The sequence below is a fragment of the Ornithorhynchus anatinus genome, chromosome 16, assembly GCF_004115215.2.
Source record: "Ornithorhynchus anatinus isolate Pmale09 chromosome 16, mOrnAna1.pri.v4, whole genome shotgun sequence".
NCBI classification, from domain to species: Eukaryota; Metazoa; Chordata; class Mammalia; order Monotremata; family Ornithorhynchidae; genus Ornithorhynchus; species Ornithorhynchus anatinus.
In genome coordinates this window covers 43,904,057-44,040,369 of record NC_041743.1, presented here as the reverse complement: position 1 = coordinate 44,040,369, position 136,313 = coordinate 43,904,057, and the positions used below count along the sequence as shown (strand labels likewise).

Sequence of the window (136,313 nt, the reverse complement as noted above, 5' to 3'; positions counted from 1 at the left end):
CCGACTGGCCCAAGGTCACGCCGCGGACGAGAGACGGAGTGGGGATTAGAACCCAGGTCCTCTGACTCCCAGGCTCTAGCCATGAGGCCACGCCGCTCCCCAGGGGACTACAGGGAACTGCCGTCTGACTCCCGCTATGCCTCTCCCGCTACGCGCCAACCATCACCACCACCGGCCAGAGTGTTAATTAAATCCACAGTGTAATTATCGCTGATGTCCCCTCCCGAGGCCTGCGTCTCTAGATCTCCGCAGCGGCGGCTAACACTTCCTTGCGAATGTCCTCCGTTACGCGTGGGGTAGGGATTGTCTCTATCTGTTGCCGAACTGTACTTTCCAAGCGCTTAGTGCAGTGCTGGGCACACTGTAAGCGCTTAATGAATATGATGGACTGAATGAATGATTGGATGGATGAATCCCTCTGCTCCCTCTGCCCTCCCTTCACCTCCCTTCGGCTAAGCCCCCCTTCCCCCTTTTCCCCCTGCTCCTCCCCTCTCCCTTCCCCTCAGCACTGTGCTCGTTTGTATATATGATTTATAACCCTATTTATTTGGTTAATGAGGTGGCCATCCCCTTGATTTCTTTTTACCATGATTGAGTCGTCTCGTTTTTTGTCCGCTCCCCCGATTAGACCGGGAGCCCGTCAGTGGGCAGCGATGGTCTCTATCTGTTGCCGAATTGTCCATTCCAAGCGCCTACTACAGCGCTCTGCACATAGGAAGCGCTCAATAAATACTATTGAATGGACTATAGAATGAATGGATGGATGAGAACGGAAGGGGAAGCGGCGGAGGGGCGGCAGGCGAGTGGCAGCGGGGGCAGCGGGGGAATGGGCGGCCTGCCCTCCCCCTCTCTGCGCCGCCCTTGCACCTGGATTTTTACTAGTCTTTGTCAAGCACCTACTAAGTGCCAAGCACTGTGCTAAGCGCCGGTCTCCATACCGGCTCGCACGGCGGGGCCTCCCAGGCCCAGCAGGAGGGAGGGCAGCTCCTCCATCCCCCTTGGAGCGCGTCCGTCTCCGGGAAGCAGCGGGGCGCCGTGGCGAGAGCGCGGCCTTGGGAGTCAGAGGTCGTGGGTTCGAATCCCCGCTCTGCCCCTTGGCAGCTGGGTGACTGTCACTTCACTTCTCTGTGCCTCAGTTACCTCATCTGTAAAAAAGGGATTAAGACTGGGGAGCCCCACCTGGGACAACCTGATGACCCTGTATCTCCCCCCGCGCTTGGAACAGTGTTCTGCACATAGTAAGCACTTAACAAATGCCAACATTGTTATTATTATTCTCGGGGCCTCAGTGACCTCATCTGGAAAATGGGGATGAAGACCGTGAGCCTCACGGGAGACAACCTGATGACCCTATATCTCCCCCAGCGCTTGGAACAGTGCTCTGCGCCTAGTAAGCGCTTAACAAATACCAACATTATTATTCTTCTTCTTCTCTGGGCCTCAGTGACCTCATCTGTAAAATGGGGATGAAGACCGTGAGCCTCACGGGGGACAACCTGATGACCCTGTATCTCCCCCAGCGCTTAGAACAGTGCTCCGCACCTAGTAAGCGCTTAACAAATACCAACGTTATTATCATTATTGTTCTCGGGGCCTCAGTGACCTCATCTGTAAAATGGGGATGAAGACCGTGAGTCTCACGGGGGACCACCTGATGCCCCTGTATCTCCCCCAGCGCTTAGAACAGTGCTCTGCGCATAGGAAGCGCTTAACAAACGGCAACATTATTCTTACGAGATGAAGGAGTGAGTGAATAAAGACGGCGACGGGTCATTGTCAGAATGGCGGCATTTGCCTCATCGGCCGCCAGGGGGCGCGGGCCTGTCACCTCCCGCCCCAGAGGCTCATGGGAGGCTGGGCTCGGCCTCCCCGGCCTCCCGCACAATGGCCGGGGCCTGGGGGCGTGAGGGGCGGCTTTGCCGTCGAATATGTGAGGGGGCCGCTTCCCGGGGGGCGCCCCGGGGGGCGCGGGCGCGAGATGGGACCGGCCCGAAGGTCCCGCTCCTTTCCGGAGGGGGGGGGGGGGGAGGTTTCCGTCGAGCGGCCGCAGGTCACGTGGCTCCCGGGCCTCCGGGTGGGAACTACATTTCCCAGAGGGCGTCGGGCGGGCGGGGCCCCGCCGGCTCCCGTAGTGGGTGGCGCATGCGCCTTTCGCGGGGACCCGCCGGCCGGGTGAGTTCTCCCCGGGCCTCCTTGACCCCGGCCTGACCCCGCCTTGACCCCAGCTTGACCCCGATTTCCTGGCGCCACCGGGCCCCCCTCTCCTTGCCCAGCCTAGCCCCCTCTGCCCCTGCGTCACCTTTAAAGCGATCGATCGATCAGGGAAGGGATCGATGGATCTACCCCACTTCTTAACGTTGGTATTTGTTAAGCGCTTACTATGCGCAGAGCACTGTTCTAAGCGCTGGGAGAGATCCAGGGTCATCAGGTTGTCCCACGGGAGGCTCACAGTCTTCATCCCCATTTGACAGATGAGGGAACTGAGGCCCAGAGAATAATAATAATAATAATGTTGGTATTTGTTAAGCGCTTACTATGCGCAGAGCACTGTTCTAAGCGCTGGGAGAGATCCAGGGTCATCAGGTTGTCCCACGGGAGGCTCATAGTCTTCATCCCCATTTTACAGATGAGGTCACTGAGGCACAGAGAATAATAATTGTTTTTACGAGATGTTCTTCCCCTTGACGCTGTTTATTGCCATTGTTCTCGTCTGTCCGTCTCCCCCGATTAGACCGTAAGCCCGTCAAACGGCAGGGACCGTCTCTATCTGTTGCCGACTTGTTCATCCCAAGCGCTTAGTCCAGTGCTCTGCACATAGTAAGCGCTCAATAAATACTATTGAATGAATAATAATGTTGGTATTTGTTAAGCGCTTACTATGCACAGAGCACTGTTCCAAGCGCTGGGGGAGATACAGGGTCATCAGGTTGTCCCACGTGAGGCTCCCAGTTAATCCCCATTTTCCAGATGAGGGAACTGAGGCACAGAGAAGTGATGTGACTCGCCCACAGTCACACAGCTGACGAGTGGCAGAGCCGGGATTCGAACCCATGACCTCTGACTCCCAAGCCCGGGCTCTTTTCACTGAGCCACGCTGCTTCTGTAGAGAATAATAACAGTGAGGTGTCCATCCCCTTTATTCTATTTATTGCTATTGTTTTTATCCATCTGGCTCCCCCGATTATTCATTCAGTAGTATTTATTGAGCACTTACTATGTGCAGAGCACTGGACTAAGCGCTAGGAATGGACAAATCGGGAACAGATAGAGACAGTCCCTGCCCATTGACGGGTTTACAGTCTATGTCAGCTTGTCTCTGGGCAGGGACTGTCTCTATCTGTTGCCGAATTGGCCAGTCCGAGCGCTTAGTCCAGTGCTCTGCACATAGTAAGCGCTCAATAAATACTATTGAATGAATGATAATAATGTTGGCATTTGTTAAGCCCTTCCTATGTGCAAAGCACTGTTCTAAGCACTGGGGGAGAGACAGGGTCATCAGGTGGTCCATCGTGAGGCTCCCAGTCTTCATCCCCATTTTGCAGATGAGGTCACTGAGGCCCAGAGAAGTGAAGTGACTCGCCCACAGTCACACAGCTGACAAGGGGCAGAGCCAGGATTCGCACCCATGACCTCTGACTCCCAAGCCCGGGCTCTCGCCACTGAGCCACGCTGCTTCCCCAGCAGCAGATCACAGCGTGGCTCGGGGGAAAGAGCCAGGGCTGGGGAGGCAGAGGTCGTGAGTGCTAATCCCGCCTCAGCCGCTTGTCGGCTGGGTGACCTTGGGCGAGTCACTTCACTTCCCTGGGCCTCAGTGACCTCCTCTGTCAAATGGGGATGAAGACTGGGAGCCCCGCGTAGGACAACCCGCATCCTCCCCAGCGCTTAGAACAGTGCTTTGCACATAGTAAGCGCTTAACAAATGCCATCGTCATTATTATCATCACCTTCCCCTCCTTCGGAGTCTTACTGATGGCACGTCACCTCCAAGAAGCCTTCCCTGAGTGACCCCTATTGTCACTCCCTTCTGCGTCACCCTTGCACTTAATAATAATAATAATTGGGGTATTTGCTAAGCGCTTACCCTGTACTGGGCACTGTACTAAGCGCTGGGGAGGATACAAGGAAATCAGGTTTGGACCCAGGCCCTGTCCCGCAGGGGGCTCACAGTCTTAATCAGCTTAGAGAAGCAGCGTGGCTCAGTGGAAAGAGCACGGGCTTTGGAGTCAGAGGTCATGGGTTCGAATCCTGGCTCGGTCACTTGTCAGCTGTGTGACTTTGGGCAAGTCACTTAACTTCTCGATGCCTCAGTTACCTCATCTGTAAAATGGGGATGCAGACTGTGAGCCCCACGTGGGGCAACCTGATTCCCCTGTGTCTACCCCAGCGCTTAGAACAGTGCTCGGCACATAGTAAGCGCTTAACAAATACCAACATTATTATTATTCTTATTAATCAGAGAAGAGAAGCAGTGTGGCTTAGTGGATAGAGCAGGGGCCTGGGAGTCAGAAGGTCATGGGTTCTAATTTCGCCTCCACCCATGTTTGTTGTGTGACTTTGGGCAAGTCACTTCACTTCTCTGGGCCTCAGTTCCCGCATCTGTAAAATGGGGATTAAGATTGTGAGCCCCATGTGGGACAGGGACTGCATCCAACCTGATTAGCTTGGATCTACCCCAGAGCTCGGCACATAGTAAGTGCTTACCAAGTACCATGATTATTATTATTATTATTAATAATAATCCCCATTTAACAAATGAGGTATTTAAAGGCACAGAGCAGTGAAATGACTCACCCCAGGCCACACAGCAGACAAGTGCGGAGCAGGGATCGGAACCCGTGACCTTCTGACTCCCAGGCCCCTGCTCGATCCATTTCTCCGTGCCTTTATTCAGCCCTCCCTCAGCCCCACAGCACTTATGTCCCTACCTGTAAATTTTTATTTATATTGATGATTGTCTCCCCCCTCTAGACCGGCAGTTCCTTGTGGGCAGGGGACGTTGCACTGACTCTTAGACGGTGCTCCTCCAAACGTTTATTACAGTGTTCGGCAAGCAGTAAATTCTCAATCCGTACCACTGACTGATTAGTAAGTGCACATAGTAAGCACTTAAATACCACGGTTATCATTTTAATGGTATTTTTTTAGGCATTTAATCTGTACCGGGCACGGTACTAAGCGCTGGGATAGGTTCCAGGTTGGACGCTGTCCATGTCCCACAGTCTGAATCTCCATTTTACTGATGACATAATGAAACACAGAGAAGTGAAGCGACTTGCCCAAGATCGCACAACGGGGGAAAAAAAAATCCACCACTAAATCCCGTCGGTTCGACCTTCACGGAAACGCTAAATTCCGCCCTTTTCCCTCCGTCCGAACCGCCACCCCGTTAACCGGTGCGCTTACCCCGCCTTGATTACCCTATCAGCCGCCTCACTGAATTCCCTACCTCCTGCCTCTCCCCGCGCCAGTCACTCCGCGGCCCGGATCGTTTTCCCGCGGGAACGTTCAGTCCGTGTTCTGCGGAAGACCCTCCGGTGGTTGCCCTTCCACCTCCGCGTCGAACATTTTGCTTTAAAGTTCTCAATCGCCTTGCCACCTCCGTCTCTCCTCGCTGGTCTCCTACTCCAACCCGGCCCGCCCGCTTCGCTCCTCTAATGCCAGTCGACTCGCTGTACCTTGATCTCGTCTGTCTCGCTGCCGATCTCTCGCCTCCGTCCTGCTTCTGGCCTGGAACCCCCTCCCTCCTCGTAACCTTGACTCCCCCCACCTTCTTTAAGGCCCGTCTCCTCCCAGAGGCCTTCCCTGACTAAGCCCTCTTTTCCTTCTCTTCGGCTCCTTTCTGCATCACCCTCCCTTTGTTCGTTCCCCCTCCCGGCCCCACGGCCCTCAGGTGCGTATCTGTAATTGCATTTATTTATATTAACGTCTGTCTCCCGCTTTCGACTGGAAGCCCGCTGTGGGCGGGCAGTGCGTCTGTCGTACCGTGCTCCTCCGAGCGCTTAATACAGCGCTCTGCCCGCAGTCGACGCTCAATAAATACGATCGACTGACTGAAAGCTCGTGGTGGATGGGGAGTGTGCCTGTTGTACTCTCCCAAGGGCTTAGTAGAGTGCTCTGCCCACAGAAGCGCTAAATAAATATGACTAACAGACCACTAGCGGAGGTGGGATTAGAACCCAGATCCTCTGACCTCAGGATTAGGTTTCCATTAGGCCACACTGCTTCTCAGTCCCTCTGTACTCAGCCTGGCTTCCCTCTCGGCCTCCCCGTCTTAACCGCGACCCCTCAGCCCCTCTCTGCTCACCCTCTCCGTTCCGTGCCGTGGATTTCCATTTCCGTTTAACCTAGGCCCGATGCCTTCGACGGGCTAGGGAGCGAGCGGCGATGCCCAAGGCCGCCCCTGCCACCTCGGAGCGGAGGTTCTCCCGGACATTTCTCCTCAACCAAGCCTCCTTCTCTTCTGTCACCTCTTGCAGCCTCACGGCAGCCCTGTAAGTTTGCTCGGGATGATTTGCCCCATTTTGCAGCGAGGCTCAGAGAGGCTGCGTGACTTGCTAAGGTTGCACGGCGAGGCAGCGATGAGCCAAGAGGAACTCAGGACTCCCAACTCCTCACCGGAGCGCCTTCATCCGTTAATAATAACGATTATGGTGTTTGTTAAGCGCCCACTGTGTGCCCAGCACTCAGCGCCGGGGTGGTTACGAGGTAATCAGGTCGGACAGGGTCCCTGTTCCGCACGGGGCTCGCGGTCTTCGTCCCCTTTTACAGATGAGGTAACTGAGGCATGGAGAAGTGAAGCGACTTGCCCAGGGTCACAGAGCAGACAATTGGCAGAGCGGGGATTAGAACCCAGGTCCTTCTGACTCCCAGGCCCGGGCTCTTGCCACTTTCCCGCTTTCCCTCCCCCACTTAAACTGTGAGTCCCATGTGGGACAGGAACTGTATCCAACCTGATTAACTTGTATCTACCCCGGGACTTAGAAGAGGGCATAGCATATAGTAAGTGCTTAATAAATACCGTAATAATCGTCTAATAATAATACCACCGTTCTTTCACTTCCCCGTGGGTGAACGTGACACTACCCTTTTATTTCTAGCCAGTTAAAGGGGAACCCCTCCATCATAGGATATAAATTCGTTGTGGGCGGGGAACGTGTTTACCCCCTCTGCTGTGTCGCGCTCTCCCAAGCGCTCACCGCGGTGCCGTGCACACCGTAAGCAGCGTGGCTCAGTGGAAAGAGCCCGGGCTTGGGAGTCGGAGGTCGTGGGTTCTAATCCCGGCTCCGCCACTGGTCAGCCGTGTGACTCTGGGCGAGTCACTTCACCTCCTCTGGGCCTCGGTTCCCTCATCTTTAAAATGGGGATGAAGACTGCGAGCCCCACGTGGGACAACCTGATTACCTTGTATCTACCTCAGCGCTTAGAACAGTGCTGGGCACATAGTAAGCGCGTAGCAGGTACCACCATTGTTAATGAATACCGTTCATTGAGTGATTGATATGAAACAGGGAGGAGTTCCAGGCGGGAGGGAGGGAGCGGGCGACCTCCCGTCTGCCCACTCTGTTGTCCTCTCCCAGGTGCTAAGCACTGTGTTCTGCACGTAACGAGCACTCAATGGATACCGTCGACGAGGACGAGGTTTGGCACGTAATGAGCACCCTGCCGACCGCTGCCAACCGGGCCTCTTCAGCGAGTAGCCAGCTGGGCGAGGAGAGGGGGTCGGATTGTGGGGAGAGATAAAGCCGGGGAAGCCAGGGAAGAAGAGGGGGGACCCCGTGGGGTTGTGGCAGGGGAGAGTAAACCACGAGTGTCGAGCGAGAGGGTAAGAAGCAGGGAAGGGGTGAGCCAGATTTGGGAGAGAGAGGTGGGAGAACTCAGGCTGAACGGCAACAACTTATCCCTCCCCGCCTTATCCACGCTCAGGGATGCTTTGGTTCATTTCACCATTTGGTTCCCTTCCAAATTGGAGACCCAGCTGTCAGTGTCTCTGGCAGGGACCTGCCCAGCTCTGAGCATTCAGTCGGTCAATTGGATTTCTTACTGTGAACAGAGCACTGTGGTAAGCGCTCGGGAGAGGACAGTATAACGGGGGCATTCCCTGCCCACGATAAGCTTACGGTCAAGGAGGGGAGACAGACGTCGATAGAAATAAAGAATAGGTGGCTGTCTCCGTGTTCCCAAGGAAGTGTGCAAGTCCAGAGAGGTTAAGTCACTTGGCCAGGGTCGCAGAGCCGGGGGAGGAGCTCCCCGTCGGTCAAACGTCCGTTGGACGTCTCGTAGTCCCGTGACGACCGGGCACGGGGCCATCGCCCACAGGGAGGGAGGAGAGAGGCGCCGACCGCCTCCCCCTCCCGTCGGCTCCGAGCCCACGGTGTCCGCGATGACCCCTGACCCCCCCCCGGACCCTGCCCTCCCCCACCCCCGGTACTCCGTGCCTGAGGGCGGGCGGCCCGCCGCCGGGAGAGCCGGCGGCGGCCACGTTGTGCAAGGTTCAAGGTCTGGTTTGATCCAGGAAGCGCGGCAGGAAGCCGGCCTCGGCCATCTCCCCCTGCTCCTCGGTGGGGCCCGCCCCGCCCGCGGCCCCAGCAGTCTTCCAGCCGGGCCCGGGGCCTGCCGCTCCAGACATGGGGGGATATCAGTCCCTGGCACTCCCGCCCGTCAGGGGACCCTACGCCGTGGGCTGCGCGGACGTGATGTCCGGCCAGAGCTGCAAGGTACCGTTCTCGCCTCCCCCCGCCCCTTCCACCTCGGCTTCCCGCCCTCGGGCCTCCCCGTGGGGCCTTCGGGGCTGCCCCCCAAGCCCGGTCCCCTGCCCTTCCTCCCCACGGGACCCTCCCGACGGCCCTCACCCCGGGAAGGTCGTCTGGGCCGTCGGCTCGGGTCTCCCGACCTGTCCCGGGCCCGGCGTGGCCGCCCTGCCCCTCCTCCGCTTGGGTGGGAGAGAAGCTTCGGCCTCGGACCCCTTTTGTGCCTCCCGGCTCCCGTCCCTTCCGACGCAGCCGTGTTCTCCATCTCCCCCTGGCCCTTCTCCCCTCTCCCCCTAGGGACCGTAAGCCCGTCGCGGGCGGGGAGCGTGTCGGTTATGTTGGTCTGGCGTACTCTCCCAAGCGCTTAGAACGGTGCCCCGCGCGGAGCGCGCGCTCGATCAATACGATCGCCCGACCGACCCCCTCGCCCCACACCCGCAGTCTCCGCTCACCCTTTCGCCCTCCCCCTGTACGGGACGAAGTTGCCGTGGAACAAGCACACTGGCACGGGAGGTCCCAGCGGCCCCGATTCCGGGGGCTCTTGCCACCTGCCCTGAGGGGCCCCCCCTCACCCGCTCTTGCCACCCGCAGGGGAGTTTCTTCCGGCTCTTCTACCCCTGCCAAGAGGAGGGCGAGGGGGCCAAGCGGCCCCTGTGGATGCCTCGCTACGAGTACTGCGTGGGCCTGGCCAATTACCTGGGCCTCAACGAGCGCTGGGGGAGCAGGCTGCTCAACCTGGCCGTCGGTAAGGGTCATCCGGTCCGCCCCCCCCCGCCTCCGGGCGGCCGTCCCGGCCGGCGGTCAGAGCCCCTCACCCGTCCCTTCCTGCCGTAGGGTACTACCATCTCCCCGCCAGCTGGAACGGTCCCCTGAAGCCCCGGCCGTCCGGCTACCCGCTGATCGTCTTCTCCCACGGGCTGGGAGCCTTCAGGTGAGGACCCCCTGGAAGGGTCTGGCCGAGCGGACCCGCCGCCCCCTGCCCTCCTCCCCCCCCCCCACCTCCCTCCCCAGCCCTGTACTAATCGTTGATCAGTGGGGGGATCTGGGAAGTGCTTACTGTGCACCAGTCAAGCTTCGGAGTAGATCGGAAGATCAGCCGTTGGGACCCGGTCCCCGTCCCACGGGGGGCGGGGGGGGCTCACGGCCCAGCGGCGTTGGCCCATGCGAACCGGCAGCGGTGCACTAGACTGGGAGCTCGTTGTGGGCGGGGAATGTGTCCGTTTATCGTTGTCCTTCCCCAGGCGCTCAGTACAGTGCTCTCTACCTACAGCAAGCGCGAGTGAATGAATGTTCCGCCTGCCCCGGCGCCGTCCTCCCTACCCCGCCACCGCCTCAGCACGGCCTCCCCCGCGTCGGCCCAGTACCCCTCCTCCGCACAGCCCTCCTGTAACATCCCTCTCCCCATTCTGGCGTAGACCCCCCCCCCCCGGCCCCGCAACCGACACAGCCCCCCACCCCATCCCGCTTGACCCGGGTCAGCTGGGGGGCGAGAGGAGGGGGTGCGGATCCTGGGGGGATGGGTGCCCCCTCATCCTCTGGGGCTCTGCGTCTCCCCCCCAACCCACCGCCCCCGCCCAGGAAGCTCATTATCTGATGGTGGTTTGGGACCGCGAGAGGCCTTTTCCTCCCAGGGCTTCTTCCTCCTCAGGGGTCAGAAACGGAGCGCCCTCCGCCCCTGGGGGTGACGAGGAATCCCGGGAACATCAGGCAGCGAGGAAAAATCAATGGTCGCCACCTGCTTTCCTTTCCCACCACGCTCCCTCTCCCCCGTCCCCCGGAAGGAAATTGGGGGGAGGGCACTGGGGAGGGGTTCGAGGCAGCCAGGCTCACAAGTCACTGGACTCCCCACTCCACCCCCCGCATTAGTCGGTGCGTCGGTTGCATTCACTGAACTCCACTCATTCATTCAAGCGTATTTTTCGAGCGCTTACTACGTGCAGAGCGCCGTACTGAGCGCCTGGGAGAGGACAACAGAACAACCAACAGACACATTCCCTGCCGCACACCAACGTACTCACTATACCTCGATTTTTATTTTGCTCTCTGTTGGTATTTGTTAGACGCTTACCACGTGCCGGGCACTGTACTGAACGCTGGGGTAGATGGAAGCAAATCAGGTCGGACACGGTCCACGCCCCACGCGGGGCTCACAGTCTTAATCTCCATTTTATAGATGAAGGAGCTGAGGCACAGAGAAATGAAGTGACTTGCTCAAGGTCACACAGAGCGGACAAGTGGTGGAGGGGGGGGGGATTAGAACCCGGGTCTTTCGGATTCCCAGGCCTGCGCGCTATCCACTGGGCCATGCTGCTTCTCCAGTCTCACCTTGGTTTTCGCAATCTGGATCTTACAGTCTCGAGGGAGAGACGGTCACTCAAAATGGATCACGCGGGGCCGAGGGTGGGGTGGGGGGAGAAGCAGCGTGGTTCAGTGGAAAGAGCCCGGGGTTGGGAGTCAGAGGTCGTGGGTTCTCGTCCCGGCTCCGCCACCTGTCAGCAGTTTGACTTTGGGCCAGTCGCTTCACTTCTCTGGGCCTCAGTGACCTCATCTGTAAAACGGGGATAAAGACTGTGAGCCCCACGGGGGACAACCCGATTACCCTGTATCCCCTCCAGCGCTTAGAACAGTGCTTGGCACATAGTAAGCGCTTAAATGCCATCATCATTCTTATTATTATTCAGATCCAATGGCATAGGCCATGCAGAAGGGAGAAGGAGCAGGGGAAACGTGGGCTCAGTCGGGGAAGTCTTCTTGGAAGAGATGGGATTGTAACAGGGCTTTGAGTGCGAGGAGAAGAAGCGTGGCTCGGTGGAAAGAGCCCGGGCTTGGGAATCAGAGGTCGTGGGTTCTAATCCCGGCTCCGCCACTTGTCAGCCGGGTGACTTCGGGCAAGTCACTTCACTTGTCTGGGCCTCAGTGACCTCATCTGTAAAACGGGGATAAAGACTGTGAGCCCCTCGAGGGACAACCTGATCACCTTGTATCCACCCCAGCGCTTAGAACAGCAAGAGCTTAACAGATACCGTCATTAGCGAGGCAACCAATCCGTCGTAATTATCGAGGAACTTACTACGTGCGGAGCACTCTAATTAATGAACGCTTCGGAGAGTACAGTACAACAGGATTAACCGAAACGTCCCCTGCCCGTAACGAGCTTACAGTTCGGAGGGTGATGGTCCGTCGTGTATGAAGGGAGAGGACGTCCTGGGCCAGAGGAAGGACGTGGGCGAGGGGTCGGCGGCGAGATAGACGAGATCGAGATACGGGGAGTAGGTTGGCATTAGAGGAGCGAAGCGTGAGGGTTGGTTTGTAATAGGAAATCAACGAGGTGAGGTAGGAGGGGGAGAGCTGACAGAGTGCTTTGAAGCTGATGGCGAGGAGCTTCTTTTTGACGCAGAGGTGGATAGGCAACCCCCGGAGGTTCTTGAGGAGGGGGGGAGATGTGGACCGAACCGTTTTTTTAGAAAAATTCCGGCAGCAGAGCCGAGTGCCGACTGGAGTGGGGTGAGAGAGGAGGCAGGGAGGTCAGCGAGGCAGTTGCCAAGAGACCTTATCTGACTAAACTCTCGTTTCCTCACCCTGTTTCCTCCCCCTTTACGTCACCAACGCTCCCAAACACTCCGATAGACACCCCGCCTCCCAGCCCCCCAGCACTTAATGTCCAGAACTTTCTATTTTGCCGTTTCCCCTGTGTGTAATTTATTTTAATGCCTCTCTGCCCCTCTGGACTATAAGGTCTTCCTGGGCGGGGATCCTGTCTACCACCTGAGATCGTACTCTCCCAAGCACTTCGTACATAGTAATCGCTCAGTAAATATCACTCGTACTGTGTGCAGAGCAGCGTGGCTTAGTGGGAAGAGCAAGGGCTTGGGAGGCAGAGGTCGTGGGTTCTAATCCCCGCTCCGCCACTTGCCGGCCGTGGGACTTTGGGCAAGTCACTTCACTCCTCTGGGCCTCAGTGACCTCGTCTAAAAAACGGGGATTAAGAGCGTGAGCCCAGTGTGGGACCAGGACTGTGTCCCACCTGATTCGCTTGTATCGAGTCCAGCACTTGGAACGGCGCTTGGCACCTGGTAAGCACTAAACAGGTACCATTATTATGAATGTTATTAACAATAATAATCAATGGTATCGAGCACTTACTGTGTGCAGAGCACTGTACTGTGTACTTGGGAGAATACGGTATAAAAGAGTTGGCAGACAGTTTCCCTGCCCAGGACGAGCTTCCGGTCTAGAGGATTCAGAAGAGCCTTGGCCAGGGGGAGAGAGTAATATTAATGTTGGTATGTGTCAAGCACTTACTACGTGCAGAGCACTGGTCTAAGCGCTGAGGTAGATGCAGGATAATCAGGTTGTCCCACGTGAGGCTCACAGTCTTCATCCCCATTTTCCAGATGAGGTCACTGAGGCCCAGAGAAGTGAAGTGACTTACCCACAGTCACACGGCTGCCAAGTGGCAGAGCCGGGATTCGAACCCGTGACCTCTGACTCCCAAGCCCGGGCTCTTTCCGCTGAGCCACGCTGCTTCCCTGTAGCAGTCTGCGGGCTGTGAAGGGGGAGGTCGTTCCAGACAGGAGGGCGAGGGTGAGTGGCTCTGGACTCTAATATCATACGTTCCCAAGCGCTCAGTCCGGTGCTTTGCACATTACAAGCGCTCAGTAAATACCATCGATTGATTGATTGAGCCAGAGGTCAGTGGTGGGGGAGATGAGAACGAAGCTCGGTTTGGAGACACAGCTGTAATTATTTATTTCTCTTAACATCTGTCTTCCCCTCTAGACTGTAATAACAATAATGACGACGGTGGCGTTTGTTAAGTGCTTACTCTGCGCCAAGCACTGGTCTAAGTGCCGGGGGGGGGATGGATGCAAGGTCATCAGGTTGTCTCACGAGGGCTCACGGTCTTAATACCCATTTTGCAGATGAGGGAACTGAGAAGTGAAGTGAAATGACTTGCCCAAAGCCACCCAGCTGCCAAGCGGCAGAGTCGGGATTAGAACCCACGACCTCTGACTCCCAAACCCGGGCTATTTCCACTGAGCCACGCTGCTTCTCTAAGTTTCTTGTGGGCAGGGAATGTGTCTGTTGTTCTCTTGTCCTCTCCCAAGCACGTAATACAGTGCTTTGCACACGGTGAGCGCTCAATGAATAATAATGTTGGTATTTGTTAAGCGCTTCCTAGGTGCAGAGCACTGTTCTAAGCGCTGGGGGAGATACAGGGTCATCAGGTCGTCCCACGTGGGGCTCACGCACTTTTAATCCCCATTTGACAGATGAGGGAACTGAGGCGCAGAGAAGTGCAGTGACTCGCCCACAGTCACACAGCTGACAGGGGGCAGAGCCGGGAGTCGAACCCATGACCTCGGACTCCAAAGCCCAGGCCCTTTCCACTGAGCCAGCAGCATGGGGGAGTGGATAGAGTCCGGGCTTAGGAGTCAGAAGGTCGTGGGTTCCGATTCCGGCTCCGCCGTTTATCTGCTGCGTGACCTCGGGCAAGTCACTCGCTTCCCTGTGCCTCAGTGACCTCATCTGTAAAATGGCGATTGACACCATGAGCCCCACGTGGGACAGGGACTGCGTCCGGCGCGATTCGCTGGCATCCACCCCAGCGCTTAGTACGGTGCCTGGCACGTAGCGAGCACTTAACACATACCCCAGTTTTTATCATGATGAAGGAATGAACGAGGGTGGCTTGATCCCTCCCGGGAAGACTTCCCGGAGGTGGTGGGCCTGTCTCGGTCACCTCCACCCGCCCACCTGACCCCCCCCGTCCCTCCCCCCCCGACATCAGGACGGTGTACTCCGCCTTCTGTATGGAGCTGGCTTCCCGGGGCTTCCTGGTGGCGGTGCCGGAACACAGGTGAGAGACCCCAGCGAGGGGCAGGGGCGCGGTGGGACGGGGAGGCCTTTGGGGGGCCCCGGCGGAGGAAGACCCGGGAAGAAGGCGCCGGGGCGGCTCCCCGAGGACCGGAGCCAGCCGCGGTGGGCCTCCTCCGCAGGGACCGGTCGGCCTCGACCACCTACTTCTGTAAGCCGGCGGTGGAGGCGGACCGGGGGAGCGGGCCCCTGCAGGAGGAGTGGATCCCCTTCCGGAGGGTGGAGGAAGGAGAGGAGTTCCGGGTTCGGAACGCGCAGGTTAGCGGGACCCCCGCCGCCCGGGGGGGAGGGCCCGGGACGACCCGCCCGCAAGGATGGGAGAAGAAGCCCTTGGGATCCAGTCCGCGCCCTCGGCCCTCCTGAATAGTCGTTCAGTCGTATCTGTTGAGCCCCTGCTGTCCGGCGCTTAGAACGGTGCCTTGCACATAGTAAGCGCTTAACGGGTACCCTGATTACTGTCGCTGAGCGCTTGGGCTTTTATTGCCATTGTTCTCGCCCGTCCGTCTCCCCCCGATTCGACCGTAAGCCCGTCAGACGGCAGGGACCGTCTCTATCTGTTGCCGACTTGTTCATCCCAAGCGCTCAGTACGGTGCTCTGCACATAGTAAGCGCTCAGTAAATACTATTGAATGAATGAATGAATGAACAGCGTAACAATAAACAGGCATATTCCAGACTCCGGACGTACTCTAGACTGCCAGCCCGTCGTGGGCAGGGAATGTGTCCGTCCGTTGTTCCCTTGTCCTCTTCCAAGCGCTCGCCACGGTGCTCCTCACCCACTAAGCGCTCAATAAATAGGATTGAATGAATGATTATTCCTGGCCCACAATAATATCCCTGCGTACTTACGCATCTGCAGTGTATTTATTTGTATTAATGTCTGTCTCCCCCCCCCCCCCCCCGCCGCACCCCGTCGAGACTGTGAGCTCGTTGTGGGCAGGTAACGTGTCCGTTACTCTCCCAAATGCGCTTAGTCCAGTGCTCTGCACACAGTATGCGCTCAGTAAGTAGGATCGAATGAATGATTATATTAATGAATGAGCCGCTTAGGGGGAGGGGTTGTGGTATTAATTAAGTGCCTACCAAGCGAGACCCGGTGTGTGTGTCTGTGTGTGTTTGAGGAGGTTTGGGAGGCGAGGCAACTTTCCCATTTGGCCACTTGACAGCTGTGTGACCTTGGGCCGGTCACTTCCCTTCTCTGGGCCTCAGTTTCCTCTCATGCAAAAATGAGCATTCGATTCCTGCTCTCCCTCCAAACTTGGACTGGGAGCCTCACGTGGGACCCGATTATCTTGCGCGCAGCAGACGGGTGGCGGAGCTGGGATTAGAACCCAGGTCTCCCGACTCCCCCTGCCCTTTCCACCGGGCCGCGTGCTTTTCTCTTTGCCCGGTAGCCGCACTTATAGCCGTGTTTATAGGCTTACGTTGTCCGCGTCCGCTCCAGGTGCACCAGCGGGCCAACGAGTGTGGGCAGGTGCTGAAGCTCCTGCGGGAGGCCCAGGCCGGCCGGGCCGCTGCCAACGTCCTGCCCGACGGCTTTGACCTGTCGTCCCTGAAGGTACTTTTCAAAAAAAAAAATCCCCTGTGGTATTTAAGCACTCACTACGTGCCCGGCGCCGTACCCAGCGCCGGGGTAGATGGAAGCTAATCAGGTTGGACAGAGTCCCGGTCCCCGATGGGACTCACAGTCTTCATCCCCGTTTTACAGATGAGAGAAATGAGGCCCAGAGACGCGAAGCGACTTGTCCGAAGTCACAAAAGCAGGCAGGGGATGGAGCCGGGATTAGAACCCAGGTCCTCCGAATCCCAGGCCCGGGCTATTTCCACCGGGTGGGTGGGTCGGGGGGAGCTCTGGGCCAGTTTTTGGAGGGGAACCATCTTTGGAGATTCTACGGGGGTGGAGCCGGAGAGCGTGGGCCCCGACGCCTTGGAGCGGGAAAGAAGCGGGCGCTGAGACAGCAGGGCTCTCCCAAGTGGCCAGGCTAAACCGGCTTGTCCAGTCGGTGCCGGGAAAGGGCCTGGTTCTTTCCCCGCCGTGCCCTCTGCCCTCACCCCCCCTGCTCCCACCAGACCGAGCCTCCCCCCCGAGCAGTGGGAGTTGGAGCTCTGGGCGTCTGTTTCCAGGGCAACATCGATCTGAACCGGGTGGCGGTGATGGGGCACTCGTTCGGAGGGGCGACCGCCGTCCTGGCCCTGACCAAAGAGCCTCAGTTCCGGTGAGTGGCCCGGCCCGGACCCCGGCGGCCCGCGGGCGTTGGGAGACCGGCCGGCTGTGCCCGACAGAGCCCGGAGCCCCGGAGTGTCCTCCCCACTCCTCCAGACCGCGGCCCTTCACCGACCGACTCCGTGATTCCGGTCTGTCCAGTCACCCCTTCCCATCCACCGGACCCCCCACCCCGGCCCAGCTCCGAGGACCCCACGGGGGCCAGGAGCCGCTGAGGGAAGGGCCCGAGGGGTACCACCCCAGGGCACCTGGCGAGGGAAGGGTCAGCTGCCGGGAGGAAAGGGGAAGTCTGGAACTCTAGCCCCTCCCTTGGTTGCTCCGCCAACGAGAGCCGGGCGTTGGTGGGGCGGGGGTGAAGAGGAAGTGCCCGCCCCCGGGAACTCTCCCTGGTCCTGCAGTTTCGTGAGGGTCTGCCCTCCCCTCCCGCCCGCCCCCCCCCCCAACCCGGATCCCCCTCGGGCTGGGAGCGGGGGGCTCCTCCCGCCAGGTGTGCTGTGGCCCTGGACGCCTGGATGTACCCCTTGGAGCACGACATGTACCCCGCCGCCCGCGGCCCCGTGTTCTTCATCAACACCGAGAAGTTCCAGACGGCCGACAGCATCGGCAAGATGAAGAAGCTCTGCTCCCGCCACGCGCAGACCAAGATCATCACCGTCCTGTGAGCGCGGGCCCCGTCCCCAAACCTACTCCTCCCCAACTCCACCCTACTTGGGTGGCCACCCATCTCCTCCCTTCATTTCCCCGGATTCCCCAAGGAAACTTCCATCCCACTGAAGGATGGTCACTCCTCCCACCCCCGCCCTCCCCCGCCAAGCCTCTCCGGGATCCCTTGGCTACCCTGCGGCCCCGGGGCCTAGCGGATCGAGCCGGGGCCCGCCGGTCCAAAGGACCTGGGTTCTAATCTCGGCTCCGCCACCTGTGTGCCGTCACTTGGCCCCTCTGGGCCTCGGCGACCTCACCTGTAAAACGGGGGACGAAGACCGTGAGCCCCGTGTGGGACGGGGACGGCGTCCGACCCGATTGGCTTGTATCTTCCCCGGCGCCCACAGCGGTGCGTGGCACGTCGTCGGCACTTAACGGATACCGTCTTCGACGTCGTCGGGTGGCGGGTTTTACGGGGCCAGCTGGGGAGCGGAACCCCGGCGGAGGCAGAGACCAGGGAGGGAGGAGGGTCGGGGGACAGATTCGGCCCCCGCACCAACATTAGGGGGCTTCTCACCCGTCTCCAGGCGCTCGGTACAGTGCTCTGCACATAGTGAGGGCTCAGTCAGTACTGCCGAATGAATGAGTCCCTTGCCGGCCCTCGGCCACACTCGTACACAGAGTCCACGGTTCTCAGCCGTCTGGGGCGGGGAAATCCCCCGGCCCTTTCAGAATCCCGGCCCGGACCCGTCACCCGGAGGTTCCGGTCCTCCCCGGTCCCCGGTGCGACCCCTGCGTGACCTCTAACCCAGCACCCCGTCTCCGTCCCCTGTAGCGGTTCGGTTCATCAGAGTCAAACAGACTTCACTTTCGTGACGGGGAACCTGCTGAGTAAACTCTTCTCCACGCGAGGGAGCCTGGACCCCTACGAGGGGCAGGAGATCATCTGTCACGCCATCCTGGCCTTCCTGCAGAAGCACCTCGGTAAGGGACGGGGGGTCCAGGGGAGTCCGGGAGAGGCCCCGGGAGGAGGGGACGGTCACCCGGGGGGACGGACGGACAAGTGGCACTGCGGGGAACGGGTCTAGGGGTGCCGTGGCCCCCGAGGTCGTGCTTCCCAGCTGAGCCGGGGAGGAGGCCGGGCCCCGACCTGTCCCGGAGCCCCACCCCTCGCTCCGTCCCCTGGGGTCTTGCCCCCTCAACCCACCGACTCCTCCCACCCCCAGCCCCCTCCCCTGTACCTCCTCAGGGCTAATCCTCAGGGGCCTCTCGACTGTTGGCAGAGCAGGGTTCTGTGCAGATGGGACAGATGGGGGTAGGGAGGGCGAGGTGGGGGCCCTGAGCCAGGCAGCTGCGAGAGCCCGGGGGCCTACAGGAAGCGATGTGGTGCAAACCACTCTTCCCCTGACTGTTTCCTGCCCTCCCTCCATCTGCGATCAAGGAGAAAGAAGACTCGTTAGTAATCTCCCTCCCGGCTCCTTTACTAAATACTAAGCGGTTGGGAGAGGACAGTAACTTCCAACAGCAGAGGGTACGGATGAGGGAGCCCCGGGCCCAAGGGGCGATCCCCGGGGGGTCAGGGGGGCAACTACAGGGCTGAGAAGGGAGAGTAGGCTCACTCGGGCCTTGCTAAGATAATAATAATAACGATGTCGGTAAGTGCCTCCTATGTGCCGAGCGCTGTTCTAAGTGCTGGGGTAGATACAGGATAATCAGGTTGTCCCACGTGAGGCTCACAGTCTTCATCTCCATTTTACAGATGAGGGAACTGAGGCACAGAGAGGTTAAGTGGCTCGCCCACAGTCGCACAGCTGACAGGCGGCAGGGCCGGGATTCGAACCCACGAGCTCTGACCCCCGAGCCCGGGCTCTTCCCACTGAGCCACGCTGCAAGATCTCCCAACCCTTTTCAGCGTGGGGGCTCCGAGCCGGTCACGGGACTTGGGCAAGGGTCTGACCGGTCCTGGGCATAGCAGGGGGGCAGCTCCACCCTGCTGGACTTGGTGCAGACCAGTGACCCCCCCCCCCCCACACACACCCCCTTCCTCCCTTTTTTAAAAATGAAGGCTTGCGTGATTCGTCGTGTGGTCCGCTGTGACCCGCCCTATCGTTTTCAGACCTTCTGGCCCATAGCCGGCCATTCCCCAGATGGTCTGCACGCAGATGAACAGAGCATGGGCCTGGGAGTCAGCAGGTCCTGAGTTCTAATCCCAGCTCCGCCGCATGTCTGCTGGGACCTTGGGCAAGCTACTTAACTTCTCTGTGCCCGTCTGTAAAATGGAATTAAGGGCGTGAACCCCGTGTGGGACAGGGGCTGTGCCCAACCTGATTCATTTGTATCTACCCCCGTGCTGAGAACAGTGCTTGGCGCATAGTAAGCGCTTAACGAGTCCCATGATAATAGAGATGGCTTCCCTCTCCATGGGTTTTACTCTGCTCTTGGCCCTGGTTTTCGTTAGCCGCCGTTCCCTCCTCCATGCCATCGAGATGGGGTTGACGTTGAGTCCCGTATGGAGGAGCTCTCCCCAAGTCCCGACGCGCGCACCCCTAGAGATCTTAGCAAGGCCCGAGTGAGCCTGCTCGCCCTTCTCAGCCCCGTAGTTGCCCCCCGAACCCCTGGGAGTCGCCCCTCGGACCCGGGGCTCCCTCATCCGTACCCTCTGCCCTCCCAACCGCTTAGTACGGTGCTCGGCACACAGTAAGCGCCCAGTAAATATCACTGACTGACCGCTCGATCCCCTTCCAGAGCTGAAAGAAGATTTTGACAAGTGGAACGGCCTCCTCGAAGGCAACGGTCCCTCCGTCATTCCCCTGGCCCCCCGCCATCTGTGCGGCCTGTAGACGCCCCAGGGAGGGGCCCCCCTCGCCCCCCCAAGAGATCCTCTCCCTCCCGTCCTGAGGCACGGTTTAATGGTGATGGTCACAGGCGGGGTTTGAACCCATCGCTGCTGCTGATCGCTGCACTGGCCACTTTGATTTTTTTTGACCTGTGGGGATTGGGGAAGACACCCCGTCCCCCCACTGCCTAGTCAAGGGGGTAGGAGTGAAATTCAAGTCCGGAATAGACCTAAGGTGGGTTGGGGGCTGGGCAGGGAGCCACTGCTCAAATCCGATCGTATTTATTGAGCACCCACCGTGTGCAGAGCCCTGTATTAAGCGCTTAAACCTGTGGGCGGAAGGGAATCCTTCCATCTCGGGTGAGAGCGAGGGGGCCGGATGGTCGGCCGGGCACCCAGATCTCCCGGGACCCTATTTCTGTTCTCTGCTCTCCCCCGGGCTCAGCCTCAGTCTCCCTCCCCGCCCAGTGTGGGTCCAGACCGAACGGGGCGGACGATAGGACTCTTAGCGCTTTACACTGAACTCTCCGGTCAAGCGAGGAGAGTTGTCCGGTCGGGCGCCCCGGTGAGGGAGGGCATATCTCCGGTGGCGAGGCCTCGCTCCGACGGCCCCGGGCGGGAAGTGTCGCTCAGCCTGTACCCGCCCTCCCTCCCCCAGCCACCCCCGGGGGGCCCGCTAGATCGAGATCAAAGGGAAGGCCGGAGACCCGAGACTCAATCCCCCGGAGGACGGCTCCGCTTCCGTTCTCCTGCCCCAGAAGCCGCCACGGGCCGACAGACCCCCCGCCCCTCCTCTCGGGCAGAGGCCTGTGGCCCTCCTGAGGATCCTCCCCTGGCACCCGGAACCCCAGAATGCTTCCGAAATGTGAAAGTACGATAATACTAATAACGTCTGGACGAGCGACGTGTCGGACGAGCCGGCTCTCTGGGAAATTCGCATTAAACGGAGCCTGGAGATCTGGCGGCCTTGCTTTTTCCATTCCGCCTGTCTTTATTTCCCTCCTCGCTCTCCCTCCGGGGGGAGGTTAGAAGCCGGAACTCGCGTCTGGAAATGCGTTTGGGGATCTCACCTGACCCCGTGGCCTGACCGCCCCAGGGAGCTGGCGAACATCTGCCCGATGGTCAGTCTCTGGAGGCGAGGGGACGGGCCCGCCAGGGCTAGCCGCTCCACCCAGCCTGGAATTCTGCCTCCGGTGAGATTTCCCCCCCCCTCCGGAAGGCCTTCCCGCCTGGAAGGGCTGCCCGGGGCAAGGCAACGTGGGAATGTGGCCGGCCTCAGAGACGGAATTTTACCTGACTCCCCGACGGACTCCTCCCCGAGATCCGACAAAGCGGAAACCGTGTGAGAAGCAGCGTGGCCTAGTGGATAGAGCCCGGGCCTGGGACTCGGAAGGACCCGGGTTCTAATCCCGGGTCTGCCGCTCGTCTGCTCTGTGAGCTTGGGCAGGTCACTTCACTTCTCTGGAACTTAGCGACCTCATCTGTAAAACGGGCATTAGGACGGTGAGCCGTACGTGGGTCGGGGACGACGTCCGACCCGATCATCTCCTGTCACCCCCCGGCGCTTGGGACGGGGCCTGAGGCTTAGTAAGCGCTTAACAAACACCGCCACCAGATTCTGGGCGCGCCCGGAGGGGTGTGGTGGCGGCCTCAACCCGAGTTGAGGGAACAAATGCCACAATTATTATTACTGTAGCTCCCCCAGCTCTTAGTACAGCGCTTGGCACATAATAAGTGCTTTACAGATGCCCCGGTTATTACTGGGCTGCCGAGTTGGGCCACCAAGGGAGCGGAGGGGAGTCGGGCATCTCCGGGGTTGGACCGCTCACGGTCGTGGTGGGCAGCTGGGGTCGGACCCGGTCCGCCCCTCCTCTTCCTCCGCCATTTCCTGCTCCTCCTCCTCCTCTTCATCCTCCTCCTCCTTTTCCCCAGCCGTTCTGAGGGCAACGGAGTCTCCCCCCGCGCCCCCCCCCCCCCCAGCAAAGCCGCCTCTCGCCTTCCCCCCGACGGGCCGCTGACGGGCCGCTGACGGGCCGTGAGCGCCAGCCTGCTGAGAGTCCATATGCCGCTCTTGAGCGTCGAGGGAGCGGAGCTGGGGGAAGGGGGTGGGGGGGAGGAAGGGGGTCTTTTTAAAAGGAAACCCATCCCATAATACCTCAGCTGTCGGTCGCCGGGGCAACCCTCCTTCCTTACCAGGGATTGGGTTTATCCCCGGACACCTTGCCGGGCTGGAGAAAGGAAGGGAAGGGAGGGGCTGGATCTCCTCTGCCTTCCCATTCTGGGTCCCCCCCACCCCCACCCCATTTCCCGGTCATCCACTGGGATGCTGCCCGCCTGTTCCCAGCTTCTCCGTTCCCGTTTTCCGCTTCGTTTGGGTTTTTCTCCCCCCGCTGCCTCATGCAGCTGGCGGGGGCCGGGCCGGGTGCGAGACAGCAGCCGGGATGACCCCGGCAGGCCGAGCCGGAGGGAACGGGGCCTCGGGGGGACGGGGAGCCCGAGGAGAAGCCTCAGAGTCGACTCCCCCCGTCTTACAGTCCGCACTTCCTCCCCCTAAATAAAAACGGCTGTCGCGGTACCTGAACCCCCTACTCCCCTGCCTACCTTGGTGTCGGCGACTCGCTTGCCGAGTGACCTCGGCAAGTCACTTCTCTGGGCCTCGGTTTCCTCGTCTGTCAAATAGGGATTGAGACCGCGAGCCCCCTGGGCGACTGCGTCCGACCGGATTGGTTTTCCTCTACCCCGACGCCTAGGACGGCAGCCGGCCCCTAGTGAGCGCTTAACCAACACCAGAAAAAAGAAAAGCTCAGCGCTGGCTTTGCGGGGTGCCCGGGGCAGGGTCAGATGGAGGGCGGGAAATGGCCTCCCGTTCTGCAGAGCGGCAGCTGTTCCCGTTTGGCAGCGCCAGGCGGCCGGTGCCGGGGGGGGGGGGCCCTGTCTGCCCGGGCCTGTTGATTTATGCGGCAGATGCTGGGGCAGGCCCATTCCGGGCGTTGTCGGCAAGGATGGGGCAAGGAGAGGGAGCCTGAAAGGGAGTGGGTCCCAGAGCTTAATGCCTAACACCTCCAGGGACAGATGCCGGCTTCCTTCCGTCCCTCTCCGTGCCCAGGAGCTACCCCACCCAGGAACTCCCCCTTCTGCTCGGCGGGGCCTGAATTGCCGAGACGGGAGTTGGTCGATCGCGCCGTCCCTCGGGACTGGAAACCCGTCGTGGGCAGGGAACGTGTCCGTTATATTGTTCTGTTGCCATTCGTTAATCCAGTCGTATTGATTGAGCGCTTATAGCGGGCAAAGCACAGTACTAAGCGCTTGGGAGAGGACAATATAACAACCGACACATTCCTGCCCACATCGCGTGGCTCAGTGGAAAGAGCCCGGGCTTTGGAGTCAGGGCTCATGAGTTCGAATCCCAGCTCTGCCACCTGTCAGCTGTGTGACCGTGGGCAAGTCACTTCTCTGTGCCTCAGTTCGCTCATCTGTAAAATGGGGATTAAGACTGTGAGCCCCACGGGGGACCACCTGATTCCCCTGTGTCTACCCCAGCGTTTAGAACAGTGGGCTCGGCACATAGTAAGCGCTTAACAGATACCAACATTATTATTATTATCATCGCGCTCCTCTCTCAAGAGCATAGTAGAGTGCTCTGCACACAGTAAGCGCTCGTTAAACCCTCTTTTCCTCTTCTCCCGTTCCCTTCTGCATCGCCCTGACTTGCTGCCTTTATCTATCCCCCGTCCCAGCCCCACACCACTTAGGTACTTATCTGTCATTTATTTACTTCTAAGAACGTCTGTCTCCCTCTCTGGGTTGTAAACTCATTGTGGGCAGGGAATGTATTTTTTATATTGTATTGTACTTTCCCAAACGCTTAGTACAGTGCGCTGCACACAGTAAGCGCTCAATATATATGATTGAATGAATGCTCGGCACGCAGTGAGCGCTCAGTAAATACGATCGACTGGCTGACTGACTGTCGCCGCTACTGAAGGATAATAATATGGCCTTTTGTGAGCACTGTGCTAAGCGCCGGGGTGGATGCAAGGCAATCAGGTCAGACTGGGCCCAGGTCCCACTCGGGGCTCATCCTCTAATAAATCAGGAGAGCAGGGACTTTATTCGCATTTTGCAGATGGGGAAACTGAGGACCAGGGGCGTTAAATGACTTGACCGAAGTCAGTCAGTCGAATTCATTGAGCGCTTTACTACGGGAAGAGCACCGTACTAAGCGCTTGGGAGAGTAGAAAAGGGCAGAGTTGGTAGACACGGTCCCTGCCCACAGCGACCTTACAGTCTAGAAGAAGCTGCCGTCTGCTCCTTGCAGACAAACGCAAGCCTTCTCTCCAGCAATTTTTCATGAACAATGTCGTTTTTGTTGTATTTCCCGAGTTCTGTCTCGCGGTTCCTCCTCTTCCTTATCCCTGCCCCCCCCCCCCCCCCAGGACTGACAATTAAAATAAAACCTCAATCTAGGATTTCACAGTTTGGGGGAAGGATTGGGAAAGTGGATAGTGTGTGTGGGGCTGAGGGGGACGGAGAGGGCAAGCGGCAAATGATTCTCCCGAGCATCCTGGTGCCCCTGTCAGAGATAGAGCTTGTACAGAGATGGAAATACAGATATAGAGAAGCATAGTGGCCTAGTTTTTAGATCCCGGGCCTGGGAGTCGGGAGGACCTGTGTTTTAATCCCGGCTCCGCCGCTTATCTGCCGTGTGGGCAGGTCGCTTCACTTCTCCGTGCCTTAGTTCCCTCATTTGTAAAATGGAGATCAAGACTGTGAGCTCCACGTGGGACCCGGACTGTGTCCAACCCGATTAGCTTGTAATCCCAGTGCTCAGTACAGTGACTGGCACATAATAAGTGCCTAACAAATACCATTAAAAAATCATTTATTTCCAGGGATGCCGGCAAATCGGTGAAATCGGGGGCCACCCCAGGTACCTGGGACCTGGGGCAATCTCCTTACGCCCCCCACCTCTCTCACGCTCTGTCTCCAATCCCTTCTCCCCACTTAGACCGGGAACCCCGTGAGAGACAGAGATCCTGGCTAATTCCCAAGTGTGTATTCTCTCCCGGCACTTACAGTGCTCTGCCTAAAGTAAGCACTTAGTAAGTACTATCTCTATTAATAAATATCACTCCTACTATTAGCGCTAGTTCTCTCTCTCTCATAATAATAATAATAATTATGGTATTTGTTAAGCACTTACTATGCGTCAAAGGGAATCAGGTTGTCCCACATGGGGCTCACAATCTTAATCCCCATTTTACAGATGAGGTGACTGAGGCACAGAGAAGTTAAGTGGCTTACACACCCACTCCTGATGTGTCTCTCTCCAATCCCCTGTCCCCACTTAAAGTCTTAGATTGCGAGCCCCTTGAGGGATAATAATAATATTTGTGGTATTGAGCGCTTACTACGTGCCCGGCACTGTATTAAGTGCTGGGGTGGATGCAAGGAAATTGGGTTGGATACAGTCCCTATCCCGTGTGGGGCTCACAGTCGCAATTCCCATTTTACAGATGAGGTAACAGTCCCAGAGAAGTGAAGTGGTGGAGGGGGAATCAGAACTCACGACCTTCTGATTGCCGAGCCCGTCCTCCATCCACTACGCCATGCTGCTTCTCTAATTTCTGCCTGTGTATTCTCTCCCGGCGCTTAGTACGGTGCTCAGCATTCAGTAAGTGCTATTGCTGCTAGTAAATGCTACTATTTCTCTTGCTTCTCCTCTCTCTCCTTCTCTCTCCCTAGCATGTCTGCCCTCCCTCTTTTTCTTCCCGTCCCCCTCTCTTTCTGAATGTCACCCCAAGCGGTTAGTACAGCGTCCACTCTAGACTGTAAGATCTTTTGTTGCGTTTCGAATGGTATTTGTTCAGCGTTTACCGGGCGCTGAGCAGTGCCCCAGTAGGACCCCCGTAGGTCAGGAAGGGGCTCCGGCAGGGATCGGGGATTGTTAAACAGCAGGCTGGTGGCCTGGGATTTAATGATGCCAGAGGGGGAGAGCTGCCAGGGAGACAGCAGCGAGCCCCGGCCCCGCCATCTGCTCCAGGAAATCCGGCGGGGACCCCAAGGCCTCGTGCGTTTCAAATACCGAGAGCCGGGCGGTTGTTAGGGGGCGGGTACGACGAGACGTCTGTCTCTCCTGGAGGCGACCCAGTGGGTTTCCCTTGTCGTCCCCTGCGTGGCCCCCCACTTCCCCGAGGCCGGGGGATGACGCCCACGGGGCAGGCCCAACGCTTAGGCCGCGGTCGAGGCGGGGGCCCGTGCTCGGGTTGCCGTGGAAACAGGCGGCGGTTCAAGGATGGAGGACCGCGGGGGATCGCAGCGTCCCCATCCCCCCCGCACCCCGCGGCCGAGGCGATGGTGGCGACGTCCCCCGGCAGAGCGGCCGCCCCACCCGAGGGAGCCCGGAAAGCCCCAGAACTAGCCCCCTCTGGCCCCTGTTCGGAGCCCCAGAGCCGGCCCCGGGTGGGAGAGGCCTGGCCTGTCGTCCCGCTTGCCCCCGTCAGTCGGTCGGGCAGTTATTGAGCGTTGGCTGGGTGCGGGGCACTGTACTAATCGCTGGGGAGAATACAGTAGAACAATAAGTGACTCATGCAGCTGTAATTTATTTAACTCTATTGCTATCCATCTCCTCCTCTAGACTGTAAGCCTGTTGCGGGCAGGGAACGTGTCGGCTACATCTGTGGTATTGTAGTCTCCCAAGCACTTAGTACAGTGCTCTGCACATAGTAAGCGTTCAGTAAATACCACTGATTGATTGATTTAGTGAATACCTTCCGTGTGCGGAGCGCTGCCTCAAGACCCGGCAGCCCTAATCAATCAATCAACCAACCAATCGAGGGTATTTATTGAGCACTGACTGTGTGCCTAGCACTGTTCTAAGCGCTTGGGAGAGTACAGTAAGACAGAACTGCTAAACACGTGCCCTGCCCAGAGAGGAAGGGCCTGAAAACCAGAGGATCTGGTTTCTAATCCCTCCTCTTCCACTCGTCTGCTAGTGTGACCTTGGGAAGTCATTGCATTTCCTCTGTGCCTCAGTTACTTCATCTGTAAAATGGGGAGCCCCGGACGGGACACAGACTGTGTCCAACTGGATCATCTTGTATCTACCCCAGTAGATGCTGAACAAATACCATGAAAAGGCAAAACAAAACCAAAAAACGGTTTTACGGTCCCCGCTTCACGTGTCTAAAGGGAATGCTCAATCGAAGAGCGATCCAAGGCAGACTCACAGATGGCATTCCCGAGGAAGCAGAGACGCTGGGAGTTTGCAGCGCTCGGGCTTGTGCCGTTTAAATATAGAAATGAGGTCGGGGAGGAGAAGAGGTGGTCCGACCGGGCGTGGAGCTTGGGTTCCTACGCGGAGAAGTCGCTGCAGGTGTCTGTCGGCAGCACACGGCGGCGGCGGCAAGGATATCCTGGCCTTTGATTTGGTAGACTGTGTCGACCGACGCCCTGCTACTGCCTGCACGCAGTAAGCGCTCAAAAAATACTATTGATTCAGAGGGACTGCCCGTGGTCACCTCGGTCCCCAGGTTCTGCCCCTTTAAAGGTGGTCATATGCCCACAGTGGTCGTCCCCTTCCTAAGTGGGGGGCTGAGTCAGGGAAGGCCTCCAGCGTGGCTCAGTGGAAAGAGCCCGGGCTTGGGAGTCCGAGGTCATGGGTTCGAATCCCAGCTCTGCCACTTGTCAGCTGGGTGACCGTAGGCAAGTCGCTTCACTTCTCTGGGCCTCAGTCACCTCATCTGCCAAATGGGGATGAAGACCGTGAGCCTCACGTGGGACAATCTGATGACCCCCGTGTCTCCCCCAGCGCTTAGAACGGTGCTCCGTACGTAGTAAACGCTTACCAAATACCAACATTATTATTATTATTCAATATGTCTTTGAACCGGAGGGAGAGTCGTCGTCTGATTTCCTCCCACCCTCCCCTTCCCTCCGTCTCTGCCTCTTTCCATCTCTTATTGAAACCCAAAGCAAACGCCTTGGCGGAATTTTCCTTCCCCGCTGAATATTTTATAGCCTTCGCGGGCACGGCTCGTTCCAGAGGCCTCCCTGACGGTGGGACTCGGGTCAACCCGGTCCAGCCCGACACTTGCGAAACCTGATGAGAGGCCAACTTCCGAGCCCCCGTTTGCCAGGCTCGGAGGCTTCGCATCCCTGGCTGGCGGTAGCCACCAGCGAGAAGGGAAGGGAGCGGGTAGGAGTCGGGGTCCCTCCAGACCGCGAGCTCGCTCTGGGCAGGGAATGTGTCCGTCTCTTTTTCCGTCGTAATCCCCAAAGCGCTTAGTCCAGTGCTCTGCACACAGTAAGCGCTCAATAAATACAGTTGAATGAAGGGACGGATGGGAGAGGGGAACGAGGGAGGGGGGAAGAGATGCTGGAGAGGGAGAGGAAAGGGGAGGGAGGGAAAGTCAGCCTAGTGGAAAGGGCCCAGGGCTGGGAGCCAGAGGAGCTGGATTCTAATCCTTGCTCTCCTACTCGTCCGCTGTGTGACCTTGGCTAAGTCACTTCACATCTCTGGGCCTCAGTTCCCTCGTCTATAAAACGGAGATTATGACTGTGAGCCCCATGGGGGGAACAGGGACTGTGTCCAACCTGGTTAACTGGTATCTACCCCAGTGCTTAGTATAGTGCCTAGCACTCAGTAAACGCTTACGAATGCCATTGAAAAAAAGTGAGAGGGGGGAGGGAAGAGAGAGGGATGAGGGGGAGGGAGGAGAAGGAGTTGTGGGGAACAAAATGGCTTAAAATGCCATTTTTCTGAGCAGACGTAGCATGGTCTATTAGAAAAAGCAGAAGCCCGGGAGTGAGAGGGCCTGGGTTCTAATCCTGACTCTGCCGCTCATCTGCCGTGTGACCTTTGACGGGTTACTTCACTTTTCTATGCCTCGGTTCCCTATTCTGCAAAATGGGGCTTCAATACCTGGTCTCCTTCCTACTTAAACCGTGAGCCCCATGTAGGACCCGATTATCTTCTATCTGCCCCAACGCTTAGAACAGTGCTTTGCACATTAGTAAGTGCTTAGCGAATACCCCAGTTATTAATATTTAATATCTTGGGCAGCGATCACGGATCGAGTCAACCAACTCTGTTGGACTCTTCCAAACATTTAGTACAGTGCTCTGCACACAGCAAGCGCTCAATAAATACCATCGATTGAGTGATTACGACTGCTGGGTGTTCCAAGCCTTGACTCTTCCTCATTTAAGGGAAGCAGCGTGGCTCAGTGGAGAGAGCCCGGGCTTGGGAGTCAGAGGTCATGGGTTCGAATCCCAGCTCTGCCACTTGGCAGCTGTGTGACTTTGGGCAAGTCACTTCACTTCTCTGGGCCTCAGTGACCTCATCTGTAAAATGGGGATTAAGACTGTGAACCTCATGTGGGACACCCTGATTACCTTGTATCTCCCCCAGCGCTTAGAACAGTGCTCTGCGCATGGTAAGCGCTTAGCAAATACCAATATTATTATTATTTTACAGGAACAGTGTGGCCTCGTGGATAGAACACGGGTCTGGGAGTCAGGAAGGCCCTGGGTTCTAATCCCGGCCCCGCCACTTGTCTGCTGTGTGACTTTGGACAAGTCGCTGAACTTCGCTATGCCTCGGTCACCTCATCTGTAAATTGGGGTTTATGACAGTGATCTCCATGTGGAACACGGGCTATGTCCAACCTGATTGGCTTGTATCCACCCCCAGCGCTTAGGCCAGGGCCTGGCACATAGTAAGCGCTTAACAAATAGCGTTAAAAAAAAAAAGGAACAGCCTGATTCTCTCTTTCCTTAAAAGGATGTCCTTTCACTCGGCTTTCTGGGAGAAGCACGGCTCGTCTCCGGCTGTGGAGGAGTAGAAGAGGTTTTGGTCGAAGAGGAAGGGCAGGGGCTGTGGGTGGCGGGGCAGGGTGGGTTTGTCTGTTGATTTCTTCTCCTTGTGTGTTCCTCAGCAGCAGGGTCAGCCGGAGAGCAAGTGAAACAGCCTTTGGCCGGCGTCCAGCGAGGTCAGTTCGTGGCTAGAGCCCGGGCCTGGGAGTCGGAAGGTCATGGGTTCTAATCCCCGCTCTGCCACTTGTCTGCCGTGTGACTTCACTTCTCTGGGCCTCCGTGACCTCATCTGTAAAATGGGGACGAAGACCGTGAGCCCCGCGTGGGACAACCTGGTTACCTTGTATCTACCCCAGCGCTTAGAACAGTGCTGGGCACACAGTAAGCGCTTAACAGATACCAACATTATCGATGTTATTATTACTTACAAAATTTCACCGTGCTTGGTGAAGTGAAGCAGAAACAGTCCCTGTCCCTCACAGGATTCACAATCTAAGAGGAAGGGAGAACAGGGATCTCATTCCCACTTTACAGCTGAGGAAATGGAGGCTTAGAGAGGCTAAGTGACCCGCCGAAGGTCACACAGCAGCCTAATGGCCGAGTTGGGACTAGAATTCGGGTCTCGCCATCCCCAGCCCCACACTCTTTCCACTAGGCCACACTGCCTCTCCGGAGACGCAACCAGGTCCTCAGCAGGGGGTTTGACGGCTCTTAGCGTAGGAGTCCACAGCCCTCATAAACCGTTCCTTAGGGGCCAGCTGACCCCTGCAAAGGTGAGGGTGAACTTTCACCTTTCGGCTGCTGCCAATCCCCGGCCCTGCTGTTGGGAGGCGTCTGTCTGACTCAAAAGTCAAGTGGCTCAGTCTTGTTTTCCTCCAGTTGAAGAGTCTTCGGCTTCCAAGGCCTGGGACGATATTAACACCCTTAAATGCCGTTCAAAAAAAGTGGCCCTCGCGGAACACAGCAAGCCTCTCCGGCCTAAATAATAATAGGGATTAGTATCTGTCAAAGGGACCCTTTAACCCCTGAGATGGGGGGTCGGGGTGGGGGGGTTGGCATTGGCGATTGAAAATACCAATAGACATCAATGGGGTCCTGGGGTCGTATGTGTTATGGAGGGTGGTCGGGGGGAGGAGGGCCTGGGTGGGGCGAGAAATCTGGAAAATACCCAGAAGCCAAGTGGCATCATTAGAAAAGATTAAAAATCTACATGAGTTCGAACAACTACGCGCCGCTCGCTGCCGTTTCCATGGAAACAGACATCAGCTCCTAAGGAAAAAAGGAGGGAAGGGGGAGGGGAGACACATATGAAAGCTTTAAAATAATCAGTGTTTTGAAAGATTCGGTTTCCTCCTGTCACAACATTAACGTGTGGTAAGGTTTTTTTTTTTTCCTTTTGTGGAGCAGTTCTCTGTTTTGGAAAATATCCTCAGAACCAGTGGCTGAATCAGAGTGAACTCTCTGTTCAGGTACCCAGGCTCAGACTCAGAGGCCTAGCCCTGGAGGCACAAAATGGTCTCTTTTCCTGGGGTCAGTCAACTTCCAATTAATCACCTCAGATCGATTTCAGTTTCCCTGGGCAAACGATCCACGGTAGGGTCTGGTCAGTTGATCAACGAGTGACAAAATTGGGCCTGGGCGGGGCGGGGGAAGAGAGAGAGAGATGGAAACAGAAACAAAGAGAGAAACAGAGAGAGAGAATCAGGGACAGAGAAGAGAGAAAGAGGAGAGAGGCAGATAAAGAGAAGAGTGGCAGATAAAGAGAAGAGAGAAGGACAGAGAAAACAAGAGACAAAGGCAGAGAAACAGAGAGAGTGAAACAGGCAGTGACAGAGAAACAGAGACATAGAGAAACAGGCAGAGAGAAAGAGGAGAGACAGGCAGATAAAGAGAGAGGAGACAGAGTCAGAGAGAAGAAAGAAGGAGAAAGAGGGGAGGAGACAAAGACAGCCAGAGAAAGAGAGAAAAGAGTAAGAGAAGAGAGGAGATAGAGACAGGCGGAAAGAAAAAGAGAAGAAAGAGGGAAACAGAAAGAAGAGAGCGCTACAGAAAGAAGACAAAGAGAAAAGAGAGATAGAATGAGAAAGAGGTGAGACGGAGAAGGAGAAAGAGAGAAAGTCTCCCAACCTGAAGCATCAGTGATTCCTTCTCAGAGGCTGAGGGGGGAAGCTGCTCAGATTGGCCGCCAAAGCCCAGGGCGTGGGTCTGCCCTGTCTCCCTCCACGGACAGATCCCATCCAACAGCCGACTGCCCCCGAAAATGCAGCCACAAGCGCCGTGTGGCCGCCGGGCCTCGCTTGCAGCAGCGACGACTGCAGCGTTTTATTCCTCCCTTGCTTTGTTCTGCCCGTCTGCGGTCTCGGGGACACGGTTTTCATTGTCACGGCCACTCGCTCGTTGGATCTGAAGTCGGGAGCCTGCCAGGTGGGAAGACGAGGTCTTATTACCGTCATTGTCGTTCCAGGAGGCTGTGCGGGGCTTGCTTCCCTCTCCTCTGGGACTGAAAAGTCCCCGGCCGGGGGTCCCAGCGGGGGCTGAAATAAATCGGGGCCCCCCAATCCCCCGATCGGGTGGGGGTGCAAAAGGCAGCTCCGCACACAGTAAACACTCAATAAAAACCATTGATTGATGATTGATTGATTAATTCTTCCTCAGTTGGCCTAATGGGGCAAGAGACAATTTTTTAATGGGCCTCAGAGGTCTGGTCTCTGGCCATAAAGGGTTGAGGGGGAAGGGGGCAGAGGGGTGACCCCTTCCGTGACAACAGGACCACAGAGAGGTAGGTCTTGGCCCCGTCGGCCGGACTCTCCGTGTCCCCCTCGGCAATCTTGACCCCTGAGACCAGACCTGGCCTTCCTATTGTTTGGATGTTTAAAAAGAGCCCATCTCAGTTCCCCGGAGCACGTGCTCAAAGAACAAAGCAACACGTCAAGGCGGGTCGTGCTACTTCCCCAAATGGCCGACCGAACAGATGGATCCCTCTGGTCCCCGCTAAAAGCCAACAGGGAGGGGCTTCGTTCACTCTAGAGGGGGATCGAGTTCCAAAGACCCCGCTCCCCCTCCGGTCTCCCTCATCCCATGTCGCCCGTGCCAACTGGGGGGGGTGGGGAGGAGCTGGTCAGGGTGTTGGGGGGGGTGGTTGGCGGCTTGACAGCCCTCCTGGTGAGCCTGGGAACGGTAGGGGTTGGGAGAGTATTGTACTCTCCCGAGCGCTTAGTACAGTGCTCCGCACACAGCGTTCAATAAATATGACGGATTGATTGAGAGAAGAGCTCTCTCGGGTGATCGAGGCCCCTTGGGCTCCCGAGGTCAAATCGGTCAATCGATCAATGGTATTTATTGAGCGCCTGCGATGTGCGGAGCACTGTACTCTGTGCCTGGGTGAGTATGGTACAACAGAATTGGTAGATTTTATCTTTGCCCACGAGGAACTTACATCTACGGGGGAGACAGGTATTAAAATAAGTTCACGTTGCCACAGCTCAGATACCCACCCAGGAAGGATGTGTTGTTCTGACACTTTTTATTCATTCGTTCAGTCGTATTCATCGAGCGCTTACTATGTGCAGAGCACTGAACTAAGCGCTTGGAACGGACAATTCGGCAACAGAGACAATCCCCGCCCAGTGACGGGCTCACATGCTGCAGGTGCCTTTAGCACGGGCCTGGGAGTCAGAAGGTCATGGGTTCTAATCCCAGCTGTCGGCTATGTGACTTTGGGCAAGTCACTTCTCTTCTCTGGGCCACGATTACAGAAAAATGGGGATCGAGACTGTGATCGTGCCAAACTCGATTTGCCTGTATCCCCCTTAGTACAGCGTCTGGCACCCAGTAAGGGCCGAACAGACATCTCGATGATACTGTCGCCGGACTACTTGTTTTATCGTCCCCCGTTTAGACCGTCCGTCTCCGTGGCCGAATTGTCCACTCCAAGCGCTCCGCGCGTAGTACGCGCTCATTAAATCCGATCGAATGAACGAAGACCACAGTTTTTCAACCAGACGGAGGCGGAGCGCCGAGGGAGACAGGGGTCCACCGTGTCGCTGAGGGTGGGGGACCACTCGGCCTAGGACGAGTCACGACATGGGGCTGCCCGGTGGTGACATCCGGACGGATCCCCCGGGGGAAAATCCCCCGTATTGTTTTTACGAGATGTTCTTCCCCTTGACTCTATTTATCGCCATCGTTCTCGTCCGTCCGTCTCCCCCGATTAGACCGTGAGCCCGTCAAACGGCAGGGACTGTCTCTATCTGTTGCCGACTTGTTCATCCCAAGCGCTTAGTACAGTGCTCTGCACATAGTAAGCGCTCAATAAATACTATTGAATGAATGGAAAAGAGCTGGTATGTGGGGACACAGGGTGGGGCTGATTCTCTAATTCTCTTCCCCTCTTCAAAACCCTACTTAAAGCTCACCTCCTCCAAGAGGCCTTCCCCGACTGACCTCCCCTTTTCCCTCTGCTCCCTCTACCCCCCCCCCTTCACCTCTCCGCAGCTAAACCCTCTTCTCCCCCCTCTCCCGTCCCCTCAACCCCATCCTCGTCCGCTCGACGGAGAAGCAGCGCGGCTCAGTGGAAAGAGCCCGGGCTTGGGAGTCAGAGGTCATGAGTTCGAATCCCAGCTCTGCCACTTGTCAGCTGTGTGACTGTGGGCGAGTCACTTCACTTCTCTGCGCCTCAGTTCCCCCATCTGGAAAATGGGGATGAAGACTGTGAGCCCCACGGGGGACCACCTGATTCCCCTGTGTCTCCCCCAGCGCTTAGAACAGTGCTCTGCACATAGTAAGCGCTTAACAAATACCAACCTTATTATATCTTCATCACCCTATTGAGAAGCAGCGTGGCTCAGTGGAAAGAGCACGGGCTTTGGAGTCAGGGCTCATGAGTTCGAATCCCAGCTCTGCCGCTCGTCGGCTGTGTGACTGTGGGCGAGTCACTTAACTTCTCTGTGCCTCAGTTCCCTCATCTGTAAAATGGGGATGAAGACTGTGAGCCCCACGTGGGACCACCCGATTCCCCTGTGTCTACCCCAGCGCTTAGAACAGTGCTCGGCACATAGTAAGCGCTGAACAAATACCAACCTTATTATATCTTCATCACCCTATTTATTTTGTTTAATGAGATGTACGTCCCCCCCCCCCCGATTCTATTTATTTGCTACGGTTTTAATGAGACGTTCTTCCCCTCGACTCTGTTCATCGCCATCGTTCTCGTCTGTCCGTCGCCCCCGTTTAGACCGTGCGCCCGTCAAAGGGCGGGGGACCGTCTCTGTACCCGATTTGTCCATTCCGAGCGCCTAGTCCAGTGCTCTGCACATAGTAAGCGCTCAGTGAATACGATTGAAGGAATGAAGGCACGGGACACATTTGCCAGGGTGGGGAGGGGGCTAATTCCGTCGAAGGAAAGGGTCGGGATGAGGCCCGAGGCCTGCTGCGGCCCACCTGTCGGGCCCTCAATTGTCCTCCCGCCTCAGGGGCGGGAACTACAATTCCCAGGATGCCGCGGGGCCGGACAGCGGGCGGGAGGGGGCGGGGGGCGGGGCCCGGCACGTGCCGCGCCTCTCAGCCAATGAGGAGCCCCGCCGGCCGGTCACGTGCCGCCGCTTGGCGCTTTTGTGCGCGCTCCGGGCTGTTGGTACCCGGAGTGCGGCCGGGCGGGTCGGAGCGAGCAGGTGGGTGCGGGGACCCGCGGGGAGGGGGAGGCCGCCGGTGGCGGCGGCGGGGAGGGGGATCGAGCGCCTAAGCGGGGAGGACACCGGGGCCCAGGGGAGGGAACCCCACCGAGGCGGCGGCGGCTCCGCTATGTCGCAGCGAGGAGCCGTGGCGGGGGCCGGGCTTGGGGAGGCGCGGACAATGGCGGGGGAGGGGAAGGACCGTGCCCCGTCCCTGCTGGGGGACACGACGACAACCCCCTCAGGGGGTCGTCGCCCCGCGATGTTTTGGCGGGATTCGGGCAGCCCCGAGGGGGGGCGGGAGGTCGGTTACGGCCGGGGGGGGGGCGGGGGGGAGGCTCTGCGAGGAGGCGGAGTTACCCGGATGAGACCGTTAGCCACGCCCCTGCGCGCGCGCCCTCCGCCGCGCGCGCGCCGGGGCGTCGGACTTGGAGATTCGAAAAGGCGCGGGGAGGGCGGGGAGGTGGGCGTGGCCAGAGGGGGCGGGCCCTGATTGGCTGGGCGGGGGGGGCGGAGCCACGCCCCCAGGCGAAACCACGCCCCCTGGTGGCAGGTGCCCCGCCCGCGCGCGGCCCTGCCCGCTTCATTCATTCATTCACTCATTCATTCACTAGTACGGATTGAGCGCTTCCTCGGGGCACAGCACTGGACTAAGCGCTGGGAATAGACCGTTGGGCAACAGAGAGCAGCCCCGCCCATCGACGGGCTCGCAGTCTAATGGGGGGAGACACACAAAAACAGTGGCGATCAAGAGTCCCCTTGACAATGAATGCGCCTATCACACCTCCCCCCAGCGCTTAGAACAGTGCTTTGCACGTAGTAAGCGCTTAACAAATGCCATCATTATTGTTGGCTGGGTCCACCCCGGCGCCGAGCGCAGTGCCTGGCAAATGATTCATTCATTCAATAGTATTTAGTGAGCGCTTACTATGTGCAGAGCACTGTACTAAGCGCTTGGCATGAACAAGTCGGCAACAGATAGAGACAGTCCCTGCCGTTTGACGGGTTTCAGCCTAATCGGGGGAGACGGCAGACAAGAACAATGGCAATAAATAGAGTCAAGGGGAAGAACATCTCATAAAAACAGTGGCAACTAAATAGAATCGAGGCGATGTACATTTCATTAACAAAATAAAATGATTCTATTTATCGCTATTGTTCTTGTCTGTCCGTCTCCCCCGATTAGACTGTAAGCCCGTCAGAGGGCAGGGACTGCCTCTTTCTGGTCCCGATTTGTCCCTTCCAGGCGCTTAGTCCAGTGCTCTGCACAGAGTAAACGCTCAATAAATACTATTGAATGAATGAATCATCATCAGAAATGGGGGATTTATTAAGCGCTTGCTATTTCCCCTGCATCTGCCCCAGCGCTTGGCACACAGTGCGTAACAAATGCCATTATTAGTTCATTTTAATTCATTCAATAGTATTGATTGAGCGCTTACTATGTGCAGAGCACTGGACTAAGCGCTTGGAAGGAACAAATCGGGAACAGAAAGAGACAGTCCCTGCCCTTTGACGGGCTTACAGTCTAATCGGGGGAGACGGACAGACAACAACAATAGCAATAAATAGAATCATTTGCCAGGCACTGCACTCAGCACCCGGGTGGACACAGCCAACAATAATGTCGGCATTTGTTAAGCGCTTACTATGTGCAAAGCACTGTTCTAAGCGCTGGGGGGGGGGTACAAGCATTCATTCATTCAATAGTATTTATTGAGTGCTTACTATGTGCAGAGCACTGTACTAAGCGCTTGGAATCTATAATTCGGCTGCAGCGTGGCTCCGTGGAAAGAGGGCTTGGGAGCCTAGAGGTCATGGGTTCAAATCCCAGCCCAGCCTCTTGCCAGTCACTTCTCTGGGCCTCAGTGACCTCATCTGTAAAGTGGGGATGAAGACTGGGAGCCCCACGGGGGACAACCTGATCACCTTGTATCCCCCCCCCCCCCCAGCGCTTGGATCGGTGCTTTGCACATGGTAAGCGCTTAACAAATGCCATCATTATTATGATTATTACAAGGCGATACGAGCAAATCAGCCCCTCTCCCACATAGCCTCAAGCCCCAATTTACAGGTGAGGGAACCGAGGCGCAGAGGAGTCAAGCGACTTGGCCAGGGTCGCCCAGCAGATGAGGGGTGGAGCCGGGGTTAGATTCCCGGGGTCCCCTGGGTTTTTAGTCTCCGGCCAGTATGGAGCCACTGGCCTGGCGACCAGCGCAGGGTCCGTATTTTTTATGGACCCTGACGAATGACGAAACAGTTGCCCAGGTCAGTATATCAGTCAGGAGTATTTCATTCTCGTGGGCAGGGAACGCGTCTACCAAATCCATTGTTAGCGTACTCTCCCAAGCGCTCAGTTCAGGGCTCTGCCCAGAGTAGGTGCTCAGTACATATCACCGACTGAGCACTTACTGGGTGCAGAGCACTGAGCTAAGCGCTTGGGAGAATGCAGTAGAGTCGGTAGGCAGGATCCCTTCCCATAAGCACTTTACAGTCTATATACTGTATTTGTCTGCCTAGATGTACTTAGTACATAGAGTAAACGCACAATAAATGCCATTGTTTGAGATGTGTATTCTCACAAACCTGTGGGGTGGCCTCCAGGCTGGAAATATCATAACTCAGCCCCCGAGGGACGGGAACCGCATCTAACTCCCGCCTTTGTGTCCTTCCCCAGTGCCTAGTATATTTCTCTGCGCATAGCAAGCGCTTAACAATACCGTTAGTACCAGTTCATGCCCGAGTATGAAGTGGGAATTTCTGCTCGCGGCTTATCCTCCGAGGAGTTTCCGACGACAAAAGAGTAAGAATATGGTCGTGCGTTGTGGTGTCGTTTCCGTCACCTGTCCGCTGCTCGGGTCATATACCGCGGTGGCGATATCCCAGCCACAGATGAAATGGTTCATCCAGCGCGTGGTAGCCCCCCGGCCTCTGGTTTTACCCCCGTAACCACACCTAGCCTGGAACACAGCCTTGATGGTTGGGCAAAATAAAATAGGCCTGGCGTGGCGTTCGGGTTACCTGAAACTCAACCTTCTTACGTGGCCTTTTTGTACCACACCATCTCCTCATTAATCTGAAGGAAATCAGGAGCGGAGGTTTGGGGAGACGGTAATAATCAGAATCATTTCCTCTCCACCCAACCCCATTGTGTCTTCAGGATTAACTCTCCCTTTTTTTAAAAATAAATAAATAAATAAAAAATCAGCCCTTCCTATATGCTGTGTGTAATTTACATCCTAGCTAGGGAGGTGTCGTCCTGCATTTCTAGTTCATCTAAATGCTGCCTCTGTAAGGTGTGGCCTGAAGTCTCTTTGTTCTAGTGAGCTGTAGAAAGCTACAGGAATTAATGACACATGCGCTCTCTCTCTCTCTCTCCCTCCCTATTTCTTTCTTTCTGTCTCTCCCTCTCCCGATTTCTTCTCTTTCTTTTTTTAAGCATCTTCCCCATTGATTGGATTGTCTGCCCTAGAACACGTTTTCGGTCTCCTGACTTCTGTTTGCCATGGCTTCGTCTAGTATGTAATTTTTTTTTGGAAATATTTTGACAAATCAGATAAAGGGATCGTGAGAACGTTAAGCGTCTGCAGCGTTTCATGCTTAGAAAATATGCGTTTTGGCAGTTTGGGAAATCTGTCGGTATCCTGGGTTGAGGGGGTATTGGTGTTTTGAGCATATTATTCACCTGTTATGTGTGGGAGGGGCGGGTTGACAGTTATTCTCTAACAAAGCAAGCAGCTGAAGCGGCACAAGCCCGTGACTCTAGCCTGAGAAATACACAGAAAAATATGCATATTGTAAAATAAAATTCTGTGCCTTGCTTTTCGTAGTGCAGTCTGACGTAGAATGGGATAGTCAAGATAAAAAAAAAACAAACCTCAAGCTTTGGTGGCATTATATTTTTACCTAAACTGCTTCGGAATTGAGGCGCTATACGTTCTGTCGATCATGACTGTTAACTGAGCGCCCAGTCGATCATATCTGAGCGCTTATTGTGAACTAACGGCTTGGGAGAGTACGCTAGTATTAGAAGACCTTAATACTTAATGATAATTAAGTATATGACCTTAATGATGATAACTATGGTATTTGAGCGCTTACTCTGGGCCGAGCACTGTACTAAGCGCCAGGGTAGGTCGTGTATGCAGATAGGACACAGTCCCTCTCGCAAGGAGCTCACAATCGAAATATGTCCTTGAGTTCCTCAAAGAACTCATATTTAGTGGGGAAGACTCGCCGAAATGACAGATAGGAGGAAGTAATTAGATTATGAAGGTATGGAAATCAGTCCTCCAGGAGGGTTTAAGTGCTTAGCACCGCTCAGGGAACCTCAGAAACTGAGAAGCACACGTACCGTTCTGTCTAGACATCCAGGTGAAAGAGCTGGAGAAACGCGCCTCTGGGCAGGCCTTTGAGCTGATCCTCAGTCCCCGGTCCAAAGAGGCAGTCCCCGATTTCCCCCTCTCCCCTCCCAAGAAGAAGGACCTCTCGCTGGAAGAGATCCAGAAGAAACTGGAAGCCGCCGAAGAGAGGCGCAAGGTAACAGCCCGGAGCGCCAGCTCCGAGCTCGGGAAATGCTCCCCCGAAAGTCGCCCCCGGGAAGGGCCCCCACCGCCTCTCTTGGGGTGGGCGGAGGAAACCGGACCCTCGCCCCTCGCCTCCCGTCGACTGCTACACACGGCCTGGTTAGGGCTTCTGGGTTGGCTTTTAGTGTACCCCCACTCCCCCCGGGGCTGGCAGGGCACAGGACCTTTCCCGGGGTGCTTGGTGCAGCCCCTGGAGAATGGAGTAAACCCCTTCCCACCCCCAACTTCTGCCAGGTTCCTTCCCCTCGACGCCACAGCTGCTCCCCACTTGGCTCTGCATTGATCAGACCTCTCTATCCAAACCCTAAGCGGGACGAGCAGCTAAATAATGATAATTATGGTATTTGTTAAGCGCTTATTAGGTGCCAAGCACTGTCCTAAGCGCTGGGATAGATACAGTCCCTGTCCCATACAGGGCTCACACTCTTAATATAGAGGCCCGAGCTGAGCCACTCCATTCCCTTCACGTGGTCTGAAGGACAACAGTTTTGGGCGGTCGGACCGAATGATCGGTTGGCAGTGCCAGCTGCAGTGCGGCGGTGGGGGGGGGGGGGTCCCCTTCTCTTCCCTCATCCCCACCCCGAGCGTCTGGGACGCCCCCTCTTCTCTCTGGCAGTCTCACGAAGCCGAGGTGTTGAAGCAACTCGCCGAGAAGCGAGAGCATGAGAAAGAAGTGCTTCAGAAAGCAATCGAGGAAAACAACAATTTCAGCAAGATGGCAGAGGAGAAACTGACCCACAAAATGGAAGCTAACAAGGAGAACCGGGAGGCCCAGATGGCGGCCAAGCTGGAGCGTTTCCGAGAGAAGGTAGGCTCGGAACGGGTGGGTGCCCCGCCTGGGTCGGGTCCCCCCAGCGCCCCCGGGGCAGAGGCCGACCTCCCCTCACCCCCGCCGGGCCTCGGCCAAAGGGGTCCGGCCACCGGCCCCCGGTGGGTGGCTGCTCCCACCTCCGAGCAGGGAATGTTGGCCGGGGGAGGGCTGATGCCCGGAGGGAAGCTGCCTGTCTCGGGGGCAAGGGGCTCTACCGTTAGCAAGCCACGAGCTCTAACCCACCCGAGCCCACTCGAGGGTGTCGGTGGCCCGAGCCGGGGGGCCTGACCACCCCTCTCTCCTTTCCAGGACAAGCACATCGAGGAAGTGCGGAAGAACAAAGAATCCAAAGACCCTGCCGACGAAAATGGAGCCGACTGATGGGTTCTGACAACTGACTCTCTCCCCCTCCCCTTAAGATCCAAAGACTGTACTGGCCAGTGTCTCTTTTTGTTCTGTTTGGGTTTTTTTTTTCCATTTTTGTTCGTTATTCTTTTCCCCCCCGTCCTGACACATAATCTAGAAACTGATGTAGAACCGTATAGGTAGATTCCCAACTGTCCGACGTTGTTTTGGGGGCGAAGGGGGAGAAATGGCTAGGGTTTTACTCCTTTTCTAAAGTGTTTAAGTCTTTCTAACGTAGCTATTTTTCTTGTTGCATCTTTTCTACGCCGGTACCCTTGGTACCGGGTTAATGGCTCGTGCTGTGTTGGCTCTGTGGAAAACATGTCTGTGAAAAGAATCTGTAGAACGCTTCGTTCAAACTGGGAGTCGGCGAATTACCCGTTCGTTCATTCTAAAACCCGACAGTCCTGGGCTTACCAGATGCTACTGAAACTGAATGGTTAATAAAACTGCACAGTGCTGTTAAACCTGGTGAGTGTCTCTCTCTTGTCCGCCACCCGTCGCCGCTTGCCCTTCTCTCTCTTTCTCGCTCTCTTTCTCTCTCTCTCTGTTTTTCTGTGTCTCTTTCTCTGTGCCTCCCAACATAGGTGCCGACAGCGTCCGGGGCGGAGCCCAGCTCTCTCGAAGCAGGTTTGAGTGGTGCCCGGTGGGAGCCTGTCTACCCACCCACCCTCACCCTGTGGATCTGCTGCCCTCATTGTGTGGCGCCTACAATCCCAGTTCTGTTGGGGCCCCTTGGCCCGGCTCCACTGTCACTCTATTCCTTCCCGTGTTTATTCCTCAACAATCCCTTTTTGTTCGGCCAAGGGATCGGAGCGAACAGTGGGAGCCAACCGTTGTGCTGATGTCGAGGCCCGGGGAACAGTGACCGGATTTTTGTTAGGGGTTTTTTTTTTTTGTTCTTTCCCCCCGCTTTCCTCCCCCGCCTTGCTTTCATCCTCTTGTCCTAGTATCTTCCCCCGTCCCCCCTTTGTTTTCTGCCTCCTGACTCCTCAGCTCCCACACGGTGCTGGTTTCTGTGTCTCTTCCTCTCCTGCGGGCACCAGTGTTCCTCTCATGGGACTAATACTAAGCACCTCCCGAGTTTGGGGGTGGCAGGAGTCCACCCCGTACCGCCCCGGGGGGGGGCGGGGAGTGGGGAGCACTCTTGCAGAGGGGAGGGAAGGGGCAGAGAGAGAGCGGGAGCTCAGGGTTCTCCCGGAAGACCCGGGGGGAGTCCCGAGTCCTGGGCCTGCCCCCGGAGGGGGGTGGTTTGGGCGGGCACGGGCCACCTTCGACGTTTCCCCGGAGTCTCGGCAGGGGGAGTAGCAGCTCTGCCAGCTACTGCAGGCGGGGGGAGGAGCCGAGGGAGGGGAAACTGAGGTGCCCCGAGTGCTGTCCTGATGCGAGGGACCTATTTGACCCCCCACATCTTATCAACTGGAGGGAGCCGGACCAAAATATCTCTTGACACCCTCCCGGTCCAGTGATCTCCCCCTCCATTCTACATAATCAGTGGTATTCAGCGCTTACTGTGTGCAGAGCACTGTACTAAGCACTTGGGAGAGCACAATGGGACAGGATTAGCAGATAGGGTCCCTGCCCATAAGGCGCTGACGGTCTAGAGGGGGAGACGGACGTTAATATAAGTAAACGGTTACCTCACCTGCAAAATGGGGATGAAGACCGTGAGCCCTATGTGGGACAACCTGCTGACCTCGTATCTACCCCAGCACTTAGAACAGTGCTTGGCACATAGTAAGCGCTTAAATACCAACATTATTATTATTGTTAAATGAGCACGGCTTTGGACGTAAGCAATCAATGGTGTTTGAGCGCTTACTGTGTGCTGATGTCTAGACTGCGGTGTCTAGCCTGGCTCCCAGTGAGTCGGTGACCGCTAGGTCCTTGCCCTGCAGCTCTCTCCACGGGGCGTAGGTCAATTGGTGCGGGCCGCTCAGTCATCGCTGGTCCGGGTGTCAAAACAGCAACTCCTCAGGGGGGTTCGTCTCCTCCGGGCTAAGCAGACTTGGTGGCCATCCTAGCTCGGGGCCCCTAAAAAAATAATAATGACGGTATTTAAGTGCTTACTACGCGTCAGGAACCATTCTAAGCACTGGGGTGGATACAAGCTAATCAGGTTGGACACGGTCCCTGTCCCACATGGGGTCATCCCCATTTTACGGATGAGGGGACTGAGGCACCGAGAAGCAAAGCGACTTGCCCCAGTTACACTGCGGAGACAGGATTAGAACCCAGCTCCTTCTGACTCCCAGGCACGGGCTCTCTGCACTAGTTCCTGCAGACCCCGTGGGAAAAGGCAGCCCGGGAGAGGTCAGCGCCGGTCGGGCAGATGGCTCCCGTGCCTTTCTTCCGCCCGGTGACCCGTCCGGCTCTGCGGACGACAACTGAGGCCCGGCCGGGGTCCAGCGGCGACCTGTGTCTGTGGCGATTAGGTGGGTGGGTGCTGGGCGAGGCTCAGTGCGTGAGGAAACGCGGCGCTCGGGGCAGGGTTGTAGGGCTGCGTTGCTCTCCATTTTAGGGGAAGCGTTGGGCCAGGCTTCTAGGCAGTGGGGGAAATGAAGAGGTCATGACGCTAGACAAAATTCAGGAGCCTGTCCCAAGTACCATAGAGTCACAACTCTGAACCTTAGTTACCTCATCTGTAAAAGGGGGATTAAGCTCAAGGGGCCCATGCTGTCCAACCTGACTAGCTTATATCTACTCCCAGCTTAGTACAGGGCCTGGCATATAGTAAATGATTAACAAATACCATCATTTTTAAAAGAGGTAGGAGGATAAATTCAGGCAAAAATCTAGACCCGGAAAAGCCCAAGGTAATCTGGCGCAGCCAGCTCCGAAGAGGTTCCTTTCTCACCCGACGACAGGAGCGAAATGAAGCAATTAATCATTTAGTGAGCGACTGCCCTTTGCAGAGCGGTGTACTAAGCGCTTGGGAGACTACAGGACAACGGAATGAATAGACAAATTCTGTGCCCACAGTGAGGGGGAGGCAGATGTTAATATAAATTATGGATATTTTCCCAAGTGCCGCAGCGGAGAATAGAGTGCAAATCTAAGTGCAAGAAGGATGCGGGAGGGAGTGGGGGGAAGAGGACATGAGGACTTAGTTGAGGAAGGCCTGGAGAAGATGCATTTTTAAAGCGAGGGGAGAACGGGCTTCAACATTTATCAAGAGAAGCCAGGACCTTGGTTCCACCCAGAGGTCAGAGATCAAGCCTGTTTGCTTCCTGGGAAATGTAATAATAATTTATTTATGGTATGGTATGCCCGGCACTGTTTTAAGGATTGGGGTAGATACAAGATAATCAGGTTGGACACAGACATGCGGCTCACATTCTCGATCCCCATTTTACAGATGAGGTAACTGAGGCCCAGAGAGGTGAAGTGACTTGCCCAAGGTCACACAGCAGGCAAGGGGGGGAGCGGGGAATAGAACCCGTTCCCTTCTGACTAGCAGGCCCGTGCTTTGTCTATCTCGTCATGCTGCTTTTAGAGTGCCCCCCGGGCCACCCCCATGATTCAGAGCTATCTAGTGAGCACTTGCTGTGGGCAGAGCACACTTAAATGCTTAGGAGGGGACAATAGAATAGAGCAGGTAGGCAAAGTTCCTGACCTCAAGGAACCCCTGAAGTCATGGCTGATTCTTTTTTTTTTCCCCCCAGCAGGGTCTTTCGGATGAGAGGAGTCTAAGCCAGCAGGGACTGTGCCTACCCAGATTTGGGGGGGTCCCACCCTCTCAGGACCGAGAGGGCCTGGGTCGCTAACACGTCTCCCCCCCAGCCCCGGGCCGTCCCCTGTAGCCTCCCCTCCCTGCTTCACGCTTGCAGTTTTCACCCAGATTTGTCTCTTTCTCACCCCAACAGGTACACACCCAAACCCTCCCTCTCTCTCTCTCCCCCCCCCCACCCCATCCCAGCCGGGCTCCTTCTTAACATGGCAGCAACCCCGGGGCAGTGGATTACAAGTCAGGGCACCCCCATTCCTGACTCCCAAGGCTCATGTCCAAGAGCCAAACCAGTTGGGCAGAGCAGCAGAAATGGGGTTCATCTAGAGGGAGGAATTTGGAGCACAGAGTTGAAGGGACTTCCTCTCTGCCTGAACACATTCCTGCCTGCCAGGGAGATGAGTCAGCTTTGCGTCCCCCGTTTTCCTCTCTCCCTCTGGCTTTCACACATACGTCTGCGTTTCTTCGGGCCCGCTATAATAATAATTGTGATATTTAAGTGCTTACTGCAGGCCGAGTGCTGGAATAGAGAGAAGATAATCACGTCAGACAAACTCCCCGTCATATAGTCGGAGGGAGAACGGGTAGTGAATCCCCATTTTACAGGTGAGGGAGTGGAGGCCCTGAGAAGTTAAGTAACCCACCCAAGGTCACACGGCAGTCACATGCCAGGGTGGGAGTAGAACCCAGGACCTGGGGCAACCACATACCTCTCAGTCTCCTGCCTTTGGCCAGAGCTGGGAAGGGAAGGCGAGGGAGGAGGGGACCCCCGGAGGTCTCTTCTCTTACCTTGGCTGTCAGGCTCGCAGTCTCAACCGATCCATGGTATTGAAGATTATCCAGATGTAAGAATCATTTATTGAGCGCTTACCATGGGCAGACCATTGTAGTAAGCACTTGGACAAGGACCATACAACCATTAGCAGACACATTCCCTGCCCATAATGAGCTTACGGTCCAGAGCGGGAGAAGAACACTAGTATGAGTAGATAAGTAATCTGTAATATATGATTTAAAGCTATATACCTAAATACCGAGGGGTTGGGGCGAATATCAAATGCCCAAATATCACAGGCCCGGGTGCATAGATGATGCAGAAGGAAGATGGAGCCAGAGAGAAGAGGGCTTAATCGATGTGACCTCAATAATGGTTTGAAAGTGGGGGAGAGAGGGGTTCTGGCCTATGCGGAGGCGGGAGGGAGTCTCGGGCTACAGGGGAGGACGTGGGGAAGGGGTCGGCGGCAGGATAGACGAGGTCGGGGCACAGCGAGGAAGCTGGCACCAGCGGAGTGTGTGGGTTGGGCTGAACAAGAGAACTAGCGGACACTTCCCCTGCCCCTAACGAGCTTATGGACTAGAGCCTCGCCGCCGGGGCGCGGGCGGCTGAGGTGTCCAGTGATGATCGCCCAGGTGCCTGCCTGCGTTCAGTTCTGCTTGGTCTTGCCCGAGGGGCAGGAAAGCGGCAGATGGTCAGTCGGTTGGTCGGTCCACCTCCCCCGGGCACGGACAAAATGATCTGGGTAGAAATGTACTTTGAAATGTCCAGATCATTGGAGGCCTGAATTATTAACAGCCGTGACCACAGTAATATTAATAGTAAAGTACAGCCAGGGAAAATGAGCCCTCAGGACTCCAGAGAGCACAACAAATACCGCTACTAACAATGGTATTTGTTAAGCCCTTTCCCGAGTGTCAAGTACTGTTCTACGCTCTGGGCTAGAAAATAAGTTAATCACATACTATTTACTGAGCGCTTACTGTGCGTAGAGCACTCTACTAAGCACTTGTCCCACATGGGGCCGACAGTCTAAGAAAGAAGGCCGGGCCTGGAATCCCCATTTAACAAATGAGGGAACCGCGGCACAGAGAAGTTCAGCGACTTGCTGATGGTCACAGCAGGCAATTGGCAGAGTTGGGATTAGAACCCAGGTCCCAGGACTCCCGGACTCGTGCTCTTTCTGCTAGGTCATCAATCAATCAATGGTAATTATTGAGGGTTTACTGTGTGCAGACCCCTGTACTAAGTGCTTGGGAGAGGACAATATATTAATAATGATGGCATTTAAGTGCTTATTATGTGCAAAGCACTGTTCTAAGCACTGGGGTAGATACCAGGTAATGAGGGTGTCCCACGTAGGGCTCACAGGCCTCACCTCCATTTTACAGATGAGGGAACTGAGGCCCAGGGAAGTTAAGTGACTTGCCCAAAGTCACACAGCTGACAAGTGGCTGAAGGGGGATTACAACCCACGACCTCTGACTCCCAAGCCCAGACTCTTTCCACTAAGTCACGCTGCTTCGCTAAGCGCTCGGGAGAGTACAATATGACTGAGCTGGTAGAGATGTTCCCTGCCTCCATTTTTCCTTACTCTTCTACATGTAAATTTTTTTTTTATGGTATTTGTTAAGTGCTTACTCTGTGCCAGGCACTGTACTAAATGCCGGGGTAGATAACGAGCTAATCAGGTTGGACCCAGTTCCCGTCCTGTCCTTCACGGTCTTAATTCCCATTTTTCAGATGAGGTAACGGGCACAGAGAAGAGAATTAGCACATTTCAAGAGAATTAGCAGACACTTTCCCTGCCCGAAACAAGCTTAGAGTGAGACTGTTTCTCTTACCAGACTGCAAGGTTCCTTCCTGAGGGCAGGGATCAGGTTCTACTAACTCTACTGAAGTAGTAATAATAATAATAATTATAGTATTGAATGAATGAATGGTATTTAAGTGCATACTATGCTCCAGGCACTGTACTAAGCGCTGGGGCCTTGTCTGATGCTGCTGAGTCGTCTCCACCTCATCTGCACCTCCATCTTCAATCATTTTGGTAGCGTACCCATAGAGTTTTCTTGGTAAAAATACAGAAGTCGTTTACCATCGCCTCCTTCCTCCGCCCTCAACTCTCTCCCGTGCCGCTGCTGCCCAGCACAGGTGAGTCTTGACTTGTAGCAGATTGTTTTCCACTCCTTAGCCCCTGCCCAAGCTAGGAATGGAAAGGGTAGGCCTCTGCTTGACGTTCCTTCACGCAGTCGAGACTGGCAGAGTACTGGAAACCCTCCAGGTGCGATCCTGAGCGGCTAAATTCAATTCATGGTATTTATTAAGCACTTACTATGCGCAGAGGACTGTAGTAAGCGCGTGGGAGACTACAAGAGAATTAGCAGACACGTTCCCTGCCCCGAATAAACTTAGAGTGAAACTGTTTCTCTTACCAGAGAAAAAAGTTCCTGAGGGCAGGGATCGGGCCTTCTAACCTTTCTGGAGTAGTAATAATAATAATTGTGGAATTTCCTAAGTGCCTACTGTGTGCCAGACACTGTACTAAGCACTGGGGTAGATACAAGCAATCGGGTTGGACACAATCCCTGTCCCATCTGGGGCTCGCAGGCTTAATCCCCATTTTACAGATGAGGTCACTGAGGCTCAGAGAAGTGAAGTCACTTGCCCACGGTCACACAGCAGGCAAGTGTTAGAGAAGCAGCGTGGCTCAGTGGAAAGAGCATGGGCTTTGGAGTCAGAGGTCATGAGTTCGAATCCCAGCTCTGCCACTTGTCAGCTGTGTGACTGTGGGCAAGTCACTTCTCTGTGCCTCAGTTACCTCAACTGTAAAATGGGGATTAAGACTGTGAGCCCCACATGGGACAACCTGATTCCCCTGTGTCTACCCCAGCGCTTAGAACAGTGCTCTGCACATAGTAAGCGCTTAACAAATACCAACATTATTATTATTATTATTATTAAGTGGCGGAGCTGGGATCGGAAGCCTGGTCCTCTGCCTCCCAGGCCCGTGCTCTCCCCACTAGGCCATACAGACTCACTGGAGGGCAAAAGTCAGACAAGGGTTCCCTGCCCTCAAAAAGCTTACAGTCTTAAGGCTAGCGATGGTTGCTGCCTGGCTCTGCTCCGCCGGAGGAATTCCGGGCCCGGCCCCGAGAGATTCCGAGGACAAGCTGGGCTCTGGAGGAAGCTGATGATTGGAAAAGACCCTCTCGGAAGAAAGGAGCTTGCCCAGCTTCCACAGTAATAGCCTTCCCGGAGCGGGGGGAGGTGCCGAGGGCTAAATGAAATCAGGCAGCAGGCCTAAAACAGCGGCAACAGTGACTTTCTTACCTCTCCTGCGGTTGACTTCCTTTCCAGCTGTTGGCTTGGTTCGAGTCGCATTTTTCGAGCGCTGACTGCGTGCAGAGCACTGTACTAAGCGCTAGGGAGAGTATGATAGAACAATAAACAGAGATGTGGACACATCTCTGCCCACAGTGAGCTCACAGTCTAGAGGGCATTTGGGCAGGGCAAAGTGAGTGGGACAGGCAGCTGTTGGGGTCTATGGGGTCTGCGGGGTGAGGGAGCAAGGAGGTAGGAGGCTGGTCAGGAGGGGCCGAGGATTGTGAGAAACACATTTTACATTTTTACAGCAGTCATTGGAGATGGTTCTTTACTCACGTTCCAAGTTGCCTTAACCTTACTTTTTTTTCTTTTTGCCCTTGCGTAATTTTTGCCAGGTGAGGGGCAGGCAGGAATCCATACCTCCCGGGCGACTGTTGGAAAGCCACGTGGCCTAGTGGCTAGAGACTGGGAGTCAGAGGCCCTGGATTCTAATCCCAGCTCCACTGCGTGCCCGCCCGGTGACCTTGCACGGGTCCCTTCACTTCTCTGGGCCTCACTTACCTCATCTGTAAAATGGGGAATGAGACAGTGAGCCCCATGTGGGACATGGATGTGTCTGACCTGTTAGCTTGTACCCACCCCAGCGCTTAGTACTTTGCCTTCCACATCTTAAGGGCTTAACAAATAGCAACCCCCTCCGAAACAACACAAAATATTGTGTTGCCTCAGGGTGATTATGGTGGTCCTCTCCGGTCAGTGGGGAATGGGGAAGGGTAGGTCCCGGGGCCCTGGGGCTCTGTGGGAAGCGGGATGGGAGCCTCACGTGGGACGACCTGGTCACCCTGCATCTCCCCCAGCGCTTAGAACAGTGCTCTGCACATAGTATAGCGCTTAACAAATACCAACAGTATTATTATTAGACCCCATTCTGGTGGGAATGGGGGGGGGGGGGGAGGACCAGGGTTCTAGGGCTCGGGATGTCCTGGGTCATATGAGTCCAGACCAGCAGTGGGGCCACGGCGAAGTCAGAGCCAGGCCCGGCCCCTGGCCGGGGATGACCAAAGTGGGGGGTGGGAGTTAGGGGGGAAGGCCACCCCCGCCTAAGGTCATCTAGTCCATCCCCCTGCCGTGGCCCAGCACGTTCCAGGGGCAGCATTTCTGTGAAGGAAGCCCCTCGGGGAGGGAAGTGCCCCGGGTTTGGGGGGCGAGGAGGGGAGGGAGGCGCCTGCAAACAGGGGCTTGGAGATCCCCGGGGGAGGGGGAGGGGGTGGGGGAGGGTCCGGCTCGGTGCCCCGCCCCCGGCCCGGCCCGGCCCGGCCCAGGGGTGGAGTCGCCGCTTCCCTCCCTCCCTCCCTCCCTCCCTTCCTCGTCCCTCCATCGCGCTTCGCGGCCGGGGTCGGGGTCGGGATCGGGGTCGGGGTCGGCGGCGGCAGCGGCGGACCCGGACCCAGGTACCTGTCGACGATGGGGACGGACCGAGGGGCCGGGCCGGACCCTTGGAGCCCCTGGGGGGGGGGGGCCCGGGACCCGGGGTCCAGGCCCAGCGGGCGGGGGGACCCTCCCGGCGAGGATGGAGCCGAGTTGGAGGTCAGAAATGGGGCGGGGGGCGGGGGCCCGGCCAGCGCCTCCGGGAGGGCCTGGGGCCCGTTCCTGGGGGCGGCTCCCCGCCCCCGACCCAGCCTGCAGGGGCCCGAACGCCCCAGGGGGAGGGACGGGGGGGTCCCCCGGGGTCCCTCTCGCCCTGGGCCTCGGCCAAACCACGCCCCTCTCCGCCTCGATTTCCCCCACCGTGGGGCACAGGGCCGGACTCCCCCGCCGACGGTCGGCAGACCCGCCACCCAACCTCTCTGGGCCTCCTCTGTTTCCCGGAATAAGAATCCCCCCCACCGCCCCCCCCAACACACACCCACTCCTCCACCCTGCAGGAGAATTTGCTGCTTCTTGTGACAGTGACACCCTTTCCCCCCAAAACACACACACACCCCCACCCTCCCCCATTTAGAAGATGAAGAGCAAGAAGGGTACGATCGGGCCATTCGGAAGGGCAATCAATCGATTGTATTTATCGAGCGCTTACTGTGTGCCGAGTACTGTACTAAGCGCTTGGGAGGATACGCTATAACAGACACATTCCCCGCCCACAACGAGTTTACGGTCTAGAGGGGGAAGACAGACTTTAATATATATATATAAATACATTATGGATTCCCTGCCCACAATGAGTTTAAAGTCTAGAGGGGGAGACAGACCTTTTTATATATATATAAATACATTATGGATATGTACACAAGTGTCTTGCGGCTGAGAGAGGGGTGACTAAAGGGAGCAAATCAGGGCAAAGCAGAAGGGGGTGGGAGAAGAGGAATTAGAGCAGTCAGGGAAGGCTTCTTGGAGGAAATGGACCTTCAATAAGGCTTCGAAGCAGGGGTGGGGGGAAGCCCTATGTTGGCTTTGGTGTAAATGGCAGGAAGGGTTCTTGCCCGGGGCCAAAGTCTGATGCCCCAGGAGCAGACCAAGAGCTGGGGCAAATCAATAAGAGGCTGAAGCAAGTGTTTCCCCACCCCAGCCGGGGTTTCACCGATACCAAGCACCAGTTCGATGGTCCCGGATGCGGGGGAGGGCTCACACAGAGTCGTCGAGGGATCTGCTTGAGTCTAGGGTCAGGGACTCAAATCCAGGCCCCCCGAGACCCCACTGCCCCCCGACCAAACTTTCAATCCTTCTCAGGGAGCCCTCTCCTCTCCCCGCCTCCCCCGAGGTCCCCCGACGTGGTCCCCCGGCCCAGCCAGGAATTGGGTCCAAGAGTTTGGTGCCCCCGATGTCCCCCATACCACAACCTTGCAGATGGCATCCCAAGATGCCAGGCCCAAGGGCTGTTTCATTGGCCTGGAAACTTGGGGCTTCTGCTCTCGCCAGCTCTCTGTGCCCCCTGATTTCTGGGATTCCCCTGGGGCCTGTTCCTGGGGGCGGCCCCCTGATTTCAGGGGGATAGAGAAGCAGCGTGGCTCAGTGGAAAGAGCCCGGGCTTTGGAGTCAGAGGTCATGAGTTCAAATCCCGGCTCTGCCACTTGCCAGCTGTGTGACTGTGGGCAAGTCGCTTCACTTCTCTGTGCCTCAGTTACCTCATCTGTAAAATGGGGATGAAGTCTGTGAGCCCCACGTGGGACAACCTGATTCCCCTGTGTCTACCCCAGCGCTTAGAACAGTGCTCTGCACATAGTAAGCGCTTAACAAATACCATCATTAATTAATTAATTTCTCTTAGAACAGTGCTCTGCACATAGTAAGCGCTTAACAAATACCATCATTAATTAATTAATTTCTCTCTGCCCCAGTCTGACCTCTTCCCACCCTCTCCAGCCAGGGCTAGTTCATTCAGTCATATTTATTGAGCGCTTACTGTGGGCAGAGCACTGTACTAAGCTCTTGGGAGAGTTAGGCTGCGAGGCCCAACTGCTCTCGAAAACCCAGCAGTTCCCACCTGGGTGGTCTTTGTTTGGGATGGAGAAAATAGAGTAAAGGTTAAGTAGTCTTCCCTCCAGGAACAGCCTGGATACCCAGGCCCTGTTCCCCGGGAACCCCGGTAAATCCGAGAACCCCCTTGGGAGTGGGGAGGCGGGGAGAGAGGCTGCCGATTCCCACTTCCAGGAGCCCATTTCCCGCTCCCGAGCTGCAGCCCGGGGAAATGTGACTGCTAGAAAGAAACGTGACTTGGCCGAGAAGAAATCAGGCTGCAGCCTATTATGGCAACTTTAGGCGACATGTCCCTCCCCATTCCTTCCTGAGGGATCCCAGAAAGGGAGAACCCTTCTTCCTGGCCGATTTTGCCTAGAAATGAGAGCAGGGAAGTATGAACAAGCAATATCTTCCCCCCTCCCCACGACCCACCTGGTCCCTAGCATTTTCAGAGAAACAGCAGAAGGCCGTGCGTTCTAATTCTGGCTCCACCACTTGTCTGCTGTGAGACCTCGGGCAAGTGGCTTCACTTCTCCGTGCCTCAGTCACCTCATTTGTAAAATGGGAATTGAGGCTGTGAGCCCCAGGGGGGACAGAGACTGTGTCCAACCCGATTTGCTTGTATCCACCCCAGTGCTTAGTACAGTGCCTGACACCCCGTAAGCGCTTTACAAATGCCGCAGTTATTATGATTCCAGGCTTCCAGTCATCGCCCCTTCTCCCTCCTACCCTTCCTCTCCAAACTCCTCCGGAGAATTGTCCACACCCACTGCCTCCACTTCCCCTCTTCCATTTCTCTCCCCGACCCCCTCCAATCTGGCACCCGCCCCCTTCGCTCCACGGAAACGCTCCTCTCACAGGTCATCGGTGACCCCTTTCTTCCCAAATCCAACGGCCTCTACTCCATCCTGATCCTCCTCGACCTCTCAGCTGCCTTCGACACTGCAGACCACCCTCTTCTGGAAACGCTATCCAACCTCGGCTCCCCTGACCCTGTCCTCTTCTGGTTCTCCTCCCAGCTCTCTGGCTGCTCGATCCCGGTCTCTTTCCCCGCCTCCTCCTCTGCTTCCCATCCCCTCACTGTGAGAGTCCCTCAAGACTCAATTCTGGGTCGCTTTTTCTTCTCCATCTCCTTGAAGAACTCATTTGCTCCCACGGCTTCAACTACCGTATCTTTGGGGTTGATACCCAAATCTACATCTCCAGCCTTGATCTCTCTTCCTCTCTGCAGTCTCATATTTCCTCCCGCCTTTAGCCACCTCAAACTTAATGTGTTCAAAACAGAACTCCTCATCTTCCCACCCAACCCCTGTCCTTCCCCTGACTTTTCCATCACTGTAGGCAGCACCACCATCCTTCCTGTCTCACAAGACTGTAACCTTGGCGTTATCCTCAACTCATCTCTCTCAGTCGTCCCACGCGTTCGACGTCACCGGATCCTGTTGCTTCGGCCTTCACGACATCGCTAAAATCCACGCTTTCCTCCACCCAAACAGCGACAGTGCTGATCCAAGTATTTATCCTATCCTGCCTTACCTACTGGTCTATCTCGCCACCAGCCCCTCACCCACGTCCCGCCTCTGGCCTGGAACTCCCTGCCAATTCTTGTCTTACAGTCTCTCCCCGCCTTCAAAACCTTAAAAGTTACAACTCCTCCAAGAGGCCTTTCCCAGCTAAGCTTACATCTCCCTTACTCCCTTTGTATCCTTTATTCACCCTATCCTCAGCCTCACAGCATTTAGGCCCATAATTGCAGGGAACACGTCTACCAAATCTGTTGTATTCAGTAAGTCGTGTTTATTGAGCTCTCACTGCATGCAGAGCACCGTTCTAAGCCGCTGCCAGGCTTGGGAGTCAGAAGGACTCGGGTTCTAATCCCGACTCTGCCACTTGTCAGCTGGGTGACCTCGAGCAAGTCACTTAACTTCTCTGTGCCTCAGTTACCTCATCTGTAAAATGGGGATTAATGCTGTGAGCCCCATGTGGGACATGGACTGTGTCCAACCTGATCAATTTGTATCTCCCCCAGTGCTTAGGACAGTGCTTGACACCTAGTAAGGTAACAAACACCATTGTTATTGTTATTACAGTATAACAGAATTGGTAGACACGTTCCCTGCCCACAAGAAGTTTATAGTCTAGAGGAGGAGGTTACCATCTAGAGGACTCTCCGGTACTCTCCCAAGCACTCAGTACAGAGCTCCGCACATAGTAAGCGTTTAATAAATGTGATCGATCGATGGATTGATTGACTGGTATTTCACTCCCCCCTCTGGCACAGAGTTCTTGGCTCCTGGCTCAGCTCCTCCTGGTGAATCACGAGTCCCGCAGAGAGAACCTTGTGCTCCGTGTTGGTGGAGGCCTGGATCCTTTACCCCTGACGTGCTCTGTGACCTTGGGTAAGTCCAAGGTCCAGCCATCTCCCTCCCCCCACAGACCTATCCTCCTTTCTCCTCTTCCCCCTCTGGCTCCCGGGGGAAAGATCAAAGATGGGACAGGCCTCGCCTGTAGAGAAAAAAGATGCTTGGGAATCCGGGAGGGGCTGGGAAGGGCCGGGGGAGGAGGGGGGTGATTCCGGGCAGCCTGAGGGAGTTTCTGTGTTCCCTTCAGGTATTTATGGGGTGCCCTATTTATGGGGTGCCCATGGGGCACCCGGGAGACCCTCAGCAGGTCTCAGGCGTCCACCTCCCCAGTCAGCCCGAGGAGTCCCAGCCCGCCAGGCATCTGTCCTTTTCATTCATTCATTCATTCAATTTTATTTATTGAGCGCTTACTGTGTGCAGAGCACTGGCCCAGGCGTTTGGGAGAGTTCAATACAACAACAGACAGACACAGTCCCTGCCCACGACGAGCTTACGGTCTACAGGGGAGTCTGGAGCCCCGACTCCTGGTCCTGATCCCAGCGTCCTGCCGCCCCTGCCTCCTCCTGGCCCTCCTCTCCCCTCCTCCGTGAGGCTTTGAGAAACAGGAGTTGATGGAGGGGGAGAGGCCTCCGCCGGGAATCAGCCCGGCCAAGAGAAATCAGGCAGCCGAGAACTCAGCCCGCTTGGTCTCGACCGCCCCGGGGCTGGAGGAGAGGGAGGTGGTCAGTCAGCGAGTGGTACTTATTGAGCGCTTACTGCGTGCACTGTGCTAAACGCTTGGGAGGCAGTATCGGAGCGGGTTTGGAGGCGGGTCTGGAGATGCAGAGGAGGCGTGGGAGGGGGCTCCGGGAGAGTCAGGGCGGGTCCGAGCGGGAAGCGGAGGCGGGGTCCGCTCTGGGGTCGGGGGAGTGGACCCCAAGGGGCGGGTGGGGGGGGTCCCGGTCTCGAAGTGACCGCCCGCCCCTCCCCGTAGGCCCCGTCGGCCATGGCCACGGCCGCGGTCCAGAAGATGAGCCGCTTCTTCCCCAGCCCGCGCCAGGTCTGGAAGCTGCCCGGGCTGCTGGCCGCCCTGGCCGCGCCCGAGCCGGGCAGCACGGTGGGCCGGGCCGAGGTGCCCCGCCTCTTCTGGAAGCCCCACATCTACTCGGGCTACCGGCCGCTGCACCGCGCCTGGCACTTCTACTTCCTGAGCCTCTTCCAGACGCACAACGAGGCGGTCAACGTGTGGACCCACCTGGCGGCGGCCCTGGCCCTGCTGCTGCGCCTGGCCCGCTTCGCGGGCACGGTGGACTTCGTGGGTGACCCCCACGCCCGGCCGCTCTTCCTCATCGTGCTGGCCTCCATCACCTACCTGCTGCTCAGCGCGGCGGCCCACCTGCTGCAGGCCAAGTCCGAGTTCTGGCACTACAGCTTCTTCTTCCTGGACTACGTGGGCGTGGCCGTCTACCAGTTCGGCAGCGCCCTGGCCCACTTCTACTACACCATCGAGCCCGCCTGGCACGCCCGCGTGGCGGCCGTCTTCCTGCCCGCCGCGGCCTTCCTGGCCTGGCTGTCCTGCGCCGGCTCCTGCTACGCCAAGTACCGCCAGCTGCCCGGCCTGCTGGGCCACGTGTGCCAGGAGATGCCCTCGGGGCTGGCCTACGCCCTGGACATCAGCCCCGTGGTCCACCGCATCTACGTGGCCCAGGAGCTGGGCCGCGAGGACCCGGCCATCCTCTACCACAAGTGCCAGGTCCTCTTCTTCCTGCTGGCCGCCGCCTTCTTCTCGGCCTGCTCGCCCGAGAGCTGGTTCCCGGGCAAGTGTCACCTGTTCGGCCAGGGCCACCAGCTGTTCCACGCGTTCCTGGTGCTGTGCACCCTGGCGCAGCTGGAGGCCGTGGCGCTGGACTACGGGGGCCGGCGGGCCGTCTACGAGGGGCTGCACCGCCACCCGCCCCACGACTTCTCCGCCCTCTTCCTGCTGACCGTGGCCTGCAGCGTCCTCACCGCCCTCTACATGAGCAGCCGGGTGCGGCGGGAACTGAGCCGCAAGGAGGACTGAGCCCCCTCGATCCTTTACCCTTGATCTCAGGGGTGAGCCAGAGGGCTTCACCGCGTGCCCCTGACTGCCACTCTGGTGTATACACACAGGCACACCTGCACTCGTCTTCAACTGTACATAAACATCTGCACTCTTACCTGTACGCACACCCTCGTACTCATATTTACCTGTAGACACACACTGCACTCGTACTCGCCTATACACACACACACACACACACACACACACGTATTCGTCGGTACACGCGCACCTATACTCGTACACACATACAAACACACCCGTCCACAGCCCGCGATCGATCGCCCCTCGCTTAGAAGGCTGAGTCAACTGGCCCGTGGGGCAGATTGGCACGGCTAAGGTCAGCGTGGCCGGCAGACCGCCAAGAGCGTCCGTCTCTCACCTTCCCCCTGTCCCTCAGGTAACTCCCAGACCCTGTAGACTCCAGCCCCTTCCCACCCCGGGCCCCCTCCGCCCCTAAGGAAGCTGCGTCCTCCGCTGGGCCTCGGTGGGGCCGTTATCCCTAGCCACACTCTGCTTCCTCTCCTTCCGGCCCCGGGGACCTTGGGCACTGTGGGGCGACAGCTACGCACCGGGCCCGGATTGGGGGGTGGACAGCGGGAGTCCCCAATCCCGGCGGGGAGGTGGGCTAGGGGAGCGCGGGGGCCGCGATCGAGGCCTGAGGGGGGTTGAGGGGCAGAGTCCCGGGTGGGCCTGGGGCTCTCGCTCTGCCCCGAGGGGGAATCTACCAAGTCAAGGTTCTTCCTAGTCCCGCTTCTCCCCTTTCCCCTTTGCTCTCCCCCCCCACCCCGCCCCATTTCTGGCTGTCTCCCTGCTGGCTGCCCTAACCTTCCCCGCCCCCTCCTCCTCCTCCGCACCGAATGGATTTTTCAGATCATTTCCCCCGGCGGCCGCAGTGGACTCTGACCCCGTCCAGCCGCTGTCCCGGGGCTCGGGGGACCCCTCCCCGGGAGTGGGGACCGCAGCCAGTTTTCGCGGTGCGGACGGCCCCTCCAGCAGACGGAGCACCGTGCCGCAACAAGAACTGAAAGGCACCATCCCTGCCCTCTCAAGGAACCTAGAGCCTCGTGGGGGAGGCGTTTTGACAGATTCACAGCAGAATAGATATAAATGAGGGACTAGTGAATAATTATAATCAGACAAGTTCACGAGTGCCGAGGTGCTGATGAGGGTGGTTATGATGTGTGAAGCGGGGTGTCGATGAGGGAAGGGTCCTGGGTGGAGGAGGTGGCGAGGTAGGTGGCCCTGTAGGTGGAGAGGGAAGTGGTTTGGTGGTTGAAATGGGGAGGAAGCTCCAAGCAGGGGAACAGGGGTGAGGAGGGGGTCGGAGGGAGGTGGGAGACGGAAGAAGAGGGGAGGTTTAGGCGAGGGGCGGGCTGGACTGTGTTCTGGGTACCAGGAGCTGCCCATCACAGGGCACGGAGGGGGCAGCGCCGAGGAGGATCCGCAAGAAACGGGCAGAGGCTTCCAGCCTGAGGCTGGGCGAAACGGCCCCGGCCAGCGACTTCCTCTTTCCTGTCCAAGTCCCATATTTCACCAGCCGGGCCTCGGGGGCCCCTGGGGAGGAAGCCAGGCAGGCTGGGCCAGGAACGGGGTGGCCTTAAGGGGACTCCTGGGGCTGAACTGAGAGTTGCCCCCACAGGGTGGGGGAGGAGGAGGGGAGGGAGGGCAAACCCAGCTGTTCCCGGGGACACTTTCCAGACCCGCTTCTAACCTGACCCCAGAACCCCCCCTTATGCCCCCGGGGGTTACCTAATTCCCTGATCTCTCATCTCCCCACCCTATCTTCCCTCCCTAATTAGGTACTCACCCCCCTCCTGCCCCCACAGCATTTATGGACAAATCTTTATACTAGGCCGCTTCCTCTATCTGCAGTTACTCTCCCTCGCCGGGTTGTAAGCTCCTCGAGGGTGGGGATTGTGTCTCCTTACTCTACCTTTCTCTCCCACCACTTAGTCCAATGCAGTGAGCGTGCAATAAATATCAGTGATTGGTGCATGGGTGGACGGATTGATTGATTATTGCCCTGCCGGAGGCCTGGGTGACCTCTCAGCCCCCCCCGGCCTTCCTGCCTGAGCCCCTGGTCCTGGCTTATTTTCCTCCCCAGGGCTCCCAGCTGGGAAGAGCCCGGGCCTGGGAATCAGAGGATGTGGATTCTAATCCCGGCTCCGCCACTCGTCTGCCGCGTGACCTTGGGCAAGTCGCTTCACTTCTCTGTGCCTCAGTTACCTCAACTGTAAAATTGGGATTAATATTGTGAGCCCCACATGGAACAACCTGATAACCTTGTATCTACCCCAGTGCTTGGCTCAGAGTAAGCACTTAACAAATACCATCATCATTATTATCACAAGGTAATGGGTTCTAATCCCGGCTCTTCCACTTGCCTGCTCTGTGACCTTGGGCAAGTCACTTCATTGTGCCTCAGTTTCCTCATATGTAAAATGGGGATTAGGACTATCCCGTGTCCCACATGGGACAGGGACTGTGTCCAACCTGATTAGCCTGGATCCACCTCAGCGCTTAGAACAGTGCTTGGCACATAGTAATCACTTAAACACCACAATTATTATGATTTGAAGCAATATGGCTTAGTGGAAAGAGCACGGGCTTGGGAGTCAGAGGTCATGGGTTCTAATTCCGACTTTGCCACTTGTTTGCTGTGACCCTGGGCAAGCCACCTAACTTCTCTGTCCCTCAGTGACCTCATCTGTACAATGGGGATTAAGACTGAGCCCCACGTGGGACAACCTGATGACCTTCTATCTTCCCAGCGCTTAGAACAGTGCTTGGCACATAATAAGTGCTTAACAAACACCATCGTTATTGGAGAAGCAGCGTGGCTCAATTTGAAGAGCCCGGGCTTGGGAGTCAGAGGTCATGGGTTCTAATCCTGGCTCTGCCACTTGTCAGCTGGGTGACTTTGGGCAAGTGACTTCTCTGGGTCTTGGTTCCCTCATCTGGAAAATGGGGGTGAAGACCGGGTGCCCCGCGGGGGGCAACCCTGATGACCTTGTGTCTACCCAGCACTCAGAACAGTGATTGGCACACAGTAAGTGCTTAATAATAATAATAATAATAATAATGTTGGTATTTGTTAAGTGCGCTATGTTTAGAGCACTGTTCTAAGTGCTGGGGTATTCATTCATTCAATAGTATTTATTGAGCGCTTACTATGTGCAGAGCACTGTACTAAGCGCTTGGGATGAACAAGTCGGCAACAGATAGAGACAGTCCCTGCCGTTTGACGGGCTTACAGTCTAATCGGGGGAGACGGACAGACAAGAACAATGGCACTAAACAGCGTCAAGGGGAAGAACATCTCGTAAAAACAATGGCAACTAAATAGAATCAAGACACATAGACACAGGTAGACACAGGTAGACACAGGGTAATCAGATTGTCCCACATGAGGCTCACAGTCTTCATCCCCATTTGACAGATGAGGGAACTGAGGCCTGGAGAAGTGAAGTGACTCGCCCACAGTCACTCAGCTGCCAAGGGGCAGAGCCAGGATTCGAACCCATGACCTCTGACTCCCCGGCCCGGGCTCTTGCCACTGAACCCTGATGACCTTGTATGTACTCAGTGCTTAGAACAGTGTTTGGCACATTGTAAGCGCTTAACAAATACCAACATTATGATGCGGCCTGGGCTTGGGAGTCAGAGGTCATGGGTTCGAATTCTGACTCTGCCACTTGTCCGCTGTGTGACTGTGGGCGAGTCACTTCACTTCTCTGTGCCTCAGTTCCCTCATCCGCAAAATGGGGATTTAACTGGGAGCCTCACGTGGGACAACCTGCTGACCCTGGATCTCCCCCAGCGCTTAGAACAGTGCTCGGCCCATAGGAAGCGCTTAACAAATACCAACATTATTATTATTCTTATTAAAACGCTGAGGCGCCCAGGGGCCTCTGAGGCAGGGCGGGGGCGGGGGCGGGGGCGGGGCCGGGACCAGCCCCGCCCCTAGCGCGCACGCGCGCCTCCGTCTGGCGCGAGCCACCGCCCACTGCGCTTGCGCGGTTCGTGGCGCGCGCCGTTCGAGCCGCGCGCGTGCGCTGGCGCGCGGGAGGACGGCGCCCCCTCCGTCTGCCGCCTGGGCGGCCATGAGGCGGAAAGCCCCGGAGGCCGGGGCCGAGGCCGAGGCCTGCGGCGTCTGGCTGGACACGGCGGCCCTGAAGAGGCGGCCGGTGCAGGTGAGGGCCGGCGGCGAGGGGGAGGGGGAGAGGGGCGGGGCCTCGACCGGAAGGGGGCGGGGCCTGCGGGCGGGCTTCTGCGCTGTTCGGGGCCGGAGCCAGCAGGGGGCGCCCCTGGGGTCCATAGGCCCATTCATTCATTCATTCATTCATTCATTCATTCATTCATTCAATAGTATTTATTGAGCGCTTACTCTGTGCAGAGCACTGGACTAAGCGCTTGGAAGGGACAAATCGGGACCAGAAAGAGGCAGTCCCTGCCTTTTGACGGGCTTACGGTCTAATCGGGGGAGACGGGCAGAGAAGAACAATGGCAATAAATAGAGTCAAGGGGAAGAACATCTCATTAAAACAATGGCAACTAAATAGAATCAGGGTGATGTACATCTCATTAAACAAAATAAAATAAATAGAACAGTGCTTGGCACAGAGTAAGCGCTTAACAAGTACCATTATTATGATTATTACTACCCCTTAAGCACCTGCTATGCACTCCAGCCCTATATCTTTATACTCTAACATTTCCCCCGCCTGAAATCCGTTTATTTTAATGTCTTTCTCCCCTTCTAGATTGTTGACTCCTTGAGGGAAGAGATTGTATTTATCAACTGCGTTGTATTAACAATAGTTATGGTATTTCAGCACGTACTATGTGCCAAGCACCGTTCTAAGCACTGAGGTAGAGCCAAGTTAATCAGGTTGGACACAGCCCCTGGCCCCCACATGGGGCTCACACTGTTAATCCCCATTTTACAGATGAGGCAACTGAGGCGAGGAGAAGTTAAGTGACTTTCCCAAGGTCCCAAAAGAGGGATGTAGTCTCCTAAGTACTTAGTACAGTGCTCTGCACTCAGTAAATGGCCGGTTAATGCCATTGATTCATTGGGGTAGATCCAAATTCCGTTTGTTCAACCTTCACAACCTTGCTAAAATCTGCCCCTTCCTCTCCATCCAAACTCTTACCCCACCGACCCAAACACTTCTCCTATTCCCCCTTGACCACTGCATCAGCCTCCTCGCTGACCTCCCGGCCTCCCGTCTCTCCTCACCCGAGTCCATACTTGGGGAAGCAGCGTGGCTCAGTGGAAAGAGCCCGGGCTTGGGAGTCGGGGGTCACGAGTTCGAATCCCAGATCGGCCACTTGTCAGCCGGGTGACTGTGGGCGAGTCACTTCACTTCTCTGGGCCTCAGTGACCTCATCTGTAAAATGGGGTTGAAGACTGTGAGCCCCACGTGGGACAACCTGATGACCCTGTATCTACCCAGCGCTTAGAACAGTGCTGTGCACATAGTAAGCGCTTAACAAATGCCAACATTGTTATCATTATTCACTCTGCTGCCCGGCTCATTTTCTACAGAAACGTTCAGGACACGTTTCCCCACTCCTCAAAAAACTCCAGTGGTTGCCCATCCACCTCCGCATCGAGCAGAAGATCTCCTCGCCGTCGGCTTTAAAGCCCTCGATTTCTTGCCCCCTCCTACCTCACCTCACTACTCTCCTCCTACAACCCAGCCCTCACCCTTTGCTCCTTTAACACCTCCTCACTGTCCCTCGATCTCGCCACCCACCCTAACCCCACATCCTCCCTCTGGCCTGCAACTCCCCTCTCTTTAATATATGACAGACCACCACTCTCCCTGCTTTCAAAGGCTTATTAAAGGCCCGCCTCCTCCAAGAGGCCTTCCCTGACTAAGCCCTCATTTCCCTACTCTCCCTTCTGCATCGCCCTTGTCCCCGGACCCGTTCCTTTAAGCACTCAGGAGAAACCACGCTCACTCCCATCCTCCCCGTCCCAGAAGCTCACGGCCTCGGCTACATCTTGGACTCCTCGCCCATCTTGCAGCCTCCGCTGCTAAATCTGGCTGATGTAGAAAAGTAAGAGCGGTGGCATTTGTTCCAGGCTCGGTGACTTCGGTGGTTTGTGTGGAGCGTTTACTATGTGCAGAGCACCGTACTAAGCGCTTGGGAGAATGTAATACGAGTCGGTAGAGATGCCCCCCCCGCCCACAAGGAGCTGACAGTCTAGAGGGGGAGAGAGATAATAATGTTGGTATTTGTTAAGCGCTTACTATGTGCAGAGCACTGTTCTAAGCGCTGGGGGAGATACAGGGGAATCAGGTTGTCCCACGGGAGGCTCACAGTTAATCCCCATTTTACAGATGAGGTCACTGAGGCCCAGAGAAGTGAAGTGACTTGCCCACGGCCACGCAGCTGACATTAAAATATTAATGTTAATATTAAAGAGATATTAAAATAAATGGCAGGTAGGGGCCGTGGCGGCATGTAAAGTTATGAATGTAAGCGCTGAGGGGCCGAGGGGTGGGAGGAATATTAAGCGCTGAGTGTTGGGGGGTCGATAGAAGTTAATCAGGTTGGACACAGCCTTCCTCTGGAAAGTCCCTCCGACCCACCGCCTTCGCCCGCACCCTAGTCGAATCTAATAATGTTGGTATTTGTTAAGCACTTACTATGTGCCGAGCACTGTTCTAAGCGCTGGGGTAGACACAGGGGAATCAGGTTGTCCCACGTGGGGCTCACGGTCTTAATCCCCATTTTACAGATGAGGGAACTGAGGCACAGAGAAGTTAAGTGACTTGCCCACAGTCACACAGCCGACAAGCTGCGGTTCGGCTGCTGCCTCCGCCTCCTCGCTGATCTCCCTGCCGCCCGCCTCTCACCCACTCCCTCAGAGAACTCATTCGCTCCCGTGGCTGCAACTACCAGCTCTCTGGCGGCTGCTCCCCAGACCGACATCTCCGGCCCCGATCTCTCTCCCTCTCTGCGGGTTCGTTTTTCAAGATAGTCTCTTTTTGGATGTCCTCCCTCAAACTTAACCTGTCTAAAAGGGAACCTATCTTCCCTCCCAAACCCTGCCTTTTCCACCACTGTCACCACAGGCACCGTCTCCCTTCCTGTCTCACAAGCCCTTAATTTTGGCGTTATCCTCAACTCCTCTCTCGCATTCAGCCCCACATATTCAATCCATCACTAAATCCTGTGGGTTCAGCCTTCGCAACCTGGCTAAAATCCTCCCTTTCCTCTCCATCCAGACTCCGACCACACTGATCCAAGCCCTTCTCCTCTCCCGCCTTGATTACCGCCTCAGCCTCCTTGCGGACCTCCCTGCCTCGTCTCCCATGCTTCACTCTGCTGCCCGGATCGTTTTTCTACCAAAATGTTCAGTCCGCTTCTCCCCACTCCTCAAGACCTCCAGTGGTTGCCCATCCACCGCCGCATCAGACAGACACTGCTCACCACTGGCTTTAAAACTCTCGCTCCCCTTGCCCCTCCTGCTGCACCTCCCCGGTCTCCTCCTACAACCCAGCTCGCACGCTTAGCTCCTCTAATGCTAAACTTCTCACTGCACCTCAGTCTCTTCTGTTTCACCGCCGACCTCTCGCCTACCTCCTCACTCTGGCCCGGAACGCCCTCCCTCCTCATCTGATTACCCTCCTCCCCTTCCCAGCCTTATCGAAGGCCCATCTCCTCCAGGAGGCCTTCCCTGACTGCGCCCTCCTTTCCTCTTCTCCCACTCCCTTCTGCGTCACCCTGACTCGCTCCCTTGATTCGTCCCCCGCTCCCAGCCCCACAGCATTGATGCACCTGTCTGTCATTTATTTATTTCCAGTAATGTCCGTCTCCCCTCGAGACTCTAAGATCGTTGTGGGCTGGGAATGTGTCTGTGTATTAACAATAATAATAATGTTGGTATTTGTTAAGCGCTTACTAGGTGCAGAGCACTGTTCTAAGCGCTGGGAGAGATACAGGGTCATCAGGTCGTCCCACGGGAGGCTCACAGTTAATCCCCATTTTACAGATGAGATAACTGAGGCCCAGAGAAGTGAAGTGACTTGCCCACAGTCACCCAGCTGACAAGTGGCAGAGCTGGGATTCGAACCCACGACCTCTGACTCCCAAGCCCGGGCTCTTCTGAGCCACGCTGCTTCTCATTATTTTAGTCTTATTTTTTTATTGTATTGTCCTCCCCCAAGTGCTTAATCCAGTGCTCTGTACACAGTAAATACGATCGACTGACTAGAAAGTGGGGCGGTCTCCCCACCCCGGTCGATTGCAACGCCATGGGGCTTGGGGACCCTGTGCCGTGCTTCCGGTGTCCCCCTCCCCAGTGTGTAGCACAGAGCCCCGCACCCAGCAGGAGCTCAGTAGATAGCGTGGTTGGCGCGGGGGACGGGGCAGACGGCTGGACGGCGGGAATCTGGCCGGCTCCCAGGGGGCCGGGAGGACGCTGCCCTCGGGGCCCAACCCTGGCGCCTTGACCCGACCCGTCGCCTCTGCAGCCCTCCCCGCGCCACAGCTGAGTAAACGCAGCCGGGTCACCGACCCTCTCTGATCCACCCACCACCCACCCTGGGCTGGAGCCTCCGGTTCACTTCGACCCCTGCCCCAGCAGCAAAGAGAAGCAGCTCGGCCTAGGGGACAGAGCCCGGGCCTGGGAGTCAGGGGACCCTGGGTTCTAATCCCGGCTCTGCCACTTGTCTGCCGCATGACCTTGGGCAAGTGACTTCATTTCTCTGGGCCTCAGTTACTTCGTCCGTAAAATGGGGGTGAAGACCGAGAGGCCCTTGCGGGACGGGGATTGTGTCCAACCTGATTACTTTGTATCTACCCCAGGGCTTAGTACAGTGCCTGGCGCATAGTAAGCGCCTAACAAGTACCATGAAAACAAAAAAATAAAGGCGTTAGAGGGCTCCGGGCAGCGTGTCCCACCCCGCGGCCCGGGTTTCTCTCGGTCTCCTAGCCAGGCCGGTCCACCCGGCCCTCCTGCTGGGGCCGCTGCAGCTGTGGCGGGAGGAAGTCCTGGTCCAGAAATAATGTCCTCTCTCCCTGCAGGCGGTCCTGTCCAGCGTCGCTGTCACCAGGCTGGTCGCCAGGCGGGCGACGACGGGCCTCGGGAGAGAAGCGCCAGCCCGCGTCCCCAAGGCGAGGATGCCATCTGCGGGCCACAGGCAGACTCACATCGCTTCATTTTTCCCCGTCAAACCCGCAGGTAGGTCGGCGTCGCCTGACTGGTTCAGCCCCTGGCAGTGAGCGCCCGCGGGATGGGAGGGGAAGGCGCAGGAGAGTTGGGCTTAACTCGGGCTCGGACTCTTTCGGACTGAGGTCCAGGGGAGGGCGGCGCTCCGGGCTGGACGCGGTGCCACTTCAGTAGCCGTTTCTGAGCTGGGAAGATCGTCGTCCCGGGGCCCAGAGCGAGCCCAGGCAGCCCCGTGCGCCCTCGGCTCCGGCTCTTGGCCGGGGGCCGGTCGGGGGGCAACGGGATGGAGAAGGGGCCGGTTAACCTTCCTCCCCAGAAAGGGCTTGGTCTTGAAGGGAGTTCCCCCACCCTCCCAGGCTGTAGCTCATTTAAGTGAAACAAGGGCCCATGTGAAGCCACTCCATCCCAATTCCTCATGGGTAAAGCCCCACCCTGGGGAGTGGAGCACTGGATCCTTGGGTGCCAGCCCTCCCCCAGCAAGGGAGATGTTGGGGTAAGGGGCTTTTTCCCCCCGCCGCACGCTCCCTCCCTCCCCTCACGGACGCAGAGCTCGGACCCCTTTGGTCTATGAGGTGACCCATACGGTATATTTACCACCACCCACCCCCGGCTCTTCTCTCACCCCATTTCCTGAGGCCTGGCACATCCTCCCCCGTCATATCTGGCAGGCGGCCGCTCTTTCTTACCCCCTTCCCCGACTAAGCCCTCGTTTCCTCTCCTCCCCCTCCCTTCTGCGCCGCCCTTGAATGTGCTCCCTTCGTTCATCCCTATCTGTGATTTCTATTGATGTCGTCTCCCCCTCTAGACTGGAGGCTTCTCGTGTGGGCAGGGATCGTGTCCACCACCTAGAGGGTCTTCTCCTAAGGGCTTAGTAGAGCGCTCCGCACACGGGAAGCGCTCAGTAACTACGGTCGAGGGAGTGCGCGGAACAGACACGCCGAGGCCGTCAGCGCAGGTCAGCGTGTGTTTATTCAGCTCCGTGCGTCTTTCAGGCCAAACCGTCGGTGGAGGGAGCGTGAGCGCGCGACGCGGCGCCGAGGCGAAGAGGCCAACTGCTCAGAGTCCTCGCCCTCACCCGCCGAGCCCCAGGGAGCGGCGGACCCCTCCGCCGGGGGTCCGGGCCGCCGTCCGCTCCCCCGTCCTCCCACGGGAGCCCACGGCCTCCCCGGCCCCCGCCGGCCAGCGCCTCCGGGGCCCGCTCCAGCCCCCGCCGCGCTGCTTCGTTCCTCCCAGGGAGGAGGACTCGCTTGCGTGTGCTTTCACGCAGGATTCGGAAGGCTACCGGGTCCTGGCCCACGGGCGGACAGAGGCAGGAGGCAGCCCGCCCCGTGGCGGGGCGGGCCGCCGGAGCCCCGGCCCCTCCGTCGCCGGCTGCGGCCGGCTCTTCGCCGAGGACTCCCAGGGATGCGGGGTCACCGCTCGCCGCCGGCCTTTCCGCGAGACCACCAACCTGCAGGGGGGCAGCCCCGGCCCGCCCCCCGCCCCCCGGTCCCTGTCGCTCGGGTCCCAGGCCGCACTGCTCTTCTCCCAGGACTCGCAGGGGAACAGGGTGATCAAGCACAGGCTGGGCTGAGCAACCGGGGGACGGCGGGTGGGGTGGGGGGGGGGTGGGACCCTGACTTTCTATGTAAATAAAGGGGGGCGGCTGCCCCAGTGCAGGGGGAGGGGTGGGCAGCCTCACCGCCGCCCCCCCTCCCACCTTTGGACTTAACACAGTTGCAAAAATGGTTCCTGGCGTGGAAGGAGGGAGGGCGAGGCGGCAGGTGTTTAGAGTTAGAAAATCGGTGTATGAAAAAGGGCCCCGGGGTAGCAGCACCACACATCCGAGGGGGAGGTAGGGGACCACCCCCCCACCCCGCCCCCAAAACTGCCCCTCCCCCGGCCTCTGCCCCCACCGGCCATCCTGGGGGAGAGCAAGGCCGGGGCGAGAGGGACTACGGGAAGCGGGAGTCTGTGAGGGCGGAGAGGGGTGGGCCGGAGGGGGCACGGAGGGGCGGCCCGGGGTCCACCCTGCTCACTGTCCCTTCCCGCTCACGTCTTCCGCTTTCAGCGCAAACTTTCTCCTCAGGACCTCGGAGATGAGGGTGGCCGGGTCCTCCCCATCCTTCAGCGTCCCCCGGCTCCTAGACGGGCGAGAGAGCGATGCCTGGGCCCTCTGAACGCAGACATGGCCGCCGGGGACCCCCGCCCGCCCTCGCGGTTAGAGACGGACCCAGCCCGACCCGCCCTGGGGGTTGTTTCGAGCAGGCGGCTCCCCGGGGTGGGGGTGGGGGGTGGGGGGTCTGGTGCTGGCTCCGGCCCTCTCGGGGCTTGGCCTGGCAGAGGGAAAAGGGGGTGAACCCGACCCCGACCGCCCCCCCCGGGACCCTTACCCATCTTGGCCCTGCCTGAGCCTGTGAATGTCCTTGAGGATGCCCAGCATGTCCGCGAAGCTGCTGGCCTTGGACAGGGAAACGCAGTTGTCCTCTTCGGCCGAGCCCTCTCCCGGGGTGGTGGCGGCGGGCGCGGGGCAGGGGCCGGGGGTCCCGCCCGGCTCCGGCCCCTCCGGCTCGGCCTCCTCGGTGATGTCGCTGATGACGAAGGACGTCGTGGAGGGGAAGGAGGCCAAGGCGGGGAAGGGAGAGGACGCGGGGGCCCCGCTGGGCGGCGGGCCGGCCGAGGCTGAGACGGGAAGCAGAAAGCAGACGTGAGCGTGCGCCGGCCCCCTTCCACGGGCCGTTTCTTGTGCCGCGCACCGGCCGTGAGCAAGGGGTGGGCCCTCTCCCGCCATCCCCCGCCCCAGGCTGGGGGGGGGGGGGGTCTAGCCGGCAGCCCCCCGCTCCTCTCCTCACTCAAAGTTGACGATCTGCTTCAAGGCTCCCTCTCCACTTTCTCCTCCCACCTAAGCCCCTTCCCCAGACTTCTTTCCCCCCTCCCTGGCCCCATCATCACCCCGCCAGGCCACTTCTGGCTCTTGAAAAGCAGCGTGGCCTAGCGGCTAGAGCACGATCTTAGGAGTCAGAGGACCTGGGTTCTAATCCCGGCTCCGCCGCGTGCTTGCTGTGTGACCTGGGGCCAGTCACTTTGCTTCTCCGGGCCTCAGTTCCCTCACCTGCAAGGTGGGGATTCGATAACCGTTCTTCCTCCCACTTAGTCCGGGAGTGCCACGTGAAGGTCTTGTATCTCCCCGGCCCTTAGAGCGGTGTTTGGCACAGAGTAAGCACTTAAAAGAATACTGTTAATTATTATCTGTATCGACAAGCGTAGGCTTACTGCCATATAATAAAACTAACCTTGGTAGGTGTTAAGCGCTCACCTTGTGCCAGGCTCTGCTCTAAGCGTTGTGGTAGATTATCAGGTTGGACGCATCCCCCGTCCCACACAGGGCTCCCAGTCTTAATCCCCATTTTACAGAGGAGGGAACTGAGGCCCAGAGAAGTGAAGTGACTTGCCCAAGGTCACGAAGCAGACAAGTGACGGAGCCAGGCTCAGAACTCGTGACCTCGTGGCTCCCGGGCCGGGGCCCCATCCACTAGGCGATGTCTACGCATTGTGACTCTCCCTTTAGATCCGAGCCGGGGGGAAGGAGGACGGGGTGCTGTCTTGCCCCCGCACCCACCCGTGCTCCCGGCGGCGACGATCTTGGCGATCTGGCTGCGCAGGTGGGTCAGCTCGTCCTGCAGGTCGGCGGTGCGGCTGAGGGCGGGCAGCCCCGGCTTCTTCAGGGCCAGCAGCCTCCCGTCCTGCGCCCGCAGGTTGGGCACCGAGGCGTTGCGCTGCATGACGCACAGAGGGCTGGGCTTCCACTTGTGCCGCAGGGGCCGAGCGTCGCTCCTGCGGCGGGGAGGTGGGCAGGGGGTGGGTCCCGACCCCGACCTCCGGGAGGCCTCCCCCTCCCCGGCCCCGCGACGCCCATCTTCTCTGGGCCCCCCTCACGCCGTGGCACTTGGGCTAGTTCGGTGGGGCTCCTTCGTAGACCTACTGTGGCTGTGTGAGAGGGGAGGGGGGTCGGGGGGCCGTTCCCCGTGAGCCCGCCGAGGTGGGTCTTCCCCTCGGGCTGGACGTCCCTCGCCTGCCCCCGGCCTCGCTCCGATACCACGGGAGTAAGAGGTGCAGAGGGGATGGGCACGGGGGGAGGGCACGGGGGCGGCCCCCACAGCGGTCCGGGGTCGCAGGCCGGGTCTAGCTGGGGTCTCCCCGGGCCGGCTGGCCGAAGCCTGGCGGCCCCCACTCCCACCGGCCAACTTAGGGTTCGCCCACCGTCAGTCCCACCCGGCTGTCCCCGGGAGGCCGTGGTACCTGACGCGGGCATAGGTCTCCTCGTCGTCGGCGGCGATCCAGGCGATGTCGGCCAGGGTGGGCACCGGGGGTGCATCGCTCGGGCACAGGTCCGAGACGCTGGGCAGGACCTGCGGGGAGGGGGAGGGGGAGGAGGGATGCCGGGCCCCGTCCTCGGCCCGCACACGACTCCTCCCGTCCTCACACGTTTCCCTCCTCCTGTTCTGCGACTGGGGTCCTGCCTCCCTCCCCGAAGCCCCCAGCCCAATTCCCGCGTGGGCCGAAATAGGAAACTTTGGTGTCCTACAGCCCCGTGTGTCTGTCTCTCTCTCACATACACACAGAGTCAGGGTTGGCGCGGGGAAGGCGCCACTGGTCGGCTCAGAAGTAGTGGATGCCGCTCTCTGCCCACAGGGCGCGGGCCCAGATTCGCCCCCCGCCCCTCGCCACTGCCCCGGTCTTCTCGCCGCACCCTCGGGAAGGCTGGAGCCCAGAGAAGTCAAGGGGCGTCCTCGAGGTCCCACCGCACGCTGGGAGAGGGGTCGAGCCTAGAAAGCTCTGCCGCTCGGGCGCTCTGTCTCCTTCCCCGCCCGGGCACTGGGACTCCCGCCCCCCGTCCCCCCACGGGGTTCCTCACCTCAAAGGACGCCCGCGGGCACGGCTTGAGGGGCAGGTTTGTGCCGATCCTTCGCACCACGCTGCGCGCCGAGCCGTGGGGCCTGTTCTGCCAGATGGGCACCGTCTGGGGACGACCCGGCCCGGATCAGGCCCCCGGCGGAGGGGCGGTGGAGGGGTGTGTGTGTGTGTGTGTGTGCTGGGGGGTGGGAGGGGAGTTGCCCCTCCGGGACCAGGAGGTAGAAGCAGAAAGGGGACTTTGCGAAGCCACGGGAGAGAGACCAAGAGCCGGGCCTCGCCCCCTGCCCCAAATGTCCCCAACCCTCCCGCAGCAGTGGCTCCTCGAGATCCCGGGGTGGGGAACCCGTCTCCTCCCGGCCCCCTCCCCAGCCCACCGGGGGCCCCGCCCCCACTCACGGCCTCCGTCTCCATCTCGGACATCACCGCCGCGGCTCCGCGGTGGCGCCCTGGCGGGACGCCGTCCAAGGTGGCCGGGGGGGGGGGCCCAGGCCGGCCGGCGCAGGCTCTGCGCACAAGACACCCGCGTTCCTCGGTGCCCCCCTCTTGTCCGCCGGCTCCCAGGGCCGCGGCCGCTCCAACTCGGGGGCCGGTGGGCGTCCTCGCCTCTCAGTCGGGACCACTCCCTCGCCCCCTCACCCCCACGGGACGGCCGCGGCCGGGAGTGGGACCGGACGCACGCTCCCTCCGCTTTCTGCCCAAGAGGACGGAAGCCCCACCCTGGGCGGCGGGAAGGGGCAGGTGGGAAACAGAGGCCCGGGGGGCTTAAGCGGCGGACCCCAGGTCACACGGCAAACCAGAGCGGAGGGAGCGGGACCCGGCTCCCACGCCCCGGCGGGACGCTTTGCGGCCCCGAGGCTCAGAAACCGAGGTCGCCTCTCTCCTAGCGGGGACCAAGGTCACCCAGGGCCTCTCCGGGGCTAACAATAGCCCAACCTCCCTCCCTCCCACCCCAAAATAGCCCCGGCCGTCGCGGGGCCGCTCTGAGGGCCCAGTCCGGACACCTGCCGCTCGCCGGACCTAAGCCGGAGCGGACCTGGGGGGAAGCGAGTCCGGGCAGCGGGGGGCAGAAGGGTAGGAAGGGTACAGGAGAGTGGGAGGAAGGCAGAGCGGCCCCCAGGGTCGCCAAACTAACTCCTCGGCGAGAACAACGTCCAGGAAGCCAGATGGGGTCCCCGCCAGCACGGCGGCAGGTGCCTCAAACTCCACACCTCCTCATCTTCCCTGTCCTCCTCCGAACTTTCCCATCAGTGCAGTCACCACCACCGTCCTCCCCGCTTCACCGCGACCTCGGCATCTTCCTCGACCCACCTCTCCTCTTCAACCCACGTATTCCGTCTGTCGCCAGATCCCGCCTGTTTTTCCCACCCGACAGCTCCAGCACCTGCCCCTTCCTCCTCTCCATCAAAAATCAACCTGCTACGGTGCTGGTCCAGGCGTTTAACCCCTCCTGCCTCGACTACTGCATCAGTCTCCTCGCCGACCTCCCTGCCTCCTGCCCCCCCCCCCCCCCCCCCCAGTCCACGCTCCACTGCCCCGATCACTTTCCCTAGAAAAAGATCGCTCCGCGCACGTCTCCCTGCCCATCCAGCTCCACATTAAGCAGAAACTCTAGACCGTGGGCTCCTCCCCGACCACGACCCACCCCGCACACTTAACTCCCCTAACGCCAACCTCCTGGCCAGGCCTCCCTCAGGCCGTCGACCGCGTCCTCCCTCTCGACTCTACAGATCCTTCAAACCACCGCTCTCTCCCCCTCAAAGCCCTTCTAAAATCCCATCGTCTCCAGGAAGTTTCCCCTGACTAGTCTCCCGCCTCCTTACCCTATTTCCCCCCTCTCTGTTCTGTCGCCTGACTCGGTATCCCCCGAATACTTAGTCACCTCCCCACCCCGGCACTTGGCTCCGCAGTCTTATGTTCCGTCGCTTCCCCAATCTGAAATTTATTTTAGTGTCTCTCGCCTCCTCTGGATTGTAAAATCTAGGGCAGGGATCCGGTCTCCTAACTCTGCCGTCCTCTCCCGAAGCCCTCTGCCCACAGTGCTCTGGATACAGTAGGAGCTCAATAAATATCTCGCTGCTGACTCCCTTCCGGCCTGGAACGCCCTCCGCCTCCGTATAGGCCAGACCACCCCTCTCCCGGCCTTCAAAGCCTCGTCCAGGTCTCACCTCCTCCAAGAGGCCTTCCCGGATTAAGCCCTCTTTTCCCCGGCTCCCTCTCCCTTCCGCGTCATCTAAGCGCTTGGGCCTGTGACCTTTGGCCACGTGCCCTACCCGCCGCACTTCTATATCTATTTTTAAATTATCGGACACGATCGATCTACGTTAATATCTCGCAGCGCTTAGGCACGGATCCATAATTTATATATACGAACGCCTGTCTCCAACCCTAGACTGTAAGCTCGCTGCGGCCGGGCAGCGTCGTCTACCGACTCTACCGTACCGTACTCTCCCGAGTCCTCACTACAGTGCTCCGCGCACGGTAATCAAATCGATCGTATTTACCGAGCGCTTACCGGGAGCAGGGCGCTGTCCTAAGCGCTTGGGAGAGTATCACATAACAATATGACGGACGCATCCTCTCCCCACTACGAGCTTATGGTCTAGAGGAAACTACTGGGCCTCCCCAGCTCCCCGGAGGCAGAGTCCCCTGGGTTGGCTCAGACCACCCGCACAGGTGACTCCACAGGGCTGGGAGTCACAGGTCCCGGGTTCTAATCCCAGCTCCACCACTTGTCTGCTGTGTGACCTTGGACAAGTCACTTCATTACTCTGAACCTCAGTTCCCTCATCTCTAAAATGGGGATCGAGACTGGAAGCCCCACAGGAGTCAGGGACTCATTTGCTTGGATCCGCCCCAGCGCTTAGTACAGTCCCCGGCCCACAGTAAGCGCTTATCAAATACCACAATTATTATTATCCTTATTATTATTACTGTTAAATGCCGGGGAGGCTGCGACCCGGGGCCCAAGGCTCGCCAATGTCCCACGAGTGCTCTAAACGCAGAGAGAACCAACCAGGCGGCGGGAAGCAACCTGGCTCCACTGGCTCAGTGGAAAGAGCCCGGGCTTGGAAGTCAGAGGTTGTGGGTTCTAATCCCGGATCCGTTACTTGTCGGCTGTGTGACTTTGGGCAAGTCACTTCACTTCTCCGTGCTCAACTGCCTCATCTGTAAAGTGTGGCTCAGTGGAGAGAGCCTGGACTTGAGGGTCAGAGGTCATGGGTTCGAATCCCCGCTCTGCCACCTGTGGGACGGTGGGTAAGGTAAGTCACCTCACTTCTCTGGGCCTCAGTGACCTCATCTGTAAAATGGGGATGAGGACTGTGAGCCTCACGTGGGACCACATGATTACCCTATGTCTACCCCAGCGCTTAGAACAGTGCCCTGCACATACAGTAAGCGCTTAACAAATACCAACATCATTATTATTATTATTATTAAAGTGGGGATTAAGACTGTGAGCCCCACCTGGGACAACCTGATAACCTTGCATCTCCCCCAGCGTTCGGAACAGTGCTTGGCACGTTCTAAGCACTTAACAAATAATACCACCATTATATAACAATAATAAACTACTCTAGCCCCGGGGAGGGAGTTGGGGGAATCAGCCTCTTCTCCCGGCTCTGGCCGGGAAACCTGTCAATCAATCAATCAGTCGTATTTATTGAGCCCTTACTGTACCCAGACCACTCGAGAGAGGACGGTCAATGGTATTTCATAAGCTCTCAGCGCGGGCAGAGCTCTGTACTAAGCGCTTGGGAGAGGACAACCCAACAGCCAGCACATTCCTGTCCCCAACGAGTTCGTTTAAGGGAGTTGGGGGACAAGTTCCCTGTGCCTGATGAGCTTTCAGTCTAGAAAGGGGGGCCAAATGGCAACATAAAGAAATAATAATAATGTTGGTATTTGTTAAGCGCTTCCTATGTGCAGAGCACTGTTCTGAGCGCTGGGGGAGATACAGGGGCATCAGGTTGTCCCCCGTGAGACTCACGGTCTTCATCCCCATTTTACAGATGAGGTCACTGAGGCCCCGAGAACAATAATAATAATAATGATGGTATTTGTTAAGCGCTTACTATGCGCAGAGCACTGTTCTAAGCGCTGGGGGAGATACAGGGGCATCAGGTGGTCCCACGGGAGGCTCACAGTTAATCCCCATTTGACAGATGAGGTAATGTTGATATTTAAGCGCTTACTACGTGCAGAGCACTGTTCTAAGCGCTGGGGGAGACACAGGGTCATCAGGTTGTCCCACGTGGGGCTCCCGGCCTTCAGCCCCATTTTGCAGATGAGGTCACTGAGGCCCAGAGAAGTGAAGCGACTTGCCCACAGTCACCCAGCTGCCAAGGGGCAGAGCCGGGAATTGGAACCCACGACCTCTGACTCCCAAGCCCGGGCTCTCGCCACGGCGCCCCGCTGCTTCCCGGAGACGGACGCGCTCCAAGGGGGATGGAGGAGCTGCCCTCCCTCCTGCTGGGCCTGGGAGGCCCCGCCGTGCGAGCCGGTATGGAGACCGGCGCTTAGCACAGTGCTTGGCACTTAGTAGGTGCTTGACAAAGACCAGTAAAAACCCAGGTGCAAGGGCGGCGCAGAAAGGGGAGGGGAGGGCGCCCATCCCCCCGCTGCCCCCGGCGTCGGGGTCAGGTCGGGGTCAGGTCGGGGTCAGGCCGGGATGGGTCCGATCCCCCCCCGTCACTCACCTGCCGCCCCTCCGCCGCTTCCCTTTCCGAAGCCCCGCCCCCGGAAGTCAGCCCGCCCCCTCCCGCGCCTGCGCGCCGCGCCTGCGCACCGCCCGCTCTCCGCCGCAGCAAAGCTGCGCCCCCCCCAACCACACACCGCGCCTGCGCACCGCCCTCTCTCCTCCGCAGCGAGGCTGCGCCCCCCCCCCCCCGCACCTGCGCACCGCCCTCTCTCCGCAGCGAGGCTGCGCCCCCCCCCGCGCCTGCGCACCGCCCTCTCTCCTCCGCAGCGAGGCTGCGCCCCCCCCCCCCGCGCCTGCGCACCGCCCTCTCTCCGCAGCGAGGCTGCGCCCCCCCCGCGCCTGCGCACCGCCCTCTCTCCGCAGCGAGGCTGCCCCCCCCCCGCGCCTGCGCACCGCCCTCTTTCCTCCGCAGCGAGGCTGCGCCCCCCCCCCCCGCGCCTGCGCACCGCCCTCGCCCCTCCGCAGAGAGGCTCCGCCCCATCGGAGAGGCCACGCCCCCTCCCCGCCCGGCCTCCACGGCGCCTGCGCGGTGCCGCCGTTGGGGGCTCTCCGGCGCCCCCTCGCGGACTGGGAGATGCCCGGGGACGAAGCGCGAAGCTTTGCGCGGTGCGAGTCCGAACCTCAAGATAATAATGATGACGGCATTTTGTTAAGAGCTTACTACGTGCCAAGCACTGTTGTAAGCGCTGGGGGGATACAAGGTGATCAGGTGGCGCCACGTGGGGCTCACAGTCTTCATCCCCATTTTACAGTTGAGGGACTGAGGCACAGAGAAGTTAATACTGATGGCATTTGTTAAGCACTTACTATGTGCAAAGCACTGTTCTAAGCGCTGGGGGGATACAAGGTGATCAGGTGGCCCCCCCCGTGGGGATCACAGTCTTCATCCCCATGTTACAGACGAGGGAACTGAGGCCCAGAGAAGTGAAATGACTTGCCCACGGTCACACAGCTGACGAGTGGCAGGGCCGGGATTCGAACCCACGACCTCTGACTCCCAAGCCCATGCTCTTTCCATCGAGCCACGCTGTTGGTATTTGTTAAGCGCTTACTACGTGCCACGCACTGTTCTAAGTGCTGGAAATAAAGGTCGGGCTCATCCGGGATTTGAACCGGGAAACCGCTCACGCACAAAGCGAGAATCACAACCCTGGACCAACGAACTCATATGACACTCCCCGTCCCCTCCCATCCACCAGTGGCCCCGCCACCCTCTGTCGTTCAACCCGTGGACTTTATGGGGCGCTTACACTAATAATAATAATAATAATTCCCATATTTGTTAAGAGCTTACGGTGTGTCAGGCACTGTTCTAAGCGCTGGGGTAGATAGGAGCAAATGGGGTGGGACACAGTCCCTGTCTCACGGGGAGCTCACAGTCTCAATCCCCATTTTACAGAGGAGGAAAGAGGCACAGAGACGTGAAGTGACTTGCCCCAGCTGACACAGCAGACAGGTGGGAGAGTAGGGATTAGAACCCACAACCTTTTGAGTCCCAGGCCCGGGCGCTATCTGCTAGACCAACTGTTCCCTGACCCCATCCACTCAGGCCAGACCCTCCCCGGCGGACGTCTTTCGTTTCGTTTTAATGGTATCTGTTGGGCATTTACTACGTTCCAGGCACCGTGCTAAGTGCCGGGGTACACGCTGGATGGTCAGGTCGGACACGGTCCCTGTCCCACGGGGGGCTCACGGTCTAGGTAGGGGGGAGGGAGAGTAGGTACTGAATCCCCATTTTACAGAGGAGGAAACCGAGGTCCAGAGTAGCGAAGCGACTTGTCCAAAATCCCACGGCAGGCCCGGGTCAGCGGCCGAATGGGAACCCGCGTCCTCTGACTCCCAGGCCCGGGCTCCTCGCGCGTGGACACGCTCCTTCCGAGGGAGAGGAGCAGGGAAGCCCTTCCCCGTCGAGAGCCAGCCGTCCCGACATCAGGCCGGATCCCTCCGGGATTTCGGATCCGACCGTCACAAAGGTCGGCTGGCCGAGGGGAAGGGGGGCCTCCCGGGTCACGTCGGCCCTCCGCCCGCCCGGCGGTTCCGCCCCCGCTGGGCCTCGGGGCGGGTTTAGGGCTGGAGGAAGGGGCCAGCCCGCCGCAGCCCCTCTCGCAGGAACTGGGCGTAGGTGGCCGCGGCCGGGTCTTCGAAGGCGGCCGCGAAGCCGAAGGCGGCGCCCTCCCCGGCCTCGGGCCGCAGGGACGTGATGTCCAGGAAGTGGTTGGCGTTCATGTGGTGGACCTACGGCACAGGGCGGGGGGCGGTGGGCGGGGGCCGAGCAGGGAGAGGGGAAGGGGCTCGGGGGAGGGGGGTCGGGCGGGAGGGGGCCCGGGCGAGGCCTACCACGGTGCCGTTGGCGAGGCAGATGAGCATCTCCACGGGGAAGCCGTACTTCTCCAGGTGCCGGGCCGCCAGCTCCCGGTGGGCCTCGTTCTCGGGGTGCCTCTGCGGGAGACGAGTGCGCCGGCCGGTCGGGGGGGTGGGGGGTGGGGGGTGGGGGGTCCCCAGCCCCGGCTCCTCCCGGCCCCCACCCCGGCGGACCCCTCACCTGCAGCTCCTCCAGCTCCTTGACCAGGGACCAGGTGCTGACGAAGCTCTCATTGAGGAGGGCGAGGACGGGCGAACTTTCCAGGACGGTCTCCCGGAGAGTTCGCCCGGAACCTGGCGGGGGTGCAGGACGTCAGCGAGGGCGTCCCTGGCCCCTCGCCCCGGCGTAACCGGTCGACCCGCGTCGTCCCCCGCCCCTCGCCCCGGCATAACCGGCGCCCGGAAGCCCCATCCGGCCTCGCCGGGCCCCCGAGCTCGGCGGGCCCGGCTGCTCGGCGGCCAACCCCCGCCCACCCGGCCCCTCACCTCAGCACGACTGGTCATCCAGCGCTCCCCACAGCAGGACCGAGTGCACGAGCTTCTTCTCGGCTTTCGCCCGGTCGAAAGCCTCGGTGAACGGCAGGTAGGTGACCTGGGAGACCCCGGAGGGAATAAGGCGAGCGGGCAGGTAAGGGGACCTCATCATCACCATCGCCGATATCTACCGAACGCTTACTCTGTGCAGAGCACCGTAGTGAGCGCTTGGGAGAGCAATACGACGGAGTTGGCAGACGTGTTCTCCGTCCACGGTGAGCCTCCAGCCTCGAGGGGGAGGCAGACGTTAATCTAAACAAATGAATTCAAGCTGTGATCGCAGGTCGGGGGGGGGGGGGGCCCATGCGGGACAGGGACGGTTCCGGCCTGATTAACTTGTATCTACCCCAGCGCTCAGCACAGTGCTTGACGCCCAGTAAGGGCTTAACAGACGCCGTAAAAACACAAGGGTGCTGTGGGGCTGAAGGAGGGGTGAAAAATCAAGTGCTTAAAGGGTACCTTGGCGACGAAGAAGGGAGAGGGAGCCGGGCAAAAGGAGGTTTAATTGGGGAAGGCCTCTCGAGATGTGATTTTAAGAAGGTTTAAGTGGGGAAGGCCGCTTGGAGGAGGTGGGATTTTAAGGCCAGCCAGCAGAAACTGTACTAGTCCATTCCAGAGAAAGGAAGGAAGAAAAGAGATAGGAGGAATAACTGGGGTTTAAAGCGGTACGAATCCTCATAGCCCAGAACGGTAGAGAAAGAGTGCTTTAGCACTCGAAAGAATCACTCCATCATCTCAGGTCCCGGGCTTGCCGGTTCCCCAGCTGCAAATCAACCCCTTGCCCTTAGCCGAGTCGGCCGAGTACGGGCAGGGATCGTGTCTGTCAACTCTGTTTTATCGTACTCTTCCAAACGCTTAGTACGGCGCTCTGCACCCAGTCGGCAATCGATAATACCACTGATTGACTGATGAAGTGGAGAGACAATCCCTGTTCTCCCACTCGTTTAGTAATCATAACAACAACTCTTTCAATCTGGGAGTCCGGTGTGAAACAGGGTCTGTGTCCGATCTGACCAGTGTGCCCACCCCAGTGCCTAGCGCAGTGCCTGGCACACCGTACACGCTCGAGGCCTCCCACCGTCGCTTTTACCGGGATCGTGTAAAAGGGGTGGAGAAACCGGAGCCATCTCGCCGGGGATCCAAGACCACACGCCCTGGGCCCGGTCCGTCCGAGCCCTCAAAAGCCCGGGCGGGGCACTTCGGGGCCCAGCTCTGCCCCTCCTCCTCTTGCCCCACCCCGCTCCCAACGCCCCCAGAGGCTCGGGCCCTGGCCCCGGGGCCCCGGGGCCGGCCGGGACCCACCTTCTTGAAAGGGTACATGGCCACCTCCAGCCGCCGGGCGGCCTCCTCCCGGCTCAGCGTCCGCTGCCACTCGATCTCCTCAAACACAAACTGGACGGGTTCCCCCGAGGACGGGCGGCTTTCCACCGTGTGGCCGGACTCGTCCTGGATGGTGGCTGGCACCGAGGGGCCCAGGGCCTCCAGCTCCATCTGTGGGGAGGGGGTGGGACTGGGGCGAGCGCCCGGCCGCTCTCCTCGGGGCAGAGGGGTTGGGGCTATAGCCAGAGGAGGAAGGGGGGGAAGGAGGGGGAGGAAGGGGGGGACGGGGGCGGGGGCGGGACCACCTACCTGAGGGAGGTAGCCAATGTCCACCTCCATGTTGCTGTGCTGGTCGGCCCCGTAGAGCCACTCCATGTCCACGTTCAGAGACCTGGGGCGGGGGCAGACGGCGGCCGGGCGGCGGGTCGGCCGGGGGGGGTGGAAAGCGGCCCGCCGGGGAAACCCCTGGAGACGGCGCCGGGGCGTGGGGGGCCCGGGGACCGGCCCCGGGGCTTTGGGAACCCTCAGCTTCACCCCCGAGAGAGGAGCGGTCGGGGGGGGAAGGGGTTCGGTAGCCCCTCCCTCCATCCCGTCCTCCTCTGAGCCGCAGCCCCTTCCCCTAAGCGCCCCCCACCCACCGGGCCCCCCACCGAGGCTCGGGTTCTGGGGCTGCGTTAGGGGATGCCTAACAGTCCGCGGGCGGCCACCTGGGGCTGCTCTGGGACTGGGGATCAGAGGGGGGCCTGACCCCTGACCCGACCGGCCCGAGGTGCCGGGAGTCCCGATCCCGTTAATCCCAGATCCCCGCCATCGCCGGGCCCGCATCCGCGGGTGCTCACGGCCCCACGGATGCCCTGGGCCGCCCCCCGGGGGGGGGGGGGGTCCGAGCCGCAGGAGGGGAACGAGGGGGACGAGAGGGTCCCCACCTGTGGTTGGGGACGAAGAGCTTGAACTCGCGGACGTGGGAGGCGTCCCGGCTCAGCACCACGTGGCCGGCGAACTGGCCCGGCGAGAACCAGAAGGGGAAGTCGGGCGGCTCGTTCAGCTGGAACTCGGCGTGGATCCTGCGGCCGGAGGCGGGAGGGAACCGCGGCTCGACGGGGCCCGGCCGGGGCCTCGCCTCCCCTGGGAGTCTGGGGGCCGGGGGGAGGCCGGGGGGAGGCCGGGGGAAGCGGGGCACCCTGCCCTCTCTCCGTTCTCCGCGCTCGGGGGCAGGGAGGGCCCGGATGACCGGTTCCCCCTCGGATTTGGCTCCGAGCTGCCGCGCCGGTGAGAGACAACGGGGAGCCTCTGCTTCCCTTCCCTCCCCGGCCCCGGGGACGGAGCGGCGGGACCGCGGGGCCGCCTCGAGAAGCCGGGCCCCCCGCCGGGGACTCCGGTCCCACCCCGGCCCGGGGTCCGGGCCCCACCGCGGGGCTCACCGGAACACGACAGTGTAGTAGAAGTCGCTGATGGCGGAGAGGCAGGCCACAGCCCCTTGCGGGGCGAACCGAGTCTTCACAAAGGGCCGCGGGTGGAACATGCTCAGGAGGCGATGGAGGATGACCTGCGGGGACAGAGGCCCGGCTCGCGGGGACGGCCGGGGCGCCTCCCCGGCCTCCCCCGCCCCGGGGCGGCCGGGACGCTCACCTCCCTGCCCCTGGGCGCCGGGGGGTAGAAGCGGTCGTTGGACAGGTAGCCGGTGAAGACGGTCAGCTCGCTGGGGACGATCCACCAGGGCCGGCCCAGCTCCGGCCGGTCCTCCGGGGGCAGGAAGGCCTCGAAGTGCCGGGCGGCGAACTGGCCCAGGGGCGAGGCGGGGGCCGTCCAGTTGCGCAGGCCTTTGAGGGCCAGGTGGGAGACCTGGGGGGGGGGGGGGGGCGGGGTGGGGCTGGAGTATCGGACCGGCCGGAGGCGACGGGGGGGGGGGAACACAGACGGGGCGGGCCGTGGTGCGGCCCGAGCAGCGACCCCGCCCGAGGGTCCAGCCCAGCCCCCGGCCGCCCCCGCCCGCCCTCCCGCACTGAGGCTCACGGGTCGGAAATCCGGGGGGACGAGCACCCCGGAGGCGAGGGCCGAAGAGGCCGGCCTGGGGGGGCGAGAGGGGAGGGGTGAGTCGGGGCCGGCGGCCACCCCGCAGGGGCCCGGCCCGCCCCCTCGCAGCCGGACGCTCACCCCCAAGAAGCCGTCTCTGCTCTTGGTCATCGACTCCAAGACCAGTGGCCGGAACCTGGCCTCGACGGACAACGTCTCCCCGCCGGGGTCGTCTTCCGCCGCCTCATCCTCCTCTCCGGAGCCCCCGGCCGGCACCCGGCCTGCGCGCCGGACGCCTGGGTGTCTCCCTCCGCCCCCGCCCCCGGGCCGTGTGGCTTCCGCTGAGCCCCCGCCCCTCTCCGGTCCCGTCTCCCCCCCCCCCCCCCCGACTGCCGGGTCTCAGACCCCCCCGAACCCGGTGGGCCCCGGTCTGGCTGGGGGCGGAGGCCTGGGTTCTAATCCTCCTCTATCGTCGACCCCATCCCCGGCTCTAAGCGGAGAAGAGAGCCGCTAGGTCCGGGCCACGGCCTCGTGGCCGGAGGAAGCGAGAGGTGGATTACCGTGGCGGGCTCCCACGGGGCCGGGACCCTCCCAAGTGGGGGCCGCGCCCCCCCCCTCCCCCCCCGGGGCCTCCCGCCGGCCGGATGGCCGGACCCTCTCCTCGGGCCCGTGGGCTTCTCACCGATCAGCTTCTCGGCGATGGGCTTGAACTCCTCGGGGCTGAGGGTCATGTCCTTGTCGGAGTCCAGCGAGGAGAACAGGAAGAGGCCATCGGGGCCCAGGGATCTGAGCGCAGCCTCCTGGAGCGGAGAGGGGAGAGGCCGAGCCGCCGCCGGCTGGACCGTCGGACGCCGGGGCCCGGGGCCCGAGGCCCGGAGCCCGAGGCGGGAGGGAGTCGCGCTTGCCCGGGAGGGCGTGGGGGGGCCCGGAGGGCGCATCCGGAACATCCTTCTGGACCGCCCCCGGCCCCCGGGCGGACGCCGGGCACCCACCGTGGCCTCGTTCGGGCTCCTCCCGAGCAAGCCTCCCGCCAGCCCCCCGTTCCACGAAGACGGGGTTTCCGTCCGCACTCGGCGGCCAACCGATGCCGGGCCCGTTGCCCGGGCCGGTCCGGGGGACTCATCCCATACTACTTATCGAGCGCTTACTCTGTGCGGAGCACTGGACTAAGCGCTTGGAATGGACAGATCGGGACCAGATAGAGACGGTCCCTGCCCTCTGACGGGCTCCCGGTCTAATCGGGGGAGACGGACAGAAAAAAACAACAGCAATAAATAGAATCAAGGGGATGAATATCTCCGGCGCTTCCCGGGCTGACGCTAACGCGAGATCATCAGGTCGGACACGGTCCGTGCCCCACGCGGGGCTCGCGTTTCGATTCCCCATCTTACGGATGAGGGACCGAGGCCCAGAGAAGTGACGAGAGTCGCCCGAGGCCACGCAGCAGACGCGGGGCGGGGCTGGCATGAGGACCCGGGTCCTTCTCGCTGCCAGGCCCGGGCTCTAACCACTAGGCCACGTTGCTTCTCTGCCCCTGCAGAGTGGGAGGGAGCGAAGGGCCGGGGAAGTCGGCGGCTCGGGGGTCACCGCCGTGTCTGAATCGGGGGCGGGGCGGCGGTCGGAGATGCCCACGGCACCCCGGGGCCTCCCTTGGGTCCCTTGCCCCTCGTGGGCGGGGAGAGGGGCAGAGCCAAGAGTCCCCGGGGGCATGAGGGGCGGCGTGGCTCGGTGGAAAGGGCCCGGGCTTAGGAGTCGGGGGTCGTGGGTTCGAATCCCCGGCCCCGCCGCTCGTCAGCTGGGTGAGCCTAGGCAAGTCACTTCTCCGTGCCTCGGTGACCTCATCTGTCAAACGGGGACGAAGACTGGGAGCCCCACGTGGGACAACCTGATCCCCTCGTATTCCCCGGCGCTTAGAACAGTGCTTTGCACATAGTGAGCGCTCAACAGATGCCACCAGCATCATCGCGAGGGGGCGGGGGCCCGTGCGGGGGCCCGAGGACCGGAGGCCGAGGGTCGCTGGGGGCGGGGGGGGGGGAAACCCTTCTGCCACCCACAGGTTGCAGGCCAGTCATACTTACTGAGCGCCTCCTGACAACCCGATGACCCTGTATCTCCCGCAGCGCTTAGCACGGTGCTCCGCACATAGTAAGCGCTTAACAGATCCCAACATTATCATCACTGTGCGCTGAGCGTGGCGCTGAGCGCTTGGAAAGTCCAAATCACGGGGGTGTCGGGCTAGGAAGGGGGAGACGGAGAGACAGACAGGGTCGCCCTAACCTCTCCGTGGCTCAGCGGAAAAAGCCCGGGCTTGGGAGTCCGAGGTCATGGGTTCGACTCCCGCCTCTGCCCCTTGTCAGCTGGGTGACTGTGGGCGAGTCACAGCTTCTCTGGGCCTCAGTTCCTCATCTGTCAAATGGGGATGGAGACCGGGAGCCTCCCGTGGGACCACCCGATGCCCCTGTATCTCCCCCGGCGCTTAGAGCAGTGTTCTGCACCGAGGAAGCGCTTAACAAACGGCCACGTGATTATTATTACCTGCAGGCCGGCGGCTCGGTCCCGCCGGGAGGCCTCGTGGGCGGCGGCGGCCAGCAGGGCGGCCAGCACGGCGGCCAGCACGGCCAGGCCCAGGCCCCGGGACCGGCGGCGGCCCGGAGGAGGAGCAGGAGCAGCAGCAGCAGCAGCTGCAGCAGCTGCAGCAGCTGCAGCAGGAGGCCCCGGGGCCGGTGCGGAGGAGTCGCGGGGCCTGCGGGGGCTGCGGGGCCCCGGCCCGGCCCGGCCCATGGCGGCCCCGCCCGTCCCCGGGCCCGTTATCCCGAGAGGCGGCAGGAAGGGAGGGAAGGAAGGAAGGAGGGAGGGAAGGAAGGAGGGAGGGAAGGAAGGAGGGAGGGAAGGAAGGAGGGAGGGGGAGCTGCAGCGGGAGAGGAGACCGCGCATGCGCGCCCTCTCAAGGGCGGGGCTGCGAGAAGGGGCGGGGCTACAGGGAGGGGCGGGGCCACGGGGAGAAGGGGCGGGGCTGCAGCGGGAGGGGAGACGGCGCATGCGCGCCCTCTGGAGGGCGGGGCTGCCGAGAGGGGCGGGGCTACGGGGAGAAGGGGCGGGGCTGCAGCGGGAGGGGAGACGGCGCATGCGCGCCCTCTGGAGGGCGGGGCTGCAGGGAGGGGCGGGCGGCGGCCCACGCGCGCGCACCGAGGGGCGGGGCCCCAGCGGGAGGGGCGGTTGGGCACGTGCGCGCCCCCCAAGGGGCGGGGCCACCGCGAGAGGGGCGGAGCTAGAGGGCGTGCGCGCGCAGCCGGGGGCGGGGCCGCCGCGGGGAGGGGGCGGGATGCCGGGCCCGGGGCTTCTGCCCCGAACTCATCGCCCCGACACGTGCGAAGCAAGGTGTGCCCTTCCGTCCTCCCCTTCTTTCCATTCACCCCCGCAGAGCCCCCTCCCCGACGTCCCCATCCTCCTCCTCCTCCTCCTCCTCCTCCTCGCCATTCCTGTCTGGGCCAAGTGCTGCCCGGGTGCCGGACCCTGCACTAAGCGCCCGGGCCGATCACGGCCTCGATGCCCATTATACGGCCGGGGGAACTGACACGCGAGGGGGCTCGCCCGAGGCCACTCGGCGGCCAGGTGGCAGAGCCGGAATTTGAACCCAGGACTCTCTGACGCCCGGGCCCGCTCCACTACACCGGGCCGCTTCCCCTCTTAATCGTAACGGTGGTATTTGTTAAGCGCTTACTATGTGCTGGGGGAGATACAGGGTCATCAGGTTGTCCCACGTGGGGCTCACGGTTAATCCCCATTTTAATAACGATTATAATGTGGGTATTGGTTTAGCGCTCACTATGCGCGGCGCACTGCTCTAAGCGCTGGGGGAAGATACAGGGTCATCGGGTCGTCCCCCGTGAGGCTCCCGGTCTTCATCCCCGTTTTCCAGATGAGGGAACCGAGGCCCAGAGAAGCGAAGTGACTCGCCCGCAGTCACCCGGCTGACAGGCGGCCGAGCCGGAATTCGAACCCATGACCGCTGACTCCCAAGCCCGGGCTCTTTCCACTGAGCCGCGCTGCTTCTCTCTGTGCGCCCCCCCCCCCCCGACCCTGGGGGAGAGCCCCTCTCCCCCCTTGAACCCCTGGGGCCTCCACTCGCCTCCGAAGACATCCAACGGCGGGTGCTTCCGAGGGGAATCACCACTGACGCTCGGGGACGCCTCGACCCTGACGGACGCGCCTAGAAAACCCGACGCCGTTCTACCCCGGGGCCAAGCTAACGGTGCGGAACGGGAAGATCGATGAGGCGGACCGCGGGGAGACGAATGGGGGGTGTTTTCTTTTCCAAACCCCTGACTTCCCCAGGAGGCCCGGAGTGGGCGGGCCTAGCGGGCGGCCTCTGACACGTCCGCGACGCGGCTCGGGGCGATGGAGGCTCGGGTGGTAATAATACTGATGACGACGGTATCTGTCAAGCACTTATTATGTACAGACACTGTACTAAGCGCTGAGGTGGATACAAGCAGATCGGGTTGGACACGGCCCCCGTCCCACACGGGGCTCACAGTCTCAATCCCCAGTTGACGGATGAGGTGGCTGAGGTACGGAGAACGATGACGATAACGCTAACGTCGGTATCCGTCAAGCGCTCCCTACGTGCCGGGCACCGTCCCAAGCGCCGGGGTAGATACGGGGTCGTCGGGCCGTCCCCCGTGGGGCTCGCGGTCTTCATCCCCCTTTGACGGATGAGGGAACTGAGGCACAGAGGAGTGACCTGCCCAGGGTCCCGCAGCAGAGACGTGGCGGGGCTGGGGTTGGGAGCCACGGCCGTCCGACTCCCAGGCCCGGGCTCTAGCCATCGGGCCGCGCCGTTTCTTGCCCCCGATTCACGTGGTCGGAGGCGGGGTAGGGGCCGGGTGGGCTGCTTGGGGGGGCGGCTCCGTCGCCCTCCGGCCCCCGGGGGGACGGGCTGACCAGCCTCGCTGAAAACCCCGTTTCCCTCGCCCGACTCGGGTGGCCGGCGGAGAGCGGGGCGGACGGTCCAGGCTGGCTTCGGACCCGCGGGTGCCCTCCGACCCTGGCCCGAAGGAAGGCGAGGCGCGACCCCCCCCCCCCCCACCAGCCGGGCTCCCCAATCCAGCCTTCCCCCTCTCCCCGTCCACCGATCGGTGCCAACTTCTGCCGGCCGCGGGGCCGACCGCAGGGCATCTGACGTCCGGGGTGGGCGGGCGGGAAGTGTCCAGGCGGAGATTGTCGTCGTCATCGTTATCACAGTCACGGTCAGCACCTCCTACGTGTCGGGCGCCGTCCTAAGCGGTGGGGTGGATACGGGTTACTCGGGTCGGACGCGGTCCCTGTCCCGCACGGGGTCCCAGTCTAAGTCGGAGGGAGGACGAGGTACGGGACCCTCATTTCGCCGACGAGGAGAGCGAGGCCCGGAGGAGTGAAGCCACTTGCCAGGGCAGGCAGCCGGCGGAGCCGGGATCGGAAGCCAGGTCCTCTCTGCCTCCCAGGCCCGGGCTCTTCCCGCTGAGGCCCCGCTGCCTCCCCTCAGCGGTCTCCATCTTTGGTAGCTTGTCAGAGGCGTCCGTTGCCCGGGGAGAGGAGGCCCCGGCCAGTCCCGGCGTGAGAATCGGGGTCCGTCCGGAACGCGCTGGCCGTTGGCCGAAGGAGATCCCACCGGAGCGGGGGCGGGGGGGGGAGGGGCGCGGGGACGGCCGACCAGTCCCTTCTCGCCGGAGCGCCGATCCAGACGGACGACTGTGGCCTCTCCGCCCGCCCCCCCCCTCCCCCAGCCCGACTACGCGCCGGCTAAATGATTTCTTACGTCAAGTTTTTATTGTCGATCGGCCAGTCGGGCGCTACTGTAGCGAGGGGGCTTTTCTGGGCCTAACGCTCACCCGACCCAGCCCGACCGTATTTTCTGCCGGGTCTTCCGTTCCGGCTCGCGGGTCGGCCGGGCCGGTACGGCGGCGGCGAAGGTCCGGGGGGCTCACAGAACGCTCAGTTTCAACGAAAAGTAGAAACCTCCGAGGTGAAAGGGGAGGGTCGCGCGTGGAAGCGGGTGGGTGCGGGGGAATGGGAGGGTGAAAAAGCACATCACAAAATATATAAAACGCACTGGGATCCGGAGAGGGGCGGACGAGTGCCCGGTTTGGCTTACGACGTCGACACCGCTTAGAAAGCACACGCCGTATCGAAAATGGTCATTATAAATGCAATAAAATCCAGCTGCATAGAAAAGGCCAAATGAAACCCAGACGGAACGGAAAGGAAGGAAGGAAGGAAAAAAAAGATACGTCCCCTATGGCAAGACCTGCGACCCTCTGGCCCCCGGGAAGAAGAGTCGGTGGGTTTCATAGAAATTCTCCGTAGAAAGGTGGGACACCCCCCCCCCACCCCCACCCCGGGGCCGATCAGAGCGGCCCCCACCCACCGTTCCGCGCTCAGATGAGCCTCCTCACGGAGGAGAAGAAGGTGCTCGGCCGACGGGGTGGCGCCTCCCCCCCGGTTCCTGCCCGGGCACGGATGGACGGCCCCCGAATGCCGTTCCGGGAACGGGCCGGACCCCCCGGGGGGTGGACGCCCGGCCTGGGGTCAGTGGGCCGTGCTGGCTTGGACGCGGAAGTTCGTGTGGTTCACGGGGAGGGGGTGGGCTTCCGTGTTGAACACCCAGTCTTCCAGGGAGAGCAGGTGGTCTTCCGAGAACAGGAGATAGAGATACCTGGAGCGGCGGACGGGAGACGCGGATCGGGGCGCGGCCGAGGCTGGAGGGAAAATGAGGGGGAAGGAGACCCGGGGAGGCCCCGGGCACCGATCCCCCTCCGCTGCTTCCCGCCCCCCGATGTCCCGGCCACAACGGCGGCTGGTTGCTCCGTTATCCGAAGGGGACGGTGGGGATAATCCACAGTGACCGGGGCTTCCCCGGGGGCTTCGCTCCTCCGGCAGCCAGGAGCCCCCCAAGAGCGCGGGCCGTGAGCCGGGGGCGAGGAGGAGGGGAGGGAAGGGGGCCGGGGTGGAAGCTCAAATGGGGCAACGGGGCCACCGGCCAGCGGCCCGGGCACCCGGTGAGAGGAGGCCCCGGGGGCAGTCAGCGGTGGAGGGGGCCGGCGGGGAGGAGCCGCAGGCCGGACAGATCGGAACTCACTTGAGCGTCTCGGCCAGGAAGAAACTCTGCTGCATGTTGTCGTGGGTGGGGGTCGTGGTGTAGACGTCCCGGATGCCGGAGAAACCGGCTCCCACTCGGCAGTACTTCTCCAGCGCCTGGGGGCGGTCAGGGGGCGTTCGGCCGGGGGAGGGGGAAGCCGTCGGCGCAACGCCGGCCGGGGCCCCCCGTTCCCGTCGCCCGTCGGGACCCGCGGCTCCCGCCACGCCCCGGTTCCGGGGAAGAGCCGAACCCCGGCCCGTGAGTCCGAGCCATCGGGACGCTGTCGAGCCGTGACTTCCCGGCGGCCCGGGGCAGGGCCCGGAGCCAGAGAGCGCCCCCGCCCGAGGGCCGGGGACTCTCGGCTCGGCGGAGGCCCCAGCCTTTTGGAGGTGCGACTACACTAGCCAGCAAGCCTTTCGACACCGGCCGCTTGAAGGGAATGTTACGGGGAAAGCAGAATTGCTTCCATTTGGGGTTGGCATCTCCGTCCCCCCCATCCCGCCCTCTTCCTCGGGGCGATCCCGGTGGGCCTCGCGGACCCCAAGCTAGCGGAGCCTGAATGCCTTTTCATTCATTCACTCAATCGGTCGTACTTATCGAGCGCTTACTGTGCGCAGACCCCCGTACCCGGCGCTTGGAAAGCATCCGCCGCCCGCCCACCTCCAGTCCCCTCGTCGGCCTACAGCCGGGGGCCGTCCACCCCCGTGATGGGGGCAACTGGAAAAGCGACCGCGGCCGGTCGCCGGGAGGGAGGCCGAGGGGCCCCGGTTGGGGGAAGGCGGAAGGGGAAGCCTCCCCGGGCCCCGGGCCCCGACCCCCGGGGACGGCCACCCGTCGCTCGGGAGGAGGGGACGGGGGTGACGCACCAGGACCACCTCCCAGCCCCACTGCCGGTACTTGGGGTCGTGGGTGACGCGCCACATGTACATGTAGCTTTCCACCACTTCCGGGCGCAGGATGTAGTAACGCTCGCTCAGTCTGGTCGCCGTGGCTTCGCTGCCCGAGTCGAAGCGGAAGGCCTCCGGCCCCAGCTTGGTGTCTACGCGGAGAAAAAACCCGAGGCTTCAGGGCTCTGGGAGTCTGATCTCAATCCGTCGCCGGTACCGTGGTCTCTTTTTCCTTTTTACTGGCATTCGTTAAAAGCTTACTACACGCCAGGCGCCGTACCGAGCACCGGGGTGGGTACCAGCTGATCGGGTTGGACGGAGCGCCTCTGTCCCACACGGGGCTCGCGGTCTTAATTCCCCTTTCGCCGGTGAGGGAACCGAAGGACGGAGAAGTGAAGCGACTGGCCCGGGGTCACACAGCAGACGCGTGGGTGGAGCTGGCCATCAGAGCTCGGGTCCTTCCGACTCCCAGGCCTCCGCTCTATCCACTGGGCCAAACCGCTTCTCCGTCGTGCACTTACTGTGTGCGTTTAGGGGAGGACGATTCAACGGAGTTGGGGAAGAGACACGCTCCCTGCCCGCGACGAGTTTAAGAGGAGGATGGACGGTGCCCCGGCCCGACGATCCGTCCATCGGTCAGTCGGTGAACCGTCGGTCCACGGATGGTATTTAGCGAGCGCCTCCTGTGTGCACAGCTTGGGGGAGTACGCCACGACGAGAGCTGGAGGACACCTCCCTACCCGCGAGCTCACGGTCCAGAGGGCCGATCGACGGGACCCGTCGAGGGCCGCGCGGAGCGCTGGACCCAGCCCTCGGAGAAGGACGCCGGAAACGAAAGATCCATTTCCTTACGTCCTCCCGGCAGGGCTGCCCTGCCCGCTGGGAGGAGTTAGCAGGGGAAGCTCTGGGGAGCGAGGCCTGGTGGCTAGAGCCCGGGCCCGAGCGTCAGAGGCACCCGGGTTCTAATCTCAGCTCGGCCACTCGTCTGCTGTGTGACCTTGGGCCGGTCACTTCGCTTCTCCACGCCCCAGTCCCCTCATCTGGGGACGAAGACACTCGAGCCCCACGGGGGACGTGAACCGCGTCCGGCCCTTTGAGTCTGCGTCTACCCCGGCGCCTGGTACAGAGTAAGCCCTTCACTTAAAGCCGCCCCCCGCCCCCAAACCGAAAGCCCGGACCGCCTCGGCCCTCTCTGCGGAAGGCGTCCCCGCGGGCTACCTGAGCGGGCGTACGACTCGCGGCAGGTGCGCGTGATCTCGGCGGCGAGCTCCACGTAGTGCTGCTTCTTGGGGCCGGCGGCGCCTTCGGCCCCGAGGGCGATCATGCCCCCCGAGAAGCAGGCCAGGTGCCCCATCTTGTGGTCCAGGATCCCCCCCCGCCACTCGGCGATGTAGGTCAGCCCCCCCGCGGACTTCTTCACCAGATGGGTTTCTATGGCCTGGAGGCCGAGGGCGGGAACGAGAGGGGTGAAGACGGGTGTCGACGGAAACGGCCACGACCTGGCGGGCCGGGGGGCCCGGGGAGGCGGGGCGCCGTTCCCCCTCCCCCGTCACACCCCCGGCCCCCGCCAATCCTTGGGCCGGCGTCGCGGAACCTGGGGGCCACCCTGCTCCGGGCTCCGCGGGGCCGAGGTGCGGGGGAGCGCGGGAGGAGCGGGAGGGCAACCCGGGCCGCGGTTGTACCCGTGAGGTTCCCGGGCTGCCGCCGAGGCCGCCGCCTCCCCCGGGGGCCCCACCCTGGCACCCGCCCGCCGGCGCCCACCCTGCCGGTAGGGAGGCCGAAACGAAGCAAGCCGAGGGCCGGGCGGCAGAACGGGGGCGCACGAAGGGTAGGATGACGGGGGCGGGCGGCCGACGGCCAGGGCTGTGGCTGCGTGGGCGGCTGTCGGGGGGGGGGGGGCGGCGCCAAGGGGCACGCCCTCCCTGGGGGCTCGCCGAGGCTCGGCTCGGCGGGCAAGAGTGGTTGCCGCCGGCTGCCCTGGGGCCGGGGGAACCTTGCGCTCGCCCGGAGAGCCGGAGAATTACGCAACGGAGAAGATCGGGATAAGGAGAAGATCGCCCGCCCCCCGCCATCCCAGAAACGCTATCGCCGCTCCTGCCTCCCCGCGCTCGGCTACGCTACCGCCGTCCCACGGCAGCGGCCCCTGCCCGACTCGGGCCCGGGCCCGGGGGGCGGGACGGGAAGAGACACCAGGCCCCCTCCGGCAGTCGCCCGTGCTCCCCGCCCGCCCCCGGCCCGCGGCCCCGGGCTCCGTGGGCTCCCCGGGGTCGGCCCTCACCTCCAGAGCGTCGTCGTACATCTTCTTGGCCTCGGTATCCGTCTTGTCCGACGCCAGCCAGGACTTGATCAGATATTCGTAGAAGCTGTCCCCGAGCCCGCCGATCGAGACGTGGTCTGTGGGGGACGCAGGCCCGGGAACGGTCACCCCGTGGCTCGGGCCCGCGGGCCGGGCAAGCCCAGTCCCTCAGTCGATCCTCCGCCGTCGCCGAGCACCGCCGGGTGCCGCCCGGCCCATCGGTCAGTGCTGCGCCCGGGGCACCTACTGTACGCGGAGCCCTGCGCTAAGGGTTGGGGAGAGTCCGACGGAGTCAGAAGACACGATCCCCGCCCTCGGGGACCCTGAGGTCCAGCCGGGGAGAAAGACACGACGTGAGTGGGTTCCGGATGGATACTGTCGTCCGTCCAGTTGGCGGGGGCGTCGCGGGACCGGGGAGGGGGTGACGGGAGGAGGAGCGGTGGCGGGCGGAGGGGCGTTCGGACCGCCGGTCGGGGGTCCCCGGCACTGCCGCGCAGCCCTACGCCCCACGTTCCTCCGGTACTAAGACGGGGCGTTCACCGGTGACCTCAGGGCCGACTGACCCCGGTCAGCAGGGAACCTGCTCTGGGCATGGGCCGGGGCCCGGGCAGGTCGTGGCGTGGGCCACAGTGTGGACCGCGGATCCGCGGTTTGAATCCCGGCTGGGCCACTTGTCAGCTGTGTGACTGTGGGCAAGTCACTTAGCCTCTGTGCCTCAGTTCCCTCATCTGGAAAATGGGGATGAAGACCGGGAGCCGCACGTGGGACCACCTGATGACCCTGTATCTCCCCCAGCGCTTAGAACGGTGCTCTGCACGTAGGAAGCGCTTAGCCGATACCAACATTATTACTACTATTATTATCTGCTACGATTCGGCCTGCCGTCAGCTCGGGAGCCGCCTGCCGCCGATCACAATAATGAGAATAATATTGGTATTTGTGTAGCGCTTAACTACGTGCCGAGCACTGTTCTAAGCGCTGGGGTGGATACAGGGTCATCAGGTCGTCCCACGTGAGGCTCCCAGTCTTCATCCCCATTTTACAGGTGAGGGGACTGAGGCCCAGAGAAGTGAAGTGACTTGCCCACGGTCACACAGCAGACGAGTGGCAGAGCCGGGATTCGAACCCATGACCTCTGACTCCCAAGCCCGGGCTCCTGCCACTGAGCCACAAGAGAACAGCAGGACAGAAGCACGCCCGCACTGCGACTTCCCATCTGGCCCTGGTTGGGCCGCCGGTCCCTTAGGCGGGGGAAGGACTCAGGTCCCGGGCTTCCCCGCGCCCCCCGACCTGACTGACCCCACCTTCCCGCCTCACACTCTGCCCTCCCCTGCACTGGGAAGAGTGAGGGCGGGGGCGGGGGGGGGGGGGAGGGGGGTTGCGTCCCCGGAGTCTGTGCCCCAGTGGGTGGGTCCCCCAGACGTGCACCGCCTCAGCAAGGGCGGGAGAAGCCGGCGGGGGCCGGGTGCCCTGGGTCTGCCGGGGTCACCGGACGCCTCTCCCGCCTCCCATCCCGGAGCTCTGGGAGCGCCGGACGGTAGAAGTATCTAGATCCGGCTCCCGGACGGCCTTCCGGAGGCGCGGCTCGGAGCCGGGGGCGGAAGCAGGTGGGCCGGGTTTGAGGGGAAGCTCTCCCGAGAGGAGGGGTCTGGGCGGAGGCCACCCCCGGTCCGTCCGTCCGTCCGTCCGTCCGTCTCGGCGTCGGGTTCCGGTACCACCCCCGCGCCCCGGCCCGGCCCCCCGGCCGTGCTCTGTACGTACGCTGCACCCAGCTCCCGGTGGCCGGGCTCAGGAAGTTCGGATACAGGCCGTGAGGTTTCTCGATCCTGTTCAGCACCTGGCGGATCGTCTTCACCTGCACGGGGGTGGGGGGAAACGGGTCAGGCGCACGAGTCCGCGAACGGGTCGGACACCCTCGCCCCGGAAAGGGCTCGGGGCACCCCTCCGGCGACTGGGGAGGGGTCTCTCCCCGGGGGGACGGAGAGAGTCCGGGGGTCCGCCCGACGCTCGCTTCCGCTGTGGGCCTCCCGGGTCCTCATTTCCCGCCTCCCTCCCCCGCCCCCCAGGAAGGATCCTGAGGAGACGACGGGACCCCGACGGGGAGCGATTTAACACCGATCTCCGGTCACCCGCGTGGATGAGCTCAGGGCCGGGAGGGCGGCCGCGTTTACCCGGGGGTGCGGGAGGCGGCGGCCGGCAACGTACCGCGAACCCCACGGGGCTGGCCCGCCTCCCGACCCGATCGCTTCCCCGCCCCCGGCGGCTGATCTTCCTCCCCCGTCTCTAGCCTCGCCACCGGTGAGGGCGGCAGGGGAGGTGGAACCAAGAAGGCGTCCACGCCCCGGGCTGGAGCGGGGCCTTCTTCTGTGGAGGGGGAAGGGGGTGGGTGCCAAACCGCACCAGAAAACACTCCCTCGCCCGGCGGGTGGACGGCAGAGGAGGAATCCGTTCCCACGAGAGCCTGTACGGCCCGCAGATCTCAGGGGGCAGTCGGGCCGGGCCGGTCCTCGCGGCTGGTGGAGCACGGAGGGAGGAGGAAGAGGGAGGATCCCCGACCCAGCAGCCCCCCGAGGGCGGAGGGGCGAGCAGGGAGAAGAAGGGATCTTTTCTCTGGCATCTGCTTTTCCGCCGGCGCGTGGAATCCTTCTTCTCCGCCTTCAGAGCTCTTCCGACCCCTCCTCCCCGTGGGCCAGCCCTCCGGGCGATGCTCCTGTGGCGTGTTAACGGGCCGACGTACAAGCCGGGCGAGAGAGAGCCTGTGTTTCGGCCGCCAGACCCGCTTCGGCTGCCCGGCTGTGGGCCCCGCCGCTTTGGCTTTCATTTCTCTTGGTGTTAACGGGGTCCGGCGGCTGGGTAGGGGTAGGCCTTGTTCGCGGGGCCCCACCGAGGGCCGGGTTCTCTGGTTCACAGAGGCCCCGGTGAGAACAGAGACGGCCGGTTCACAGAGCCCACCGGGCGGCTGGGAGCTCACCACCGGTCTCCTCCCATCCTTACGACCGGCCGATTTCGATCCAGGTCTGCCTCGTTCGCTGCTGGCCGATGTGAGGGGGGCGGGCGTTCCGGGGGTGAGAACTGTACTCTCCCAAGCGCTTTGGACGGTGCTCTGCACACGGTAAGTGCTCAGTAAAACCCACCGATTGACCGACCGGGCGGGGAACTGGTCCGCCAAGTCCTTTCTACTGCTCTCTCCCAGGTGCTTTCTTTGAAGAGCAAGGGTCTTCGTTAAGCGCTTATCATATGCCAGGCACTGTACTGAGCGCTGGGGTAGATACGAGCTCATCAGGCTGGACACGGTCCCTGTCCCGCATGGGGCTCACACTCTTAACTCCGTAGTACGGAGGAGGGAACTGAGGCCCAGAGAAGTCAAGTGACTTGCCCAAGGTCACACAGCAGGCAAGCGCTCCCGCTCGGCCCGTGAGCCCGTCATTGGGCAGGGGTGGTCTCCACCTGTTGCCAAACTGTCCATTCCAAGCGCTTAGTCCAGTGCTCTGCACATAGTAAGCGCTCAATAAATACTACTGATGAATGAACGAATGAAAGTGGTGGAGCCGGGATTAGAACCCAGGTCCTTCTGACTCTCAGGCCCGGGCTCCGGCCACTAAGCCACGCTGCCTCTCTGGTGCACGTTCAGGAGCCGGGCGCTCCGTCCGGCCTGCCCGAGCAGCTGTTGTTTAAGAAATGCCTCTTCTCCGAGCACGGGTCACCCCCGTCGAAGGGCGTGGCGGGGGAGCCGGCCAGGGAGAAGTGGGAGCTTTCAGAGGGGCTGCGCCCGCCCAATCCGCCGTTGCCTTTCGCTTAGCTTCATCAGCTACGTCGTCACCTCAGAGCAAATGGGGACGCAACACACACCGAGGTGAGCTTCGTCTCCTCGGGGGGATCGGAGGCCCCAGGGTCCGGTGGGGACGGCGAGGGGCACGGACGGTTGGTGAATCAGTCCCGGCGCGACGCCCGGCTTCGCCACCCGCTCTGGCAGAGTGCGACCGAGGACCGGGGAGAGGCCGCGGACGGCGCGCGGGTCCGGACGGAGGGTGGAAGAGGCGGCGATGGAAGGAACGGATCTGAACGCCGCCTCTTCCGGGCCGGGAGCCACCGCGGAATTTCTCCTCGGCGGGAGGCTCTCCGGGAGGCCCAGCCCCCGCCTCGCGGGAGACGGGGCCGTCAGGACCCAGTGGACTGTCCTTCGGCTCCCTCCCCTGCCCGGGGCCGAGCCCGGCGGTGAGCGGTTCGCCGGCCACGTCCCGCCCCCCACCCCCGCCTTCCAAGCACGGCCCACTTGCCTTCTCGGCGAAGAGGGGGTTGCCAGACAGTTCGGTGAGATGGACGAACTCCAAGTGCAGAGACCCGAATTCGGCCAGGATGCTGCTCCCCGCGGACGCCCAGCCCCAGCTCCAGCTCATGCCGCTGAGGGGACGGAAGCAGCCCCCGGCCCCCCCGTCAGCAGCCGGGCGGGCACCCAGAATCGCCTCAGGGAGGGAGAGTGCAGTCTCGAGGAATGGGGGGCAGATGGCCAGGCCGGGGACGGGGCACCTGACAGGCCACAGACAGGCTCTCTGTTCCCCACCGTACCTTGGCTTCCCAGGTCCCACCCGCTCCGGGCCCCACCCTCTCCTGTCCCCTCCCCCGGTGCCACCCCCCCCAAGTGGAAAGCAGTCGGTAGGTTGGTTGGTCAGGGCTGGGGGACTCGGGAGCCACGGGAGGGAGATCCCAGACTGCCGGCCCCTCCCGCCGGGCTGCCCACGGTCCTCGGCAGCTCTAACGCGGGACGTCCGGGGGGGGGGGGGTCGGGGCGGGGCGCTGGGACCGGCCCCAGGCAGAGGACTGGGAGAAGGAGTTGGGGAAGGGGAGACGATGCGCTGAGACCACGGGCGAGCAGGCTGTGGGAACCTCCCCCGGCGGTCCGGGCCTTCAACCCGGGTGATGGATCCAGGCTGGGAACATATGTCCTCTTATCTTTCTGCACAATCTCTCCGGTGGGGCCTTTCTCCAGGCCCCTGCCCCCGTCCCCGGACCGGGGGCCGGGGACCAGGGGCCCGGGCCGGATCGGTCCCCACCGGTCCCCTGGGTCGCCGTGGCAGCCTGCTCGAACCGCCCCTCGAAGGGACGGGATGGGTTGGGGAGGGAGGGAGAGAGAGAGATAGAGATAAAAAGGAGGAAGGAGGAGGGAGGGAGGGAGCTGAGGCGGTAGACAGTTGGGGAGCGGTGGGGGAGACCGGGACAGACTGGGTGGGCCTGGCTGTTGGTGGAAATTTTTCTGTCGGGTGTCAGCTGCCGCCTAACGGCCCAGACGGCGTTCAGTGAATAATTAATCGATCCCGCTGGTACCGAGGCCCCCGGCAGGTTTGGGCCGAAGAACAGCCCGTCGAGAGGCGGGTTTCTCGTGCTCTCACGGGGCGGGGGGCGGCAGACGCCCGGTCCCGGGGACCCTCGGAGTGCCGGCCTCCACGACACCGCCCTTGGGAGGTGAGGGCGGCGGGGCAGTGAGAAGGCAGTGGGTGGGACTTCTCATTTCGGCTTCAGACCCAACCCTTCCTCCTGGGCTCCTGAGCCCCCGAAGGCTCTATCCCTTGACGACTCAGCACCAAACGAACGGGCCCGGGGCAGAGAGAGCAGGAGGAGAGAGGCCAGGGATCCCGATCTCCACAGACGGACGGCGAGGGACCGACGTGACGCGCCCTACCTTCCCAGGTTGATCACTCCTCGCGGGATTCCAGTCGGGGTGTTGAAGGCCGGCAAGAGTTTCTCTCCCAGTTCGATTGCTTTCGTTCGGAATATCTGCAACGGGAGGAGGGTGAGAAGCCCCGTGAGCCGGGGGCTAGGGGCAGGCCCGGGGCGTGGGCCCGAGCGGGCCTAGGACTCAGTGGGCGGGCGTGGGCTCACGGAGCGCTCCGTAAGGTGCTCGGCACCGAGTAAGCGCTCAATAAATGCAATTGAATGAAGACCAGGGCGGGTGGGAGGAAGGAGCGGGGAGGAAGTTAGGGATGGTGACGGCAATGGAGCGGAAAGCAAGTCCCAGGTGACTCGGGCCGTTTGGGCAGCTGAAAACTCGAAACTTGGGCCCAAGTGCTGACACGATGATGATGATGAGTACGAGGGGAGGACCGCCACCCTCCCCATTGTCTAAGCACTGCAGAAATCACACATCTTCTCCAGGAGGCCTTCCCGGACCCATCTCTCATCTCCCCCACCTACCCACTTAATAATAGTGAATAATGATAGCATTCGTTAAGCGCGTACTCTGGGTCACGAGCTGTTCTAAGGGCCGGGGTAGATACGAGATCATCGGGTCGGACGCTTTCCCTATCCCACACGGGGTTCACAGTCGTCCTAGGAGGGAGGACGGGTATTGCACGCCATTTGAAAGTTGAGTAACCGAGGCACAGAGAAGTGAAGTAGTCTGCCCAAGGTGACCCAGCAGGCAAGTGGAGGATCCGGGATTAGAAGGGAGGTCCCGTGACTCCCGGATCCAGGCTCTTTCCACTCGGCCACGCCGCTAAGACAACTCGGCAGCAGGTCCGAGGGAGCCGTAACCAACTTTCCAAGGGGTCTAAGCTCCCCCCGGTCAGAGGACGGGGGTCTCTGCTCCTGTTAGATTTGTGTCTTTTACTTCCTTTCATTCGGTCCTATTTATCGAGCGCTTACTGCGTGCGGAGCTCCGTACCGACCGCTTGGGCGAGTACGACGCGGGGCGCCTGAGTCTCAGTCGCTACTGCTGACACCGATTAATCCACAGAGTGTGCCAATCCCTTTGCCCAACGCTCCGCACACCGGAAGCTCGGTCAGCACCCACGGAGAGGGGGAGGAGCCGGTGGGGGTGGACGGGATCCGGGCAGATTCATTCTGGAGTATGTAAAATCCAGAATACGCGGGTTTAGGACTCTCACAGCCTCCCTGTGAGGGCCAAGGGTCAGTCCTCCCATTTTACGGATGGGGAAACCGAGGCCTAGAGAGGTCGAGCGGCTTGCCCTGGGTTCCTCGGCGCAACCCGGAGAGCGTGGCCCGAGTGGATCGTCCCCCCCGCCTTCTCGGGATCGGTTGGGATCCTGGGTGAAACTCGAGTGGTTCCGTTCTTGACGGGAAGGGGGAAGAGAGACTGCGTCTTAACCCCCGGTACCAGAGGAGGTACCCGGAGAGACCATCTCGCCTCCCGGGGCGGTCCACGGGGATTGAAGCCCGTGGCCTTGAAGCCTGGGAGGTGGGGGTGGTTTGGAAGAACCCCTTAATTTGGGAATTTGCTTTGAAGTTCCCCGGGGATGGGAACGGCGCCTTCACTTCAAAGGGCGGGTGGGAGGAGGGGCCCGGCGGGCTTGCGATGAGGTTGGGAGACTGGGAGAAGAGAATGCCTGCCAGGTTGGGACAGTGCTCGCTGTGCGTTCGATAGAGTGCTCCGCACACTCGACGCACTCAGTACCACCGATACCGCAACGGGGGGGGGGGCGAAGGGGAGAGGGAAGGGCAGCAGTGAGGCCTAACGGTCTAACGGCGGAGTGCGGATTTCTGGGAGTCAGGAGACCGAGGATCTCATCCCAGCTCTACGGCTGGCCCGTCCGTGTGCCCTTGGGTAAGTTCCTTAACCTTTCTGGGCTTCAGATTCCTCAGCTGTGAAAAGACTTCTCCTCTCACCTCTCACAGACTGTGGTGAGGATAGGAGGAGACCGACGTGAAAGCGCCCTGGGGCCGTAATCATCGCGCCCAGCCCGGCGTGTGACCTCTGTCACCGCCTGCCTCTGCCCCGGTTCGGCGCTTTCGCATCTCTCTCATCTTCCCACCCGTGGGCGTCTCCGTGCCCTCCCCCGGCCACTTCCCTCTGCCGAGCGTTTGATGACACAACTCTGGTAGGCCGAATGGCCCTCGGGGTAGAGAGGGTGGCGGGGCGGGTGCCCTCGGAGGCCGAGCCGGGCGGGCAGAAGGGCGGATGGATGGTGTCGCTGTTCGGCCGGGTCTCTCGGTGGCCCTGCCCCCTTACCTCCTGCGATCGATACTCCCTCCTCGCCTGCCCGCGGGACGGATCCAGTCGCCTGACCCGCCCCGGCGACGCGGACTATCGGTGCCCGGACGTTCGGGGGTGGCATGGCCCTCTCCTCACCCGTGTCCTCCTTTAGACCGGCAGGGAGCCCAGCGCGGGACAGTCCTGGATCTACCTCAGCATTTAGTACGGTGCTGAGCACATACGGAGGGCTTATCAAGTACCATACTCTTACCTTTCTCAGGCGGCTCGAGGGCAGTCCGGCCTAGAGGCAGGGGGATGGACTCTATGACTCCAGGCCCCACCCAGCGATGGGGGCGGCTCCTCGCATGAGCCGGATCCAGGTTCCTCGAGCCAAGCCCTTTCTTTCTCCCAGCCCACTGCCGCGTCACACGGACGGAGGCCTTGGGGCAGCTCGGCTGGGCCCACCCGTGAACGGCCACCGGCCACCGGTCGGCCGGGGCTCCCCGGCTGGGCCCCGTCAGCCGGCGCCACTCCCGTGGCCTACGTCCGGACCCGGCTCTCTCAACATGTCTCCCCGCCTCGAATCGACTCTGGGCTGACGACGGCTTGGGCCGGGCGCTGATCTCTGCTCAGGAGGTTCGCGCTCCATCCTCGGGAGGAGCCCGGCAGTGACGCCGGGGCGGACGGGGTTGCCTAGTGGCTGGAGCCCGGGCCTGGGAATCAGAAGGACCTGCTACAACCCCGGTTCCGCCACTTGTCTGCTGTGTGACCTCGGACGAGTCACTTCAGTGTGCCTCAGTTACCTCATCTGCACAACGGGGATTAAGACTGCGAGCCCCATGTGGGATCTGATTACCAGGCATCTACCCCAGAGCTCAGAACGGTGCCCGGCACATAGTAAGCACTTAACAAATATCATAAAAAAAAAATGCTCTGACCTCGTCACCCCGGTGTCGGGTCAAGTCCACCTTGCAGTTCTGGGGAAGGGGGATTTCACGGAGGAGGGCTCGGGGGCTGGAGGTTGGTTTTCAATCAATCAGTCAATCAAGGGTATTTCTTGAACTCATACTTTGTGCAGAGCACCGGACTTAGCTCTTGGGACAACACAATAAAATGGAATCGGTAGACATCCTCCCTGTCCGCAAGGAGCTTACAGTCTAGAGGATGAGACGATAAAATAAATTCGGGATGTGGACATGAGTGCCGCGGGACTGAGAGTGAGGTGAATAAAGGGTACAGATCCAAGGGTGATACCTGAGGGGCTCTGCCCCCCGGGCCGGCCAGGGGCCTGCGACCGCCTCCGGGGAGGAGCTGGGACGCCCAAGGACCGGAAGCGCCCTGCCTTTGACTCGTTCTGTTCTCCTGGGGCTGTGACGCCCTGTGCAATTTCCCCTGCCCCTGGTTCTGTGGTGGCTGGCGCCCAGCACGTGCTCTATCAATGCTCCCGATGGAAGGATTGATCTTTGTTTGTTAGGGGTGATGCCGGATCAGGGCTTGGTGCACGGGAGGTGTTTGACACCAGACCGAGCCCTCATTTCCTCCGCTCCCGCTGGATCTGTTCCCTGTAAGCGCCTGACAGTCCTCCTCAGCCCTCGGCACTTACATCCACATCCAGAATTTATTTCGACGTCTGTGTCCCCTCTCGACCGGAAGCTCCCTGTGGGCAGGGAACGTCTCTACCAATTCTGTCTTGTCCTCTCCCGAGCACCGCGGGAGGGAACGGGAAGCAAGAGGCCCCTTGGGAGGGAACGGAGGCCCCGCGGATGAGAGCGGGGGGGGGGGGGGGGGGTCCCGGGGACGGCAAAGGGAGCGGCGCGGGCACACAGGGACCAGCGGTCCTCTCAGCCTCACCTCGTGGCCGGTCAAGTAATACGCTGACAGGAGCCCTCCGACGTAGCGGATGTTCACTTCGAACAAGGAGGCCTCGCCGTTCTGGAAGGACACCAAGAGACCAGACGGAGGGTCACCGCGGAGGTCTTGGGGTGCCCTCCCCCCTCCCCAGCAGCCCCAGCCACCCGCGATCCGCCGCTCGTGAGCATCCTCGGTGGTCGGACTGGACTCGGGAGGCCCGTCCTTGGCGTCGCCACGGCCACCAGGGTCAGGGGGCAGCGATCACCTTGCACCTCCCCCGGCGGGCGCAGAGCGGTGCCCGGCCCAGAGTAAATGCTCAGCAGCAAATCCCGCCGCCTCCCCTGACGCCGCCCCGACGACGGCGAGGGGGAAGGGAGCCGAGGGACTGACCACGTTCACGTTGAAGCTGTTTTCCACCCAGCTTTTGGCCTCTTGGAATTCGTCCTCCAGCTCCATGATGTAGAGGGTGTCCAGTGCGTCGATGACCGTGGCCCCTCGCAGGCCTCCTGCCGGGTCACAGAAAGAGTCACGCGTGAACTCGGCCTCCCGCTTTCCCCACTGAAATCCAAGTCGGCCAATGCCGGCCCGCACTTCCGGGGCTGGTTCTGGAGACCGGAAGCTCCTCGGGGGCAGGGAAGGTGCCTGCCAACTCCGCTGCGTTGGACTCTCCCAGGCGCTTAGAACAGTGCTCTGCCCACAGGAAGCGCTCAATAAACACCGTCGATCGGTTGATTCTACCTCTGGCCGAGATCTGTTCCTTATTGAAATCGTATCACCTGCAAGGGAGCCTTCCCCACTTAAGCTCTCACTTCCCCTACGCCCGCTCCCTTCTGCAACGTCCCACTCTTGGATTAGCTCCCTTTATTCACCCCTCCCTCGGCACTTCTGTCCGTATCCATCATTTATTTATTTCTATTAATGTCTGTCCGCCCCTAAAGACTGTAAGCTCCCTTGTGGGCAGGGAATGTGTCTGTTACAAGGTTGTACTGTCTCCCAGGCGGTCGGTCCAGGGCTCTGCCCACAGGACGCGCTCAATAATTACGAGCGATTGCTTGTTAAGGAGACGCAGGTCTTCCGAGGGGGCGAAAGAGCGGGGTTGCTGGGTCAGGCTGCTGCCGTGGGTTCCCCCTCCTTCCCTCTCACCCTCTCCCTCCTCTCCCGGGAAGACCGGGGTCCGGCGGAACTTGTCTCGGAGGTCACCGCAGTCGATCGGTACTATTTAGAGGGCGCCGCCTCCTGTTAGCAAAGAGATTTGTACCCAGTGCCAAGCAGCCAGCCAGGGGCTCCCGGAACACTCTCAAAAAATAAAAATGGGCGGAATCTCCAGAGCGATGTGCTTATGGCTGTATTTCATTTGCCCACATAATCCTCGGAGCCGTTTCCGATCCGTAGAGGGACAACAGGGAAGTCGGATTTGCTCAGCTGGGAGGGGACGGGGAGAGAGGAGGGGGCCTGGCTGTGAGCTGGACCTTCCTGAAGGTCTGAGACTTCCCAACCAAGGCCTTTTAAATACACAGGCCCATCTAAGGATCCCATGCAAATTCACTTCATTAGGTTTTTAGCCACAGGGGCAAGAAGGGAATGTGTCTGTACTGTGCTCTCCCAAGGGCTTAGTACAGTGCTCCGCACACAGTAAATATGTCTGACTGACCTGATTAGCGCTAAGTGCGGTGTTTGGCAGATAGCAGGTGGTTACTAAATGCCCCGATTATCTCTGTCGGGGTCTGGAATTTCTGCGCTCTCCCCTGCTTCTGGGACGCGTTGGTAGAAAGAGACAAGACAGTGAAAGAGAGGCTAATATGGGGAAAGGGAAAGACGTAAGACTGAAAGACAGAGACAGAGGAGACACCAAAAATGGCGAGACAGAGGGAGAGAGGGAGAGAGACCGAAAAGAAGGCACTTGCCTGCTGGGAGACCTTGGGCAGGTCCCTCGACTTCCCTGTGCCTCAGATGAAATATTTCAGCACTCATTTGTGTAAAAATCAAAATTGTGGTATTTGGGAAGCGCTGACAGGGTGCCAAGCCCTGGACTAAGCTTTGGGATATTCATTTGATTGTATTTACTGAGTGCTTACTGTGTGCAGAGCAGCGTACTAAGAAGAGCTTAATAGATAGGAGATCATCAGTTTGGACACAGCCCCCGTGCCCCCCGTGGCTAAGACCCTCCTGAAGTGAACTGGCATGGGTTCCTCAGATGTCTTCTGTGAACTCAAAGGAGGTCCTCAAACCCCAAACCCCTCCCCGACAGACCGCGGCGACCGAAACCGGGTCCCTGGGCTGGCTCGGTCAGTCAAACGTATTGAGCGCTTACTGTGTGCACTGTGCTAAGTGCCGGGGAGAGTCCAGGGCGATAACCGATGCATCCCCTGCCCACCGTGCGCTGACGGTCAAAAGGGTGGGTGGTCTCAGTGGCTTGTTCCGGGTGGCTCTGGGACCCACATAGGGATCATGGTCTAAATGGGATTGATCCATCGATTCATTCATTCTTACTAAGGGCTCACTGTGTGCAGAGAACTGTACTAAGCGTTTGGGAAAGAACAATACAACAATAAACAGTGACAATCCCTGCCCAGGACAAGCTCACTGTCCAGGGGAGTGGGGGACAGATGTCAATACAAGGAAATAAAATGACAGATATATACGTAAGTGCTGTGGGACTGGGAGTGGGGGGGAGAGCAAAAGGAGCGAGTTAGGGTGATGCAGAGGGAATGGGAGATGAGGAAAAGCGGGGCTCGGTCTGGGAAGGCCCGGGAAGTCTGGGATGTCGAATCTCCGTTCTACGGATGAAGAAGCCGAGCCCCAAGGAAGTCAGGTGACTTGCTGAAGTCACAGAGCAGGAAGGCGGCATGAGAACCCAGGTCCTCCGGCCCCCGGGCCTGGGCCCTCTCCACTGGGCCACACCGGTTTTCTTTTCCTTCGCCTGCCAACTTGCCCTCGTGGGGAGCTCAGGCCCTAGGGACGATACGGAGCAGCGAATCCTGGAATGGGGCGCCGGGGCCGAGGGAAGAACGCGGCGCAGCGACCCCCGGAACGGGCGAGGCGCTGAACCTCGGCACCCATCTCCCCGGGCTCTGCCGCCGAGCGACGGGGCTAAGCAACACTAATTGCCCCGGTGGCTCTGCGGAAGCCTGAGGAATCTGGAGCCGTTCATTAGGGAGCGGCAGGCTGGCGCGGGAAGCCGGCCGGGGCTCGGGGGTCAGGGAGCCGTACGGGCTTCACCCCAAGATACTGGAAGTAAACAGATTCCCAGACTACCATTAAGCACTGGAGGAGCTGTTTGGTGTACGTATCCGAGGGCGGGGGCGTCCGAGATTCAAGACAGATCGGTTTTCACGTCAGAGACGTGAGCCTCTGGGAGAGATGCCACCCGGAGAGACGCCCTGGGCAGAGAGGACCGAGCCAGAGGGTAACGGTGCCGACCTGGGTCTCCAAGGGGACTCTTTCAGAAAAATGCACTCATCGCATCAAGGGCCGGGGTGCCGGGGTGGGGGGGGAGGGTCGACGGATGCCAAGAGGCAACGGATGTGGAGTCCTAACGGCAAGACGGACGACGACACTTGGGAGCAAAGAGCGGAAGGAAAGCCAAGAGGCTCCGTTCGCCCCAGGGAAACGGACAGAGGGTCCAGGGCAGGGGTGAAGAAGGCCCGGCACTGGCTTGAGCCTTGGCCCCGCAGCCGCCGCTACCAGCCGGGACCGCGTCAGTTCCGCGCCTTGGCTCTCGGCACCTCGGCCGGCGCGCTTTGGTGCCGGAGCCAAGAAGACGGGTTTCTTCAGGCCAAAGCAGACGGTTCCATTTCCTAATCGTCGGACCCCGGGAGGCGGCCCGATCTTTCCAGAGGAGAGGCCGTTTCCAGTTCCCAGAATCAGGGCCCCGCTCCCTCCCCTCCTTCCCTCCACCGCCGGCGGGCGGCCGGGGCGAACCAATTAAAGCGCTGAGCGGATCTGAATCCGCCGGACCCTTGGTGCCAGCGGATAAACATTCGGAATTTGAGGCGGGGTCGTTTCTCCCAAGTGTCTGGACGTTTACTCTGTCCACATCCCAGTCGGGCAGCTCCAGCCACTAAAAGGCTAGCGTCGTCCGCGACCGGTTTCGGGCAAAGCCCTCAGTAGACGGGAGGGCTTGAAAGAAAGAGAAGGCAGAGGGAGGGAAGCCGGGGATCCTGGCTGGGGACGGTGGGTCGGTCTGGTTTGTCGTTTGTTTGCGTCATGGTACTTGGTAAGCGCTTACGGGGTGTCAAACGCTGTTCTAACCGCTGGGGTAGGTACACGTTAATTGGGTCGGAACCGGTCCCTGTCCCGCAAGGGGGGCTCACGGTCTCAAGTAGGAGGGAGAACGGGTATCGAACCTCCCTTTTTCAGTTGAGGTGACTGAGGCCCAGTGAAGTGACTCAACCATAGTCACGCAACAAGCAATTGGCCACGCCGGGATTAGAACCCGGGTCTTCCGACTCCCGGGCCCGTGCTCTCTCCACTGTGCCACGCTGTGAGTGGGGGGGGGTGTTTGCCCTCCGTGAGTTTTGCCCCGTTGGGTCTCTGAAGCCGAAATGTCCATCCCAAGCGCTTGGTACAGTGCTCTGCACATAGTAAGCGCTCAATAAATACTCTTGAATTGAATGAATGAAGTGTTTCTTCGGCTCCCCCTCGGGTCCTTCTGACTACCAGGCCTCTATCCGCTAGGCCCCGCTGCTTCCAGCACCTTTTCCGGTTGGGTCGTCGAATCTGGGGCCGTGAAGCGGGCTGCATCCCAGCAGATCTAGCAGTGGGAGTCCCGTCGGGGGCGGGGCCGGGCTCCCACCTCTTCTGTCGGCCTCCACCCCGGGGCTCAGCGCAGTGCTTGGCGCAGAGTGAGCCCTTCAGAAATACCATCACTGACTGGCTGCCTTGGACAACTTTGCCGGCTACAGGGGGAGGAGCCGAAGGGGGAAGCCGCGTCCTGGGGCGTGGGCAGAAGCCTCCTCCCCCGCCTCCTATCTGGGTGGCACCGCCAACGGGCGGGGGGCCTTTTTTTTTGTAAATGGTATTTATTAAGCGCTTACGAGGTGTCAAGCACACTGTTCTAAGTGCTGAGCACTACTCTGGGCGCTATTCTAACCCTTCCCCACTCTCCGAACGGCTCCCGGTTGGGACAGGGAGTCTCCCTTGGAAAGGGGCTCCGATCTATCGCAACTGGATCCCTGGAAATCTCACCGGCTGCCAGGAAAAAACATCCCCCAGGGCGGCCCAGAGCCCTGCCAGCTTCCCTTCGCCGCCACCGAAATCTTGCCGGGCCTCTGCCAAACCCCCCTCTCCCGCGCGCTCCAAATACGTCCGTCCCCGCTCCGGCCACACGCGGGCTGGAGAGCTCCGAGCCCCGGCCGGGCTTCCCGGGCGCCTCCGCGGGCCGCTGCGGCCAGAGGGGTGGGGAATCGGCGCCGGAGGCCCGGACGGCTAGGCCGGATGGATGCTCAAGGGCCGCTGGGTTCGAATCAGATCCGGGCCCGGGCGCTTCTAGGTCTGGGCCCTCCCGTCCGCCATTTTCCCCGGCGGCCACCGCTGCCCAGGATCGGGAGTGAGGGGTGCCGATGGGAGCGGGGATTTCTCTCCCTGGCATCCTCTCCCTGCTTCCAGAAGGGCAGCTGGGGTGGCCCGCACGCCACCCTTGTCCCTACTCCCGACCTGCCTCCACGTCCCGGGCCCGCAGCCAACGAAGGTGCCCTCGGGCACACCGCTGAAACAGCTGGGCTCCAGGACGGCCTACCGGGCGTACAATCAGCCAGCCGCTACTCAAAGGGACCGAAGCAGCAAGGCCCCACGGATGGAGCACGGGCCGGGGAGTCGGGGGACCTGGGTTCTTATCCCGGCTCCGCCGTTTACCTCCTGGGAGAGTCACTTCGCCCCTCTGGGCCTCGGTTCCCTCCTCCGCCAAACGGAGAGTCAATCCCTGTTGTCTCACCTAACTACTCCGTCAGCCCCACGTGGGACCTGATTATCCTGGGGCTCACGGTCTAAGCAGGAGACGGAGCGGATATCGAACCCCCGTTTTATAGAGGAAGAAACCGAACCCCAGAGGAGTGGAGCGACTCGCCGGAGGTCACACGGCGGGCGAGTGGCCGAGCCGGTCTCAGAACCCAGGCTCGGGCTCTTTCCATCAGACCGTGCTGTCCACACTGGATGGGAAACGGCCCCGGCTCTGACCACCCTCCCTTTCGCGTCCCGCTCTTCCTTCCTTCCGCTCTCTCCCCCGGGCCCCTCCCTCGGAGCCCACCCGGCCTCGCCCGATGTCGGCCTCTCCCTCGGACCATCGTTCGACCCGCTCCTCCTCCCCTCCGCTAATTATATCTCCCCTCTGAAAAGCTTATCGGTGTCGGTGGTAAACGATGTAATCGGATTCCCCGGGCCGAATCCAACGCATAAAGGCGTGCGGGGAGGAGAAAATCGTCAAGTGAACTTCTGATTAAACGAAATAACTGGAGGGGTGGAAGCGGGTGCTGGCGACTTCTGAGCCGCCGCCGGATTTCTGGACTGGAGGGGCAAGCTCCGGAGTCTAAGTGGACGCAGGGGATCGGTTCGGCGGACGGAGCGTTTCCCGGGCGGGGGATTCCGGGTGATGGCAAAGACCGGGTACTTCGGGAGGCCCCCTGCTTGGGACCGGAGCACGGTGGGGCCTGGTGATGTTTGTGAACTATTTTGCTCCCACCTCATGCGGGGTTTGGTGGGGAGGGGTCCGGTCTTCCTAGGGACAATCTAGGTGCCAGGGGAGACCGAACCCACCTGCTGTCACTAGCTGCCCCCCGCCCAAAAAGGGGGGTGTGATTACCTGGGCCAGCTGGAGAGACCCACTTCTTGGCTCGTTCTGCATTATGGGGGTGAGACGGGATCTGGGATTTTTGTAACGGTCGGCCGAGAGGGACGGGTTTAGGCCACGGAGGCTGCCATCTTGGGGCTCTTCCGCTCCGCCTGGAAACTCCGCGGTCTTGTCAAAGCCCCGGGAGGGGCGAGGGTGAGAATCCGGGTCCCACGGTGTAGGGGGAGGGGGAGGGAGGGGGGCGGCATTCCCACCCGCCCCGACCCGAGTGGGCGGCTGCTCTGACCCTTCCGGAACGGCCAGAGGGAGCCGACGGCAGGGAGGTGTCCGCAAACCGATCCCTCACCTGACCCCTGGCCTCGCTCAATCCCCCTGGATCAATCGCCGTGAGTGCCTCACAACGCGCCTCTCCGGCTTGCGCCGGACTGTGAGAATCTACCGCCCCCCTCAAGCTCCCCCCAGGAGGCATCCCACCACCGAACAGGTTAGTCGGGGAATTAGAGCAGATCTATCTTCATTGGGATCGGTGCAATTTCCTGCCTCCAAAATTACGTCTCTTGAGCCACCTCATTTATCTTGGCTTGCCAGAACTCTTCCCAAACAAATCCTGCTCCTTCGGGGCCCGTGCAAGCAGCGTGGCCTAAGGGAGAGAGCCCGGGCTTGGGAATCGCGGGACCTGGGGTTCTGATCCCGGTGCCGCCCCTTGCCTGCCGCGTGACCTTGGGTGAGTCACTTCACTTCTCCGGGCCTCAGTTCCCTCTTCTGTAAAATGGGGCTGAAGACTGTAAGCCCTATGTGGGGCAGGGACCGCGTCCAACCCGGTGATCTTAATCTACCCCAGTGCTTAATACTGCGCCTGGCACGTAGGAAGCGTCAGTCAGTCAGTCAATTGTCTTCACTGAGCGCTTGGAAAAGTGCAATATAACAATAGACACATTCCCTGCCCGCGACGGGCTTAGAGTCTCGAGGGGGAGACGGACATTAATATAAATGAACGGGCACTTGACAGATAGCATTTTTTTAAAAAAGGAGAGCCACCACTTGCTCGGAGGGCCCTGGCCGGAGGATCAGCGGCTTGGCCCACCATGGCCGGAACGCCCCTTGCCCAGCGGGTGCCCGAATGAGTTTGCCGATAAACGTAAATGAGCCCTAATCACGAACCCCAAGTGGCCGTTAACAGGGACCCGGGCGCTTTCTTCTTGGATTTCCCAGGAAATTGGCCTGGGCCCGTGAGGCACCCGGCCCTCCCCTCCTCTGTCCTCACTACCGGCGGATGTCTCTTTAAGGAACGTCTTCCCCCCGGAGGCCCTCCCCGACCCGACCGAACGCCGTCCTTAGCCGCCGCTCGGATGGGACGGGCCCCGAGCTTCCTGTTTCTGTGCGCTGAGCGCCAGCTGGGGTCAAACGGTGGGGCAGAGATGAGACGACACGACCGACCGCACATGCTGCCAGTCCCAGCGGGCGGGGGAGCTTCCTCGAAAAAGGGAGAGGGGGCCTCGCCCACATCCTCCCTCCGGCCTGGAACTCTCTCCCCCTTCATAGACGACAGACCACCCCTCTCCCCACTTTCCAAGCCTTATTAAAAAAACACCTCTCTTCCAGGAGGTCTTCCCCGACTACGCCCTCCTTTCCCCTCCTCCCTCTCCCTTCCGTGTCACCTGTGCACTTGAATCTGTAGCCTTTAAACACTGGAAATTCACCCCACCCTCGGCCCCACAGCATTTATGTCCATATTCATCATTTTTCTGAATAGCCGTCTCCCCTTCTAGACTGTAAGCCGGTTGTGGGCAGGGACTGCGTCCACCACCTCTGCTGCTCTGTACTCTATCAAGCGCTCGGCCCGGTGCTGTGCGCACGGTAAGCGCTCGATAAATACCACGGATTGACTGACTGTCTTCCCACTCCCCCTCCCGGGCTCTTTCCCCTAGCCCACCCAGCCTAGGGAAAGACAAAAGATGACAAAGAGAAATGACTGTTCCTTTATCAGCCGCTGCCTGGGAAAAATTCGATCAAAGAGCAATTGGAACAGACTCCCTTCTACTCTGCATTTTCAAGCAGAGATCTATTTTGATGCCGCTGACGGGCTTTTTTTTTTCTTCCTCTCCCCCCTTTGAGAAGCACGCCGGTATTTAGGGAAAATTACCAGCTGGGTGTCTATTTGAAGAGTGGTGGCAGAAAAATATGAATGTTTACGTAACTCTCTCCAAAAGCCCAGCTCCTAGCAACTCCAGGGGCGACGGAGCCCTGCCTCTCTCTGGCCGGGAGCGGCGCGGACCCGGAATGGGGAGTCACAAGATCCGGGGAGAGACGCGCCCGCTTAAAAACCCGAACTTTTCCCGGCTGGGTCGGAGCCGGGATTCGATGGGATCCACGGGAAACGCTCCCTCGGAAACATCTCGGATCGGATCACTGCTCTGACCCGGCAGGCGGGGAGGAGGTGGGGGTGGAGGGGAGGGGGTGTCAGGCTGCCCTTTAAGGGGCTCAGGCTGGCAAAGATCGCTCTCCTCCCTCTGGATCCCGGTGAGAGCGGGCAGTGACGAACGGATGGATTAGGGCACTGAGTGAGCATTCACCATGTGCCCAGCGCACAGGGGTAGACACGAGACGATCCCATTAGGCATCCTCCTGCTCACAGTCCAAGAGGGCGGAAGAGCAGCCATCTTTGCCCTCACGCGCCTGAAGAGAAAACCGGGGCCCGGAGAGGTGGGGTGACTCGGCCAGGGTCACGCGGCAGGCCGCTGGCCGGGCTGGGCTTAGGTGGGCGGGCGGAGGGGAAGACCGAGGGCCGGAACGCTGGGTCCGACTGACCTCGGAGAGCGCCCGCACGAGGGTGGAGGAAGTGAGAGCGGTCCATGTGAGCACAAACCCTCCGACTGGCCTGGTCAGAGCTGGATGGGTGGACTTTTGAAGCGGCGGGGCCTAGTGTTCACAAAGCTTCTGGAGGGCAGGGACCGTATTTCCCAACCCACCGCTCCGAGAGCTTGGAACAGTAAGTGCTCAGTAAATACTACCGATCGATCGGCTAATTGATAGTGGGGAGAGGCCGGGCCTGGGAGTCAGAGGACCTGGGTTCCAATCCCGGCTCTGCCACTTGCCTGCTCTGTGACCCCGGGAAAGTCTCTTCACTCTGCCGAGCCTCGGTTTCCTCACCTGCAGAATGGCTAGTCTGTACCCGTCCTTCCCTTCTTCTTACACCGCGAGCCCCACGTGGGACGGGTATTGTGTCCGATCTGATGACCTTATCTCTATCCCAGAGCTTAGTCTGGTACTTGGCACACGGTAAGCGCTTAGCAAATACCACGACGATTTTATAATAATATTGTTCTTGACCGCTTAAGTCTGCTAGAGGACTTACCCTTTGGGTATGTCACTCTCTGCCCGGAACAGGAAAAGTCTGGGATCTGGAGGAGAGATATTCTTATTTGGTTTCTACTCCCCTTCTTCGTTGACGGCTCAGGAATTTACGAGTCACAACCTGGAGGATAACTGTCTTCTCTAGGTGTGATTCCACGGCTCTCGCCCATCTTCTTATAATAATAATGATATTTGATAAGCACTTACTATGTGCCAAGCACTGTTCTAAGCACTGGGGGGGGGGGATACAAGGCAATCAGGTCGCCCCACGTGACGCTCACAGTCTTAATCCCCACTTTACAGATGAGGGAACTGAGGCACCGAAGAGTTAAGTGACTTGCACAGCTGACGAGTGACGGAGCCCGGATTAGAACCCATGACCTCTGACTCCCAAGCCCGTGCTCTCTCCACTGAGCCACGCCGCTTCTACACCCCAGTGCTTGGTACAGTGCCTGGCACACAGTAAGCGCCGGCGAGTCGGGGAAGGGATTTTAATAGGGCTTTGAAGGTGGGGGGAGGGGTGGTCTGAAGGAGGAGGGCGTTCCAGGCCCGAGGCAGGACGAGGGCGAGGGGTCGGTGCAGAGCTAGACGACATCGAGGTACAGTGTGTAGGCTGGCGTCAGAGGGGCGAGGCGAGCGTGCCGGGTTGGGGTACGAAACCGGTGAGGAAGGATAGGAGGGGGCAAGGTGACTGAGGGCTTTAAATCCTAGGGTAAGGCATTTCTCTTTGAGGCAGAGGTGGATGGGCAACCCCTGGAAGGGAGGAGCAAAGGGAAATGGACTGAACGGTTTTTAGCAAAGCAAATCCCCCTGGGTTCCATCCGCCCCCCGGTCTGGGCGGTGGCGCTTCTAATTCTCCGGTGGTTTTCTGAAGAGAAGAAGTCAGGAACCGATTCCACACGCAGGGTCCGAGAGCCCTTCGTTCTCGGATTCAGGTGGCGGAAGAGCCGTGCGCCTGTAGTTGGGGATTGTGACGCTGCTCCCTGGGAGAGGGGGGTTAGCTCCTTCCCAACTGAATCCTCTCGCTGTGGGCAAAGCTCTATTGTTCCCAGAGGAGAAATTGAGGCCCAGATGGAAAACGTTGAGCTGGGAGTCTGAGAGATAAAGCTCCCCGCAGGATCTGGATGGCCGGGAAAGTGTCAAAGCAATTTCCTGGCCCCTGAAACTCCTTTCACGCTCAGATAACTCAAAAAATGGATAAAAGGCTTTGTTTCAAACTCTCCCCACCTAATCACCTGCAGGCCGAAAACAAGCCTGTGGAGCCCCAGCCGACTGAGGAGGGGAGGGAAGGAAACCCTCCAATCGGGGCGTTTGCGAAGAGCTGAGAAATCAAAGCTCCCGCGCCCCCGGCTTGGCACTCCGGACCCCGGTGGAAACCCACGGGAGGGGGGCACGAGAGAGGGTGAGAGGCGAGGGGCACGCCAGCGCCGGTCCCTCTTGACGGAGCCTCCACCCCGCGGCCTCGGACTCCGCCACTCTGGCCGGGCGGTTGCGTATCGTGGGGGCGTCGGGGTAAAACCGCCTCGCTTGCACAGTTGCCCAACCGTGGGGATTTCCAACCTTGCCGAGGCTCCCGCTCTGGGGCTCCAGGAGGAAGGGGGGCTTGGTCCGGGGACCCCCACGCTCCCCCGACGGCACGTCGCCCCGGGGGGCCACACCCTCCCCGCTGGACATAAAATGGGGCCGGAGCCTGGCGGGGCCCCCCTCCCCCTCCGCGGATCACATGCTGGATAACGGGCAAGATGAAGCAACTGCAATTACTTCTCCAGCGGGAGTTCCAAGAACTGGGCGTGATGGGGGGCGGGGAGACGGATTGGGTTTTGGCCCAGAACGGCCCGGCAGAGGTCAGAGCCTCCTCACGGGCTCGGGATCGTGAGCCCAGCTGTGCTGACGGCCGTTTGGGGCTGGGGGAGGCACCCTCCCTGCTGGGGGGGGAGGGGGGTGAGCGTTCCCGGCAACGTGCCGCCCGAGGCCACGGGGCACCCTCCGCCCCCCAAATCGGGGAGCCTCCCCTTCCCCTCCTCCCCGCCAGCCTCCCGGCCCTTGCCCCGTCGCAGGGCTCGGCCTGCATCTCCCGGCCACCTTGGGCTCCCCCGCTCCTCTGTCCGGCCCAGCCCCAAAGCCCCTACACCCAAGCCTGAGTTTTCTTCCCTCCGTGAGGCATGATGCCCCGTGAATCAGAAGGTTGAGCCCAGCAGGAAGAAAGTTTGATGGGGGGGGGGGGTGCGGGCTCCCGACGAGTTCCCTTCTACCTTCTAGGGTGGAGGCCGGCAACGTTCTTCCACTAGGAAGCAGGAGACAACGATCGGCGACGAGGAGCAACGAGGCCTAGTAGAAAGAGGGTCCGAGAGCCAGGGGACCTGGGTTCTAATCCTGGCTCCGCCATTTGTCTGGTGTGTGACCCTGGGCAAGTCGCTTCACTTCTCTGGACCTCAGTGACCTCATCTGTAAAACGGGGATTAAGACGGGGAGCCCCACGTCGGACGTGGACCGTGACCGACCTGATTATCTTGTATCTAATCCAGTGCCTAGTACAGGGCCTGGCACATAGTAAGCGCTTACCAAATACCATTTAAACAACAACAAAAACAAGGCGGGGAGATCAAAACACTCCTGCAGGCAAAGACTGCCTGGGTAGAGGGGACACAGACTCACCTTTAAAATCCCCAGGCTCAGTGGGACGATCTCAAAAACAGTGCTTGGCACCCAGTAAGCACTTAACAAATGCCATCTTTATTAGTATTATTTCCCCGGAAGGAGAGAACCTGAGAGGTGTTGGCGCCCCGGGGTTGGCGGGGGGCATTCCTTCCATCGTATTTACTGAGCGCTTACTGTGTGCAGAGCGCTGTATCGAGCGCTTGGGAGAGTATAATAAGCAGGCACGTTCCCTGCCCACGACGAGAGCAGAGATCCTGCCACGGCCGGAAGCGTGTCCAGCGAGGTGGAGCGTGCTCATGTCAATTTCCAATCGGCTACTGTGTCCCACGGCAGGGCCCGACCGGTCAGAGGATAATCACGTTGGTATCTGTTAAGTGCTTACGATGTGCGGAGCACCATTCTAAGCACTGGGGGAGATACAGGGCAATCCGACCGTCCCACATGGGGCTCACAGTTTTCATCCCCATTTTGCAGATGAGGTCACTGAGGCCCAGAGAAGTGAAGTGACTTGCCCACAGTCACCCAGCTGACAAGTGGCAGAGCCGTCACTCGAACCCACGACCTCTGGCTCCCAAGCCCGGGCTCTTTCCACTGAGCCACGCTGCTTCTCTGGGGGGTGGGGAATGTGGGGGGGGGGGGGGGGTTGTCCGGCTGGATGCCACGGCAGGAAGTTGGTCTGCGAGCGTGTCGGCGGCAGGGGCCGTGCCCGTCACATCGTTGAACCGAACTCTCCCAAGCGCTCAGTACAGTGATCTGTCCACCGTAAGCACTCAATAAAATACCACCGATTGACCTGGGAGGCGGGGAAGGGAAAAAAACCCCACAGACCCGGGAATTGGCCTTGGTTTCACATGAATCATCCTGTAGGAACCCAGCAACTAGCTACAGGGTAGGGCATCCTGACTCACTCCGACGCTCTCGGGAAACCGGGCTGTTGCTACGGATTTCCAATAGCAGCAAAGTCGGCCAGCAATCGAACGACTCCCTCTCCAAAAGGTGGCGGGGAGAACAAAGCAAAGCCAAAACAGATCAGCGGGGCGATCGATACGCCGGCTCTCATTTTTAGAGGGGGATTTCGGTCCGGCCGCTTCCAGAGGGCCGGGAGGCGTGCAGAATGCCGGGGAGTGGCCGGGAAGGCTGCGGGAGGGGGGAATCGGGGCCGATCCCCCCGTGGAGAACGGTCAACCGCGCACCTTCACGGTGGGAAAAACTCCGCTCGCGAGTTTTAGTCACGTGGCACCGACTCCTGGGACCTTCCGTTCCCGGGGAAGACGGCGGAGACTCGGGAGCGTGGCCGGCGGCCGGAACGCGCCTGGGATCGAGGGCCGGGAGACCCGGGTTCCGATCCCCGCCCTGCCACTGCTCCGCTCTGCTGTGTGAGGCCGGACAAATCCCTTAACCTCTCCGGGCCGGTTCTCCCGTCTGCAAAATGGGGGTAAAGATACCTGCTTGCTCTTGGGCCGGGAGCCCCGGGGGAGGGAGGGGCGGGGATTGGGTCCCATCTGCTCTTCCCACGTCTACTCCAGTGCTTTGAACGCTGCTTGGCAGCTAGTTAGCGCTTCCCACTTCTGTACCTTTATTATTACCCTGTTTTTATTGCAGTGTCTTTTCTCCAGGGCCTCTCAGAGTTCGGCCCTGCCCTGCCTCGCGCTTGAGGCTGGGGATGGAGCTTTAGGACAACTGCCGGCTAAGCACGTGACTCTCCGGAAGGTCTGCTGTCCGACCTTCTGCTTGACCCCATTCCGCCTGAGGAATTGCAATATCCCCGGATCGGAGCGGGGCCAGGCGGCTGACAACGCTCCCTCCCAACCCTCTCTCCCGGCGGACCGCAGGCTGGGGGCCGGGGCGCTCCCCGGCCCCTGGTTCCTGACCGGGACACGGGGAGGAGACCTTTGGGCCTGGAGAAGTGCCGCGTGGCCCCTGAGAAGTAAGGGGTGGGCAAGGGGACCCCGTCTTGTCTCTGGGGTCGCCGAGGGCCAGCTGGCACTTGGGTGGGCCTGCTATGTCACAGGTCCCGGAGCCAGTGGCCGGGGCCCCCCCGGAGTGGGTCTTTGGCTACCGGAGGGCCTCGAAGCCTGGAAAGTGGGATGTCCCGTGGGCCTAGCCCAACCGGTCGACTTGCCCAAGTCCACGAGGACCCTGCTCTTGGGGCTGACACGCAATAACAATGACAATTTTGGTTTTTGTTAAGTGCTTACTGTACGTCAGGCACTGTACTAAGCGCCGGGGTGGATACGGTCAAATTGGGTTGGACACAGTCCCTGTCCCGCAGAGGGCTCACGGTCTTAACCCCCATTTGACAGATGAGGTAACTGAGGCCCAGAGAAGCGAAGCGACTTGCCCAAGGCCACGCAGCAGCCAGGCGGCGGAGCCGGGACTGGAACCCGTGACCTTTTGACCCCCAGGCCCTCGCTCCGTCCACCGCTTCCAGGAGGGCAGGGTTGGCGTCCAGGCTCCCACCCCCAGGCTCGAGCGGCCCCTTCTGCGGGGTGGTTTGGAGAGTGGGGACCAAATGGAGCGCTGAGATCGGCCCCTTCCAGCCGCCTCCGCTCAGCGCACTGCCCCCCCCCCCCACCCCGAGAGCCCAGCGCTGACACCCCACTGTGGGGACGGATCCCATTCGGGACGGGAGGCAGGCCTTGAGGAAAACCAGGCCCGGAGCGCCGCCCCCCCCTCCGCCACCACCCGCTCCCCGCCGGCCATCAGGTATCCCGGGGGCTCGAAGAGCTCTCAGCCTGAAACGAGGCAATCCAATCAAGACCTGGTGCTCCGTGCGCCTTCAGACAGAGCCACCGCTCTGCTCCGTGCCAAAAAGCAATTGGGAAAGTGACATCGAGAGCTCCAGATTTATTCCCTCTTTGACATCGGATTCTCTTCATTTACAAGGCGGGAATGATTTCTCTCCCGGCCGGGAGCCGCAGAGCTGGCCGAGTGGGTCTCCCCTCCCCTCCCGTCATCGCCGCAGTGGAGAAGCGGTGGGGGCCGCCCCGTCGCTGCTCCCGCGGCCCCCCGGGGCTAAAAAAAAGCCCTCTGGGGGAAGCCCACGGGGCACGGGCCTCTTGGCCGGCCTCTCCTTCCGCAAGCCGCCTCGGGGAAGAGGGGCCGGTCTGGACCGTCTGCTGTCGCGGACGGGAAATGTATCTGTCACACTGCTCTCTCCCAAGCGCTTAGTACGGTGCTCTGCGCACGGTAAGCACTCAAATACAAGCTGACTTCAGGGTGTCCTGGGTGGCCTCTGGCTCGCGGGGAGGGACGAGGCGGTCATTTCCGTGGGGTCCTTCGCGCTCCCGCCCGGACACGTCTTAGGGGGCAAGGCTGGCCGATAGCTCCCCAGCGCGTCCGCAGAGGGCGAGGGGCGGTTCGGGCCGCAGCAGAGCCTGCCTCATTTACCGCATCCTCTGGGCATGTCCTGGAGGCTGGTCAAAATGTCAGGTTGGCAGGCTAGTAAATTGGTGGATCTTATCTGCACGGCTGAGTTAACCCGAAGAAACCGACCATATCGACAGCGCCTCCGCAGAGGAAGGCATACGTCTGGTCTGTGGCCTCTGGGGCCGCGGGGAGGGGAGAGGCGGCGGTGATCTCTTCCCGCCCCCTTCCTCCTCTCTGACACGGGCCACGGAAGCAGCGGTTGGCTCGGCCAGATCAAAAGGGGCAACCCCCGGGAGGGACCCGCGCCGTTCGGGGTCTCGCCTGGAGAAAATCTGCCACGGCGACCTGGCTTTCCCTGGTGAAGAGGGACAAGCCCCGTGATTTGCATGCGGTTAAAAAAAAAACCTCAAGCGATCCGGGCCCGTCTCACGTCACCACCCGCCATCGCACCGCCGCTGCTCGGTTCAGGAGGGGCGGCGGGGTGGAGAGGGCTCGGGGTCTCGTTCCAGTCGGTCGGTGGATCGTATTCATGGAGCGCTCGGTCTGTGCAGGGCACTGTACTAAGCGCTTGGACAGTATAACGGACATTCCCCGCCCACCACGAGCTGACAGTCTAGAGTTTACGGTACCGTCTCTGCTGTTGGTCTGCTGGGTGACCCCCTTGAGGAGGGCACCGGGTGGCCCGGCCACCCCCTCGTTCCCCGGCCATGGTGGCAGAGCCCGGTGGGGGTGGAGCGGGACCCCAGAAACGCGCAACGGGGCACCTGGCGGGCAGGTGGGCCGCTCCCGGAGGGGTCCGGGAAGAGGGGCTGGGCGGGAAGAACCCACTAAAGGTCCGCCCGGTCTCCTCCTCTGGAGAGACCAAAGCCAAGTGCGGACGACTCCTAAATCTCCGTCTCCAGCCCCGACCTCTCTCCTTCCCCGCAGTCTGGCATCTCCTCCCGCCTTCGGGACGTCTCTCCCTGGATGTCCCACCGACACCTCCAACTCGACACGTCCAAAAGTTGGCTCCTCATCTCCTCCTCATCCACACAAACCCTGGCCTCCGGCCATCACCGGCGTCACTGTAGACAACCCCGCTCTCCTCGCCGTGGCACAGGCCGGGGATCTCGGCCCGTCTCCCTCGGCCCGCTCACGTACTCCGTCTGCCACCGAATCCCGTCGGCCCGGCCTTCCCGGCCTCGCTCGCACCCGCCCTTCGCTCCGCCCCGACACTCACCGAACATGTTCCCCACGTGTCCGTTCTTGGTCAGCGGACGCAGTTCGTTCTTGCCCAGGGCATACTGCTTGTAGCTGTCCCAGGCAAACTTCATCATCTGCAGGGGAGGGAGGAGCGTGTTAGCCGGGGCCGGGACGCCAGGCCCACACGAGCAACCGGAGAACCCCATTCCCGTTACCCCCGCCCGCCCGCCCCTTCCCCTCCGACCCCTCTGCCTCCTTCCGCACCTCCCTCCTTCCCACTTACTATAAAAATAATGGCACTTGTTAAGCGCTTACTACGTGCCAAGCGCCCGTAGATACAAGGTAGGTTGGACACAATCCCTGCCCCACATCGGGCTCACACTCTTAATCCCCATTTTACAGATGAGGTAACTGAAGTCCGGAGAAGGGAAGTGACTTGCCCACCGTCACACAGCCAGGGAGAGTCAGGATTAGAACCCATGACCTCCCGACTCCCAGTTCCGTGCTCTATCAGCCACGGTGGAGCTGTGGTATTTGTTAAGCGCTTACTATGTGCCGGGTACTGTTCTAAGCGCTGGGGTTGGCCCTGTCTGCTCTGTCACCTTGGGGTGGGAGGAGACCGGCGGCTTTGGCCGAGCGTGGTCGCGGCGGGGTCCCCGCCATATAAAAGCCCAAGGGGAAGAAGGCAAGAGCTGAGGGAAGGGAGGGGATTTTCAGGCCTCTTGAAACCAGACTTAAAGACTGTGGTTGGGAGCCGGGACGCTCTAGCCCGGAAAAGAGAAGCCCGGTGAGAGCGGGCGAGAATCGACCGCCAGCCCCCGGAAGAGTAGTCAGTCACCGGTCAGCAGTCGGCCGGCTTCCGCTTCGGCCCCCGGGGAAAAGAGCCAAGAGAGATGAGCTTCACCGAGAGTGTGAGAAACGCAGCGGCAGCCGGCGGGAAGAGTTTCCGGGCTCTGAGATGGCTCGCGGGGGGAAACCAAGACGCCAACTTCCCGGCAGGGTTGGCTCCGGCCCGAGGGGGCGTGGACGAGATGGCCCTTCGGGGTTCCTCCTTGCCCAACAGTGCCCGGCCCAAGAGACCCCACGAGGACCTGGCATAGGGCCAAGAAGGGGAGGGGGAGCCAAGCCGCTCAGAGGGCTGCAGGGTTTTCCCTCCGCGTTCCTTCTTTCCTTTTCCCCGCTGGATCTTCTCTCCGCGTCCCGACATCCTCCGTGCCCCGCCTGCCCCGCTTCCTTCTCCCGCCCCTCTTCATCTTCGTTCTTTCGGTCTTCCTGGAGCCCGGCAGCACCCCCTCGCCCCTCACACACATACCACACTGATTTGCACAGAAGCTGACTCTCATACCGACACACGCCTCCACTGGACCCCTGCGAGTCCTGCTGTGTGCCGGGGAGGAGGGGGAGAGGGGTCGACCCCTGATCTCCAGCCCTTCCTGGCCCGCCCGGCCGTCTCTCCCCGACCGACTCTGCTTTCTTCCTCGGACGTTCTGCCTAGGGCCAAGAACGGTGCTCGGCCCAGAGAAGCAACGCGGCCTCGTGGATAGAGCACGGGCTTGGGAGTCGGGAGGTCCTAATTCTAATTCCGGCCCCGTCACCCGTCTGCCGTGTGACCTTGAGCAACTCCTCTGTGCCTCAGTTACCTCCTGTGCGAAATGAGGATTAAGACCGTGAGCCCCGTGTGGGACGAGGACTCTGTCCAACCCAGTCGCTTTGTATCTACCCCAGCGTTTAGCGCGGCGCCCGGCAAGCGCTTTAACAAAGCTCTCCCGCTTCCTCCGCCACCCTGGCTCTCCCCGCTATTCTTCCCAATCGATCGATAGTGTTGGCTGTGCGCACAGCACTATACTTAACACTGGGGAGACTACGATAATCAATCAGCAGTATTTACCGGGTGCAGAACACCATACTTCACAGCTGGGAGAATGCAACGCTCAATCAATGGTATTTACCGTGTGCGGAGCACTTGGGAGAATTTAATACTGATCCCGAGTTTTGATTATGTGCAGGGCACTGTGTGAACTAACCCCCGGGGGAGGATAAAATAATCAACCGATAGTATTTCCTCTGTGCAGAACACCATACTTAGCGCTTGGGAGAATACGATAAACAATCGATGGTATTTACCGTGTGCAGAATACCGCGCAATCTAAGGGCGTGGGAAAAATAATAATAGTATCTACTGTGGGCAGAGAACCACAGAAAGCGCTTAAGAGAAAACGATCATCAATCGGTAGTAGTCGCTTCTTAAAAAAAATGTTTTTGTTAAGCCTTTAGTACGCGCCAGGCATTGTGCTAAGCACTGGGGTAGATACAAGCTAAGCAGGTTGGACACAGCCCATGTCCCACGTGGGGCTCACCGTCGTAATCCCCGTTTTACAGAGGAGGAAAGCACTTCTCCTCCGAGAGGACTTCCCTGATTTAGCCCTCATTTCCTTTTCTCCCACTCCCTTCTGCACCACTCTGACTTGCTCCCTGTATTCATCCCCCGCCGCCCAGCACTTTGGGACCTATCTGTCATTTATTTCTTTATTACTGTCTGCCTCCCCCTCTAGACTGTAAACTCACTGTGGGCAGGGAATGTGTCTGTTTTACTCTTGTGCTGTTCTCTCCCAAACGGTCAGTACAGTGCTCTGCACAGAGAAAGCACTCAATAAAATGACTGAGATGAAGAAACTGAGGCACAGAGAAGTCAAGTGACTTGCCCAAGATCCCACAGCATAAATGTGGCAGAGCTCCGGTCCGTGCTCTTTCCACTAGGCCATGAGGGGAAGACATAAAGGCCCAACCAGAGCGATTTGATTTAAAGTGCCTGAAAATCCCAAACCGAAGAATAATTAATCTCCACAGACTAATGGGTCAGGATGGGGTTGAGGAAGCTCCAGGCTCTGGCAACTGCTTTTAAAAGGGAAGTTTTAGGATTTTACCTCATTTGCCTGTTCGATCGCTAAGTCTACTTCCACCTGATGGTGCTGAATCAATAACAACGACTGTGTTACCGGTTAAGCGCTTAGTATGTCTCCAGAACTGTACTAGGGTAAAAGCAAGACCATCAAGACCCACAGCCTAAGTAGGAGGGAGGACGCAGATTGAATCTCCATTTTGCAGATGGGGGAACTGAGGCCCAGAGAAGTGAAGCGACTTGCGGGGCCGGGGCCGTGTCTGACCCGATTAGTGTCTAGCCCAGAGCTCAGAACAGTGCTTGGCACCTAGGAAGCACCTCACAAATCCCACAATTATTAAGTACCAATTATTAACGGGGAGCTTCGTGGAGCGGTGAGGGCGGGATGCGGGCCGGAAATGTGTCCGGGAGATGGAGCTCTGCTCTGGGAGAGGCTTCCCGACTGATTCGTCGCGCCTCTTTGAACCATTAAGAGTTTAAACCCGCTTGTGGTAGCAAGGAGAATCAGGACTGGGGGGGAGGAGAAAATAAATAAATTTAAAAATCGGCCTCTGAGTTTTGTTTTTTTAAATCTGCCTTTGAGCCCAGCACCATTTCAAAATGCAAAGCGTTTCCAAACAGCTATTTGATTAATTTTTATCCATCCAGGCTGTGATAATTAGCAAATGCCTGGGAGATGGAATTTAAATGTGCCAATCAGGCCATCTCAAGAGGTTTCTGTGAACCCCGTACAAAGCAATTCTCTTTACAAGATAACCGCTTTCCGGGGTGACCGCAAAAAGACGCTAAATCTAAAGCGGTCGACGGTCCCCCCGATTCCTCCGAAAGGGAGATATATATATATATATATAGTATATGTACATACTTATGGTGTGTGAATTATATATTTATACATAGGTGTGTATTACATACGTATATATGAATACATCTGTATATATGGTATACACACATGCACATATACATACATGGAGAGAGATTGATTGTCAGATACAAGATAATGAGGCAAAGTCCCCACCCCACATGAGGCTCACAGTCTAAGGAAGACCAGAAACTGAATCCCCATTTTACAGATGAGGGAACTGAGGCCCGGAGAAATAAAGGGACTCGCTCACGGTCACCCAGAAGTCAAGAGGAGGAACTGGGATTAGAACCCAGGTCCCTCTGCTCCCAGGCCCGGGCTCTTTCCCCTAGGCCACACTAGGGCCTCCAAACCCCCACAGATCTCGGGCTTTGGGGAGGAATCCCGGCAGAAACCTTCTCGGTGTGAAGTCCACCCCCGTCCCCCCTTCCCAGTGGGTCGATTCCACACCAGCAGGGCCACAGATACTCTATTATTCCCACCAGCCTATCATTTATTTAACAGTCCCGGTCTCTCCCAAGAGCCTGTAAGCTGCTCGAGGGCAGGGATTGTGTCCGTTAACTCTAGAGGATCCTCCGGTCCTCTGGAGGTCCGGTGCTCTGCTCTGTCCTAGCTCAGTAAATCCTGTTCGACCGGTAGCTCCTTGAGGGCAGGGATCGTGTCCACTTACAGAGAATCGGGCAGATTCGCCCCCCGGCCCCCACCCCATCGGTCGGCCATCGCTCGCTCGGTGGACGCGTCGTTGGCCGAAGGGCCCTCGGTCTCTTCAGCAAAATGATGGGCAGGCTGGGCCTCCGGGGGCGGGAGGAGACTCGGCCGGGATGATCCGTTTTGCAGAATCTATTTCCTTGACAACTGCTTTTCCAGCAGCGCTGGGCGGCTATTCTTTCCACGGCTCGGCTCTATTTTGACGGCGTAAACCGGTCTCTCGGCCGGCCTTCGGGGGAGAAGCGGGGCCGGTCCGGAGGAGGAGGAGGAGGGGGAAGCAGGCCTCCCTGGGGCGACCTGAAGCCCCAGCTGGATTCCCCATGGGGACAAGTGGGCGGAGGCGCCTGATAAATGGTGCCTTGAGGGAGAAGTGGGGGGGACAGAACATTGTTCATTCATTCATTCAACAGTATTTATTGAGCGCAAAGGAGCACTGTACTAAGCGCTTGGAATGAACAGGTCGGCAACAGATAGAGACAGTCCCTGCCATTTGATGGGCTTACAGTCCAATGTTCTGCCGGAGAGAACGGAGAAGCAGTGTGGACTGGTGGAAAGAGCCCGGGCCTGGGACTCGGAGGACCCGGGTTCCGATCCCGACCCCGCCGCCTGTCTGCTCTAATAATGTTGGTATTTGTTAAGCGCTTACTATGTGCCGAGCACTATTCTAAGCGCTGGGGTAGATACAGGGGAATCGGGTTGTCCCACGTGGGGCTCACAGTCAATCCCCATTTTACAGATGAGGTAACTGAGGCACCGAGAAGTTAAGCGACTTGCCCACAGTCACACAGCTGAGAAGTGGCCGCGCCGGGATTCGAACCCACGAACTCTGACTCCAAAGCCCGGGCTCTTTCCACTGAGCCACGCTGCTCTGTCACCCTGGGCAAGTCACTTCGCTTCTCTGCGCCTCAGTTCTCTCCTCTGCAGCACAGAGTGGTCCCTGCGGGGTGGAGAGGAAGGAAGAGGCGACGTCCTCCTGAAACATCTCACACACACCACCCACTCTCTCTCACTGTCTCTGTGGCTCTCCGTCTCTCACTCCACCGGCAGATGCTCGTCCGATCGCGCAGGCTGGGAAAACAGCCGTGGGCCAAGCCAGCCCCCGCCCCGGCCGGGAGCGATTTTCAACCGCGGCCCGACTAGCTCTGCTTCCTGAACTCAGCCCCCTTTCTCGGCCGGGGTCGGTCAGCCGGCTAGCCGGACCCGCGGGCGCTCGTCGGTGCGAGCGGCGGTCCGGCCGTCGCCCAGGGCTGCGCGGGGCGCAATGAGCAGGCGCCGACACCGGCCGGGCCTCCCGGCTCCCGCCTCCTCCCTCCGGCTCCCTTCCGGGGGGCTCGCTCCTCCACCACCCCGAGAAGTGCTCCGACCGGTGCTCCGCACACAGTAAGCGCTCAATACAGACGGCCGATTGACCCCTCGGGTGAGGGGGCCGCTTGGGCAGTCCGGACGATCGCAAGAGCAACGACGACAATAACTGTGGCAGTTGTGAAGCACTTACTACGTGCTAAGCACTGTGCGAAGCGCTTAGGGACAAAAGAGATCACCAGGTCCCACAGGGGGCTCAAAGTCTAACTAGGAGGGGGAACGGGGGTTGAATCAATCCCCATTTTGCAAGTGAGGGAGCTGAAGACCAGAGAAGCGCAGTAGCGGGGCTTAGTGGAAAGAGCCCGGGCTTGGGAGTCAGAGGATGCGGGTTCTAATCCCGACTCCGCCCCTTGTCTGCTGTGTGACCTTGGGCGAGCCATTTAACTTCTCTGAGCCTGTTACCTCATCTGTAAAATGGGGATTAAGACTGTGAGCCCCACGTGGGACAACTTGATTACCTTGTCTCTACCTCAACACTTCGAACAGTGCTTGGCACGCAGTAAGCGCTTACCAAATACCGTCGTTATTATTATTATTACTTCCCCAAAGTCACACAGGAGGCAAGTGGTGGAGCTGGGGTTGGAACCCAGGTCCTCTGACTCCAAGGCCCCGACTCTTTCCACTAGCCCTGCCACCTGTCAGCTGCGTGACTGTGGGCAAGTCACTTCGCTTCTCTGTGCCTCAGTTCCCTCATCTGTAAAATGGGGATTACAAAATGTGAGCGCCATGTGGGACAATCTGATGACCCTGTATCTACCCCAGCGCTTAGAACAGTGCTCTGCACATAGTAAGCGCTTAACAAATACCAACATTATTATTATTATTAGCTGTGGGCAAGGAACGTGGCTACCAACTCTGTTCTACCGTCCTCTCCCAGGCACTTAGTACATGGTAAGCGCTCAATAAATACGATCGATCAGGCTTCGCCCGGCCCCGGGCTCGCGGTGAGACAGGCCGCGGCCCGGGGCCAGTCGGTGCCCGTGACTCCCAGAGCTGGGGGCAACCCTCCTTTGGGCACCCGAACCCGGGCACCCCATTTGACGTGCCGCCCTTGCCCGCTGGACTAACCTATGAGCCCGGCGGCAAAGCCGGGGGGAAGAGAGAGAGGTTTTTTTTCCACTTTTCCAACCGAGCTTTTTTTTTTTAATGCAACATTTTAGTCGAAGGACAGCTTGTGTCCTAGTGAAGCCCGGGCCCCGCGGGCCTGAGAATCAGCAGCCGGGCGCGAGATGATCGCATCCCTCAGGGCACGCTGCAGAGTCTATTTTCCAGATGGCACCGTCGGGCCGATTCCCTTAATAATTACGGTACTTGTTAAGCGCTCACTCTGCGCCGAGCACCGTTCTAATCGCTGAGGTGCATACAAGAACAACAGGTACCATAAAAGGGGTTCAAAGTCTCAGTAGGAGAGAGAGAGCTTGAGAGGCATTAAAAAAAAAAAAATCAAATCCTTAGGAGTTAGGAAGGTGGGGCAAAGGAAGGCGGAAAGAGCCCGGGCTTGAGAGTCAGAGGTCGCGAGTTCTAATCCCCGCCCTGCCACCTGTCGGCTGTGCGACTTTGGGCAAGTCGTTTCACTGGGCCTCCGTTACCTCATCTGTAAAATGGGGATGAAGACTGTGAGCCCCACGTGGGACAACCTGATTACTTGGTATCTACCCCAGGGCTTAGAACAGTGTTTGGCACATAGTAAGCGCTTAACAAATACTATCATCATCATCTACTTCCCACAACTCCTCTAAACTGTAAGTTCGTTGTGGAACTTACAGCTCTGGAACGCTGTACTCTCCCAAGCGCTCAGTACAGCGCTCTGCACATGGTAAGCACTCAATTCCACGACTGATCGCCCCACGGGGCTGTTGGTTTGAGAGGCGGAAGGGTGTTGGCCAACTCTTATCTTTATTATATTCTCCCAAGCGCTCAGTACATGGCTCTGCACACAGAGACCTGTGGACTCCATGAGGGTGGGGATGGTGTGTCCATAAATCCCGCTGGAGTCTGGAATTAGCAGAATATTGAAGAACGGAATCTCCCGAGCGCTCCCAGTGCTCGCAGACAGCACGTACTCAAACCCCGCTGACCTGTGTGGGGGTGGGGTGACTGGGCAAGAGAGGGGTCCCTGCTTCGGCCTCGCCCCGGACCCCGGTGGAAATCGGTGCCGAGAACGACCTCAAGGACACCGGGTGTTCTCCGGCCCAGAGCCGCCCCCCGACCCCACAGTGGATGGCGGTCTACGGGGACAGCCCCGTGCTGGGGAAAGAACAGCGTGTCAGTTCCCTCCCACCCGGCGGAAAGGAAACGCGTGTCGCAGTGGCTGCCCATCCTCTCCCGCAACACACAGGCATCCTCACCGTCCTCTTTCAAGCCCTCAATGCCCTTACCCGCTCCTACCTCACCTCGCTACTCTCCGACGACCACCCGGCCCGCGCACTTTGCTCCTCTAATGCTAAACTTTTGACCGTGCCTCCATCTCGCCTCTCTCCCACATCCTGCCCCTTGGCCTGGATCGTCCTTCCCCTTTCAGATCCGACAGACGATCACTCTTCCCCCACCCCGTTCCAAGGTATTAAAATCGCAGCTCCGCTGTGAGGCCTTCCCTAACTAGGTCCTCGTTTCCTCCACCCCCCACTCTCCTCTGCGTCGCCCTTGCGCTCGGATTTGTATTCTTTATTCAGGCCGCCCTCAGCCCTCCAGCACTTACGTCCGTATCCGTCATTTATTTATATTCACGGCCGTCTCCCGCCCCGGCGTGTCGGCTCCTCGTGGGCAGGGAACTCGGCTACCGACTCTGTTGTACTGGACTCTCCCGAGCACCTAGCGCAGGGCCCTGCACCCGATAAGAGGTCAATAAATACCACTGACCGGTAGTTTCAGCTCTTGGACTGCTGGGCGACCTCGGATAAGTCGCCTGCCCTCTCTGGTCCTCCGTTTCCTCATCTGTAAAATGGGGGTGAAGTGGCTGCTTGCTTGCTCTCTCTCCCCATCCCTCCCAGACTGGGGGCCTCCTAGCCGGGACTTCCCGGGGCCGCTGTCCAGTGCCCGGCTCTGGGCCCGTGGAGACGGGCCGACTCTCGCTTGCTCTCGCTTCTGCAGGCCACCCACCGGGACGAGAACGGATCAGAAGAGATGGACTTTGAAGACCGCCACCTCTCTCCACAAAATAATGGCCCCCTCCAAAAAAAACCCGTATTTAAAAAACCCTCCACTAAACAGATCAACAATCCCCCCGCCCCCCAGTCCTCGATGAGGAAGAGGTGGTGGGAGCGGGCCCCCCCACCGCCGAGGTGGTGCCGGGCTCGACCTCATTCTCCCGAGCGCTGACCCGGCACCGAACCTGCCAACTTTCAAGGCCCGGGCTCATAAATCCAAGGCCACTTACTAAAAGGCCACTCACGGACCTAGATTCTAACGGCCACTCCCTCCTCCCTCCCTGCGGCCTTTCTTTCTCATCCTGGGCTCTCCCCCGTCGGGCCCGGTTCCTCTAAGCCACGGCCGGACAAGGCGAGCAGTGGTTCCCCCAACCCCAATCCGCCGCCGGGAGGGAGACCACTGCCCTTTCGGCAAGCGGACCTGGGCTCCAATAAGCCCATTGCAGGCCCCTCTCCTCCAAGAGGCCTTCCCAGACTAAGCGCCACTTTTCCTCATCTCCCACTTCCTTCTGCATCGCCCTGACTTGCTCCCTCCGCCCTCCCCGCCTCCCAGCGCCACAGCACCTATGTACCTAGCTGTCATTTTATTTGTATGGATGTCCGTCTCCCCCGCCGCCCAGCCCGTGAGCTCGTTGGGGACGGGCAATGTCACCGTTTATTGCTGTACTGTGCTTTCCCGAGCGCTCAGTGCCGTGCTCCGCACACAGTAAGCGCTCGATAGACACTGCTGAAAGACTCAGCCCCACCGGACCCCCCCGGGCCCCGAAGGGCCAGGACGAGCCGCTCTCGGAGCGCTGGTGGTGACTTGGTGGCCGGGGCTGGCGGGGACACGGAGACGAGCCCCGTGAGCCTCCAAGGCTCACCCCGACGCCCGGATTCTCCGGCCCCGTCCCGTTCTCGGCTCCCGGGGAGGCGGCGGCGGTCACGGCCACCCTGACCCGGACCTCGCCCTCGCGACGCCCCCACCGGGACCCGAGGAGGGCGACGACGGGCCGGGAAACCGCCCTCTCATTCATCCCTCACCCGCGGCACACGAGGCACAACGCCAGGGTAATTTAAGTCGGCCCCCGGCTCTCGGCAGCGGCGCTGACACGTGCCGGGAAGAGAGACCCAGGCCCACCTGGCCCTGGGGAAAAAAGACTCCTCCTTCCCCTCCCTTCCTAGTGGGGGGGAAGCCACAGGTTCCCCCCCTCCCCATTGCACACCTCCCTCTCAATGCTCCACCAGCATCATCTCAAGGAATCCACCGGAGCTTGTGGCCAGAAAGAGGGAGCTTTTACAGGTCCGCCATGGGGAAAAGGGGGCCTGGGGCTGGACCTGGGTGGAATGGAGAGGCGGCGCGGTCACACGGCAAAAACCCGGGCCCAGGAGCCAGGCGATACTGGGGTCGTAGGCCCAGCCCCTGCCCCAAGCGCCCTGGGTGACCTTGGGCAAGTCACAACCTCTCTGGGCCTCCATTTTCTCAGCTGTAAAATGGGGATGAAAAAACCCGCTCTGCCTTTCCCCTAAACTGTAAGCCCCTAGTGGGAGGGGCGGGAGGGTCTGATTCCAATCTGACCGTCTTGGTCCTACACCGCCGTTTAGCACGGTGCTTGGCACACAGTAAGAGCAGGGGGCCTGGGAACCGAAAGCCCCGGGTTCTAACCCCGGCTCTGCCAACAGCCTGCTCTGTGACCTCTGAGTGCCTCTGTGACTCAGTTTCCTCATCCGAGACAAGGGGGGGTAAGACCGCCTGCTCTCCCGACCTCTTTAGAAGTGAGCGGCGGCGTGGGACCCCGGCTGTGTCTGATCTGATTACCTTGCATCTCCCTTGGCGCTTAGGACGTAGTAAGCGCTTAATGAATGCCATAATTATTCTAGCACATGCTGATTAAATGCCGGGGCCAAATGTCCTTCCCACTCCAGGGCCTGGCCCGGGCTGAACGAGCCGCTGGGGCGTTTTGGGGTGGACAAGGCGCCCCCACTCCTTACCCCCTCTCCTTATTACCGGGCAAAGCGGGAGGGATCTCGCCCCACGGGGTGGGCTGGCTCGATCACCTGGCTAGCCAAGATCAGAAGAGTCCGCGGGGAACGTCCAGGCTTCGACTCCGGACCCAGAAAGCACAGATCTGCTCGTCCTTGCGGCCGCGCTCCGTCCCCCACCTCCCCGCAATCCCAAACCGTGTCTCGGGAGGAACCGGGAGGCTCCCCCCGGAATGCTAACAGGCCTAAAATGGAACCCAGTCAAGGGCCCTTCCCTTCTAGGGGGACTCTCCCCTAATTATAGGCTTTAATCAGAGACTGCCTCGTGTGACATTTGGAACCCGAATTAGAATCTAACGCAGGAAACTGCTGAGAGAGAAAACGGGGGAGGCTCGGAATTAAAGGGAAAGGGAAAAAGATGCCCAAAAGACCCACCGGTTCGACAAGACCAGGGGTCGGGGGGAGGCTCACGGCCCTTCCTTCTCCGGCTCCTCAGAGGAGGGGCTCCAAACCCAGGCCTGCCCCGCGGCTGCAAAGACGGGCAGGGGCACTGCCAAGTGCCAGTCCCTTCTCTAGGGGGTGACTCTGGTCAGGTGTAATTTTATTTCTCTTCATGTCTGTCTCCCCCTCTACACTGTAAGCTAGTTGTGAGCGGGGAACGTGCCTGTTGCACTGTACTCTCCCAAGCACTTAGTACAGCGTTCTGCACACAGTAAGGACTCAGTAAATTCAACTGACTGACCGGCAAGCGGACAGAGGGGCCGCGGGTTGGGGCGCGGACCGCTCCCGCCGGCCTGGATATTTCACCGCGGGCCAGTGGGCCGAGCGGAGCCAAGCATACGGGAAGTTTAACTAATATGCCAAAGGGCCGAAGAGTGTGCGGGTGACCAGAGAACGAGGGGGGCTTCTGATCCGATCGGCCTCTTTCGGAGCCCCTGTGATCCTCGCCGGGCTCCCGAAAGGAAACGAGCCCAGGAAGGGCATCCTCTCCATTGGCGGGTTTCTGCACCACGCTGTCGTTTCGACTGTATTATCGACCCCGTTCCCCCGCATCATGTGCGGTTACGTACGATTATTCGAGAGCTCGATAAAAAGAGTTTAGCGGGACAGGCCTCCGTGGACACGCTCATTATAGGTCGCTGACTGCACGGCAAATATTTGTAGCGCGACCCTGACTCCGGACCACCTCTCCCGACTCCGAGGGGAGTCGGTGGGGGGGGGGGGGGGGGGGAAGAAAGGAGATTTTTTGGATCCAAAGCCCGAAAGGGAAGCTCGGGGAGCCGCGCCATCCTCTCACCAGGACGGGCGAGGTTCCCGTCCCGGAAGCCCGGACCTCAACCTCGCCGACCCCTCTCCATCCAGGAGGGAGGGAAAGGGAAGGAAGGAAGAAGATAAAGGTCGGGGAGCCAGGTGGCCGGCCGGAGAGAGGGGGGACGGAAAGACCGGATGGGAAAAAATAAAAGAGCGGCTGAACGGGGGGGACGGAGAGGGGTGGGGGCGTCTGCTGGGGCCAAGGGAGGCAGTGGAATAAGGGAGAGGCACAGAGGGGGTGTAGGGTGCTGGGGGGCATTAGAGGGGCTCAGTGGAAAGAGCCTGGGCTTGGGAGTCAGAGGTCACGGGTTCAAATTCCGGGACAATCCCATCACCCTGTATCTCCACCAGTGCTCTGCGCAGAGTAAGCGCTTAACCGACGCCCACACGATCATCATTACCTCTCTGACTTTGAGGCGGCGGTGTCCGGGGTGGTCGGGCGGGTGGTCGTCGAGGCCGGTGCCCAGCACGCGGTGTCGGAGGCGGCTCCGGAAGCGGGCGAAGTCGAAGCTGAAGGGGGGCGCGGAGGGTCGGGCGGCGGGGCTGGGGCCGGCGGTGGAGGGCCGGGGGCCGGCGGTGACGAGGGGCCGGGGCCGGCCCGCTCCCGCGCGCGGTCGGGCCCTCGGGGCCGGGGGTGCCGGGGGTCCCGGGGGCTCGGGGCGCTCGGCTGGGGGAGGCGGGAGGAAGAGCCTCCTGAGGCGGGCCGACTCGGGCAGGAGGAAGAGGGCCCCGAAGGCCAGGGTGACCAGCCCCGACAGGAACAGCAGGAAGGCCAACCTGTGCGGCCGCCGCAGGCCCAGGCCGCCCGCCCCCTTCCGCGACCCCATCGCCGGCTCAGCGGGGGCCGCATCGGCCCCCCATCCCCAGGCCCAGGCCCGCCGGGCCCGCCCTCACATCCTGCCCTCGACGCGGACACCGACGCCCGGGGGCCCGGGCCCTCGCTCCGGCCCAACTCCTGCTCGGGGTGGGCGACCGGCTCCGCAGAGGCCCTCACAGACGTTCAGTTTCTCCAACTGCCTTCTTCTTCTTCTAGTGGTTTTGAAAACCCACTGTCTTCTTCTTCTAGTAGTATTGAAAATCACCTGCCTTCTCCTTCTAGTAGTTTTGAAAACCCACTGCCTTCTCCTTCTAGTAGTTTTGAAAACCCACTGCCTTCTCCTTCTAGTAGTTTTGAAAACCCACTGCCCTCTCCTTCTAGTAGTTTTGAAAACCCACTGCCTTCTCCTTCTAGTAGTTTTGAAAACCCACTGCCTTCTCCTTCTAGTAGTTTTGAAAACCCACTGCCTTCTAGTAGTTTTGAAAACCCACTGCCTTCTCCTTCTAGTAGTTTTGAAAACCCACTGCCTTCTCCTTCTAGTAGCTTTGAAAACCACTGCCTTCTCCTTCTAATAGCTTTGAAAACCACTGCCTTCTTCTTCAAGTCGTTTTGAAAACCAACTGCCTTCTCCTTCTTCTAGTAGTTTTGAAAACCACTGTCGTCTTCTAGTTTTGCCACTGCCTTCTTCTTCTTCAAGTAGTTTCGAAAACCAACTGCCTTCTTCTTCTAGTAGTTTTGAAAACCAACTGCCTTCTTCTTCCAGTTTTGAAATCCAACTGTCTTCTAGTAGTTTTGAAAACCACTGCCTTCTTCTAGTTTTTTGAAAACCAACTGCCTTCTACTTCTAGTAGTTTTGAAAACCACCTGCCTCCTTCTTCTTCCAGTAGTTGTGACAACCACCTGCCTTCTTCTAGTAGTTTTGAAACCCAACTGCCTTCTTCTATTATTTTATTTACCCAGCAGGCTGGTCTTGCCCAACTAGCTGGCCGCCGGCCCCAATGCCTCTCCCTAAACGTCCTCCTCTTCCCAACGCTCAGATCCCCCACTTTCCTGGCCTCCAGGCCGGCGGCGGGGAGGAGTCCGGGAGGCAAAAGAGCTCCATCTCCTCCCCCCAAAAGAGCTGGGAATCTCAGTCGGATCCCCCTGGAAGCCGGTGCTTCCTGCAAAGGGCGGCCGAGCCGGGCTCGCTCCTGTCCCCCGCTGCAGCTGGAGCTCAGGAGGAGGAAATCTCAGCTCGGGCAACTCTGCAAGGCGGAGCAGCTCCCGCCGCCTTCACCTGTTCCTCCTCCCCTCCCGTTTAATGAGCTAAAGAGCCGAGGCTCTGCATCCTCCGGTGCATCTGCTTTCATTGCATCTTTCCCCCCCCCCGTCCCCTCCAGATGCTGCTGCAGGAAGCCGCTCGGGTCTTGCAGCCGCACGCCGTGCAGGACGCCTCGGCCTCCTCCGCTCAGCGCTCACTGCGACAGCGCTGCGCGGCCCCGCCCATCCCCCCCCCGCCTCCCCCGCTTGGCGCGCGCCCGCCCAACGGCCGCCTCAGCGCGTGCCCATTGGCGCCAGCCCATTGGCCAGGGCCCCTGCCGCCCCCGCGCTCGCGCGCACCCCGGCGGCGGGCCACGCCCCCTCCGGCGCCAACGGCCGGGGCCGCGCGCTCATTGGGCGAGAGGACGGAGGGGCCCCGCGCTCATTGGCTGGCTCGGAGGGAGGGGAGCTCCTCCATTGGTTGGCTTTCGCCCCGCCCTAGCGGGAGGGGAGCGGGAGGGGGAGGCGGGGCAATGACCAAAGCCAAGCACCCATTGGCGGAGGGCCGCCGCCACCCCTCCGGTCCCTGCCTTCTGATTGGCCGAGGGCCGGATGCCGTTTCCCGGGAGATTGGCCAGGTGGCCTTGCTCTCAGCGGGCCTGGGAGGCCTCAAGGTGGTCAGCATCATCATCATCATCATCATAATTCCGATATTTGCTGAGCGCTTACCGTGAGCTAGGCACTATAGTATAGTTGTTGCCGACTTGTTCATTCCAAGCGCTTAGTACAGTGCTCTGCACATAGCGCTCAATAAATACTCTTGCATGAATACTATACAGTGCTCTGCCCCTAGGAAGCGCTCAATAAATACTATTGAATGAATACTAATAATAATGTTGGTATTTGTTAAGCGCTTCCTAGGGGCAGAGCACTGTTCTAAGCGCTGGGGTAGATCCAGGGTCATCAGGTTGTCCCACGGGAGGCTCACAGTTAATCCCCATTTTACAGATGAGGTCACTGAGGCACAGAGAATAATAATAATGATACTGTTGGTATTTATTAAGCGCTTACTATGTGCCGAGCACTGTTCTAAACGCTGGGGTAGACACAAGGGAATCAGGTTGTCCCACGTGGGGCTCACGGTCTTACTCCCCATTTTACAGATGAGGTAATTGAGGCACAGAGAAGTGCAGTGACTCACCCACAGTCACACAGCTGACAAGTGGCGGAGCCAGGATTCAAACTCGTGACCTCTGACTCCAAAGCCCGTGCTCTTTCCACTGAGCCACGCTGCTTCTCATCGAACCCATGACCTCTGACTCCGAAGCCCAGGCTCTTTCCACTAAGTCACTAAGCGCCGGGATGGCTAGAATAATAATAATGTTGGTATTTGTTCAGTGCTTATTGGTTTCAGAGCACTGTTCTAAGCGCTGGGCGAGATACAGGGTCATCAGATTAGAGAAGCAGCGTGGCTCAGTGGAAAGAGCCCGGGCTTGGAAGTCAGAGGTCGTGGGTTTGAATCCCGGCTCCGCCACTTGTCAGCTGGGTGACTGTGGGCAAGTCACTTCACTTCTCTGAGCCTCAGTGACCTCAGCTGGAAAATGGGGATGAAGACTGTGAGCCCCATGAGGGACAACGTGATCACCGTGTATTCCCCCAGCAATTAGAACAGTGCTTTGCACATAGTAAGCGCTCAACAAATACCAACATATTATTGTCCCACGTGAGGCTCACAGTCTTAATCCCCATTTTACAGATGAGGGAACTGAGGCACAGAGAAGTGAAGTGACTTTCCCACAGTCACACAGCTGACAGGTGGCAGAACCGGGATTCGAATCCATGACCTCTGACTCCCAAGCCCGGGTTCTTGCCACTGAGCCACGCTGCAAATCCCTGTCCCACTTGGGCTCCCAGTCTCGATCCCCACTTTCCGAATTATAATAATAATAATGCTGGTATTTGGTAAGCACTTTGCAAAGCACTGTTTTAAGCACTGGGGGGGGGGGGGCGGTGCAAGGTGATCAGCTTGTCCCACGTGGAGCTCACAGTCTCCATCCCCATTTTAACTTAAAAAAAAGAATGTTGGTATTTGTTAAGCGCTTACTATGTGCAAAGCACTGTTCTAAGTGCTGGAGGGATACAAGGGGGTCAGGTTGTCCCACGTGGGGCTCACAGTCTTCATCCCCATTTTCCAGATGAGGTCACTGAGGTCCAGAGAAGTGAAGTGACTCGCCCAAAGTCACACAGCTGGC

The 136,313-nt window shown here is 59.9% G+C and overlaps 7 protein-coding genes across 15 annotated transcripts; 4 read left to right on the top strand and 3 right to left on the bottom strand.

Moving 5' to 3' along the window:
* The first annotated feature begins 2,154 nt into the window (after positions 1–2,154).
* PAFAH2 (platelet activating factor acetylhydrolase 2) lies at positions 2,155–30,401 on the top strand. 6 transcript variants are annotated; one of them, XM_039914303.1, is made up of 12 exons: positions 2,155–2,172; positions 6,349–6,491; positions 8,513–8,714; positions 9,339–9,492; positions 9,582–9,678; positions 14,539–14,607; positions 14,747–14,882; positions 16,069–16,182; positions 16,749–16,840; positions 17,336–17,506; positions 18,326–18,474; positions 21,356–21,707. In XM_039914303.1, the coding sequence occupies exons 2-12, from the start codon at positions 6,385–6,387 to the stop codon at positions 21,670–21,672; spliced, it is 1,608 nt and encodes a 535-aa protein (XP_039770237.1). In that variant the 5' UTR covers positions 2,155–2,172; positions 6,349–6,384; the 3' UTR covers positions 21,673–21,707. The 6 variants fall into 6 exon arrangements, with proteins under 6 accessions (XP_039770237.1, XP_039770238.1, XP_028936602.2 ...); XM_039914304.1 differs by lacking the exon at positions 21,356–21,707 and adding an exon at positions 30,268–30,401 and having other exon boundaries at positions 2,157–2,172; XM_029080769.2 differs by lacking the exon at positions 21,356–21,707 and adding an exon at positions 30,265–30,401 and having other exon boundaries at positions 2,157–2,172.
* Positions 30,402–35,736: 5,335 nt separating this feature from the next.
* On the top strand, positions 35,737–42,080 carry STMN1 (stathmin 1). 2 transcript variants are annotated; one of them, XM_007672657.3, is made up of 5 exons: positions 35,737–35,811; positions 39,251–39,329; positions 40,178–40,350; positions 41,014–41,205; positions 41,518–42,080. In XM_007672657.3, the coding sequence occupies exons 2-5, from the start codon at positions 39,317–39,319 to the stop codon at positions 41,587–41,589; spliced, it is 450 nt and encodes a 149-aa protein (XP_007670847.1). In that variant the 5' UTR covers positions 35,737–35,811; positions 39,251–39,316; the 3' UTR covers positions 41,590–42,080. The 2 variants fall into 2 exon arrangements, with proteins under 2 accessions (XP_007670847.1, XP_028937194.1); XM_029081361.2 differs by having other exon boundaries at positions 35,797–35,811; positions 39,284–39,329.
* Positions 42,081–50,851: 8,771 nt separating this feature from the next.
* On the top strand, positions 50,852–59,316 carry PAQR7 (progestin and adipoQ receptor family member 7). Of its 2 annotated transcripts, none has more exons than XM_029081212.1 (3): positions 50,852–50,893; positions 55,180–55,297; positions 56,235–59,316. In XM_029081212.1, exon 3 carries the CDS (start codon positions 56,247–56,249, stop codon positions 57,300–57,302), a length of 1,056 nt encoding a protein of 351 aa, XP_028937045.1. In that variant the 5' UTR covers positions 50,852–50,893; positions 55,180–55,297; positions 56,235–56,246; the 3' UTR covers positions 57,303–59,316. The 2 variants fall into 2 exon arrangements, with proteins under 2 accessions (XP_028937045.1, XP_028937044.1); XM_029081211.1 differs by lacking the exon at positions 50,852–50,893 and adding an exon at positions 54,244–54,411.
* Positions 59,317–61,355: 2,039 nt separating this feature from the next.
* LOC114817452 (aurora kinase A and ninein interacting protein) lies at positions 61,356–68,104 on the top strand. The gene is made up of 3 exons (XM_029081353.1): positions 61,356–61,516; positions 66,369–66,525; positions 67,506–68,104. The coding sequence occupies exons 1-3, from the start codon at positions 61,427–61,429 to the stop codon at positions 68,084–68,086; spliced, it is 828 nt and encodes a 275-aa protein (XP_028937186.1). The 5' UTR covers positions 61,356–61,426; the 3' UTR covers positions 68,087–68,104.
* On the bottom strand, positions 67,463–76,149 carry MTFR1L (mitochondrial fission regulator 1 like). Its single transcript, XM_029081352.2, has 7 exons — positions 76,104–76,149; positions 71,803–71,911; positions 71,408–71,512; positions 70,792–70,901; positions 70,112–70,326; positions 68,886–69,174; positions 67,463–68,636 (listed from the first exon to the last, which is right to left on the bottom strand). The coding sequence occupies exons 2-7, from the start codon at positions 71,824–71,826 to the stop codon at positions 68,528–68,530; spliced, it is 852 nt and encodes a 283-aa protein (XP_028937185.1). The 5' UTR covers positions 71,827–71,911; positions 76,104–76,149; the 3' UTR covers positions 67,463–68,527.
* A 1,516-nt stretch (positions 76,150–77,665) lies between these two features.
* On the bottom strand, positions 77,666–85,142 carry SELENON (selenoprotein N). Its single transcript, XM_029081327.2, has 12 exons — positions 84,869–85,142; positions 83,016–83,133; positions 82,475–82,614; positions 81,950–82,162; positions 81,742–81,866; positions 81,247–81,384; positions 80,630–80,711; positions 80,303–80,491; positions 78,953–79,058; positions 78,648–78,760; positions 78,443–78,544; positions 77,666–78,340 (listed from the first exon to the last, which is right to left on the bottom strand). The coding sequence occupies exons 1-12, from the start codon at positions 85,112–85,114 to the stop codon at positions 78,170–78,172; spliced, it is 1,743 nt and encodes a 580-aa protein (XP_028937160.1). The 5' UTR covers positions 85,115–85,142; the 3' UTR covers positions 77,666–78,169.
* A 3,656-nt stretch (positions 85,143–88,798) lies between these two features.
* On the bottom strand, positions 88,799–134,301 carry MAN1C1 (mannosidase alpha class 1C member 1). Of its 2 annotated transcripts, none has more exons than XM_029080605.2 (12): positions 132,407–134,301; positions 119,796–119,892; positions 102,802–102,917; positions 102,412–102,492; positions 98,311–98,405; positions 96,911–97,034; positions 94,395–94,488; positions 92,616–92,731; positions 91,556–91,775; positions 90,317–90,489; positions 89,451–89,566; positions 88,799–89,027 (listed from the first exon to the last, which is right to left on the bottom strand). In XM_029080605.2, exons 1-12 carry the CDS (start codon positions 132,830–132,832, stop codon positions 88,901–88,903), a joined length of 1,785 nt encoding a protein of 594 aa, XP_028936438.1. In that variant the 5' UTR covers positions 132,833–134,301; the 3' UTR covers positions 88,799–88,900. The 2 variants fall into 2 exon arrangements, with proteins under 2 accessions (XP_028936438.1, XP_039770199.1); XM_039914265.1 differs by lacking the exon at positions 132,407–134,301 and adding an exon at positions 128,446–128,465.
* Positions 134,302–136,313: the final 2,012 nt, after the last annotated feature.

What these genes read in the sequence shown, in the direction of transcription:
- MTFR1L (XM_029081352.2), bottom strand. Translation starts at nt 71,826, where the DNA reads ATGTCCGAGATGGAGACGGAGGCC. An exon ending in GCCCGCGGGCGTCCTTTGAG is followed by an intron (nt 70,902 to 71,407) that starts GTGAGGAACCCC and finishes CCCTCCCCGCAG; the next exon opens with GTCCTGCCCAGCGTCTCGGA. An exon ending in GAGACCTATGCCCGCGTCAG is followed by an intron (nt 70,327 to 70,791) that starts GTACCACGGCCT and finishes TCCCCGCCGCAG; the next exon opens with GAGCGACGCTCGGCCCCTGC.
- PAQR7 (XM_029081212.1), top strand. Translation starts at nt 56,247, where the DNA reads ATGGCCACGGCCGCGGTCCAGAAGATGAGCCGCTTCTTCCCCAGCCCG.
- STMN1 (XM_007672657.3), top strand. An exon ending in CCGCCGAAGAGAGGCGCAAG is followed by an intron (nt 40,351 to 41,013) that starts GTAACAGCCCGG and finishes TCTCTCTGGCAG; the next exon opens with TCTCACGAAGCCGAGGTGTT. An exon ending in TGGAGCGTTTCCGAGAGAAG is followed by an intron (nt 41,206 to 41,517) that starts GTAGGCTCGGAA and finishes TCTCCTTTCCAG; the next exon opens with GACAAGCACATCGAGGAAGT.
- MAN1C1 (XM_029080605.2), bottom strand. Translation starts at nt 132,832, where the DNA reads ATGGGGTCGCGGAAGGGGGCGGGCGGCCTGGGCCTGCGGCGGCCGCAC. An exon ending in ACACGTGGGGAACATGTTCG is followed by an intron (nt 102,918 to 119,795) that starts GTGAGTGTCGGG and finishes GTGACCCGGCAG; the next exon opens with GAGGCCTGCGAGGGGCCACG. An exon ending in ATTACTTGACCGGCCACGAG is followed by an intron (nt 98,406 to 102,411) that starts GTGAGGCTGAGA and finishes CTCCCGTTGCAG; the next exon opens with ATATTCCGAACGAAAGCAAT.
- PAFAH2 (XM_039914303.1), top strand. Translation starts at nt 6,385, where the DNA reads ATGCCCAAGGCCGCCCCTGCCACCTCGGAGCGGAGGTTCTCCCGGACA. An exon ending in TGTCCGGCCAGAGCTGCAAG is followed by an intron (nt 8,715 to 9,338) that starts GTACCGTTCTCG and finishes TGCCACCCGCAG; the next exon opens with GGGAGTTTCTTCCGGCTCTT. An exon ending in ACCAAAGAGCCTCAGTTCCG is followed by an intron (nt 16,841 to 17,335) that starts GTGAGTGGCCCG and finishes TCCTCCCGCCAG; the next exon opens with GTGTGCTGTGGCCCTGGACG.
- LOC114817452 (XM_029081353.1), top strand. Translation starts at nt 61,427, where the DNA reads ATGAGGCGGAAAGCCCCGGAGGCCGGGGCCGAGGCCGAGGCCTGCGGC. An exon ending in TGAAGAGGCGGCCGGTGCAG is followed by an intron (nt 61,517 to 66,368) that starts GTGAGGGCCGGC and finishes CTCTCCCTGCAG; the next exon opens with GCGGTCCTGTCCAGCGTCGC. An exon ending in TTTCCCCGTCAAACCCGCAG is followed by an intron (nt 66,526 to 67,505) that starts GTAGGTCGGCGT and finishes TGCGTCTTTCAG; the next exon opens with GCCAAACCGTCGGTGGAGGG.